This window comes from Mus musculus, chromosome 17 (assembly GCF_000001635.26).
Source record: "Mus musculus strain C57BL/6J chromosome 17, GRCm38.p6 C57BL/6J".
NCBI lineage: Eukaryota > Metazoa > Chordata > Mammalia > Rodentia > Muridae > Mus > Mus musculus.
In genome coordinates, this window is record NC_000083.6 from 20,295,268 (window position 1) to 20,439,446 (window position 144,179).

At 36.9% G+C, this 144,179-nt stretch overlaps 2 protein-coding genes and 5 pseudogenes across 2 annotated transcripts; 4 read left to right on the plus strand and 3 right to left on the minus strand.

The window, feature by feature from the left end:
* On the minus strand, nt 34,358-41,147 carry Vmn2r-ps127 (vomeronasal 2, receptor, pseudogene 127; annotated as a pseudogene).
* Vmn2r107 (vomeronasal 2, receptor 107) lies at nt 50,158-80,505 on the plus strand. Its single transcript, NM_001104569.1, has 6 exons — nt 50,158-50,378; nt 60,364-60,658; nt 60,991-61,782; nt 62,472-62,684; nt 65,057-65,180; nt 79,565-80,505. The coding sequence occupies exons 1-6, from the start codon at nt 50,158-50,160 to the stop codon at nt 80,503-80,505; spliced, it is 2,586 nt and encodes an 861-aa protein (NP_001098039.1).
* Gm7217 (predicted gene 7217) lies at nt 83,796-84,409 on the plus strand (annotated as a pseudogene).
* Nucleotides 109,755-110,510, plus strand: Vmn1r-ps141 (vomeronasal 1 receptor, pseudogene 141; annotated as a pseudogene).
* On the plus strand, nt 123,896-124,792 carry Vmn1r224 (vomeronasal 1 receptor 224). Its single transcript, NM_001166735.1, has one exon. It carries the CDS (start codon nt 123,896-123,898, stop codon nt 124,790-124,792), a length of 897 nt encoding a protein of 298 aa, NP_001160207.1.
* Vmn1r-ps142 (vomeronasal 1 receptor, pseudogene 142) lies at nt 131,165-132,011 on the minus strand (annotated as a pseudogene).
* Vmn1r-ps143 (vomeronasal 1 receptor, pseudogene 143) lies at nt 137,453-138,149 on the minus strand (annotated as a pseudogene).

The following is a 144,179-nucleotide window of genomic DNA, read 5'->3' on the forward strand; positions in this document are numbered from 1 at the left end:
ACTTTCTCTAGCTCCTCCATTGGAGGCCCTGTGTTCCATCCAATAGATGACTATGACCATCCAGTTCTGTATTTGACAGGCACTGACATAGCCTCATCAGAGACAGCTATATCAGGGTCCTTTCAGCAAAATCTTGCTGGCATATGCAATAGTGTCTGCATTTGGTGGCTGATTATGGAATGGATCCCCGGGGTGGGGCAATCTCTCAATGATCCATCCTTTCATCTCAGCTCCAAACTTTGTCTCTGTAATTCTATAATTCCTTCCATGGATCTTTTGTTCCCTATTCTGAGGAGGAATGAAGTATCCACAATTAGGTCTTCTTTCTTGTTGATTTTCTTGTGTTTTGCAAATTGTATCTTAGGTATTCTAAGTTTCTGGGCTAATATCCACTTATCAGTGAATGCATATCAAGTGAATTCTTTTGTGATTGGGTTACCTAACTCAGGATAATACCCTCGAGATCCATCCATTTGCCTAAGAATTTCATAAATTCGTGTTTTTAATTGCTGAGTAGTACTCCATTGTATAAATATACCACATTTTCTGTATCCATTCCTGTGTTGAGGGACATCTGGGTTCTTTCCAGCTTCTGGCTAGTATAAATAAGGCTGCTATGAACATAGTGGAACATGTGTTCTTATTACCGGTTGGGACATCTTCTGGGTATATGCTCAGGAGGATATTGCTGGAACCTCTGGTAATACTATGTCCTATTTTCTGAGGAACCGCCACACTGATTTCCAGAATGGTTATACAAGCTTGCAATCCCACCATCAATGGAGGAGTGTTCCTCTTTCTCCACATCCTCGCCAGCATTTGCTGTCATCTGAATTTTTGATCTTAGCCATTCTGACTGGTGTGAAGTGGAATCTCAGGGTTGTTTTGATTTTCATTTCCCTGATGATTAAGGATGTTGAACATTTTTTCAGGTTCTTCTCAGCCCTTTTGTATTCCTCAGTTTAGAATTCTTTGTTTAGCTCTGTTCCTCATTTTTTAATGGGGTTATTTGAATTTCTGGAGTCCAGCTTCTTGAGAAGCTAGTGGTTTTGAAGCATACCTGGATGAAGATGTTTGTTTGTTTGTTTTTTGTTTTTCGAGACAGGGTTTCTCTGTATAGCCTTGGCTGTCCTGGAACTCACTTTGTAGAACATGCTGGCCTCGAACTCAGACATCTGCCTGCCTCTGCCTCCCAAGTGCTGGGATTAAAGGCGTGCGCCATCATGCCCGGCCTGGATGAAGATGTTGAGGAAATAAATTTACCATTCAGTATTCTGAAACAGATGTTTGTTTCATCATCTTTTGTTGGGGCCAGTCTGCGGCTCTCATGCCTGGGTTTGAACCTGGGAGGCATCTTAAAGCTGAAAGAAAGGGAAACTAGGCGGAAGAGAGAGAGAGATGGAACCAAGAAAGGATTCTGATCAAGGCTCAAGGTTTAATGATAAAATCTGCACATATAAAGAGGGGAAGCCCATCCCCAGTCATGCCAAGTTTCTTGTGAAGTTGTCAGAACAGCCTGTTAGCAGAAACTAGCCAAATTCACAGTTTGCAGGAAACTCCGGAAAACCTTGGAGGACTGGTTCGGCTTCAGGCAGGTGACAGTCAGGGTCACATCAAAGGAGAGGGATGAGAAGCAGCATAGCAGGTGGCCCTGCCTCAGTGCCAAACGGTCTGAACCAGCCTGCCTAGGCTGAAGAAGGGTACAATCTTTCTGCATGAATCTTGTCAATCACTTTAATGTTACTGTTGACTGGTAAGATTGCTCTGAAAATACAGAACTATTTAAAATTAAATTGTAGAGACATTTTTGAATTAGATGTGTATGAAATGTGTGGTGTCCATGAATCAGTTAATGTTGATTCTATTCTCTTTGAATGAGCAAGAGAAAGACATCTGGCCATCCCTTTAATTCATTTTAGACTGCATATCTAATCTGTAATAGTAGATTATCTATCCCCAACTTTGCAATAGGAAATGATGACATGCACAATAAGTCAAGAGGACCAGGTAACCAAAAAGTTCATTGGTTACTGTAGAAAGATACATGTCTCCTCAACTTACTCTGCCAATTTTTTCAATGTTTAAGGTACAATCTGGAATATTGCTACCCATGTAGTTAAAATAAATACCATGAATAAGGATAACTTTACATGATTCAAAGGTTTTTAGGCCTAATGAATAATCACTTCCACATTGTAATCCAGTCTCTTGACCTGTTCCCATGTAAAAGCACAAGGTTTCCCAGTATCCTTCTGGCTCTCTTTCTTTCTACCTTCCAAGTCAATTGCCAAGATTTTCAAGAGGTCTTCAGTGGTCAAATATAATCTCTACTAATTTAGAACGATTTCACAGCTTTTTGTTTCCTATTGAAATAAAGGTATATCCTCTTTCCAATGTAGCAATCCATTATAAGGATAATACATCCATAATGTATACATACATATGTATAAATACATACATACACACACACTCACATACACACACACTCATATATATATATATATATATATATATATATATACAGAGAGAGAGAAAGAGAGAGAGAGAGAGAGAGAGAGAGAGAGAGAAAGTTATATAATTTAACAGTCTTTCCTAAAATACAGTGTTTTTCAGCAGACATGGTACCTGTCTTACTGACTTTCACCATTTTTTAGTTAATAATGCATATATAAACTGTCTCTGAGACATCTGGCATCCCTCTTAAGTTTTATGATATTTGCCTTAAAGTAGAGTTAGGTATTTCCACAAATGTTTAATCTGTATGATTGTATGGGATATGTGTGATATATTGTATATTAAAATATATAAAATATTGTTTCATTTTCCTGGATACATATGCCTAAGCATTATAAATTTACAAATTCAGTTTTTAAAGGTATCCTGTTGTGGATAGCCCTAGGGCTAATTATAGTTGATGTTAATTCTGTTCTCCTGTGAGTGGCTGAGAACAAGGACTGAGTCAGCACTCAGGTGATTTCCTGTAAACCTGCTTCCTGCCTTAATTTGTAAAATAAAAGAGAACTGATGAATGGGCAGATAAAAGGGAAGGTGGAGTGGAAGGTAGAGAGAAAGGAGAGAGATAAGGATGAGAAAATAGAAGAGGGGGAGGACACAGAGCAAGAGGAAGAAGAAGAGCAAAGCAGAAGCATATGGCCTGGAGAATCTGCAAGTTATAAGGGATCTCATGAATATGTAAGATGATAGTGTATCAGTAGATCTGCCCAATCTAGGCTCACTGCACGTATTCATATTAATTGCGTTGTGTTTGCATTGCTGGGGCATAACTGCATTGTAGAGATTTACCACAACAGTATACTGTTGGACTGTGAAAGGAAGTCTGTGTTCTCGCTGAGCGAAGCTTACTCTGGATACCCAGTAGAAAACTCTACAAGGGATTGAACAGTGAACCATGTTTCTAGACACAGGCACCTGACACCAACAACCCCCAACTCCATCGTTATGTGTCACGAAGGCTGTCCAAAATCCTCCCTCACAGTTACCTGACAATAGTTTGGTATCATCCTCCCCACAGTTACCCTGCAACAGCAAGGTAGCCCAGCCCACTATAAAAGTGACTGTTTGGCCCCTCCTCTCTATTGCTTCTCTTGTCTCCCCCCCCCCCCTCTCTCTCTCTCTCTCTCTCTCTCTCTCTCTCTCTCTCTCTCTCTCTCTCGCCTTTTTCCTCCCTTTTTCCCCTTTCTTCTCCCCTCTCTCCATGTGGCCATGGCCAGCCTCTACTTCTCTACCTTTTCTCTCTCTGTTTTCTACAATAAAGGTCTAAAACCATGGACCATCTCTGCTCATCAAGACCCGCCATCCTAGAGTGATGGAATAGGCCTTTCCCTAAACAGCCACATCTACTCTTTGGCAGGAAGCCTCTCAGCATTTCCAGCTGTCAGGCAGGGCCAAAGACTCTCTGCCTAGTGGGAATCACCCAGCAGCTTCTCCTCCTGCCCCTTTTCCCTTTGATCCAGTGGCAGACAGAGCCACCTCCTGGGCCCCCAGCCATTCTCAGCTCTTCTGTGGTGTCCAGTGACATCCTTTGATGCCCAAGAGATAAAACGTGCTGTCCCTGGCTTCCATAGGGCCCAGGGACTCCGGACTGCTTCCTCTACACCTATGTGGACTGGTGTTTTGTGGAGTCCCACAGCCAGACGCCCACCTGGGTAGCATGGAGAGCAAGCGAGGGTTCCCCTCATCAACCTGTCCAGACCCCAGGATCTCTGACAGGACTCAGGTCATCTAGTTGTGCGTCATTTGTTTATATGGATAGGGGCAGTATAGCTGTGCCTTTGGGTTGAATTATTTCCAATTTTCTGACGAACTGCCAGATTGATTTCCAGAGTTGTTGTATCATTTGCCAATGTTAGCTGCAATGGAGAAGTGTTCGTGTTTTATACAGCCTAGGAAACACATGCTGTCACTTGAGGCTTTGATTTGAGCCATTCTGATTGGGGTTAGGTGGAATCTCATGGTCATTTTCACTTGCATTTCCCTAATAAATGAGGATGATGAACACTTCCTTAAGTGCTTCACAGACTTTTTTTTTATTCTTCTGTTGAGAATTAATTTTCTGCTAAGCTAACTACCCCATTTTAAAATTGGGTTAATTATTGATTGATTGAAGTCTAAAGTCTTTAGTTCTTTATATATTTTGTACATTATCCCTTAGTTAGCAAAAATCATTTTCCAATTTTTTGAATGCCCATTTGTTCTATTGATAATATCCTTTGCTTCTCACAAGCTTTTCAGTTTCTAACCAAAAAAATTCAATGTCTCTGATGAGTATATATAGAAAGTTAAAAGAAAATCTAACAGAGCTCCTATGTAGTAATACGAATGAAAAATGAACCATATAGGCTTAAGTATTAAGGGTTTATTTCCCCATTGGAGGAAGTATTTATGAGTCATTGAAACTCTGAGAGACAAACACAAGTTGGAATAATTTTTTCACTAATTATATCACTGGGGTTGAAACTGAAACATCATAATCCTTACCTAAGGAAGAGTTTTCTCAGTTTACTTATTGCAAATGTGTGTGAATAGAAAAATAATTCTGGGCCCTGTAACTTTCCCTGTGATTTCTTGTTGTCATTCTTCCATCCATGATGGACTTTCATATCTCTGGAACCATAAGTCAATGTATATTCTGTCTTCTAAAAACAACATTTGGTAATGGTGTTTGATCACAACAATATGTGTTTCATGATCTTTATCCCAAAGGAGAGGTTTTCTATAACACTTTGATCTATGGGTCATTTTTTTTTTAGATTAAAATACCTCATTTCTGAGTGTCCCTAATTTGGCAAGTTAATGAAAACAAACACAACTTTGAATGAATTTTGAGAGAAATGTTTTTATTGAGTATTTTCTATACTTACATTTCAAATGTTTGTCCCTTTCCAGGTCTCCTCTTTGGAAATGCCCTATTCCATCCCTCCTCACCCTGCCTCTATGGGGGTGTTCCCACACACACCCATCCACTTCCATCTTCCCACCCTACAGTGGGGCATGGAACACCCTCAGGTCCAAGGGCCTCTCCTCTCCCTGATATCCAAAAAGGCCATCCTCTGCCACATATTTGGCCAGCACAATGGGTTCCTCCATGTGTATTTTTTTGGTGGTGGTCCAGTCCCAAGGAGCTCCAGGGTGTCTGTCCTATTGACAATATTGCTCCCTCTATGGGGCTGCAAACCCCATTAGCTCCTTCATTCCCTTCTCCAACTCCTCTACTGTGGACCATCATGCTAAGTCAAATGGTTGGCTGTGAGCAGACCTTTGTATTTGTCAGGTTCTGGCAAAGCCTCTCAGGAGAAAGCCATATCAGGCTTCCATCAGCAAGCATTTCCTGGAATCCACAATAGCCTCCAGGTTTGGTGGATGTATATGGGATGGATCCCCAGGTAGAAAAGTCTCTTGATGGCCATTTCTTCAGTCTCTTTTCCACACTTTTTCTCCATAATTCCTCCTGTGAGGATCTTGTTCACCCTTCTGAGAAGCACTGAAGCATCCACATCTTGGTCTTCCTTATTCTTAGGCTTCAAGATGTAATTCATGTGAATTACATCTTGGGTATTCCAATCTTTTGGGATAATATCTATTTATCATTGAGTACATACTATGTGTGTTCTGTTGTGACTGAGTTACCTCTCTCAGAATTATATATTCATGGTCCACCCATTTGCCTGTCATTGTTTTTAATAGTTCAGTAATATTCCATTGTGTAAATGTACCATGTTTTCTGTATCCATTTCTCTGTTGAGGGACATCTGGTTTGATTCCAGCCCCTGGCTATTATAAAAATGGCTGCTATGAACATAGTGGAGCAAGTGTCCTTATTACTCAAGTACATTCATTGATATGATTCAAGAAAAGTGAAAAACTACTATATTCTTAATAGTTTCATGGTATTTCAGCAGCGGTAATGGGAGAGTGATGCACCTTCAGTAAATAACAAGCATCACTATATCAGGAAAGATAACACAACCCAACTATGGAGCACTAGTTGTCTAATTTCATCTCCCAAAAACTCTGGACATTTTCAAATATTGAGAATGTCATATTCTTCATTTCATTTCTCTCTCCAATGTAAACTAATTTTGTTTCTCACATGAGTGTCCTTCAGGAAATGGTTAAGCTGAAAGAGATTCATGAGTTTCTATTACACTGTATTCAAGATGCAGAATAGAATCTGTGGTATGGAATGCCATTCTTTTCAATTTCTGATGTGAATGTCAGTATTTATGATACATAAATTCACCTTGAGGAAATGAAAATCTGAGTGAGCAGGGTAACACTGCTTTTGAAAGATTTTTCAGCTTCAAGAGAAAACTTTGAATCATGATCAGGTAATATCTCAAGGACTGATTATTCATGTAACTGTCAATTTTTCTGAAAGCTAAAACTGTTCATTTTCAAGATATGTTCACATATCCAGTGTTGGAAATGTGGATTGTGATATGTAAAATGTAATTAAAAAGTATCTTGTAGCTATAAACTGACTTTTTTGTTTCACTTCAGTTCTACTTTTTAAATTTATGTAGTAAGAAATATACAGGAAAAGTGTTGATTTTCTTTATTGAAACTATTACTATGAGAATTTTCCTAGCTAACTATTGATCACATGAAACTAATATTGACAGAACACATTTTCTTCTGGTTTCTGGTACCCATTTTCTTTTCAACAAATACATTTAAGTCTGTCTTCACTAAAATGTAAGATTAGAAACATTATGATTGACAAGGTATACAGAATTTTACAATATTTAAATTAGTGTCCTTGCACATTCTCATATATCACAGTTCTGACATTACAATATACTACAAAGAATTTTAACTGCCAAGGGAACTACACAGTCCCTTCCCCCTTTTCATATGGTATATTCATATTTGTTTATGAAGACTGTGAGCCATACCATACATATCATTATAGATATGTTAGCTCTCTTCACTGATGATCATTTCAAATACATCTAGATAATACATTCTGTGAAGCACTGACATGACAATTTTACAAAAGTTGGCAAAAGTATAAAAAAGATAGCACTGGAAGAATAAAAGCCACTATTTAGGAAGATAAATGTCCTCTGGTGTTTGGATAAAATTGGGAAAGTCCAAATGTTCCCTATCATATTGGATAAAAGATAGAATCTTATGGACTCAATCCAACATTAAGTAATCAGCATAGACAGTAATATTCTATTAAAAGTTCATGAGACAGATTTTCGAATCTTTTGCCAATATTTCTCATTAGAGCTTGAATGGAATATTTCTATCTTATCTTTGAAATTTGATAGGATTTTATTTTCTTTGTGTTCATCTGAAGGAATGAGAGCAACACAGAACCACCTAAAATGAAGTATCAAAATCACAATGCCGCATATTTGGCAACTTGTCCTCACTGGTCTGGTAAGAAAGAATACAGACCTCAGTCACTCAAAATACAGTCATAAGGTACAAAGGAAAGTTTAAACAAATTGGAAAGAAAAAGGAGAATATTGACATCAAATATATTTTTAGTCATTAAGCCAAAGATGAAAATGGAATAAAAGAAAGTTTCATCCCAATTTGAAAAGCAAGTTCCACTTACAGCATTTAAAAAAAAAAATCCTACCAAGCATGGTACTTTCAAGAACCTCTCCTGTTTTATTCACTTCACTCTCAGTTCTCTTGCAAACAAGAGAAATATGGATTTACCTGCTTTGATTGTTCCATAATTCAAGTATTCCTGTTTTAGCTTTTCACACACCTTTACTATCAACAATAGTATCATGATTAGCAGATCGTACACCCTATATTTTCCCACCTGTGGAAATTTAAAGAAGGACAGAAATGTCCCAATGCAAGCAGATGTTGTCCGTGATGTTCCTGTGAATACAGCAGTACACGTTCTCTTTTGACAGTTGTTCTTAGGAACAACCCTTCTCAGTCCTGTGAGAAAACACAGTTATTAATAAGAATGTCCAACTCAGTGAAAAGTACATTGTATAAATGAAGTCTGAAAGAAATGTACAGCAAAATATTGGTGTTCACATGGATCGCCTCATTCCAAGTGCCGGAGACAGAACAAATTAGTAGGTCTTAAAATTATGCTTGTGTAATTGTACCACTGACTAATTATAGCTCATCAAACTTGCTTAATTTATTTTGTATAGATACATAGTACAAATTTTGTCCACATATCAAGAATTATATTTCTTCCAGTATAACTGTTAGTATCTTCATTATGGCCTTTTAGACTTTTCAACTATGAAAACTGACAAATTCTTTATGAAATCAATAAGTTTTAGAGACAATACATTTTAATTAATTAATATATGGACTTCATTTCCTCTCATGTCTTCCACCAACATCCTCCTCCTCCTCCTCTAGCCCTCCTCCTTTTCACTTCAGAAAAGTGGAACCTTCTCATGGATATGACCCATTCTTGTCATATCACATAGAAGTAATACTAGGATCATTTTCTTCTACTGAGATAGCCAAGGCAGACCCAATAGTGAAAAAGGATCCCAAATGCTGGCAAAAGATTCAGAGACAGCCAATTATCCAGCTGTTAAAAATTCCTACATAATGACAAAAGCTACATGTGCAGAGAGCCTACGTCATTGCCAGATATGTTTGCTGGTAGATGTTTCAGTCCCTGTGCAACCCATGGAGCCAGTTTAATTAATTCTGTACATTTTGTTGTGGTGAATTTCACCCCAATGTTTCCTATCATTGTTTCTCACCTTTTTGTGCTGGATTCTCCATGGTCTTCCTTATTTTAGACTGTGTTTATCTGCAGCTGTATATATAGTATCTCAGTAAAATTAATTGTATTCTTAACTCACATTGTCTACTAGAAAAGAACTGATAATTAGAGTATTTAATTTTGTGAATCAAGATAAAACATTTCCTCTTGTATTAGTACTGTATCTAAAAATAAATGTATATTTACATTTAGAGATATATGAGTTTTGGAATTGTATACATGTAAGTAGTTCAGTAATAATCACTATTATGTATTTCATACTAAAGACAGTAGAGGATCTCAAGATCTGCAAACACAGAGCAATTTAGAAGGAATATTTAATAAAATAGGTATGAATACATCTTTTGTATATCAAATTTTAAAAACACATGGTATATAATAAATCAATTATGAAAATGAAAGAAAAATTTATTATGCCTTTTCTTGAGAATATAATAAAATTACAGCATTTTCTTCTTTCCTTTACTGTACACAAAACAGTATATACCTCCTGTCCATTTCTTAACTTCATAGTTCCTTATTTCATTAATAGTCGAGGAGTAAGTAACCTTAAACACACACACACACAAACAAACACACATTGTATGTAGATAGCAAAAGAATGCTGTCAAGTAGTCTGCATAAGGTATACCATTCTTCTACAGAAAAACATACACAAATAGTTTATCCCTTATTAAATGGTCAGCCCTGAAAATATATATACAAATAAAATTATATAGACAGAAAACTATTCAAAAGGTAAAAAAACCAACTTCAGTAGATTTTATCAGAAAAATCTTTACAAGAGAAGGTGAGCTTTCAACTTGACCAACTACCTAGTGCAAATTGAAAGTGGAAATGAAAATAATCCATGTGAGGCAGTGTTTAAGCAGGGTAAGAGGTGGAACAGAGACTGAAGCAAAGGCCATCCAGAGACTGCCCCACAGTCAATCAAGTGCAGACACTATTGTGGATTTCAGGAACTGCTTGCTGACAGGAGCCTGATATAGTTGTCCCCTGAGAGGCTCTGACAAATACAGAGGCAAATGCTCACAGCCAACCATTGGGTTGAGCACAGTGTTCCCCATGGAGTAGTTAGAGAAAGGATCAAAGGAGGTGAAGGAGTTTGTAACCCTACAGGAAGAACAACAATATCAACCAACCAGATCTGCTAGAGCACACAAAGTCTAAACCACCAACCAAGGAGTACACATGGAGGGACCCATGGCTCCAGCTTCAAACATAGCAGAGAACAGCCTTGTCAGGCATCAATGGGAGGAGAGCCACTTGGTCCTGTGAAGGCTCAATGTCTCAATGTAGAATTATAGGGAGGGGTGGTGGGTGTGGGTGGGTGAATAGGAGAACACTCACCTAGAAGCAGGGGGAGGGAGATGAGATGGGGGGGCTCCAGGCAAGAAACCAGAAAAGGGGCTAACATTTGAAATGTATATAAAGAAAATATCCAAATTTTAAAAAGAAGAAGAAGAAGAAAAAAAAAAAAAGCCTGGTTAGAGCTACACCGGATGGACAAGCAGCCATGTGGTTGTAAAATTAGACATAAATAAAATAGGGAAACTCTCAGCATCTCAAAAAACTCTAAAATTAAAATTCTAGACAACATCCAAGAAAGACCTAGAGAAAAGGAAAGCTAAGTTATTTCTAAGAACAATGTGCACATCCAATGAAACTCATAGCAATGTCACAAACAAAAATACTGTACTCAGATTATTTATCATTCCTAACCATGGTGAATTTCTGTCTTACATGTTATACACTGAGGAATGTATTACATTATCTCCAGTGCCACATTTAGGAGTTAATCCAGGAGGTCTTATGCCTAATCATATTTGGCAAATGGATATAACTCATTATGTGGAATTTGGAAAATTAAAATATATACATGTTTGTATTGACACTAATTCAGGATTTCTTTTTGCTTCTCTACATACAGGAGAGGCCTCTAGAAATGTAATTGATCATTGTTTATAAGCCTTTAATGCTTAAACATTATTATACCTAAACTCATTAAGACAGAAAATGGGCCATCCTATAGTGGCAACAATTTTACTTCATTTTGTAAGGAATTTGGTATCAAACATAAAACTGGAATTCCTTATAACGCCATGGTACAAGGAATTGTTGAACTTGCTTACCGCACTCTGAACAATTGGCTTTTAAAAACAAAACAGAGGTCAGAGTCTGAGCTTGATCATTGCTATTTGCAACTGAATAAAGTACCTGTACATCCCCAAAGAAGCTTTTATCCTGTTGTTTTTCAACTGTCTCAACTTTGTTTTTCAAGCAGGTCAGTCTCTCCTTACAGCCTGATTTCAGCAAGCATGTAGCCTCATCTCCAGCAAGTGCAGGTGGCAGATTCACCAATATGAAGAAGCATTTTATGTACATATTGTAGCTTTGGTCTGATTTGGGAATAGGTGTGCTATGAGGGCCGGTCAGCCAATGACAGGCAACCAAATTTCTGACTATATCAATCTAAGACAGAGGTATATGCCAAGAGGCCGTGGTTTGTTAATAATACACCACAGAGCCATGTTTGTGTAAAATAAACACAAACAAGCTGCATATATACTCCTTGACAGATAAGAATAGTTCAGGAAATTCTGAGATTTCCCAAGCCAGGTGTGGCCACCAGCCACTGTAACTCCCAGGCAGGACTATGGAGTATAAATAAGTTTTATGTCTCGGTCCACTATTTTTATTATATACTTAGGGAGGAATTGTAGCCTCCCCCAGCCTGAGGCAGGCTGTTGCAGACCTTGTCACCACTGAGGTGGGGCCACCTGTGGTGTAGCTTTCTGACTTGGCAGGATTCTTTTGTCCTGTCAACTGCGGGGTCACTATGTGTCTCTGAGCCGCTCTACTTGGAGTTGGGTCAGGCTGGGCCAATGAGAAGCTGACTATCCAGTGAAGAGTACAGCAGAACATCAAGCAGCACTTTGGAGAGAGCAGGTCTCTTCCCAATACTTACAACTCTTGGAACAAAAGACTGAGTAGTTCTCACACACCTTTAATTGCCTGGATAGGATTTATATACAGTTTTGGGGGTGATTCAGGGTTCAACAGCAATTACCTCTCATTGGCTTGTACTGAAGTGGTGGTCTGCCCTGCCAGAAAGCACTGGCCAGAAGGGAAGTGGAGTTTGGAGGTGAGTGCTTGGGGGTGATGGATTCAGAGACCCCAGAGTTCATCAGATTCCTGTTGTCTTTGCAGTTTGTGAGGTTCCCTTATCAGTTGCCCTGCATGTAGTGGACTTCCTGCAAGGCCTTCAGACTATGGAGTCTTCAGAGGAGCAGGCAAGCCTATGATCTGTCCTGGTAGAAGATGCTGACTGGAAAGATTGGTGTTATTTGAGAAAAATGTGTTTATCTAAAATAACAAATTTATCATATTTTGTTTTGTTTTGTTTTGTTGTTTTGTTTTTTTTACAAGACTGGGTTTATCTGTATAGACCTGGTTGTCCTGCGACTCACTTTGTAGACCAGGCTGGCCTCGTACTCAGAAATTTGCCTGCCCCTGCCTCCTAAGTACTGGGATTAAAGGCATGCGCCACCACCACCTGGCACCATAAAATATCATCATTTTAATAGCCATATTTGCTATTAATTTTTTCAAAACAATTCTGTCAAAGTAACAATATGTTCAATTTATTTTTAAATTTATAACTTTTTCTTCTCCACTCTCTTTGATTTAAAGAGTTGATACCTCGATAAATTTTCACCAAACAAATAGCATTTTCACACTGAACATAATTCTCATTCAATCCTATGGGTTTTATTTTTTATTTTATTTTTTTGTTTGGCTGTTTGTTTTGTACATTTTGCACTTGGAGACTCCCAACATAGTTCTCACATTTTCACAAGGATTTTAAAATGTTATTACTCTACATTAGGCCCGTATCTCCTGGATCAGTACAGATATAAGAAGGCATTCTAGGGATAGGATGGTCTTATTGGGAAAAACACACCTTATTTCCATTATTAGGACACATATTAGGAAGACCAGTGGAAAAGATTTGAAGACCCAGAAATGAAACCACACACCTATTTTTACTTGTTATTTGACAAATAAGCCAAAACCATCCAGTGGGGAAAAAAAGACAGAATTTTCACCAAATGGTTCTGGTTCAAGTGATGGTTTTCATGTAGAAATATTCAAATTGTTTCTTTCTTATCTCCTGTTCAAAGCACAAGTCATGAAGGTCCTCCATATAAAACCAGATATGGAAAAGGGGGATAACATTTGTAAAGGGAATACTTAAAATATCCAATAAAAATGACAACAACAACAACAAAAAACCCAAAAAACAAAACATATATGTTGAATCTAATGGAAGAGAAAGATGTTCGAACACATCAGCATAGGGGAAAATGTCCTGAACAGAATACAAATAGCTCATGCTCTAAGATCAAAATTGGCAAATGGAACCTCAAAAAATTGAAAGATTCTATAAGGTTAAGGACACTGTCAATAGGACAAAACAACAAACCACATATTAGGAAAAGATATTTTCCATTCCTACTTCGCATAGAGGATTAATATCCAAAGTATTCTGGGAACTCAAGAAGTTAGACTCTAGAGAAACAAATAACCCTATTAAAAAACTGGGTACAGATCTAAACAGAGAATTCTCAGTTGAGGAATCTCAAATGACTAAGAAATACTTAAATAAATAAATAAATAAATAAATAAATAAATAAATAAATAAAAATTCTGTAGATGGTATGTGTTAATTAAGCACAATGGGAAGCACATCTTAGGCTTTTACTTTGAAGACTACCAAAGGAAATTTATATTTTTTGAACTTGTGGTTATAGTAATAATATCAAAAATTCATTGATTAATGTTAAATCTCTGAACTTTTGAAGACATTCACTTACCTAATTTTTAAACCCATCAGAGATCTAAGGAGGTTAACAATAGGTGCAAAACTAGCAGTTTATGAATATAAGAAAAATGGTAGATATTTATTGGCTACCCAATCAGTAATGCAAAGTTTCACTATGTCAGAAGAGAGGGGCAGACATCTATCTTTGGCAGCCAGGCCCAGAAGATCTGTGAAGTAGGAAAGTTTGGAGACTGTCCTATCTCTTCTAGGCAAAGTGGCACAATTAACTTATTTGTGTCTTTGTTAGCAGTTTGAACTGTGTGTTGTAAGCATTTTAGACAAAGGGCAGTTTAGAGCACAGTGGTTATTTTTGCCCCATTTGGCACAAGCTCAATGTGAAGTTTGTTTAGTTCCTTAATATTCTTTGGAGTTTATGAGTGTGATGTGAGCTGATACATATCTCTTCTTTTTAAATTTACTTATTTATTTATTTATTTATTTATTTATTTATTTATTTATTCATTCATTTATTCACTTATTCATTTATTTTTATTAGATATTTTATTTACATTTCAAATGTTATCCCCTTTCCTGGTTTCCTCTCCAAAACCCCCCATCCCATCCCCTCCTCCAGCTCACCAATGCATCCACTCCTGCTTCCCTATCCTGGCATTCTCCTACACTGTGGCATCCAGTCTTTACAGGATCAAGGGCTTCTCCTCTCCTTGATGTCCAACAAGGCCATACTCTGCTACATATGGAGCTGGAGCCATGGGTCCCTCCATGTGTATTCTTTGCTTGGTGGTTTAGTCCCTGGGAGCTCTAGGGGTACTGGTTAATTCATATTGTTATTCCTCCTATGAGGCTGCAACCCCTTCAGCTCCTTCAGTCCTTTCTCTAGCTCCTCCATTGGGGACACTATACACAGTCCAATGGTTGGCAGAGAACATCCACCTCTGTTTTTCAGGTACTGGCAGAGCCTCTCAGGTGACAGCTATATCAGGATCCTGTTTGCAAGCACTTCTTGGCATCCACAGTAGTGTCTGGGTTTGGTAACAGTATATGGGATGGACCCCCAGGTGAGGCAGTCTCTGGAAGGTCTTTACTTCAGACTCTGATCCACATTTTGTCTCTTTATCTCCTCCCATGGGTATTTTTTCCCCTTCTAAGATAGAGTGAAGCTTGCACACTAGTATTCCTCTTTCTTAAGTTTCATGGTGCCTGTTTATTGTATCTTGGGTATTCTGAGCTTTTGGGCTAATATCCACGTATCAGTAAGTGCATAGCCTGTGTGTCTTCTTCTGAATGGGATATCTTACTCAGGGTGGTATTTTCTAGATCCAATAATTTACCTAAGAATTTCATGAGCTCATTGTTTTTAATAGCTGAGTAGTAATTAATTGTGTAAAAGAACCACAAATTCTGAAACCATTCCTCTATTAAGGAACATCTAGGTTCTTTCTAGCTTTTGACTCTTATACATAATGCTGCTATGAACATAGTGGAACATGTGTCCTTATTGCATGATGGAGCATATTCTGGGTATATTTCCAGGACTGGTATAGTAGGGACTTCAGGTAATACTATGCTCAATTTTCTGAGGAATCACCAAACTGATTTCCAGAGTGATTGTTCCAGCTTGCATTCCCAAGAACAATGGAGGAAGGAACACCTCTCCATTGTTGGTGGGATACATATCTCTTTATCACAAAAAAATCTACTTTTTTTGAAATATCATTAATGCCACGTTCTAAAGATCTCTGAAGTGTTTGACAAATTTATGTTTACTCTTTAAAATCAAGGATTAAATGGATCCTCTGTCACTATTGAATTAGAATTTTTATAATAGACCCAAACCATACAGTAACCGACAATTTACTTACACTGAAAGTAGGCACAGTAAAGAAACCAAAAGAGCCAATTCAATTGGTGAAAATTGAATAAGTAAATTCTAAACGCCCAAGGATGTTTACCAGTAAAGCAAGAGTAATTCCTGGTGACCTTCATTGATATGGACAAGTTATTAAGTACCAGTCATATGCCAATGGAGGGTCAGAAGTTCCTCTTTGCAGAGATAAGGAGAATTACTCCCATTTTTGGAAGCAGGAACCTTCTTAAAACTCCTGGGGGAATGGGGCTTTTGTTTAAATGTGTGACTCCGGAAAAATCATTTCCATGTGTGACCAGCAAACAAAAGCTGCTACTCATCTAGATTATTTAGCAGCTAGTTGTTGAACAATTAGCAATTAAATAGTTAGACATAACTTCTTAAATTATTTTTATCTGAATAGATCATCATAATTTTAAATTTTCCATTATCTTACAAAAATCCTTACCAAGCTAAGGTATTTGAGACTTATGGCTTTCTTAATTTAAAGAGAGATAAAATTTTCCACCCTTATATTTCCTTTCACATTTCCTCTTGGTTTCACCACATCACATTTGGAATCAGTGAACAGAAAGAAGAAAGAAGGAGAGGGAGAGGGAGAGGGAGAGGGAGAGGGAGAGGGAGAGGGAGAGGGAGAGGGAGAGGGAGAGGGAGAGGGAGAGGGAGAGGGAGGAGGGAGAGGGAGAGGGAGAGGGAGAGGGAGAGGGAGAGGGAGAGGGAGAGGGAGAGGGAGAGGGAGAGGGAGAGGGAGAGGGAGAGGGAGAGGGAGAGGGAGAACCCAGAATCTATTTTTTTCTCTCCTACCAAGGCATGGCCATCAACAAAATCCAACCACCTTCCCTAAATGATCAACAACTAACAGCAACCTCCCACCCTATCTCTCACAGGAATAAAGACTTTGTTTTCTTTAATGACTTCCTGTTTTCTTGAGTGCAATGGCATGCTTGGAGATCCTAAGGAAACTGAGATTCTAGCCATATCCTGTGAGTGTTGGATGTTTGATTCACTGTACAGACTCTGTGGAACAATCTGTGGCTAGGAAAGTACAGGTCTAGCTTAGGCAGCCTGTGAGGCTGGACTATATGGGGTTGACGATTTGAAGCTGTGCTGAATACAGATGTTGTGGAGAGACCTCTACCTGGCAGGATTCTGGAACATATGTTAGTCTTACTATCTTTGAGAATGAATCTTGTCAAGGTCAGTTTAACTTCACTGGTGTCTTTGATACTGTGCTCTGAGAACCAACAACCTTTTAAAAGTAGCATGGTAGAAATATTTTTATATTAACACAGGTATGAAATATGCAGTGTGAAAAAATCAGCTAAGGTTGATTCTCTGCTCTATGCCAAAGTAGGGAAAATGCACCTGTCAGTTCCTATAAATAATTTTGGACTGCATAACCAAACTGCAATTGTGGGTTATGTATCCCCAGCCATGCCATGTGAAAGGATGACATGCAACAATAAGTCAAATGTACCATGTAGCTAAAAAGATTCATTAGCTACTGTCGATACATGTATGTCTCCTCAACTTACCTCACTGATAGAAGCATGTGTTAGAAGTTAATGTTTTGAGCCTTGTAACTGTCATAAATACCATTCAGAATTATATGGTTTTTCAGTCTAATGAAAAATAACCTCTTTTTCAGTCACTTTAGCTGTTCCTATGTAAGGGGAAGAGTGTTCATGTCACCTTATTGATGGTCTTTTGGATTTCTTCCTTTGTACTTTCTATTGCAGGAGTCAAGATTGTGTTAACCTCAGGATGTATATCAAGAAATGCACTTGGGAAACCATGAGTTATGAATTTCTTCAAAGGTTTTGATGATTAGATTGGAACAATGGAGGCACATTGAAAGTCTAGATTGTTTTTTCTAATATTAATTTAAATTTGATAAGTGTTATATATCAAGATAATTGTCCATATTTTGAGATTCTTAAACTTTGTGGAATACAGGATTTTTATGTAATATATAAAGGCTCTGGGTTTTCCTGGTATCTCTTGTTATATCATGAGTTTCATTTCTGATTTCGTTAATTTTGATACTTTTATTTAATTTAGTGAAGGTTTTATTTCACGGACTCCTTGTATTCTCTTTTTGTGTCCATTTTATGTATTTCAGCCCTGATTTTGCCCCTATTCCTCTTAGTTTTAATTGCCTCCTTTGTGCTAGTACTTTCTGGTGTGATATTGTGTTGCTAGTAGAAGATCTCACTAATATCTTTATGAAGGCAATTACTGCTATAAACTTTTTTCTTTGTATTTTCTTCATTGTATGCAATATGTTTGAGTTATTCTAGAATGTCCATAATCTCTTTATTTATTGCTTGACTCAGTGGTCTTTGAATAGAAATTCTTTATTTCCATAGGTTTTCTGGCTTTCTGTTGTTTCTGTTTTTGTTGAAGTCATGTATATCCATGGTTGACTGGTAAGGTTCAAAAAGTTATTTCAATTTTCTTGAAAGTTTTGAGACTTGCTTTGTGAACAACTATATGGTCAATTTTGGAAAAGATTCTGTGAGGTACTGATAATAAGTTATATTCTTTTCAGTTTTAGTGAAATGTTCTCATAATCAACCTATAGACTATTAGAATCATAATGTTTCTTATTTCCATGCTTTCTTTTTATTATCTGTCTGTCCATTTCTGAGTGACATTTTAAAATGTATTGTCAATGTGATAGGTTTGATGTGTTATTTAATGGTTAGTGGCATTTTTTATGGTTGTGGTTTTCCTTGTATTTGATGCAGACATTTAGAATTCAGAAGTCATATTAGTGGATTTTTCCATTTGAAAAACATGATATGTTCTTTTGATTAACTTTGGTTGAATGTCTATTTTCTTAGATATTTAAAAAACTACACAAACTTGCTTCGTGGATCCATTTTCTGGTCAAGTTATTGTGCAATTTACTCACAATTAATGTCTATTTTTAATGGTGAGGAATGTTTCTTTTATATAGCACAATGATGGATACTGTTTTTCTATCCATTCTGCTAAGCTTTGTCTTTTCATTTGGGAAATTGAGCCAATTAATGTTAAGATATAGTAATATTCATTGATTATTAATTCTTTTTACCTTTATGTTTGCGGTGATTTACTTTGTTTGTGTGTGGGGGGTAAAGTGGAAAGCCGTGTGTAGTTCCTGATATTAGTGGGATTGCTTCAATTTTCTGTCCATTTAGTTTGATGTTAGCTACCGGTTTACTTTATATTGCTTTTAGTTTGTTTAAGTATGGGCCTTAAATTCCTGATATTTCCAAGACACGAATGGGTTTTGGATTTTATCACATGCTTTCTCAGAATCTAATGAGATGATCATGTGGTTTTATTCTTTGAGTTTGTTTATATAGTGGATTACGTTGATGGATTTCTGTATATTAAACCATCCCTGCATCTCTGGGATGAAGCCTACTTGATCATGATGGATGATGTGTTCTTGGATTCTGTTTGCTAGTATTTCATTGAGTATTTTTGCATCGATATTTATAAGGGAAACTGGTCTGAAGTTCTCTTATACATAAGTGACCCTAAAAATTCCACCAGAGAACTCCTAAACCTGATAAATAGCTTCAGTGCAGTACCTGGATATAAAATTAACTCATACAAATAATTGGCCTTTCTCTACACGAAGAATAAACAGGGTAAGAAAGAAATTAGGGAAACAACACCCTTCACAATAGTCACAAAAAATATAAAATACCTTGGTGTGACTCTAACTAAGGAGGTGAAAGATCTGTATGACAAGAAGTTCAATTCTCTGAAGAAAGAAATTGAAGATCTCAGTAGATGGAAAGATCTCCCACGCTAATGGATTGGCATGATTAATATAGTAAAAATTGCTATCCTGCTAAAAGCAATCTACAGATTCAATGCAATTCTCAAAAGATATAGGCACAGGGGAAAAATTCCTGAACAGAACAGCAATGGTGTGTGTTCTAAGATCAAGAATCAACAAATGGGACCCCATAAAATTGCAAAACTTCTGTAAGGCAAAAGATACTGTCGATAAGACAAAAAGGCCACCAACAAATTGGGAAAGGATTTTTTGCAATCCTAAATCTGATAGGGGACTAATATTCATTTTATACAAAGAGCATAAGAAGCTGGACACCAGAAATTCAAATAACCACATTTGAAATTTAAGTGAAGAAAATATGAGAGAGAGAGAGAGAGAGAGAGAGAGAGAGAGAGAGAGAGAGAGAATGAGCCCATCTCTGTGAAGAGTTAATCCCCAATTTTTGACCTATTTTGAAAGGATTAGGGAAGTGTGGCTTTTGCAAGGGAGGGTTGTCACAGGGTGTCATTTTAAGTCCATTTAGCTTTTACTTTGCTTCTTCCTACATCATTATATTCTTTTCTCAACATGTAAACTCTAGCTAGTACTTCATAACCATGCCTCGTTATATGCTGCCATGTTCTCCATTATGAAGGTCATGAATTCTAACCCTCTAAAAACATAAACTTTACAAATCTCCAAATTAAATACCTACTTTTATAAGTTAAAAAAGACTCAAACTCAATAGTAATTTTGGAGGGTTTTCTTCCACCCAATGTTTTGATTTGACATTATTTTTAATCTTACAGATCTTTTGCTTATATATTAAGTGTTCCAATTTTGTTTTTATTGGCTTCTGTGTAACATATCAACATCTATATGTGTATCTTTTTTAAACTCCTTTTTCCTATATGTTTTGTATGATTCTGATTTGTTTGTTTTTATGTTATCAATATTGTATTATTATTATCATTATTATTATAGATTCCTTTTTATTCCAAAATAAATAAGTATAGAATATTTAAGGAGCCCACCCAAACAACTGTAGCAGCTGAAAACTGTGTGGATTCCAGAGGATCTATCACCACTCTCCCAATCTCCAGCCCCACTTCTGCCCTGTGCCTTCTGCTGACTGGGGAAGATTACCAGCTTGTCTACTCTTCTGAAAAAACAATAGTCTGAAGACCTCCTAGGATTCTTACTGCATGAAGGGCAACTGACTCAACCATCTGAAGGTCTCTTAGGATTTCTGCTGCAACAATGGAAATAGAACCTACAGTATTAAGGCATCCAAGGAGAGCAGCTACACACAGGGCAATAGCTTGACTGCTCCTCTGAAGATCCCGAAGTCTGAAGGTCTCCCACGAAATCAGCTGAATGCAGGGCAACCAGCAGCTTATCTGACCCTCTGAATACCCCATAGTATGAAGCCCTCACAGAAGGACTGCTATAACCAAGAACACAGGCCTTCCAGGAGACCTGCAGTAACCCAGGGATATAACAATAAGGAAGATGAGAATGAATCTTTCAAAAGGAAGAAGGATCTCCTTGAAGGGACCATATTTTATTTAGTTGAATCAGAGCTATTAAAGTACTAGAAGAGTTAAATGAGAAACTTCTATGAAGTAGGATTAGAGGAGATTATAGCTAGCACTGTCATTCTAATAGCTGGTAACCAACCTCAACTGGGGGCAGGGTCTGGAGAAGGGTGGATGCCAGAGAAGTGAAGGGAAGGAAGGATCAGACATAGAATGCCATTCACTTCATGAGAGATGGGACAGAGAGGAAGAACATCTCAGTATGGCTTTTCCTATTCTGACAAATTTGTCTATTTCAAGCATATACATGAAATCATTTCCTCAGATATTTTATGCATTGAGTATACAGCTTTCCAAAGCACGTTTTCTTCTAAACTATTCCTTGATTATATGAGAATATTAAAAGAGGAAAAAAGCAAGCAAACAACGATTTTGTAAGAACTAAAAATTAACAGTATGATAAATTCAATTTTCTTTAAACTCAGAATCTTCTTTCTTAAGATTGGTGTCATAAAACATTGCAGTTACTGGAAATGCTAGACAGAATTTCTCAATTTTAATTTGATTTTCTTTCAATTTAGCATAATATTAATAGATCAAAAATATTTCCTATTACCTACTATTACCATACTTGACTTTCTATAGAAGTTCAACTTTTAACCCTAATGAGATTCTTTTTTTTCTTCCTCCATTTCTTTTATATTTGGCATAAGATCACTGTCCTTTTCCTTTGATTTTTAAAACATTGTTCAGGTCCTTTGCTTAAGCAGGGATGGTCTATCAGTAAAGTTCTCGTCTGACAGGTCTGTTTAGGAAGGCAGGCAGGTCTTTGACCCAGGATGCCTTCCTTTGGGTCTCTCTCTTGAACCCTTGTTTCAATACAATTCCTATCATTGTTACAATGCTATAAAGAAGAAAAGAACTTCAGGGTTCCAAAAACTACTGACTTTTGCCTTCAGCAAGGAACCAAGTCTCGTCATAAACTTGCATATTCAAAATCTCCTCCTGTACATAAAAGTTCCTATTTCTGAAGTTGAACATTAAGAACCTAGCAATTCAATGACAGCTTGTCAGCTTCTAAAATTTACCTAAGTTTTTTTCTTTAACAACTCTTCTCAAATCTTTCTCGAGCTTACTAAGAATGCTCATTCATGATTTGAAGGTTTATTTAAATAATGGCTTCTTAGGAAAAACTAAATTTTCTGCATTATGTTTACCCCCAGGGAACTTTTATTAATTTCATTCCTGTTTTCACTAATGTTTTGTTTTCATTTTTTAATCACAGCTTTAAACAGTAAGAAACAAGTATAGCTAAAGTTGTGCAGTGTTTATCTATAAAGGGCAGTGAAGAATCAGCTCAGATTGTTCAAAGATTACAACTTTGCCAAACAGCACCTTCAGGATGCTTGACATTGCTACCTAATCATGTCAATCATGTTGTACATTTCATTACTTTAGATTCTCTGTATTACAATGATATATTACTCTTTATCACATTGATTCAGTCAGTAAAACTTTATTAACTTTCATTTAATTAACTTTATTACAAAATATTGATCCTGTCTTTGAAAACATTTAAGGGGTTGTTTTACTAACCTAACTTATTGTGCTATTGCTATGACCAGACACCATGAACCATAGCTTATAAAATATTACTTAAGAAGCTACCATGAGGCCCCAAAGTCTGACACTATTACTGATGTTATAGTGTGCACATAAAAAATGAGGCCTACCATGATTATCCTCTGAAAGACTCAATAAGCAGCTAAAGAGTCAGATGTAGATTTTTATACCCAACCAATGGACAGAAGCTGCTCACCCCTATGGATGAATTAGGGAAATGGTGGAAGAAGCTGAGGAGATAGTAACCCTTTAAGAAGACCAGCAGTCTCAACTAACCTGGACCATCAAGATCAATAAGACACTGAGTCACCAACCAGACAGCATAGACCAGCAGATATGAGACCCCCATCACATATACATTTGAAGAGTCCAGGTCTGGGCTCAGCCAGAAAAGATGTACCTAATCCTCAAAAGACTGGAGATCCTAGGGAGTTGGAAGGTTTAATGTGGTTGGAATCAGGTGTGGGTATATCTTCATGGAGGAGACAGGATGTATATAGATGTGGATCAGTGAGAAGGTGGACCAGCAGAAGGATAGTGTCTGGACTGGAAAAAAAATAAGAAGGAGAAGAGGAATAAGAATGAGGAGGAGGAGGAGGAGGAGGAGGAGGAGGAGAAGGAGGAGGAGGAAAGGGAAGGGGAAGAAAAGGGGGAAGAAGAAGAAGGGGAAGAAGGAGAAGGAGAAGGAGGAGAAGGAGAAGGAGGAGAAGGAGGAGGAGGAGGAGGAGGAGGAGGAGGAGAAGAAGAAGAAGAAGAAGAAGAAGAAGAAGAAGAAGAAGAAGAAGAAGAAGAAGAAGAAGAAGAAGAAGAAGAAGAGAAGAAGAAGAAAAAGAAGAAGAAGAAGAAGCCATGATCAGCCTGCTATCAAAGAAAGACCTCCATTCTCCCAACATCTTCATCAGAATCCTGAACTGTAAGGGTAAAAAAATTGCTGAAGGAAGAAACCAGACTCAGATTGTATGCAAGAACAAAGAGTATTTATTCTACACAAACAAATAGCATGTGGGACTTAATCTTTCTCAAAAATGGCGACCCCAGGCAAAGACTTTCTTATGAGGAACAGGGGGAACTCTTTAGAAGGATTAAACACCCTAAAATGTTATTAGTATGTGCTAGGGGGTCATAGGTGATCAGTGGCCTGCTTTCATATGTCACAAATATTTAACCATATAATGAAATAGGAATGCCTAGTACATGTGACCCATTCTGTAATAAGATACTTCCCCATGCTAATCTTTGAATGTGGGTTTTATGATCTTGTTCTGGATTTTATGATCCTTTCCTAGAGCTGGTATCATAGGACTTAGTTTCTGGGACATATGGTCTAACCCTACAAGCTGGTATTTTATTTCCTTTTTAATAAATCAGGCCTGGTCCTTAAATGGAGACAAATGGGGTCCTTAAATAGAGACAAATGGAGTTTATGTTGCTCTTTCATAACCACACAGGTAAGCTTTCCCTTCCCCAGCCCATCTTCCCTGCTCCCTGGGACCTCTAAGCCAAGCCAAGCTTCCTAGAGCAGCCTGGAGTCCTAGAAGGGGCCTCTACTTCCCTGCTATCTTGCCTCAAACTTCATCAGACTCCTACACCATACAGTTAAGCTTAACTTCCCTCACCTATCTTCTCCGCTCTCTGAGCCCTCTGGGCCAAACTAAGCTGCCCTGGACAGCCTACTCTACTAGGGTGACCTACATTCTCCTGCAACCTCTCTTCCCACCTCTGTCAGACCTGAGGTACCTGAACCATAAAAGTTAGCTTCCCTGTCCGTACCCAACTTCCCTGCTGTTTGAGCTCTCTGGGCCAACCCAAGATGCCCTGAGTAGCCTGCTAGTCCAGGGAGACTCCATTTTTATAAAAACTATCCAATGAAATTCATCAGACCTATAGGTCCAGAACCATAAAGCCAAAGAATATACATCAGAGGTTTGTCATACCAAAACATTGAGGTACACCTCCTACAAATATCTACTACCAGAATACCCTGGGACCAAAATCATCCAGGAAAGTAAATCTCTAGTACAAATTTACCCCACTAACCTAGCCCAACTAAAACACAAGAAAATGGCCTTTAATCCAATCTTATAAAGATAATAGTGAGCCGGGCTTGGTAGTACACACCTTTAATCCCAGCACTAGGGAGGCAGAGGCAAATGGATTTCTGAGATTGAGGCCAGCTTGATCTACAAAGTGAGTTCTAGGACAGCCAGGGAAACCCTTTCTCAAAAAAAATAACAAACAAACAAACAAACAAACAAAAACAAAAAAAGGATAATAGTGGTCTTTACAGAGGAAATGGAAAACAAAACAAAATAAAACACCTTAAAGACATACAGGAAGATACAGTTAAAGAGGTGAAATAAGTAAATAGATCTGTGTGTGCAATAACTGAAACTAAAAAGAGAATTAAGAAAACACAAACTAAGGAAATACTGGTGAGAGAAAAGCTACAGAAGAAACAGGAACAACAGATGCAAGCCTTCCCTAATTCATCAACAGAGGTCAGCTGCAATTCCCAGCAACCACATCTTGGCTCACAACCATCTGTAATGGGATCAGATGTCATCTTCTAGTGTCTGAAGACAGCTATAGGGCTCATTTACATAAAAATGAAAAAAAAAAACTTTTAAAAAATGAGATTATGAATAGTCCTAAGTGGACATATGTGGCTGTACTTTATAGCCAATTGTGGTGGTGCATGCCAATAGGATTTGTTGAAGGAGGCACAGGCAGGAGGATCACGAGTTCAAGGCCAGATATTTACATTTCATTCTGTAGCAACCTATGAGTAGTGTAAAATTTGTCATATTTAAAATTGCTTAATGGATCTTCAATAGAGTATACTTAATCTTCTTCATGTTAGAAATATAAGAGAATAAGCTTTACCTTTTAATGCCCTTGTTTTTCTTTTTTTTAAAAATTATATTTAATTGGATATTTCATGTATTTACATTTTAAACTAGTCCCTTTCCTGGTTTCCCATCCAGAACCCCCTCTCCCATCCACCCTGCTCCTATGAGGATGCTCCCCTTCCCACCTACCCACTGTCACCTCACCACCATAGCATTCCCCTAAACTAGGGAATTTAGCCTTCACAGGACCAAGGACATCTCCTTCTATTGATGCCAGATAAGGCCATCCTCTACTACATATATGGCTGAAAACATGAGTCTCTCCATGTGTACTCTTTGGTTGGTGGTTTAGTCCCTGGGAATTCAGGGGGGTCTGGTTGGTTGATATTGTTGTTCTTCCTATGGGGTAGCAAACCCTTTCAGCTCTTCAAGTCCTTTCTCTAACTCCTCTGTTGAGGACCCCATGCTTAGGCCAATGGTTGGCTGCAAGCATTTGCCTCTGTATTTGATAGGCTCTAGTGGAGTCACTCAGAAGATTGCTATAACAGGCTCCTGTCAGTAAGTACTTCTTGGTATGTGCAATAGTTTCTGAGTTTGGTGTCTGTATATTGGATGGATCCCCAAGTGGAGCAGCATCTGGATGATCTGGATGACCTTTCTTTTTTTTTAATTTAAAAATATTTGTTTATTTATTTATTTATTTATTTATTTATTTACTTAGTTACTAACTTAGTTACTAACTTACTTACTTACTTACTTACTTGCTTACTTACTTATTTAGACAGAGTATGTGTGAAGTTGGCTCTCTCCTTCCACTACATTGATTTTGAAGTTTACACTCTGGTCTTCAAGTTTGACAACAAGTACCTTTATCTATTGGGCCATCTTGAAGGCCCTGAAAGCATTTACACACACACACACACACACACACACACACACACACACACACACACACACACAATATTTTTTTTTCATTTATACCTTGAGCATTTTAATCCAATCAAGTTGGCAATCATAATTCACCATCTCGCATACACTAAGCCACAAGACTGAAGTGTTCCATCAATTAAAAGACAGAGTCCCTTCAGTAATAAAATGTGGAATCAACAATTTCTCTTGATTTTTTTCTCTCAGGTGACTCTTTGGGGCAGGTCTCCTTGGGAGAGCATGTGCCTCAGAGGCAGCAGGGCTTCTGGAACAGGGTCCTATGGGCCTGCATCTGCACAAAGGAGGTGAGGCTAATCTCCAGGCCTCTGTGTGCTTCCCAGCCTAAGGGGATCTTGCCTCCAGGAAGTGTCTGACCCTGGGAATCTGGTGAGGTCACCATTTTCTCTCCAGTGAATCTCTAAGGCTGGTCTACTCAGGAGCACACAGGCTACAAAAGCAGCAGAATAGCTGAGACAGGGTTCTATGGACCTACATCTGCACCCAGGAGGCTGGGCTGATCCTCAGGCCTCAGTGTGAAGAATAAAAAATTACTGGCCTCTTGTGAGAACATGAACTTTTCACCTCGGAGCCCAACCCCTCCCATCTGGAAAACAGTTCCCGAATGTTCTTGAGAAAAACATTCTCTGGAACAACCACAGAATATTCCAACAGGCCAGGTGCATTGCCAAACATAGGGCATGACTCTTTGGTTGAGTAAACTTGTGGTTGTTAAACTTCCCCTATTCCCACCCCATTCCCCTCCCAGTTTGTGGTTTTTGCCTTTAAAAGCTTGTGAAAAATTTGAGTCGAGGTCGAGACTCCTCTACCCTATGCAGAGGTGTACGAGTCTCGGCCCCAGCGCGCTGGTTCCCCCCCCCCCCCCGCTTTAGTAAATAGCTTTGTGTGTATGGCATTTCAGTCTCCGCGTCTCATTTGGGTCCGCACCATATCCCGAGGCTTGAGTGAGGGTCTCCCTTCGGGGGTCTTTCAAGTGCACCCTACCAGAGGAGAGCTTGCCTCCACGAAGTGTCAGACCTTGGGACTTAGGTGAGATCAACGTTTTCTCTCTGGTGACTCTCTAAGGCAGGGCCACTAAGGAGCACACCGTCAGCAGAAGCAGCAGAGCAGCTGGGACAGGTTCCTATGTGCCTACATACACAGCTAGGAGGTAGGACTGTTCTGTAGCCCTCTGTGCACTGGAGAGATCTGGTCTCCCAGGAGGGCTGATGCAGGCTCACAGACTCACAGGAGAAAAAAGCTCCAGCTAGAGATAGCAAGAATATCTAACACCAGAGATTATCAGATGGCAAAAGGCAAAGACAAGAATCTTAACAACAGAAACCAAGAATACTTGGCATCACCAGAACCCAGTACTCTGGCCACAGCAAGTCCTCAAAACCACAACACACTAGAAAAGTTAGAGTCATATTTAAAATAACATCTCATGATTCTGGTAGAGGATTTTAAGGACATTAAAAACTCCTGTTAAGAAATACAGGAGAACACAGCTAAAGGGGTAGAAGCCCTTAAAGAAGAAACACAAAAATCCCTTTAAAAATTCCAGGAAAACACAATGAAATGGGTGAAGGAATTGAATAAAATCACCCAGGATCTGAAAATAGAGGTAGAAACAATAAAGAAATGTGATTTGTGAAGGGAGACAACTCCAAAGAGAGAAATTCTAGGAAAGAAATCAGGAGTCATAGATGCAAGCATCACCAATAAATACAAGAGATGGAAGAGAGAATCTCAGGTACTAAAGATTCCTTAGAAAACATTGACACAACAATCAAAAAAAAAAAGCAAAATGCAAAAAGATCCTCACTCAAAACATCCAGGAAAACAAGGACACAATGAAAAGACCAAACCTAAGGATAATAGGCATAGATGAGAATGAAGATTTTCAACTTAAAGGGCCAGTAAATATCTTCAACAAAATTATAGAAGAAAATTTCCCTAACCTAAAGAAAGAGACGCCCATGAACATACAAGAACCTTACAGAACTCCAAATACACTGGACCAGAAAAGAAATTCCTCCCAGCACATAATAATCAGAACAACAAAAGCACTTAACAAAGAAAGACTATAGAAAGCAATAAGGGAAAAAGGTCAAGTAACATATAAAGGCAGACCTATTAGAATTATACCAGACTTCTCACCAGAGACTATGAAAACCAATAGATCTTGGACAGATGTCATACAGACCTAAGGGAACAGAAATGCCAGCCCAGCAAAACTCTCAATTTCCACAGACAGAGAAACCAAAGTATTCCATGACAAAACAAAATTTGCACAATATCTTTCCATGAATTCAGCCCTTCAAAGGATATTAAAGGGAAAATTCCAACACAAGTAGGGAAACAACTAAACCATAGAAAATGCAAGAAAGTAATCTTTCAACAAACCTAAAAGAAGATAGCAAAAGGAACAGAATCCCAATTCCAGCAACAAAAATAACAGGAAGCAACAATTACTTTTTTTAAAGTATCTCTTAATATCGATGGACTTAATTGCCCAATAAAAAGAAGTAAACTAACAGACTGGCTACATAAAAGGGACCCAACATTTTGCTGCATACAGGAAACACACCCCAGGGACAAAGACAGACACTACCTCAGAGTAAAATGCTGAAAAACAATTTTTCAAGCATAAGGTCCGAAGAAACAAACTGGAGTAGCAATTCTAATATCGAGTAAAATTGACTTCCAAACCAAAGTTATAAAAATAGACAAGGGGCAATTCATACTCATCAAAGGTAAAATCTACCAAGATGAGCTCTCAATTCTAAATATCTATGTTCCAAATACAAGGGCAGCCACAAAATTAAAGAAACTTTAGTAAAGCTCAAAACACACATTGCACAACATACACTAATAATGGGAAACTTCAACACCTCACTCTCAGTAATGGACAGATCCTGAAAACAGAAACCAAACAGAGGCATATGGAAATTAACAAAAGTTATGAAACAAATGGATTTAACCAATATCTATAGAACATTTTATCCTAAAACAAAAGGATACACCTTCTTCTCAGCACCTCATGGTACCTTCTCCAAAATTTACCATAAAATAGGTCAGAAGACAGGCCTTAACAGATACAAAAATATTGAAATTATCACATGTATTCTATCAGATCACCACGGACTAAGGCAGATCTTTAATAACAACTTCAATAATAGAAAGCCCATGTTCATGTGGAGGATGAATAAACTCTGCTTAATGATAACTTGATCAAGGAGCAATTAAAGAAAGAAATTAAAGACTTTTTAGAGGGTAATGAATATGAATCCACAACATACAAAAACTTATGGCAAACAATGAAAGCAGTCCTAAAAGGAAAACTCATAGCTCTTACTGCCTCCAAAAAGAAATTGGAAAGAGCATACACTTGCAGCTTGACAGCACACCTGAAAGCTATCAAACAAAAGGAAGCAAATTCACCTAAGAGGTATAAATGGCATAAAATAATCAAACTCAGGGCTGAAATCAACAAGTGGAAACAAAAAGAACTATAAAAAGACTCAACCAAACCAGGAGTTGGTTCTTTGAGAAAATCAACAAAATAGATAAACCCTTAGAAAGACAAACTAGAGAGAACTGGGACAGTATCCAAATTAACAAAATTAGAAATAAAAAGGGAGACATAACAACAAAATCTGAGGAAATCCAAGAAATCATCAGATCTTACTATAAAATGCTATATAAAACAAAATTGGGAAATCTGGATGAAATGGACAATTTTCTCAAAAGATACCAGGTACCAAAGTTAAATCAGGATCAGATTAACGATCAAAGGACTATTCATATCCTCAAAAGGAATAGAAGCTGCTTTTAATAGTCTCCCAACAAAAAAACTTCCAGGACCAGATATGTTAATTTCAGAGTTATATCAGACCTTCAAGTAAGACCTAATTCCAATACCCCTAAAATATTCCACAAAATAGAAACATGCACATATGAAAATAGTGAAGCATGTGTCCTTATTACGAGTTGGAACATCTTCTGGGTATATGCCCAAGAGAGGTATTGCTGGATCTTCCAGTAGTACTATGTCCAATATTCTGAGGAACCACCAGACTGATTTCCAACGTGGTAGTACCAGCTTGCAATCCCACCATCAATGGAGGAGTGTTCCTCTTTCTCCACATCCTCTCCAACATCTGCTGTCACCTGAGATTTTGATCTTAGCCATTCTGACTGGTGTGAGGTAGAATCTCAGGGTTGTTTTGATTTGCATTTCCCTTATGATTAAGGATGTTGAACTTTTTTTTTTTTTTTTTTTTTTTTTTTTTTTTTTTGCTTCTCAGCCCTTTGGTATTCCTCAGTTGAGAATTCTTTGTTTAGTTCTGTACCCCATTTTTAATGGGGTTATTTGAATTTCTGGAGACCAGCTTCTTGAGCTCTTTGTGTTAGTCCCCTAACATATTTAGAATTGATAAAGATATTTCCCAATCAGTTGGATGCCTTTTTGTCTTATTGGCTGGGTCCTTTGCCTTACAGAAAGTTTCCAATTTTATGAGTTCCCATTCATTAATTCTTGATCTTACAGCACAAGCCATTGGTGCTCTGTTCAGGAACATTTTCCATGTGCCCATATGTTCCAGGCTCTTCCCCACTTTCTCCTCTATAAATTTCAGTGTCTCTAGTTTTATGTGGAGTTCTTTAATCCACTTAAACATGAGATTTGTACAAGAGATAAGAATGGATCCACTTGCATTCATTTACATGCTAACCGTCATTTCAGCCAGCACCATTTGGTGAAAATGCTGTCTTTTTTTCACTAGATGGTTTTAGTGCCTTTGTCAATGATCAAGTGACCATAGGTGTGTGGTTTCAATTCTGGATCTTCAATTCTATTCCATTGATCTACCTGTCTTTCACTGTACCAGTACAATGCAGTTTTGTTTGTTTGTTTGTTTTTGTTTTTGTTTTTGTTTGTTTTGGGTTTTTTTTTTTTTCACAATTACTCTGTGTACAGCTTGAGGTCAGGGATGGTGATTCCACCAGAGGTTCTTTTATTGTTGACAGTAGTTTTTGCTATCCTAGGGTTTTTTTTTTTTTTTTTTTTTTTTTTTTTTTTTTTTTTTTGTTATTCCAGATGAATTTGCAAATTGCCCTTTCTAAGTCTGTGAACAATTGAGTTGGAATTTTCATAGAGATTGCTTTGAATATGTACATTGCTTTTGGAAAAATGGCCATTTTTTCCTATATTAATCCTGTCAGACCATGAGCATGGGAAAAATTTCCATCTTCTGAGATCATTTTAGATTTCTTTCTTCAGAGACTTGAAATTCTTATCATACAGAACTTTCACTTGCTTAGTTAGAGTCACACTAACGTATATTATATTATTCCTGACTATTGTGTAGGATGTTGTTTCCCTTGTTTTCTTAGCCTGTCTATGCTTTGTGCTGAGAAATGTCAATGATTTGTTGATTTGTTTGAGTTATTTTTTTTTTTTTTTGAGACAGGGTTTCTCTGTATAGCCCTGGCTGTCCTGGTGCTCACTTTGTAGACCAGGTTGGCCTCAAACTCAGAAATCTGCCTGCCTCTGCCTCCCAAGTGCTGGGATTAAAGCAATGTGCCACCAGAATCCTTGTATAGTTCTTTGTTTCCACTTGTTGATTTTGGCCCTGAGTTTGATTATTTCCTTCCATCTACACCTCTTGGGTGAACTTGTTCCCTCTTGTTCTATAGCTTTTAGGTATGCTGTCAAGCTGCTAGTGTATGTTTTCTCCAGTTTTTCTTTAGAGGCACTCAGAGTTTTCCTCTGAGGACTGCTTTCATTGTGTCCCATAAGTTTGGGTATGTGTACTGGCTAGTTTTGTGTCAACTTGACACAGCTGGGGTTATCACAGAGAAAGGAGCTTCAGTTGAGGAAATGCCTCCATGAGATCCAACTCTAAGGCATTTTCTCAATTAGTGATCAAGGGGGAAATGCCCCTTGTGGGTGGGACCATCTCTGGGCTGGTAGTCTTGGTTCTATAAGAGAGCAGGCTGAGCAAGCCAGGGGAGGCAAGCCAGTAAAGAACATCCCTCCATGGCCTCTGCATCAGCTCCTGCTCCCTGACCTGCTTGAGTTCCAGTCCTGACTTCCTTTGGTGATGAACAGCAGCATGGAAGTGTAAGCCGAATAAACCCTTTCCTCCCCAACTTGCTTCTTGGTCATGATGTTTGTGCAGGAATAGAAACCCTGACTAAGACAGTATTTGTGGCTTAATTTTCTTTAACCTCTATAAAGTCTTTTTTTTGTTTCTTCATTTTTTCTTTACTAAGTTATCATTCAGTAGAGTGTTGTTCAGCTTCCACGTGTATGTGGGATTTCTATCATTTATGCTGTTATTGAAGATCAGCCTTAGTTCGTGTTGATGTGATAGGATAAATGGGATTATTTCAATATTTTTGTATCTGTTGAGACCTGTTTTGTGACCGATTATATAGTTAATTTTGGAGAAGGTACCGTGAAATTCTGAGAAGGACTTATCCTTTTGTTACTGGTTTAATTTGCTTATTAGCTTGACAAATGTTCTTTCCTCTTCCTGAATTAGAAACATATTTTATTATTTCAAAAGTGCATCCTAATATAATTTCTTGATGTCTTTAATAAAATTAATTAAAATTTGATTTATAAGCACATTGCAATGTTATTACATATTCAATATAACTATTTTATTAATAATTGTTATATATAAATCTATATGAGTTTCTCATGTATAATAACACACACAAATATAGTATAAATATGATATATATGAAGGTGAAAGTAAATATATATATATATATATGTATATATATCATCTCTGTCTACATAATTTCACCTTTGTATCTGTATTTACGACTGAACAGTTTGGATTGGATAACCAATTAATGTGCTATTTCCTGGAGATCACTATTTACTGCTTTCTCAGCATTTCATAGTTATCTTTAGTTCTTTGTTCAGGTCATTTTTACCCAGTCATATTGATAACACCTTAAATATCGTATGTTCGAGAGATGCAAATATTCAGGAATTTTCTGATTCTCTGCGTTTTAGAATGTACTGTATTCTCTTCATCAATGAAATTTAACCCATATCTGTGAGTCTGTGTTATAGTTCTGTGAGTTTAGACTGAGCTTCAAAATTCTGCATTGTTATGACTTTCTTAAATACATGTCTTTGCAAAAATTAAATAAAGAAAATGTTTCTTGATGTGTGGAGGGAAGATGAATTGTATATGAAAATAAGCAAATTTATTTAAAATGTTTAGGGACTATGATATTTTAATAAAATATAGGTTCTATAATTTCCTCCAGGATCCACTGTTTACATCAAAAAAGGATGCTAAAAGATACAAGTATGGTTGTACCAATGTTGAAATTCAGAGCATTTGAGACAAGAGAGAGGAGATACATGTAAGTTCAATCTGTCCTGTTCTACAAAGAAGATTCCCAAGAACCTGTGTTTATACTTAGAGAGTAATCATGTGAAAATTACATGAACATTTTCAAACATGAGAAAACAACTGGAACACATACTAGAACCACCGTAATATAGTTGGATAAAGACATGAATTCTGATGAAATCTATCTGACATGATAAATCTGTCATGGATGTTTAGGATGATTTAGGTCATGAATTCAAAACATGTATTAAGTTGTTACTATAAAAGCAAAGTTTGTTTTTTGAACAATTGTTTGTGAAGTTTATTTCTTTTAGAATGTGTTTTGTTCCTAATGTAATGAAAAGAGTTTTTGTCTGGTCTTAACAAGATAATGTGACACTTGGGGCAAATATGAAGCCAAGGAGGGCTGCACTGGAAGCCAAAATAGAGAAGACTTCCACAGCCAACATGATTTTCCCCTTAGTACTGTGGGAGACAGGGAGGAAGGGGATCTATACACAGAAGAACACCAGCATGGTGAATGACAGAAATTTGATTCATTAATTGAATGTATCAGGCAGATTCCTTGAGAAGAAGGCCATGGCATAACACCCAAGTGCCAAGAAGCAGAGGTATTCCATGACACAGTTGAAAGCAACATTGGAGCCCTTGTTGCAAAAAATGATGATGTGCTCATGTTTACTATGATCATCTTGGTCAACAAATTGAGGAAATGTTACCATCCATGTTCCATGAAGAACAAGTTGAATCAGGGTGCTAATAGGAATGATGTTGTTTGGGGCCCTTGATATTATTAGCCAACTCACCATTCTCCCTGGAAAAGTGGCCTTGAAAGCAATAACTACCATAATAGCTTTGGCCAACACAGTGGCAAGAGCCATAGTGAATACAACTCCAAATGTTGTTTACTGCAGAATGCATGTGGCTGCGTTGCACTGGCTAAGGAAGTCAAAGATCAGAGGAAATAGAAGGAGAGTGTGATGAGCAAAGTGTAACTGAGATCTCGATAATTGGCCTTGACCATGGGCGTGTGTCTCTGTTTTACAAAGATACCAATAACAATGGCTGTGAGTGTAGAGAATAACAGAGCTATGCTGGTGAGGGCCATTCTCAAGTGATTGTCATAGGCCAGAAAGCTTTAAGCTTTCTGGAGGCAGTGTTCTTCTCTGTATTTGCATAATGGCTTTCAGGACACTTCACACAATGACCTTTCTCTGGTCAGAAATAAAGGTAATCATGAATACTTGCTGAGATATTACCAACTACATGCTTAATGGGGACAGACACAGAAGTCACAAAGCCTTGTTTTCTCAGGGACAAAGTATTATGCCAACTCTTGAGAATAACTCCATATTTTACTGATTATTTTCTTCCTATATATTTGTTTTAGTATTTTGTGCTGTTATGTAAAAGATTTTTTATCCAGTCTCTATCTTTCTTCTACCATATTCCTTCCTATGTATTAGTTTTCACTACAAATTTAATGCACTCACTATCTCTCCTTTTTATACTTTACTACCACTGAGTTTATTTGCTGCTGCCAGTATGTATAAAAATGATGTTTCTCTATAGATAGCAGAGGACTGCCAGTAGTTTTTCTCTACAACTCTTATTTATACTGTTTTAATTGAAATACCCTTTTGCCTTTATTCTCTTTACTTATAAATTTTTGCTACTTTTTAGGAAATTAGTGTTTGTATCTTGAATGTAAGTAAAATACTAACATACATTGCATAAATCTACCTGGGCCCTTATATCACCTCAGAAAATACCTTTATAGATTGTGAATTTGACCTCTAAAACCTATATAGAAAGAAGAATGTTTTTATTTTCAATAGTTTTCAGATAATGCTGTTTTTATACATGATTCTTAAATTTACTTATCTCCTCATAATTCCTTGTAATTTTCAAATTCTTTTAATCCCTTGCTGGAGTCTATTGAATGAATCCTATTAAATTATTAAATACTCGAAATGCTCCAAGGGAAATCTATGCATAACATTTTGTGACAATCATCTATTTCAGATAGAGAATTAGTGAAGAGTAAAAAAAATTAGATGAAAACTTTTTATGCTCTATTAGAATTTTGTAAATGTTATGGTTAATATAAAATGTTTGTATGTTCATTTATGTGCTACATTAGCAACATATCCAATTTTTCTTTATTTTTTTAAAGATTTATTTATTTTATTTATATATGAGTACATTGTAGCTGTCTTTAGACACACCAGAAGAGAGCATCAGATCCCATTACAGGTGGTATGAGTCAAAATGTGGTTGCTGAGAATTGAACTCATGACATTTGGAAGAATAGTCAATGCTCTTAATTGCTGAGCCATCTCTCCAGCCCCCATATATTTCTTAAAAACTTTAATTAACACCACATTTTGAATTTTATTTCATTAATAATATTGAATAAGCATCTCTCTAATTTAAAGCTTAATTTTCAATTTTCAATAAGCAACAAATCTGAAGTGGTTAGCAATTCTTTGAACAGCATAATATTAAAAATATTTTTATTAAATAGAAATATACTTGTATTTTTTCTTGGTGATTGAATGACCTTTATTACATATCATTGGATACACGGCCAAACCCATTTTGCAACAAACAGGCATGAACATATACATATACATACATACATACATACATACATACATACATACATACTGTAACAGAATGCTCACGAACTGTTTATAATTGGATTTTATTGATTATCATCAGATGAATGAAACTGACTTGAACTCATATCATTACCAGAGGAGCTCTTTTAAATTTCTTTTTTGATATGAGAGTAGAAATTAATGTTCTTTAAGATTGTTACAGCAAGAATGTAGACAGTTCTTAAGTACAGGTCATTCTAGAGTATTCGGGTATAAGAAAGTAAAGTGAAAAGATTTTTGTAAAGAGAGAAAAATTTAGGTAAGTAGAATAAAAAGGGTACATCCAGAAACCTCATGGTATATGAATATATTTAAGATATACTGGGTATTATTTTGAAAGAAGAAAATAAATTCTATTTTACAAATTGCAGAATTAATACCACTCTAGATTAAACTTAACCATGTACAGAATAGTTGAATGTTAATTCTTTTTTTCTTTTGTGGAAGATGGCATGATTATGTCCTTTAACTACTCTTCTATATTCTATTTAAGCTTTTAGAACTCAATATATCTCTACTGAGTTGAAATACTTTATTGATGTTATAGTTGCAAGTATTATTTCTCTTACATGGAGATGGAAAATATATAAATAATCTTACACATTAAGGAAATATAACTTCTTAATTAATATATATTAGATAATATATGTGCACATATATAATTATGGGTGTATGTAAATATTTATATGTGAATGTATGTATATGAAATAAAAATGATTCAGTCTTCTGTCCAGTATAAAACTGAGATACACTTTGATATAAGTAAACTACAAATGTATGATTTTTAGTAATTTTATCTAAATTGATTGATAACCTAGAATGTTAGGGTAGAATTACTTTTGGTTCAAATACAGTATATCCAAATTCAGGCATATTAGGTGAAATATTTGTATTTTAGCAAAATAATATTAGTAGTATAAGCAAATCAAAATAGAGAAATGATGTAGAGATTCAATACATACATGTGTATTGTTTATCTCTCATAATGCTTTAGGTATTGTTTGACTTTTAACTTTTCCTAATATTTATGGTGGGCAAAGGCTTGGTTATCAGCCAAGTAATATTAAGAACCATGGAAATTTTCTAAATTGAATTTCAGTAGGAAGTCTTGGTGATATGGAAGACAAAAGATATCACTTTGAAGGGGACTATGAAACAGCACACACTTCCCCTCGGTTATTATAAATACAGGTTCTTTTTTATCTCAAAATATAAGAGTAAATGTCCATGCAAAAGAAAAAATGAATGTCAGCACTACTACAGTAGAAGAACAATCTTCTTTAAAACAGCAAATAACAAAGTGGTCCCTTGCAGCTCCAAAGAATTTTATATATTTAAAATATATTCTATGAGTTTATGATATACAAAAGGCTGTATCATTATAAATGTTTTATAGTCTATTTTAAATTAAGAAGCAAACTGTTCATTGTCTTTCTAATATTTTCATAGACATAAGACTGTCCCTAGGCACTGTCTTGTATATGACAATATTTGTGTACTCTGAGTTCCTAAGTCCAGCATAATATATGTCAGTATTGCCATTAAGAGATTTCTAAATTTCACAAATTCCAAAATGAGTGAGAAAGAAATATGCGAATATACATCACACGTTTACAATTACTTGCCTGAAATCACCACTAATAATTCCCACCTATTATATAGCCAACATTAAATTTAAACATTCATTTAATAAAAATAAAATAATTCAGCAACAATCATACCACCAAGAAAGGTGACAGTGAATCTTTCAAAAATAAGATTCATTCATGGTTTTTATGGGACTAAATATTAAATAGTTACATCAAGATATGGTGATATGAGAAAGTTTTACCAAGTAGGATTAGAAGAGAATATGGCTGAAATTTATTACTCTAATCATCCAAACAATTTTCTGCAGTTTATAAATTCAGACCTCTGTGCATTACCATGATATGTTACTTTTTACCATTAATTAATTATTGAAATTAATAGTAAACATTTATTAATTTTCATTAAATAAAATTTATCTTACAATTAAAAATATATTTCTCCTTTATTTTATTATGTAATCATAGTGTAAGATTATGAAATTCATGCTGATTTTCATGATTCCATGCCAATAGAGCTAACCTCATTTAAAATAAAGAGTAGTAGAAATTCTCCTGTAAAATTTTAATATGAAGTTCCTGTAAAATTATTTTCTCTCATATCTGTGTATAATATGTGTATGTACATGCTCTTCACATCTATAACTAATTCATGTGAGAGATAGTCATTTCTAAAAGCCACAGTATTGAACATTGAAATTAGTAATAGACCATGGACTCATGATGGCAGAATCTACATGAATTTTCATAATTGGAAGTGATTCATGAATTACAACACACTTTCCCTACTACTGTGTTTCTGTCATACACATTTAATGTGTTCATAAACAGAACAAATACTCAGTCTTCAGATGCTTGAACAATTCTTGTTCTGACATAGAGAATTATAAGACAAATTATATTTTCCCTAATATCAAATCCGTAGTGCTCATGTAGAGGAATATGAAAAGGCATCTAAGTCATTAAAAATAATGATAATATCAGTACCAATGATAATAACTACCAATCCCATTTTTATTAGATTCAGCCAGATATTTTATAAGTAAAAATTTCATTTAAAGACCTTTATTGTTATACTGTCTTAGTTATTGTTATATTGTGAACAGAGATAATGAAGCATACCTATTAAGAAAGTATTTAATTGGAGTGTTCACTTATCATTTCAGTGGGTTTGTCAATTTCCATGATAGCAAGAAGCACAGAAGCAGCCAGGAAAGTACTAAACTGGATTTGATATAATATTTTTTTACTTATTTTATGCTAATCACATAAATTAGTCTCTCTTCATCTCTTTCTCTCTACACACACACACACAGAGACAGAGAGAGAGAGAAAGAGATTGAGAGAGAGAGAGAGAGAGAGAGAGAGAGAGAGAGAGAGAGAGAGAGACTTACATCCTAATTTGAAGGCAGGAAGCAGAAGCAAAGAAAAAGGCCAGATGTAGTTTGGATTTAAAACCTCAAAGTTTGCCTGTAGTGACACACCTCTCCTAAAAGGTCACACCTCATAATATTTTCTAAAAAGTCAATTAACAATATAAAACTTCTGTAAAATTCCTAAGAAAGACTAGAGGGAAAAAAAAAAAAGACCTGAAATATTCAGGTACAAGAAAACACTCTTTTCTGGACATATTGTGCAGTTATATTTACAAATTTATAGCATTTAAGATAATGCAGTAGATGTGTTCAGATTTAAACCAGACAAAATTCTAGCATCAAAAGTATTGGTTGCCATGAAGACACAGCCCCAGGAAAAGAACTAATTGGATTTGATAGCTATTGGGAGGGAAATCAGTTTTATTTTTAGAGTTCTGCCCCTGCAAGTTTAACATTATTCAAGTGTCATCCAAAAACCCAAGAGTTGATGAACATCAAGGACCCTATTAGTTATGTAAATTATACATAACTAAATGTGAGTTTTTATAAAATAGATGAATGGACATATAAGGATTGGTAGGTGTGGATATCATCAAAATACATGGTGCAATTATTAAAAAAATAATACAAATGATAAAAAACTCTTTAATTTTCATCAAAATATACTTTTTTATTTTCTTTGTGTATTTACCATATTTTAGGGATCTAAAGGCACACAAAGAAAAGCACATTTCTGAAACAACCCCTTACCTGTGTGTTTTAACATGAGCTCTGAGCCGGGCAGTGGTGGCACATGCCTTTAATCCCAGCACTTGGGAGGCAGAGGCAGGCAGATTTACAGAGTGAGTTCCAGGCCAAGCCAGGGCTATACAGAGAAACCCTGTCTTAAAAAACAAAAAACAAAAAACAAAAAACAAAAACAAAAAACAACAAAAATAAGCTCTGAATAGTCACAATGAAGGTGCACCAGATCTGAGCCTTGCATGTGCCTTAGAAGTGATAGAAATACACTGTGAAGTACATAAATATTAAATACTTTATTCATTTTTGCTACAAGGCACCCAGAAATAAATTACTGTTAAATTCAGGAGAAAATATTTTTCTACCACTATTAACATTGACAGTGAATGAAATATTTAAATCAAATATAATATGTAATGGTTATGGTGAGCTATTTCAAGAAAATGATAATAAATTGTGACTTTTAAGATCTAAAACAGAGTGAAGAAATCATTCATCTCTTACTTCTATTCACACCAGTTATATTTCCCAGGGTATTGTTGAATCCTGTGGAGAAATGAGGAAGTTTCTGATAAAATCTGCATTTACCTGTCTCTTTGGAAATCTCATTATATGTACAAGGTGTGCAATTGTAGCAGTAGACTGACTTACGCTCTAAGGTGAATTTCCTGAATCTAGGCTCATAACTCTCACTGCAAACAGACTGAGGGTTCTGTGTACAATTAAAAAAAAATGTTGTTGAATACAACCAATTTTCAAGTATTCTTGAAAATAGAGAAAATTGTTGGTATTATTATGCCCTTCATATGCAAACAAGTTTAATGATTTGAGAGAAGATTTTAGCAGTGTTGGAGAACCTGAAATATTAATGAGTCAGGGACATTTTTGAGAAAGGTAGGTTACAGGGATCCAGATATAGAAGGCCATGTGGTCTTTCAAGGCTGATGCTATTTATGTATTTACTGACTACTTGGTTGAGTAGCTTAAATTCCACTTTGATTGTGAATCTTTTTTTTCTCTCATTAACTATATTATTATTTAAATTTAAAAAAATGTTCTGCCTTGTCAAATAGCTACATCTTGGAGTTCGGTAGGAAATTGAATACATGTACAATAATTTCAAAAGGAGGCACATTTGCTCCTTTAATTCACTTCACATGGAATTCAAATGGCACTCACATATATCAGTTTTGAGTTCTTACAAATGTAAGTAAAAAGAGAAAGCTTGTACTTATGTTCTCTCCAAAATTTCTTCACATGATCTGAAAATTTAACTTATCATGCAATATTTGAACAGTAAATATGAAAGCACACAATATATTGAATTTCAGGCTATAAAATAAATAAAAATATGGAATAAATAAAAGTTCCTCCATTGCATGGAGACAGATAAAATCTACCAGCCTTGGATACCTTTCAAAAGGATAACAGAAAATGGTATGATAAAATATTTTGAAAGTAATTAGATATCATAAAAATATAGTGTTCAAAGAGAAGTTTAAGATATTAAAATAACAAAGAAAGAAATAGAGACTTTATAGATTTAATGGAAATGATGCCACAACACACCAAAAGTTATGGGACACAATGAATCAGTCCTAAGAAGAAAACACATAGCTCTGAATGCCTCCAAAAAGTAAGGGGAGAGAGCATATACTAGGAGCTTGACAGCACACCTGAAATCTCTAGAACAAAAAGAAGCAAATTCACCCAAGAGGAGTTAACTGTAGGAAATAATCAAACTCAAAGCTGAAATCAACCAAGTGGAAACAAAAAGAAGGAGACAAACAAGGAGCTGGTTCCTTGAAAAAAATCAACAAAATAGATAAACCCTTCTTTCCTTATTACTAACTAGATGGCACAGGGACAGGATCCTAATTGACAAAATCAAAAATGAAAAGGAGACATAACAACAGGAACCACAGAAATCCAAAAAGTCATCAGATCATCATACTACAAAAGCCTATATTCAACAAAATTGGAAAACCTGGATGAAATGCACAATTTACTAGAAAGATATCAGGTACCAAAGTTAATTCAGGATCAGATTAAGAATCAAAACAGTCCCATATCCCCTAAAGAAATAGAAGCAGTCATTAATAGTCTTCCAACTCAAAAAAGCTCAAGAGCAGATGGGTTTAATGAAGAGTACTATCAGACATTCAAGAAGACATAATACGAATACTACTCAAACTATTCCACAAAATATAAAAAAAAAGGTACTCTACCCAAATCGTTCTATTAGGCCACAATTACTCTGATACCTAAACCACACAATGACCAACAAAGAAAGAGAACTTCAGACCAATTTCTCTTATGAATATTGATGGAAAAATACTCTATTAAATTCTTGCAAACCAAATCCAAGAACACATCAAAACAATCATCCATCATGATCAAGTAGGCTTCATCCCAGGGATGCAAGGATACTTCAACATACAACAGTTCATCAATGTAATGCCCTATATACACAAACTCAAAGAAAAAACAGATGATCATCTCATTAGATGCTGAGAAAGCATTAGACAAAATTGAGCAACCATTCATGATAAAAGCCTTGGAAAGATCAGGATTCAAGGCTGATACCTAAAAATATTAAAAGCAATATACAGCAAACTAGTAGCCAACATCAAACTAAATGGAAAAAAAACTTGTTGTATGTTGAAGTAGACAAGCCTGTCCACTCTCACCTTACCTATTCAATACAGTATTTTAAGTCCTAGCCAGAGCAATTAGACAACAAAACGAGATCAAAGGGATACAAATTAGAAAGGGAGAAGTCAAAATATCATTATTTGCAGATTATACAATAGTATAGATAAATTCCACCAGAGAACTCCTAAACTGGATAAACAACTTCAGTGAAGGAGTTGGTTATAAATTTAACTCAAACAAGTCAGTGGCCTTTCTGTAAACAAATGATAAAAAGGCTGGAAAAAAAGGGAAACAACATCCTTTAAAATAGTCACAAATAATATACAATTTGTTGGTGTGACTCTAACTAAGCAAGTGAAATATCTACATGATATGAACTTCAAGTCTCTGAAGAAGGAAATCAAAGAGGATATCAGAAGATGGAAAGATCTCCCATGTTCATGGACTGGAAGGATTAATATAGGAAAAATGGCGATCTTCCTGAAAGCAATGTACATATTCAAAGCAATCACCATGAAAATTCCAACTCAATTCTTCAGAGTTAGAAAAGGCCATTTGCAAATTAATCTGGAATAACAAAAAACCTGGGATAGCAAAAACTATTTTGAACAATAAAAGAAACTCAGGTGAAATAACCATCCCTGACCTCAAGCTGTATACCTCAGAGCAATTGTGAAAAAAACTTCATGGTACTGGTACAGTTACAGACATGTAAATCAATGAAATAGAATTGAAGAGCCAGAAGTGAACCCACACAGCTATGGTCACTTGATATTTGACAAAGGAGCTAAAACTATCCAGTAGAAAAAAGACAGCATTTTCAATAAATAGTGCTGGCTCAAATGGTGGTTATCATGTAAAATAATGCAAATTCATCCATTCTTATCTCCTTGTAAAAAGCTCAAGTCTAAGTGGATTAAGGGCCTCCACATAAAACCAGAGACACTGAAGCTTATAGAGGAGAAAGTGGGGAAGAGCCTTGAATATCTGGGCAGAAGGGGAAAATTCCTGAACAGAACACCAATGGCTTGTGTTATAAGATCAAGAACTGAAAAATGGGACCTCATAAAATTGGAAAACTTCTGTAAGTCAAAGGATACTGTCAATAGAATAAAACGGCAACCAAGAGATTGCAGAAATATCTTTACCAATCCTAAATCTGACAGAGGGCTAATATCCAATAGATACAAAGAACTCAAGAAGTTACACTCCAGAGAATCAAATAACACTATTTAAAAATGGGACACTATGCCCCTCCTTAGAATTGGGAACAAAACACCCATGGAAGGAGTTACAGAGACAAAGTTTGGAGCTGAGACGAAAGGATGGACCATGTAGAGACTGCCATATCCAGGGATCCACCCCATAATCAGCTTCCAAACGCTGACACCATTGCATACACTAGCAAGATTTTATCGAAAGGACCCAGATGTAGCTGTCTCTTGTGAGACTATGCCGGGGCCTAGCAAACACAGAAGTGAATGCTCACAGTCAGCTATTGGATGGATCACAGGGCTCCCAATGGAGGAGCTAGAGAAAGTACCCAAGGAGCTAAAGGGATCTTCAACCCTATAGGTGGAACAACATTATGAACTAACCAGTACCCCGGAGCTCTTGACTCTAGCTGCATATGTATCAAAAGATGGCCTAGTCGGCCATCACGGGAAAGAGAGGCCCATTGGACACGCAAACTGTATATGCCCCAGTACAGGGGAACGCCAGGGCCAAAAAAAAAATGGGAAGGAATGGGTAGGGAAGTCGGGGGGGAGTGTATGGGGGACTTTTGGGATAGCATTGGAAATGTAATTGAGGAAAATATGTAATAAAAATAAATAAAGAAAAATTAAATAAAGAAAAAAAAGAAAAAAAATGGGATACAGAGCTAAACGAAGAATTCTTAACTGAGCAATATCAAATGGCTAATAAGTAAGTAAAAAAAGTTCAACAACCTTAGTCATCAGGAAATGCAAATCAAAACAACCCTAAGAATCTACCTCATACCAGTCAAAATGGCTATCAAAAACTAAGTTGATAGCAGATGCTGGTGTGGATGTGGAGTAAGAGGATCAATTCTCCATTGCTAGTGTGATTGCAAGCTTATACAACCACTGTGGAAATCAGTTTGGCGTTTCTTTAAATAATTGGGCATAGAAATAATGGTGGATCCAGCAATACCACTCCTGGGCATATACCCATAAGATGCTCCAACATGTGATAAAGACAAATGCTCCACTATATTCATATCAGCCTTATTTAAAATAACCAGAACTGGAAAGAACACAGATATTCATCACCAGAGGAATGGATACAGAAAATATGGTACGTTAACACAATGGTACTACACAGCAATAAAAAACAATGAATTTGTGAAATTCTTAGACAAATGGATGGATCTGGAGGATATCATCCTGAGTGAGGCAATGCAATCATAAAAGAACACACCTTATATGTACTCACTGATAAATGGATAATAGCCCAGCAGCTTGGAATACCCAAGATACAATTTGCAAAACACATGAAACTCAAGAAGAAGGAAGATCAAAGTGTTGATACTTCAATCCTTCTTAGAAGGGGGAACAAAATTCTCATGGAAGAAGTTATAGAAACAAAGTTCAGAGCAGAGACTGAAGGAATGACCATAGAGAGACTGCCCCAACTTAAGAGCCATTCCACATACAATCACCAAACCCAGACACTATTGTGGATGCGAACAAGTGCTTGCTGACAAGAGGCTGATATAACTTTTCCTGAGAGGCTCTGGCAGTGCTTGGCAAATAGAGAATTGGGCAAAGCCATCCATTTGACAGAGCACAGGGTCCCCAATGAAAGAGCTAGAGATAGCACCAAAGGAGTTGAAGGGGTTTACAGCCCCATAAGAGGAACGACAATATGATATAACCAGTATCCCCGTAGCTCTCTAGGACTAAACGACCAACCCCCCACCTCCCCAACCCCCCCCCCAAAAAAAAACACATGGTAGGACTCATCACTCTAGCTGCATATATAGCAGAGTATGGCCTAGTTGGTCATCAATGGGAGGAGAGGTCCTTGTTCCTGTGAATGTTCTATGCCCTAGTGTAGGGGAATGCAAGGTCCAGAAAGCAGGTTTGGATGGGTTGGTGAGCAGGGAGAGAAGGTGAGGTAGAGGGGGTTTTCAGGGGAAAACCAGGAAAGGGAATAACATTTGAAGTGTAATTAAATAAAATATATAAAAAAATAGAATTAACTAAGGCCTGAATGAGAAAATATTGTTAAAAAAAGATACTAATAATATATAGATTTAGTATCTCCTTTAAATGGGATTTTAAATATAACAAACATTTGACTTCGAGGCTGAGCAGGTTCCCTGGACAGATCTTGGGCATTGGTTCCATAATGAGTCCCACAACACCCAGAAGAATCTCAACTTCCATGTGCTCTAACATGGCAAGATAAAAGGACTTCAGGATCCATAAGGAAGCTTGACTCCCTGGAGCTCTAACACACACAGGATAGCAGGATCCCAGGATTCCAGAATGATAGGAACACAGAAGCAGCTGGACTCTGAGGAATTCCCCCATAACCAGGACCAAAGGAGGGACAGGCAGAGAGAGCAAGGGCAGGTATCAGTAGAGATAAAAGGTAGCAAAAAACAAGTGCAAGAGCATAAGCAACAGAAATCAAAGTTTGTTGGCATCATCATAACCCGGTTTTCCCACCATAGCAAGACCTGGACATCCTATCATACCAGAAAAGCAAGATTCTGATTTAAAATCACTTCTCATGTTGATGATAGAGGACTTTAAGTAGGACATAAATGACTCCTTTAAAGAAATACAGGAGAACACAGGTAAACAGGTAGAAATCCTTAAACAGGAAACACAAAATCCCTGAAGAAAGCACGACCAAAAAGGTAAAGGAATTGAACAAAACCAAACAGCATCTAAAAATGGAAATGGAAACAATAAAGAAAACACAAAGGGAGACAACCCTGGAGGTAGAAAACCTAGGAAAGAGATCAGGAATCATATACACAAGCATCCCCAACAGAAAACAATAGATAGAAGAGAGAGCCTCAGTTGCAGAAGATTCCATAGAAAACACTGACACATCAGCCAAAGAAAATGCAAAATACAAAACAGCTCCTAATCCATAACACCCAGTAAATCCAGGACACAATAAGAAGATCAAACATAAAGATAATAAATATAGAAGAGAGTGAAGATCCCCAACTTAAAGAGCCAGTAAATATCTTCAACAAAATCATAGAAGAAAACTTTCCTAACCTAAAGAAAATGGTGCCCAGGAACATACAACAAGCCTACAGAACTCCAAATAGACTGGACCAAAAAAGAAATTCCTCCCATCACATAATAACCAAAACAGCAAAGGCACAAAACAAAGAAAGGATATTAAAAGCTGTAAGGGGAAAATGTCAAGTAGCATATAAAGGCAGACCTATCAGAATTACACCAGACTTCTCACCAGACATTATGAAATCTAGAAGATTCTGGGCAGATTTCATGCAGAACCTACGAGTACACAAATGACAGCCCAGGCTACTCTATCCAGAAAAAGTCTCAATTACCATAGATGGAGACACCAAGATATTACACGACAAAAACAAATTTACATAATATCTTTCTATAAATCCAGCCCAACATCATGGAGAGACTATTCTAGACAGCAACTTGTAAAAAAAAAATGCCTGACATGACAGACTAATGTGCTCTAAACTTAACTTCATGTGAACCATTTGACTGTGGCATAGCAACTATAATGAGTAGAATAAGAGATTTTAAAGGTATGGCAAACTATTTTGGCATACTATAAATGCTATACAGGATCTGGGAACAATGTTAAAATTACAATTATATGGACTTGAGATTGAGGACTTAGTAAATATCAAGGCAGATATAATGAAAATTTGAACACACTTTTGGAATTCAACATGGCCACCTCAAAATTATCTATACTTTTCCTGGGGATTGGGATATTGTCTGAGATGGGAATGCCAGGGCCAAAAAGGGGGAGTGGGTGGGTAGGGGAGTGGGGGGGGTATGGGGACTTTTGGTATAGCATTGGAAATGTAAATGAGCTAAATACCTAATAAAAAATGGAAAAAAAAACCAAAGGCTAAAATGAGTAATTTTTATCTCTGTGAAGAGGAAGTCCTGTCCCTTCCTTTAAGATAGGAGAGGTACCTATTGCCCTGTGAAGGTTAGTACTGGCTACTAGGATTTATCCATGATTTCCTGGAAGACAGATTAGTCAAATTAGAATTACACCTTTCCCTTTAACTCACAGAGTGATTATTTATGTTTCTTCATTGTGCTTATTCTCATGGTCAATTAAGTGGTCTGTATCATCATGGACTGTTTCTGATTAAATGTTTGTTTTCATGATAAGAGAGTTTTAATTAAAAACCCTTATTTTAAATTTCTACACTTATAAAAGCTACTCTTATAAACATTAGTAGTAACTAAGAAACCAAGTTGAAAATCAGTAACTTTATAAATGATCAATCTTTTAGTCCATTCAGAACTATTATTGTAGTTATGCACATAATATATGCACTTACTTACATGAATAAGCCTAACTTGTCTGCTGTATGGGTTTTCCAGCTTAAACTTAGGCCAATTAATAAGAAACAAGCAAAATTTTTCCATTTAGATAGACTTTAAATAGATACACACTTCAGAGTTCTTCAGAATGGGACATTTAAGACATTTTAATTTAAAAAAAAAAACTTTTTGTGATACAAAGATTCATCAAGGTAAGGCAGCAATATGTATCTCCTCAAGAGTAGACGATGGGCAAATATTAGTCTTCACTTTGAGTTTGCTACAAAATTGTCAAAACTGGCTACTAGGATGTAAAGTACCCTTTACCTTGACTGATGACAGTACAAAGCCCAAAATGTTGACAGGCAAAATACTGGATAACCAGAAGTCTCCTAGGCAAGGTAGCACATTCTTCCAAACTTTCTTTTTCAATGTAAGGTTATTCAGAACTTCTGGACCTGGCTGCCAAAGAGGGATGTCCCCACTGCTATAGATAAACTTTGGGTGACTGTCCAAGTAGCCAGTAAATCTCTCTCATTCTTTTTAACACATAAGCTTCCTGGTCTTCACATTTTGCTTACAGGTAAGATTTATCCCTCTCAGATCTTTGATGGGTTTGAAACCTAGATTAATGATAGACTTCATAAGTCTAATTCTAAATATTAATCAGCAAAGTTCAGATAATATAATCATAGTCACAAGCCCCAAATCTAAACTTTGCATTTGCTTTCCTTCTAGTGAAAAACTGTAAATCCACTTTTTGTTGTTCTCTTAAGCAAAATCCCTCTAGAGAATGTTGGATGCAACAAGGTAGGATAGAGTGTAGAAATACTTTGTCAAAAGTGGTTAAATACAAATGAAGTGGAAATTTTAACAGTAATTGTTTTTCTCACAGTTCTCATAAGATTTCTTATTTTATATAGTTTACAGGTATTACAGATAAAGCCCCTTTCTTGGACAAAAGCAGGAAATGTTGGGATAAGCTACACCCATGCATATTGTGTAAACTGATTGGAAGGGTTTTTTCCATAATTCACACATGTTAGTTGCCACCTAAATCTCTGTAATATATTAATTTGGTGTGGTTATACTTGCTACACTTTCTTTTTAATCTTTTCCTTTTTCACTTAGTTGGCCTAATCTTATGCAAACTGTGGGGATCAGCCGAAATTGTTTTTCCTATTAAAAGTTTCTTGATTCATATGGTTAGCCAATTCATCCCAAGAGAAGATAAACCCTAAGCTAGTGTTATTTGTAGTCTTTGCTGAAGTCATAGTGCCTTAGGATAGAGAAGAATATGAGCAAACGTATTTCAGAAATTGTTTTTCACTTCATTAAGGTCCTCAGCAGCAGAGTTCAAGGGAAAGGATAGTTTAAAAATTCCCAATGGCATTTCTGAACCCTTGGAATATTTGTGTCAAACTGAGTGATCAACAAATGCAAAACACACATAGTCACAAAAACATGAACTAAGCATATTTTTACTGGATACTGTATATTCTGCATTGAAGAGACCAATGTGCTAATAGGATGTTCTCCTGGATTTTTATCTTCTTGCTCTTGCAAATTCCCAAATTTGTCTCTTCTGATTTAAAGTTTAATGTCAATAGATGTTATTTCGAAATCACTGAAGAGTTTCACCATGAAGGAGATGTTATGATTGGTGCCTTTTTCCCTGTTCATACTTTCTACACTGAAAAGAAAAGGCCTCATTCAACTATACCATACCAATATTTGGACGGTTATATACAGTGAGTACAATTTTTTTTCGAGTTCAGAATTCTTATGACGTAATGGGTGTAGCCATTAAGATTTACTGATTTTTTTTTTTTTGACAAATTCACTCTTAGAGTTTCTAAAATGTTTTCATCAATTTATTTTCCTTTTGGATTATATTCCACACTCAGGAGGAAATGAAATGGTAACTTTGACTGTATTCATTTTAGTATTCACTAAAATGATTGATAACTATAAACTCTTATTTGCCATTTTTGTTATGCCACAATGTCTGGACAGTTTTCACTGTTATGATTTCAAGGGAGGAAGATTTAGTCTAAGCCTGAAATTTTCCATAGCATTTTGAAAGTCCTGATTGTGCCTGCAATAATACACGATGTTACTGAGTGCAATAATTTCTGAGTGTTTGTTGTGAAGCTTGAGTGAAGAGGCCATGTGTGTTACATGCAGCTGATTCCAGATTTAAGAATGTCACAATTAGAAGTTGTGAATACTTTTATTCTCCTTAAATATTTCATCTATCTCATGTTTTACTATAAAACACGTTTTTTCAATAAGTGTTTTTTCATAATTTCATTTTGTTCCTCAGAATGCTTTCAAGGTGTTACATGTTTACTACCTTGGTTTACAATATTTATTCTTGTTTTCTTGTTTGTTTATATGTGTCTACCAAGACATAGTGACTATGAGAGCTTCATCTTGGTGCTGTTTCTTAGCTTTCATTAAATAATCCAGGTTAATGAATAGTGTCAGACAGGTGATGTTGAGTTGGACAGAAATATTCATGTATGTTTCTAAGTAAAGTAAATAAGATGTTTTTACCCCAACCAGACCTTCATTTCCTAAGAATAACTTCTTATATCTATATGGGTATAGGCAGTAAGACATGGAAATAAACAATATCACTTGGAAATCCCTGTGAATCCATAAAGAAATGTGTTGGAAATCAACAAGTGGAAAATGACCAAAAGATATAGATGAAAAAATTTTAGAATCTCTAAAAGTGAATTTATCAAAATAATATGTTAAAAAAAAAACAAAGTCGGTGTGACAGTGAATTATCCTCTATGAGACAATACTCTGTACTTGGTAAAATAATTTGAAGTATTAAGGCATTAAATCAAAGAAAATGGAGGAGAAAACTGTTTATATATAAATTAAAACTTAATAGTTTATTTCTTTGTCTAGATTTATTGTGAAATTTTAAACATATCAAACATGACTATATAAAATTGGTTCTTTGGATAAATTATTTCATGGTATTTCTAATTCTATAGGGAATTATATTTTGATTCAAAAGAAATCATAATATTCTCTCATATGCATAGTAGATAGGACAAATTTGGTTATTTAGTGAGGACTCTTCTATTTCATTCAAATTAATGTTCCTTCTAAGTCTACTTTCCTGGTGCCTTTTCCTCTCAGCAGATCATGTGACAGTGTGTATAGGTATGTGTTTCTCTTTATTTTGTGTAGCAGCAAGCCCTTCACTGAAAAGACTGTACTTCCTGATATGTATGAAATTAGTCTGTCTTAATCATTATAATAAGATTGATTCCTGTGAAAAACATTGAACTTGCTCAAAAACTCAGAAAAACATAAGCTAAATTAATGACAAAATTCAGTAGCTTTTATTATAATATATTAATCATATTTGTTGTTCCTTATGGGTATGGAATAATTTTAACAGAAAAGTAGCTTGTTTTAAGGTCATATTTATGGTACAGTCTTTTCAAACGTGCAGTCACATCCATTATTTGCATGTATGTTCATATTTTTGATATAGCCCACATTTGCAGGTGAAGGTAAAACTGTTCAAATAAATTTTCTCAACCTGCAATGTTTGTGCTAAAATCAAGATCAGGTCCCCAGGTCCAGCACTAGGTTCCTGAAATGTATAAGACATATTATTGGCCAAAATGTTCAATCCTTTTGCTGACTTATCTTGACTATTTCAAAGTCAAACGGAGAATATTCTCTAGGGGTTTATGAGAGTGAAATATATTCCTTCACATCAAGTAAAATATGGATTTGAATATATATGTCAAAATTAATTTCATCAAATATATTCATTTTTCCTGTTTATATCTGGATAAAATTGATGTATCACAAGAATTCAATTCTAGGCAATTTTGTTTTTAGTAGACTTTATTATTTTACTGGAGCTATGCACCATTGTGAGCAATTTTACATATTAAAAGAAAAGCCAATTTTCTAGAACATTTCTCATTTAGATAATGCCATTCTAGATTAATTTTTCTTCTTTTATTAGATGTTTTCTTTATTTACATTTCAAATATTATCCCCTTTCCTTGCTTCCCCTCTGAAAAGCCTCCTTTTCCCTCCCCGTACCCCTCACCCCTCACCTTTTTACCATGTTTTTCCTCATGTATATTAGCAATGAGTATGGCTCCACTCCTATTGGCTTTATATTTGATCTCACTCTCTCTTTGAATTTCAGCAATGCAGATTTTCATTACAAAACATTGATAGTACCTTGAAGGCAAACAAAATTATTTCATGGCTTTATTATTATTTGTATTAAGTACAAAATTCTTCCTTGGTGTCTACACTGCTGTAACCAATGGCCTTTATTCATCCACTTGCACTTTTCATTTGCAACGAGGTCTTGTTTTGTAAGCTTTCTTTATCTCTGTGTGTATGCTAAGGAAGACATAATCTGCAGAGGTATATTTAATCAAAATTAATAATACAAACAAAAACAGCTCATATCATATACTGTAGGCTTTTTGGCATGAGCTTGTTTGGCAAGTTCTCACTGTGGTAAGGACTGGTGCCCCTTTTTTGTCAGCACTGTAAGGATGACTTTACCATTCATGTTATAGAGGCAGACCTGTGCATCCAAGTAAAATATTCACATTTATATCTATTAAGACAGGTGCAGAATGATTTTATGTACTGTAAACTTTCCTGTGTAAGAATATTACACCTTGAGTACACTATTTCACATCATTCCTTAGATATATACAAGTGTGTGTGTGTGTGTGTGTGTGTGTGTGTGTGTGTGTGTGTACATGGGCATGCTTGTGTGTGTGTGTGAGTGTGTGCATGTGCCTGTAAATGTGCATGTGTGTGTTTGTGTGTGTGTGTGTATGTGTATGTGTGTGTGTGTGCATGTTTTGTAATTTTAAATCCTCCTGGGCAATTAATGTAGGATGAGTTCATGAAATTAAAATGAGAATGGAAGCACATAAGAACTTGCATAGAGAATGGAAAAGGGAAATGATGCAATCAATTTATAATTTCCAGAAAATAAATAGTAAAATTTGTTTTCATTTTCAAAATGTATTTATTATAAAGCATGTGCTTTAAAAATTAGGTGTCCAAAAGAGAGTGATAAATTCTGTTTTATTGAAGTTGCCTCTGACCATTGTTCTGAGACTATAGATTTTGAATTCTTCTGCTCTATTAGTAGTGACTATTACTTAATTCCTCATATGTATGGAATTCTCAACATTTTTTCAAGTGCTTCTCAGCCATTTAGTATTCCTCAGGTGAAAATTCTTTGTTTAGCTCTGAGTCCCATTTTTTAATGGGGTTATTTGATTTTCTGGAGTCCACCTTCTTGAGTTCTTTATATATATTGGATATTAGTCCCCTATCTGATTAAGAATAGGTAAAGATCCTTTCCCAATCTGTTAGTAGCCTTTTTGTCTTATTGATGGTGTCTTTTGCCTTGCATAAGCTTTGCAATTTTATAAAATCCCATTTGTCAATTCTTAATCTACAGCACAAGCCATTGCTCTTCTATTCAGGAATTTTTCCCCTATACCCATATTTTCAAGGCTTTTCCCTACTTTCTCCTCTATAAGTTTCAGTGTCCCTGGTTTTATGTGGAGTTCCTTAATCCACTTAGATTTGACCTTAGTACAAGGAGATAGGAATGGATCAATTTGCATTCTTCTACAAGATAACCTCCAGTTGTGCCATCACCATTTGTTGAAAATGCTGTCTTTTTTTTCGCTGGAGGGTTTTTTGCTCTCTTGTCAAAGATCAAGTGACCATAGGTGTGTGGGTTCATTTCTGGGTCTGCAATTCTATTCCATTGGACTGTAGTCTGTCCCTATACCAGTTCCATGCAGTTTTTATAACAATTGCTCTATAGTACAGCTTTAGGTCAGGCATGGTGATTCCATCAGAGGTTCTTTTATCCTTGAGAAGAGTTTTTGCTATCCTAGTTTTTTTGTTATTCCAGATGAATTGGCAGATTGCCCTTTCTAATTTGTTGAAGAATTGAGTTGGAATTTTGATGGGGATTGCATTGAATCTGTAGACTGCTTTTGGCAAGATAGCCATTTTTACTATATTGATCCTGCCAATCCATGAGCATGGGAGATATTTCCATCTTCTGAGATCTTCTTTAATTTCTTTCTTCAGAGTCTTGAAGTTCTTATCATATAGATATTTCACTTCCTTACTTAGAGTTATGCCAACGATTTTATATTGTTTGTGACTATTGGGAAGGGTGTTGTTTCCCTAATTTCTTTTTCAGCCTGTTTATCCTTTGTGTAGAGAAAGGCCATTGTCTTGTTTGAGTTAATTATTTATCCAGCTACTTCACTGAAGCTGTTTAGGATGTTTAAGAGTTCTCTGGTGGAATTTTTAGGGACACTTATATATACTATCATATCATCTGCAAAAAGTGATATTTTGACTTCTTCCTTTCTAATTTATATCCCCTTGATCTCCTTTTGGTGTGGAATTGCTCTGTCTAGGACTTCAAGTACAATGTTGAGTAGGTAGGAATAAATTGGGCAGCCTTGTGAAGTCCCTGATTTAAGTGGGATTGCTTCCAGCTTCTCACCAATTTACTTTGATGTTGGCTTTATCAAGTTTAGGTATGTACCTTGAATTCCTTGTCTTTCCAAGACTTTTATCATGAATGGGTGTTGGATTTTGTCAAATGCTTTCTCCTCATCTAACAAGATGATCATGTGGTTTTTGTCTTTCAGTTTGTTTTTATACTGGACTACATTGATGGATTTCCATATATTAAAGCATCCCCAAATCCCTGGGGTGAAACCTATTTGGTCAGGATGGATGATTGTTTTGATGTGTTCTTGGATTCTGTTAGCGAGAAATTTTATTGAGGATTTTTGCATCGATATTCATAAGGGAAATTGGTCTGAAGTTCTATATCATTTTTGGGTCTTTTTGTGGATTAGGTATCAGAGTAATTGTGGCTTCATAGAATGAGTTGGGTAGAGTACCTTCTGCTTCTATTTTGTGGAACAGTTTGTGAAGAACTGGGATTAGATCTTCTTTGAAGGTCTGGTAGAACTCTGCACTAAACACATCTGGTCCTGGGCTTTTTTCGGTTGGGAGAATATTAATGACTGCTTCTATTTCTTTAGGGGATATAGGACTGTTTAGATCATTAACCTGATCTTGATTTAACTTTGGTACCTGGTATCTGTCTAGGAACTTGTCCATTTCATCAAGGTTCTCCAGTTTTGTAGAAGGATCTGTTGGTGTTTTGGATTTCATCAGGATCTGTTGTTATGTCTCCCTTTCATTTCTGATTTTGTTAATTAGGATGCTTTCCCTGTGCCGTCTAGTGAGTCTGGTTAAGGGTTTATCTATCTTGTTGATTTTCTCAAAGAACCAGCTCCTCCTTTGGTTGATTCTTTGAATATTTCTTCTTGTTTCCACTTGGTTGATTTCACCCCTGAGTTTGATTATTTCCTGCTGTCTACTCCTCTTGGGTGAATTTGCTTCCTTTTGTTCTAGAGCTTTTAGGTGTGTTGTCAAGCAGCTAATGTAGCTCGCTCTAGTTTCTTTTTGGACTCACTCAGAGCTATGAGTTTCCCTCTTAGAAATGCTTTCATTGTGTCCCATAAGTTTGGGTATGTTGTGGCTTCATTTGCATTAAACTTCAAAAAGTCCTTAATTTCTTTCTTTTTTCCTTCCTTAACCAAGGTATCATTGAGAAGAGTGTTGTTCAGTTTCCACGTGAATGTTGGCTTTCTATTATTTATTTTGTTATTGAAGATCAGCCTTATTCCATGGTGATATGATAGGATGCATGGGACAATTTCAATATTTTTGTATCTGTTGAGGCTTGTTTTGTGACCAATAATGTGTTCAATTTTGGAGAAGGTACAATGAGGTGCTGAGAAGAAGGTACATCCTTTTGTTTTAGTATAAATTGTTCTGTAGATATCTGTTAGATCCATGTGTTTCATAACTTCTGTTAGCTTCACTGTGTTCTTGTTTAGTTTCTGTTTCCATGATCTGTCCATGGGTGTAAGTGGTGTGTTGAAGTCTCCTACTATTATTGTGTGAGGTGCAATGTGTGCTTTGAGCTTTACTAAAGTTTCTTTAATGAATATGGCTGCCCTTGTATTTGGAGCATAGATATTCAGAATTGAGAGTTCCTCTTGGAGGATTTTACCTTTGATGAGAACGAAGTGCCCCTCCTTGTCTTTTTTGATGACTTTGGGTTGGAAGTCAATCTTATCAGATATTAGGATGGCTACTCCAGCTTGTTTCTTCAGACCATTTGCTTGGATAATCGTTTTCCAGCCTTTCATTCTGAGGTAATGTCTGTCTTTTCCCCTGAGATGTGTTTCCTCTAAGCAACAAAATATTGGGTCCTATTTGTGTAGCCAGTGTGTTAGTCTATGTCTTTTTACTGGGGAGCTGAGTCCATTGATATTAAGAGATATCAAGGAAAAGCAATTGTTGCTTCCTATTATTTTTATTGTTAGAGTTGGCATTCTGTTCTTGTGGCTACTGTCTTTTATGTTTGTTGAAGGATTACTTTCTTGCTTTTTCTAGGACGTGGTTTCTGTCCTGTATTTTTTTTTTTCTGTTATAATCCTTTGAAGGGCTGGCTTCATGGAAAGTTAATGTTTAAATTTTGTTCTGTTGTGGAAAACTTTGGTTTCTCCATCTATGGTAATTGAAAGTTTGACTGGGTATAGTAGCCTGGGCTGACATTTGTGTTCTCTTAGTGTCTGTATAACATCTTTCCAGGCTCTTCTAGCTTTCATAGTCTCTGGTGAAAAATCTGGTGTAATTCTGATAGGCCTGCCTTTATATGTTACTTGACCTTTTTCCCTTACTGCTTTTAATATTCTATCTTTATTTAGTGCATTTGTTGTTCTGATTATTATGTGTCAGGAGGAAATTCTTTTCTGGTCCAGTCTATTGGGAGTTCTGTAGGCTTCTTGTATGTTCATGGGCATCTCTTTCTTTAGGTTTGGGAAGTTTTCTTCTATAATTTTGTTGAAGATACTTGCTGACCCTTTGAGTTGAAAATCTTCATTCTCATATACTCCTATTATCCGTAGGTTTGGTCTTCTCATTGTGTCCTGGATTTCCTGGATGTTTTGAGTTAGGATCTTTTTGCATTTTACATTTTCTTTGATTGTTGTGCCAATGTTCTCTATGGAATCTTCTGCACCTTGGATTCTCTCTTCCATCTCTTGTATTCTGTTGTATTCTGTTGCTGTTGCTATAGTTCCAGATTTCTTTCCTAGGTTTTCTATCTCCAGCGTTGCCTCGCTTTGGGTTTTCTTTATTGTGTCTACTTCCCTTTTTAGGTCTAGTATGGTTTTGTTCATTTCCATTCACCTGTTTGGATGTGTTTTCCTGTTTTTCTATAAGGACTTGTAACTCTTTGGCAGTGTTCTCTGGTGTTTCCTTAAGTGAGTTATTAAACACCTTCTTGATGTCTTCTACCATCATCATGAGATATGCCTTTAAATCTGGGTCTAGGTTTTTGGGTGTATTGGGGTGCCCTGGACTGGCTGAGGTGGGAGTGCTGGGCCCTGATGATGGTGAGTGGTCTTGGTTTCTGTTAGTAAGATTTTTATGTCTGCCTTTCGCCATCTGGTGAACTCTGGAGTCAGTTGTTATAGTAGTCTCAGGTTAGAGCTTGTTCCTTTTGTGATTTTGTTATTCTCTACTAGCAGACCTGGGAGACTAGCTCTCTCCTGAGTTTCAGTTGTCAGAGCACTCTCTGCAGGCATGCTCTCCTCTTTCAGGGAAGGTGCACAGATATCTGGCATTCAGACTTGCCTCCTGGCAGAAGATGAAGGTCCAAAACAGGACCTGTCCCAGAAGTTGTTACTTTCTGTAGTCCACACTCTCACTTGTGCAGACTAGTATAGGTGGAGTCCAGGAACCAAGATGTCTCCCGCAGATGCTCAGGCAAAGCCCTCCAGGGCCGCCTTGCTGGTGTTTTGATTCACTTGAAAATTCACACATCATTACGTGCTATTATTTTTAAGGTGATATCATAAATATAACTTCCCACTTGCCTTGAGAATCCATTGTGTCCATGAGGATATCATTAACCTCTGGTTCTTATTTTCTTTCCACTGTGTTTTACCTAAATTTTAAAGCAATATTTTAGAAGAAAAATATTTAAAATGAAACCTTAATGAATGATTTTTTTCTGTGATGAACTTACTTTAACAGAGAAATTACATGATACTTTCTTTCAGTGTGAATGTAGACCTTTCTGTGCAAAATATGTCTTTTACAAAGTTATTATTTAACATATAAAGAGATGTTTCAAAGAGTAGAACACGTGAAGTGTGAGGATCTGAGTTAATACCTCCACAAAGAGTATGAGCACATACCTGTAATCATGTGATCATATGGAGGGTAGGAGAAAAAAAAAGTAAAACAAAAGAACCTCTACAAGTTTTCTCTGTAGATATCCCGGCATATATTATAATAAATAAAGAAATTTATCAGGTAGATATGTCAGTACAAAATTTTATTTCCAGTAGTTTACAGAAAGAGATGGGTGGGAATTTCTGAATTTAAGACCAGCCTGATATAGACAAGAAATTAAGGTCAAGTCATAGACTCTGTGTTATGGAGTAAATCAAGCAAGCAACTGAAAATTAAATGAATGAAATGCATAAATAAATACATAAATGTATAAACACATAAATAAAATAAACTATTTATGTCTTAGTTAGGGTTTTACTGCTGTGAACAGAAGCCATGACAAAGGCAAGTCTTATAAAAAACAACATTTAATTGGGGATGGCTTACAGGTTCAGAGGTTCAGTCCATTATCATCAAGGTGCAAGCATGGCAGTATCCAGGCAGGCATGGTACAGGCAGAGCTGAGAGTTCTACATCTTCATCCAAAGGCTGCTAGTGAAAGACTGACTTCCCAGGAAACTAGGGTGAGGGTCTTAAGTCCACACCCACAGTGATGCACCTATTCCAGCCAGATCACACCTATTCCAACAAGGCCTCATTTCCAAATGGTGCCACTCCCTGATCCAAGAATATACAAACCATGACAACTTATAAGTTAAAAAGATAGGAATCCACCTGGGGTTGTCTTGTTTTAAATTCCTACTTCCTGAACTCCATACATCTGTACATATTAAGTGACACATTGCATACAGTCATACACATAAATGACACATAATAATAAAAATATAAATGGCATGGTGCTGCATTCTTTTTAATCTCATGTATTCAGATATAGAAGCAGGATTTTCTATAGTTATTCTATGACACTAGTAATTCCATGCTGCCACACTCAAATAATAATGTCAAGAATAGATACAATGAATATGCAATGAAAATAACTTTGGAATGTTATTTAAATAAGATACTGTTTATAAAAAGAGATATGAGTAATAATAAAATAGTGGCTTTTCATAATTGAAGACTCCAGAAGGACAAAGATGTTGATTCCAACAGATCTGCTATTTGGGGAAAATGATTCCTGATTTGTAAACAGAATGTGTAAAGAATCAACCTATAAAATATAAATAATTTATATGCTTTAAGGATCTATAATTAATGAGTACTAATAATAAAAAAAAGTTTGCCTAATACTAACACACTTACATAATCTAGTTCACTGTTGATGGTGAAGAAATTAAAATACATGTTTTATAGAATAAAAGTGGAAGTATAAAACTTACTGTACTAAATATGTGGATGTGTGTGGTATATATGATCATCCTTTTGTGTGTTTTTATGCCACTTACACAGGTATAACTTTAAGAACTACCAATATATTCTGGCTCTGCTATTTGCCATTGAGGAGATCAATGGGAATCCCAATCTTTTACCCAACATATCTCTTGGATTTGATTTCTACAATGTCAGATTCACTGAAAAGGAAACACTTATGAATACTGTTATTTGGCTCACAGCTCATGTGCAGAGAAAGGTTTTACCTAATTACAATTGTAAAAAGAGTAATTTCACTGCTGCAATCACAGGAACATCATGGATAACTTCTGCCCAAATTGGGACATTGCTTCAACTCTTTAAATTTCCACAGGTGAGAAAATTTGGATCATGGGTACTTAAAGTCAGTTCTCTTTTTCATATTATAGGTGTCTTTAAACTGAAGTAGTGATTGATAAGTTATCCAAACATCACAGCAATAAACAGACATATGGAGTTCAATCCAGATTTCTCCTGCTTATAAGAAAAAGGGATGGTGTAGTAAATGTAACAAAGTAAGTCCTTGAAACTTACAGGCTTAATTTTTTTTCTATAAAATGTACTAAATGGAATGTCCCTTTAAATTTATCTCCTGTTATCTATTTCTTCAGGAAAGAAATTTGGCTTGATGTTAATGTTCTTCCTATTCTTTTCAATTTGCTTCAGATTACTTTTGGACCTTATGATCCTTTCTTGAGTGACCGTGGTCAGTATCCTTCTCTCTACCAGATGGCTCCCAAGGACACATCTCTTTCACTTGCCATTGTTTCTTTGATGGTTCATTTTAGGTGGTCTTGGGTTGGTCTAATTCTCCCAGATGACCACAAAGGAAATAAAATACTATCAGATTTTAGAAAGGAGATGGAGAGAAAAAGAATCTGTACGGCTTTTGTAAAAATGATTCCTGCCACATGGACTTCATCTTTTGTCAAATTCTGGGAAAATATGGATGACACCAACATAATAATTATTTATGGTGACATTGATTCTCTAGAAGGTCTAATGCGAAATATTGGGCAAAGGTTATTGACATGGCATGTCTGGGTCATGAACATTGAACCCCATATTATTGAATATGATAATTATTTCATGTTAGATTCATTCCATGGAAGTTTAATTTTTAAGCACAATTATAGAGAGAATTTTGAGTTTACCAAATTTATTCGAACAGTTAATCCTAAAAAATACCCAGAAGACATTTATCTCCCTAAGATGTGGTATTTGTTCTTCATGTGCTCATTTTCTGATATTAATTGTCAAGTTTTGGACAGCTGTCAAACAAATGCTTCTTTGGATATGTTACCTAGTCAGATATTTGATGTGGTCATGAGTGAAGAGAGCACAAGTATTTACAATGCTGTGTACGCTGTGGCTCACAGCCTCCATGAGATGAGACTTCAGCAACTTCAAACACAACCGTGTGAAAATGAAGAAGGGATGGAGTTCTTTCCATGGCAGGTAAAAACCTTCGTATTCTATTTTATTAACAGCACTCTGACATATGAGAATTGCACCAACACCAACTTCGGTATTGTAATATTCATTTTATCTTGTCCACAATCACAGAAATTTTTGTTTCTAAGTTTACATAGAAGTCAGGGTAATTTCAAGTGTATGATGTTGTAAACTGGCATTCAACATACCAGGAGTAATTATGCTTAGTCACAATCAAGTTCATGTCATTTAGCTGTATAATCTTCTGATGGTAATAGTTGCAATTTAAAAAAAATCAATGCTTTATATATTTGTTAAAAGAGAAATTAAAACAGGGACATTTAAGTGAAACAATATCAATTGGCTTATATATACATGAAACTTTTAATTAATTTCTAGATATCAGCACCCTCATTTAAGACAAACGACCTATGAAGATATTCTAAAGGCAAATGAGTCAGGCTAGGTTTCAAAAAAGTTGATCTTTTCATAGGTCAGTTGTCATTGACTGATTACCTGAGCTTGGCTCATAGTTTTCACTTAAAGATCAATAACTCAGAAGCAGAATACTATACTGAACAGTCAGGTTTTTACTTTCTTATCATTATTAGAATCTTCATTGATTTTGTTGTTCATAGCAGAAACATTTCAAAACCCACGTTCTGTTTTGCCCCTTTGTCACAATGCAATATAAAATTATGTCTCTCTTTCAGCTTAATACTTTCCTGAAGGATATTGAGGTGAGAGTCAACAGTTTAGACTGGAGACAGAGAATAGATGCTGAATATGACATTCTTAACCTCTGGAATTTACCAAAGGGTCTTGGACTAAAAGTGAAAATAGGAAACTTTTATGCAAATGCTCCCCAGGGTCAACAATTGTCTTTATCTGAACAGATGATTCAATGGCCAGAAATATTTTCAGAGGTGGGTTATATATTTTCTAATTGCTTTGTGCTTATTTTACCAAGACAATTACGTTTTCTTGTATAATGATGCTTGACTCAAATTTCACTGCATTTTCAGTATCATTATGAAATACCATTAAGTAATACTAGAATGCTGGCTTTTCGTTTTCCTTGATTCATGTCAATAGTGTTCAATAAGTCCCCCATTGTTAACTCATATAAAGATTTGTTTTCCTCCATTTGTCACAAAGTAGAGATGGGACGCATGGTAAGAAGAAATTTTCCTCTCCAAATGACTCATGTGTTGGAGAAAAACTTCTCATTTGGTATTAATATCATGAAACAATATCAAAATTTATTTTTTATTGTATGGTCAAAAACCATGTTCAAAAATGACTTTTAGAAGAAAGATTATATTTTGCTTTATGTTTCCATAAATATCAGTCTATCAAGGATAGAAGCATAAAAACAAGTGGTCATACTGGAGACAGGCATTGGAAACAAAAAGAAAATGTTTCTATCCATACATATTATCAGTTAGTAAAATTAGAAACCTAGAATTGAGGAAACATTATGACATTTTAATTCTCAGCCACTGTGCCATCATCACAAATCTAAATCCTCAAAAGTTTCAGTAACTTCCCATATGATGCCACTAAAAAGGAGATAAGAACTCTAATACTTTAGCTTACATGGAATATTTTTCTTTCATAATAACTGCAATAATTCCATTAGCATCCTTTAACTGTCCTTTCATCCTCAATATGTCCTATCTCATTCAGTTCTTAATAGTAACTTGAAAAAGATACAGAAAGTTTGAAGGTGCAGGGCATTATATTTGAAAATGCATGATTTTGAAATGTAAGAGGATGCTGATGTTGTAAGATGCTTTGAATGCAGGAAGCAATGAATACTAAAGCTCTCTTCTATCTCCTCTACAACTGTGACATTTTACAGTGAATAGTGTTATTTAAAATTTATCTGACTCTTTTCACCTTAGCTAAATTTACTTATATATTTCTTCCTACAAATATATATTTATTTGTTTCCATGATAATTATAAATCCTCTTAAATTGACAATCAAGACTCACAATAGTGGTGCAAGTTAAGATGCTCTACACAGGTATCAGAAAGTATGAAGATAATGTTAGACTAGATGAACCTCATGGCCTTCTAAATCATATTCCTTATCACCAATGTTTTATAAACTTGTTCTTAACTCATTAAGATTTTTTCTTAACACTATGATAATTCTCAGAAGAAAATTCAAGCACATTTTTCTTCTCAAGGGCATAACTTTTTATTTCTTTCTTTATTTTTTAAAAATTTAAAAAAAATTAATATTTATTTACATGTCAAATGTTATCCTTCTTCCTGGTTTCTGGGCCATAAATACCCTATCCCAGCCCCCCCCCCCCCCGCCTCTCACTGCTTCTGTGAGTGTGTTTCCCAAAACCCCACTCAATCCTCATAGCCTTAGCATTACCCTAGGGGCATCAAGCCTTCACAGGACCCTCCCTTTCCATTGATGCCAGATAAGGTCATGCTCGGCTACAAATTCCACTGGAGCTATGGATCCCTCCAAGTGTATTCTTTGGTTGTTTGTTTAGTCCCAGGGAGCTCTGGGGGGCCCTACTTGGTTGATATTGTTGTTCTTCCTATGGGGATGCAAACCCTTCAACTTCTTCAGTCTTCCAAACTCCTCCATTGGGGTCCTTGTGCTCAGTCAGAGGGTTGGCTGCAAGCATCTGCATGTACATTGGTATGGTTCTGTCAGAGCATTTCAGGGGACAGCTATATCATGCTCCTGTCAGTAAGCACTTCTTGGCATCAGTAATAGTGTCTGGGCTTGGTAGCTGCATATGGGATTTATTCCTAGGTGGGGCAGTTTCTGGATGACCTTTTCTTCAGTCTCTGCTCTACTAGTTTCCCCTGTATTTCATTTAGGAAGGAGCAATTCTGAGTTAATATTTTTGAGATGGATGGGTGGTCCCACCCCTCAACCAGGCCAATGCCTAAATTCTGGATATGGTCTCTGCAGGTTCTCTCTCCTCTTTTGGGTATTTCAGTTAATGTCATCCCTGGTGAGTCCTTGGAGTATCTTGATTTCCTGGCATCTGGGACTTTCTGGTGGCTATCCCCAGTTACCCATCCCCTATTACTACACATAATCTTTTAAATAATTCTAGGTGTTGATAACAATACTGAATAGCATTTAAAACTCAGGATTTATGATTTTCCTTTTTTGTTTGTTTGTTTGTTTTGTTTGTTTGTTTTTGTTTTCTGAGACAGGGTTTCTCTTTATAGCCCTGGTTGTCCTGGAACTCACTTTGTAGACGAGGATGGCATAAAACTAAAGCATTAGATAACATCACTTCCATTCTTCTCAGATCCCTCAGTCGGTGTGCAGTGAGAGTTGTGGGCCTGGATTCAGGAAAGTAACCCTGGAGAATAAGGCTATCTGCTGCTACAATTGTACTCCCTGTGCAGACAATGAGATTTCTAATGAGACAGGTAAATGCAATTTTATGGATAACTTTCTATTTCTCCACTGGAATTCACAATATGCTAGCAAATAAAAAAGATCTGAGTAGAAATCAGAAATAAATGCTTTTATAACTTTTAGTAAAGGAAATTTAAACATTATTCATCACAATCCCCTTGAAATAGCTCACCACCACCATCACAAATGATACTTGATTTATATCTTTAACCCAGTGCTAATATTGGTACCCCTATGATATGGTGAGTCATTTTTTGTGTATCTACCCAAGAGTGGTAGAATAGGGTCTTCAGGTAAGTTTACTTCAAATTTTCTGAGAAATTTCCAGAGTGATTTCAAGATTGCTTGTACCAGTTTTTTTTTCAATTTTTTATTACATATTTTCTCCATTTAAATTTCAAATGCTATCCCAAAAGTCCCCTATACATTCTCCCCGCCCTGCTTCCCTACCCATCGAATCCCACTTCTTGGCCCTAGTGTTCCCCTGTACTGGGGCATATAAAGTTTGCAAGACCATGGGCCTCTCTTCCAAGGATGGCCAATTAGGCCATCTTCTGCTACATATGCAGCTAGAGACATGAGTTGTGAGGGTACTGGTTAGTTCACATTGTTGTTCCACCTATAGGGTTGCAGACCCCTTCAGCTCCTTGGGTATTTTCTCTAGATCCTCCATTGGGGGCCATTTGTTCCATCCAATAGATGACTATGAGCATCCACTTCTGTATTTGCCAGGCACTGGCCTAGCCTCACACAAGACAGCAATATCAGAGTCCTTTCAGCAAAATCTTACTGGTACATGCAATAGTGTCTGCATTTGATGGCTGATTATGGGATGGATCCCTGGGTTGGATAGTCTCTAGATGGTCCATCCTTTCATCTTAGCTCCAAACTTTGTCTCTGTAACTCCTTCCATGGATATTTTGCTCCCTATTCTAAGGAGGCATGAAGTATCCACATGTTGGTCTTACTTCTTGATTTTCTTATGTTTTGCAAATTGTATCTTGGGTGTTCTAAGTTTCTGGGCTAATATCCACTTATTAGTGAGTGCATATCAAGTGACTTCTTTTGTGATTGGGTTACCTCACTTAGGATGATACCCTCCAAATCCATCCATTTGCCTACGAATTTAATAAATTCATGTTTTTAATTGCTGGGTAGTACACCATTGTGTAAATATACCACATTTTCTGCATCCATTCCTCTGTTGAGGGACATCTTGGTTCTTTCCAGCTTCTGGCTATTATAAATAAGGCTGCTATGAACATAGTGGAGCATGTGTCCTTATTACAAGTTGGAACATCTTCTGGGTATATGTGCAGGAGAGGTATTGCTGGATCTTCTGGTAGTGCTATGGCCAATTTTCTGAGAAACCAGCAGACTGATTTCCAGAGTTTTTCTACAAGCTTGTAATCCCACCAAAAATGGAGGAGTGTTCCTCTTTCTCCACATCCTTAGGAGCATCTGCTGTCACCTGAATTTTTGATCTTAGCCATTCTGAATGATGTGAGGGTAAATCCCAGTGTTTTTTTTTTTTTTTTTTTTTGATTTGTATTTCCCTGATGATCAAGGATATTGCATATTTATTCAAGTGCTTCTTAGCCCTTCAGTATTCCTCAGTTGAGAATTATTTGTGTAGCTCTATAACCCATTTTATTTTATTTATTTATTTTTTTAGCTTTTCGAGACAGGGTTTCTCTGTAGCCCTGGCTGTCCTGGAACTCACTTTGTAGACCAGGATGGCCTTGAACTCAGAAATCTACCTGCCTCTGCCTCCCAAGGGCTGGGATTAAAGGCATGTGCCACCACGCCCAGCTATAACCCATTTTTAATGGGGTTATTTGAATATCTGAAGACCAGCTTCTTGAGCTATTTTATATATTGGATATTGGTCCCCTATCAGATTTAAGATTGGTAAAAAAAACTTCCCAATCTGTTGGTGGCCTTTTTGTCTTATTGACAGTATCTTTTGCCTTATAGAAGCTTTGAAATTTTATGAGGTACCATTTGTAGATTCTTGATCTTACAGCACAAGCCATTGCTGTTCTGTTCAGGAATTTTCCACCTGTGCCCATGTCTTCTAGGCTTTCCCCGACTTTCTCCTCTATAAGTTTCAGTGTCTCTGGTTTTATGTGAAGGTCTTTGATCCACTTAGATATGAGTTTGTACAAGGAGATAAGAATGGATCAATTCACATTCTTCTACATGATAACCACCAGTTAAGCCAGAACCATTTGTTGAAAATACTGTCTTTTTTCCACTGGATGGTTTTAGCTCCCTTGCCAAGAATCAAGTGACCATAGGTATGTTGTTTCATTTCTGGGTCTTCAATTCTATTCCATTGATTTTCCTGTCTCTCTCTGTACCAGGACCATGTAGTTTTTACCACAATTGCTCTGTACAACAGCTTGAGGTCAGGCATGGTGATTCCACCAGAGGTTCTTTTATTCTTGAGAATAGTTTTTGCTATCCTAGGTTTTTGGTTGTTCAAGATGAATTTGCAAATTGTTTTTTCTAACTCAGTGAAGAATTGAGTTGGAATTTTGATGGGGATTGCATTGAATCTGTAAATTGCTTTCAGCGGGATAGCCATTTTTACTATATTAATCCTGCCAATCCATGAGCATGGGAGATCTTACCATCTTCTGAGATCTTCTTCAATTTATTTCTTCAGAGACTTGAAGTTCTTGTCATATAGATCTCTCACTTCATTAGTTAGAGTCACACTAAGGTATTTTATATTTTTTGTGACTATTGTGAAGGGTGCTGTTTTAATTTCTTTCTCATCCTGTTTATCCTTTGTGTAGAGAAAGGCCACTTATTTGTTTGAGTTAATTTTATATCCAGCTACTTCACTGAAGCTGTTTATCAGGTTTTGGAGTTCTCTCGTGGAATTTTTAGGGTCACTTATATATACTATCATATCATCAGCAAATAGTGAAAATTTGACTTCTTCCTTTCCAGTTTATATCCCCTTGATCTGCTTTTGTTGTCGAATTGCTTTGGCTAGAACTTCAAGTATTATATTGAGTAGGTAGGGAGAAAGTTGGCATCCTTGTCTAGTCCCTGATTTTAGTGGGATTGCTTTCTTTTGTGGGAGTTTCATTCCATTTAGTTTGTTATTGGTTAGCTACATATTGCTTTTATTATGTTCAGGTATGCATCTTGAATTCCCGATCTTTCCATGACTTTTGTCATGAAGCGGTGTTAAATGCTTTCTCAGCATCTAACGAGATAATCATGTAATTTTTGTCTTTGAGTTTGTTTATATAGTGGATTACATTGATTGATTTCTGTACATTAAACCATCTCTGCATCCCTTAGGATGAAGCCTACTTGGTCATGGTGGATGATCATTTTGATGTGTTATTGGATTCGTTTTGCAAGGATTTTATTCAGTATTTTTGCATTGATATTCATAAGGAAAATTGGTCTGAAGTTCTGTTACTTTGTTGGATCTTTCAGTGACTTAGGTATCAGAGTAATTGTGGCTTCATAGAATGAATTGAATAGAGTACCTTCTGTTTCTATTTTGTGGAATAGTATGAGAAGAGTTGCAATTAGGTCTTTTTGAAGGTTTGATAGAACTCTGCATTAAACCCATCTGGTCCTGGGCTTTTTATAGTTGGGATACTATCAATGACTGTTTCTATTTTTTTCAGAGAAATGGGGCTATTAAGATAGTTGATCTGATCCTGATTAAACTTTGGTACCTGATATCTGACTAGGAAGTTGTTTATTTCATCCAGGTTTTCTAATTTTGTTGAGTATAGCCTTTTGTAGTAGGAACTGATGATGTTTTGGATTTCCTCAGGTTCTGTTGTTATGTGTCCTTTTTCATTTCTGATTTTGTTAATTAGGATACTGTCCCTTTGCCCTCTAGGTAGTCAGGCTAAGTAAGGATTTATCTATCTTGTTGATTTTCTCAAAGAACCAGCTCCTCTTTTGGTTGATTCCTTGTATAGTTCTTTTCTTTCAACTTAGTTGATTTCAGCCATAAGCTTGATTATTTCTTGATTATTTTCCTCTTGGGTGAATTTTCTTCCTTTTGTTCTATAGCTTCTAGGTATGCTGTCAGGCTGCTAGTGTATGCTCTCTCTAGTTTCTCTTTTTTTGGAGGCACTCATGCTATGAGTTTTCCTCTTAGGACTGTTTTCATTGAGTCCTATAAGTTTGGGTATGTTGTGACTTCATTTTCATTAAACTCTAAAATGTCTTTAATTTTTTTCTTTATTTTCTTCCTTGGCCAAGGTAACATTGAGTAGAGTGTTGTTCAGTATCCATGTGAATGTCTGCTTTCTATTATTTATGCTGTTATTGAAGATCAGTCTTAGTCCATGGTATTCTGATAGGATGGATGAGATAATTTCAATATTTTTGTATCTGTTGAGGCCTGTTTTGTGATATTTGAGGCCTGATTCATGGAAAGATACTGTGTGAGGTTTTTTTTTTTTTGTTTTTTTTTTTTTTTTTTGGTCATGGAATACCTCCTTGTTTTTTTGAATAACTTTGGGTTGGAAGTCAATTTTATTCAATATTAGAATGGCTACTCCAGCTTGTTTCTTTGGACCATTTGCTTGGAAAATTCTTTTCCAGCCTTTTACTCTGAGGTAGTATCTGCCTTTGTCCCTGAGGTGGATTTCCTACAAGCAGCAAAATGTTGGGTCCTGTTTGTGTAGCCAGTCTATTAGTCTATGTCTTTTTATTGAGGAAATGAGTCCATTGATGTTAAGAGAAATTAAAGAAAAGTAATTGTTGCTTTCTGTTAATTTTGTTGTTAAAGTTGGGATTCTGTTCTTGTGGCTGCCATCTTTTAGGTTTGTTGAAGGATTACTTTCTTGCTTTTTCTAGGGTGTAGTTTCCATCTTTTTGTTGGTGTTTTCCCTTTATTATCCTCTGAAGGGCTGGATTCCTGGAAAGATATTGTGTGAATTTTGTTTTGTCATGGAATAGTTTGGTTTCTCCATCTATGGTAATTGAGAGTTTTGCTGGGTATAGTACCCTTGGCTTCCATTTGTGTTCTCTTCGTGTCTGTATGATATCTGTACAGGATCTTCTGGATTTCATAGTCTTTGGTGATTAGTCTGGAGTAATTGTAATAGGCCTGCCTTTATATTTTACTTGACCTTTTTCCCTTACTGCTTTTCATATTCTCTCTTTATTTAGTGCATTTTTTTGTTCTGATTATTATGTGTCGGGAGGAATTTCTTTTTTGGTCCAGTCTATTTGGAGTCCTGTAGGCTTCTTATATGTTCATGTGCATCTCTTTCTTTAAGTAAGGGAAGTTTTCTTCTATAATTTTGTTGAAGATATTTGCTGGCCCTTTAAGTTGAAAATCCTCGTTCTCATCTACTCCTATTATCCGTAGGTTTTTGTCTTCTCATTGTGTCCTGGATTTCCTGGATGTTTTGAGTTATGATTTTTTTTCATTTTGCATTTTCTTTGATTGTTGTGTGTCCATGTTCCCTATTGAATCTTCTTCACCTGACATTCTCTCTTCCATCTCTTGTATTCTGTTGCTGTTCTATGGTTCCTGATTTCTCTCCTAGGTTTTCTATCCGCAGAGTTGTCTCCTTTTGTGTTTTCTTCATTGTTTCTACTTCCATTTTTAGATCTTGTATGTTTTTTTTTCAGTTCCATCACCTGTTTGGTTGTGTTTTCCTGTAGTTCTTTAAGGGATTTTTGTGTTTCCTCTTTAAGGTCTTCTACCTGTTTAGCAGTGTTTCGCTGTAATTCTTTAAGGGCTCCTACCTGTTTAGCAGCATTCTCCTGTATTTAAGTGAGTTATTAATGCCCTTTTTCAAATCTTCTACCACCATTTTGCGATATGATTTTAAATCTGCGTCTTGCTTTTCGGGTGTTTCGGGGTATCCGCTATGGTGGGCGTACTGGGTTCTGATGATGCTCAGTGTTCTTGGTTTTTGTCAGTAAGATTCTTAAGTTTGCCTTTTGCCATCTGGTAGTCTCTGGTGTTAATGTTCTAGCTGTCTCTGGTTGGACCTTGATCCTCCTGTGATTCTGTTAGCCTCTTTCAGCACTCCTGGGAGTCCAACTCTCACCTGAGTCCCAGTAGTCAGAGCACTCTCTGCAGGCAAGCTCTCTTCTTGCAAGGCATGAAGCCAGAAATCTGGAGCTCTTATCCACCTCCTTATGCCTGGGGTTAGAGCCCTTTCTGTAGGCCAACTCTCCTCTGTCAAGGAAGGTTCCCAGGGGTCTGGGTTTTAGCTCCACCTCCTGGCTGAGGAGGAAGGCCTGAATCTCTTTTGCTTCTGTTGCCCACATGCTCTCCAGTGATCATGAGGTCCTGGGTGTTCTAGAGGTTCTGCAGAGTGGAGAGTCCTCTGAGGCCCTAGATGCCCTCGGCCAGGTTCATGAGGAAGATGGCCGGGCTGGCCTGGACCTGTAAGGATTGAAGCCTCTGGTTGGTCATGGTTTTCTTTGTCCATGTTCCTGCTGGCACAAGACCCTCCATGATTCTTTGGAACCGATGTTGCATTCCACTCACTTGTGATCCCGAGGTGATCTGGAGGTCCTGAAGTATGGAGAGTTTTCTGGGGTTCTTGGCAGGCTCCACTGGGTTCAAGCAAAGATGGCAGGGCTGGCCTGTACTAGTTTTTTTTTTAATTAGATATTTTCTTCACTTATATTTCAAATGCTATTCTGAAAGTCACCTATACCCTCCCCCTGCCTTTCTCCCCAACCTACACACTCCTGCTTCCTGGCCCTGGCATTCCCCTGTACTGGGGCATATGATCTTTGCAAGACCAAGGGCCTCTCCCCCCATTGATGGCTGACTAGGCAATCCTCTGCTACATATGCAACTAGAGACATAGTTCTGGGGGTGGGGGTGGGGAATCCTGGTTAGTTCTTATTGTTGTTCTTCCTATAGGGTTGCAGATCCCTTTAGCCTCTTGGGTACTTTCTCTAGCTCCTTCATTAGGGGCCCTGTGTTCCACCCAATAGATGACTGTGTGCACCCACTTCTATATTTGCCAGGCACTGGCGTAGCCTCACAGGAGATACCTATATCAGGTTCTTAGCAAAATCTTTCTGGCATATGCAATAGTGTCTGGGTTTGGTGATTGTATATGGGATGGATCCCCGTATGGAGCAGTTTCTGGATGGTCCTTCCTTCTGGACCAGCTTGGAACTTTGTCTCTGTATCTTCTTCCATGGCTATTTTGTTCCCCATTCTAAGAAAGAACAAAGTATACACACTTTGGTCTTCCTTATTCTTGAGTTTCAGGTGTTTTGCAAATTGTATCTTGGGTATTCCAAGTTTCTGGGCTAATGTCCACTTATCAGTGGATTACCTCACTCAGGATGATATCCTCCAGATTCATCCATTTGCCTAAGAATTTTATAAATTTATTGTTTTTAATTGCTGGGTAGTACTCCATTGTGTAAATGTACCACATTTTCTGAATCCATTCCTCTGTAGAGGGATATCACGGCTATTTCCAGCTTCTTGCTATTATAAATAAGGCTGCGATGAACATAGTGGAGCATGTGCAAGCTGGTACAACCACTCTGGAAATCAGTCTGGTGGTTCCTCAGAAAATTGGACATAGTACTACAGGAAGATCCAGCAATAACTCTCCTGGGCATATACCCAGAAGGTGTTCCATCTTGTAATAAGGACACATGCTCCACTATATTCATAGAAGTCTTATTTGTACCAGTTTTTTATCCACAAAACAATAGAGGCATCTTCCTACTTTCCACATCTTTGCCAGTTTGTGCTCTCACCTGAGCTTTTGATGTCAGCCATTCTAAGTGGTGTAAGGTGGATTCTCATGGTCGTTTTGGTTTATATTTCACTGATAAATAAGGTCTTTAGTTCTAAAGTGTTTTTTAGTCATTAGAGGTTTCTCTGTTGTAGATTCTCTGGTTTATACTAAGTTCCTTGATCTACTGTCTACTTGGACTTGAGATTTCTGCTAGGTGATAAATATGGATCTATTTTCATTTTTCTAAATACAGACTATTAATTGGAGTAGCACCATTTATTGAATCTGCTCTTTTTTTATGTTATTGGCTTCTTTGTTAAAGATAAAGGGACCAAATGTATGTGGGCTTATTTCTTGTTCTTCAATCCTATTGTCTTGATTTACCTATCTATAAATATACCAATACAGTGTGTGTGTGTGTGTGTGTGTGTGTGTGTGTGTGTGTGTGTGTGTTTTATCATCATTGCTCTGTAGTACAGTTTGAGGTCAGGGACAATACTTCCTCCAGAAGTTCTTTTCATGTAAGGAATTATTTTTGCTATCCTGGGCTTTTTGTTTTTCATATGAAACTGAGAATTGCTCTTTCAATATGTGTGAAAAACTGTTGGAAACTTTGTGGGGACTGCAGTGAATCTGTTGACTGCTTTTGGTGTGATGACAATATTTACTATGTTAATCCTACCAATCCATGAGCATGTGAGATCTCACCATTTTCTAAGGGCTTCTTAAATTTCTTTCATTAAAGACTTGATATTCTTGTCATATACATATTTCATTTGCTTGGTAAGAGTTACACCAAGATAATTTTTATAATATTGTTGCCATTTGTGAAGTGTATTGTTTCTCTAAATTTTTCTCATCTTCTTTATCTTTTAAGAAGAGGAAGGCTACTAATTTGTTCGATTTCATTTTATTATTAACACAATTATAAATAGTGATTCCTTGACTATTTCTTTTAAAATATTTGTCCACTTTTTGTTCTATTGTTCTCTTATTATTATATCTAGAACTTTGAGTACTATATTTAGTAAATATGGAGAGAGTTGTCATCCTTGTCTTATTCTTAATTTAGTGGGATTGTTTCAAGTCTGTGTTCATTTAATTTGATGTGGGTCATAGTTTGCTCTATATTTCTTTAACTATGTTTAGGTAAGGGCCATGAAATCCTGATCTTACCAGTACTTTTAACACAAAGGGCTATTGTATTTTGTCAAATTCCTTTGAAGCTTCTAATGAGATGATCCTGTGATTTTTTTTCATTGAGTTTGTTTATATAGTGGATTACATTAATGGACTTTTGTATATTGAACCATATCCATGTCCTCAAAATTTTACAATAGAATTCTTACAGCTGATATAACCATTCAAGAATGTGACTGGATACAACATTAACTAAAATAAATCAGTAAACTTCATACATAAGCAATAAAATGTCTGAGAAGGAAGTTAGGGAAACAATAGCATTCACGACAAACACGAATAACATGACCTTCATGTATCTCTAACCAAGTTAGTGAAAGATTTATATGACACAAACTTCCGGTCCCTGATGAGAGAAATTGAGGAAGATATAAGAATGTGGAAAGAACTCTTTTGCTTATGGATCAGTAGAACTAACATACTAGAAATGGCCTTCTAGTCAAAAGCATTGTCTTGATTCAATGCCCTCACCATTAAAATTTCAACACAATTCTTCAGAATTTTTGAAACAACGAATAACATAACCTTCATGTATTTCTAACTAAGTTAGTGAAAGATTTATATGACACAAACTTCCAGTCCCTGATGAGAGAAATTGAGGAAGATATAAGAATGTGGAAAGAACTCTTTTGCTTATGGATCAGTAGAACTAACATACTAGAAATGGCCTTCTAGTCAAAAGCATTGTCCTGATTCAATGCCCTCACCATTAAAATTCCAACACAATTCTTCAGAATATTTGAAACAATTCTCAACTTCCTATGGATGCCTCGGAGTTTTATGACGTGTCCATACTATCTTCATTTAAAATCACCTTTATACAATACTAAAATTTACTCTCAAAAAATCCTTACACACGCACGTGCACACACACACACACACACACACACACACACACACACAAGAATATATAAGGCGAAGTTTTAAATGTATCCTGTGTATGCATAATAACAGTCATTCACACACTAAGAACAATCTGGCCAGTGTCTGTTAATTAATAATATTGTATAACATTATGCAGCTCAAAGAAATGCTAAACACTAAATTTGAAAATACTGCTTTTAGAAAGTTGAACAGTAAGGTAATACTATCTTTTTTATATTAAAATATAAATTCAATATTATAAATGGAATAAAATTGACACTGTGGTTCTCAATTATAGTTTAAGAAATGTAGAAATATTGTATAACCCACTGTCTTAGGGTTTTACTACTGTAAACAAACACCATGACAAAAGCAATTCCTATAAGGACAAAATTTAATTAGGGCTGGCTTACCAGTTCAGAAGTCCAGTCTATTATCATCAAGGTGGGAACAAAGCATCATCCAGTCAGGCATTATGAAGCAGGAACTGAGAATTCTACATCTTCATCTGAAGACTGCTAGGAAAAGACTTGCTTCAAGGCAGTTAAGAAAAGGGTGTTAAAGTCCATAACCACAATGACACTAATCTTTCAAAAAGACCACACCAACAAATAGTGCCACTCCCTGGGTCAAGCATATTCAAACTATTGCTTTCCACTCCCTGGGCCCCATTGGCTTGTTTAAACACTTGAGTCTATGGAGGCAATACCTAGGCATAGCACTATGAAAAAGTACATTTTGTCCAACTTACAACATCCAAATATTTTTTAACTGTTTCAACAATGTTAATAATTCAAGTTCGAAGTCTCTTCTCAGGTTCATTGAAATTCTTCAGTGTAATCCCTAAAGCAAGACACAAACCAACTAGGCAAAATTCAAACTCTCAATCTCCATGTCTGATGTCAAGAAGGTCTTCTTCTCCACTCCTTTTTCATCTTTGTTGTCTGTTACCAACTTCTTTTTTCTGGGGTGGCTCCAATCCAGGTCAGCAGCTTTCCTCAGGGAATATTGAATGGTTCTGGGATTTTGAAAACTTTGGGTTTCCAAGACAACTTCAGCATTATACCTTCTTGTTCCAATGTCTTGGATTCACACATGACCATTTAGGATCCTTCAATGGCTTGCATTACTTCTCCAACTCTGCCCTCTGTAGCACTCTAGGCTCTGGTTCACTCCACTCTACTGTTGTTGGTATTCTTGGTGATTATCCCATGTTATTGTCATCTCCATAACACAGGGGTTTTGTACTGTAACTAGGCTTCACCAATAGCCTCTCATAGGCTCTCTTCACTGTGCTAAGCCTCAGCTTCTTTGCATAACCTTTCCAATTTTGTGTTATCAACTGCAACTGAAATTTTATTTTCACCCATGGAGTCCTCTGGCCCTCATAGTGCCGAGCCTTAGCTTTTCTCCATGACCCGTTCATATTTTCAGAATCAGCACCACCTGGGTGACTCTAACATTTAGTCCAGCTACAAAACTAGGTACAACTTTGGATATCTCTTACAGACAGCTTCTTTGTACTCTCAAAAAAACACTTCCCAGATGATTTCACCTCATTGATGGTAGTCTAATCTTAATTATCGGTAATTTCTTAGTTCCAGCTAAACCAACGTCTATTGTTCCAGAAGTCTCCTTCTTTTATTTACTCATAAGCCAGAGCCACAGTGCTCTGAGTTCAGCTGGTTACTGGAGGTGGAATGTAGCTCCTCTTATTCTACTATTAGGTTTTGCTTTACAACTCTTTAACTGAGTAAGCTTGTCTGTCCTAGGACATGCTCTGTAGATTGACCTTGAACACAAAAATCTGCACTTCTCTGTCTCCTGAATGCTAAAATCACACCCGATTTTAAGCTTTTCTTTGCTTGGAACTTGCTCAGTCACAGGCTGGTCTTAAACTCAGAGATATGCTTGTCTTTGTCTCTTGGGATTAAAGAGTATACCACTGTACCTTGGCCTAAACTTTTCATGGCCCTTGCTCCCCATGATCCGGGTCAATAGCCTGTGTCTTCCAGCCTCACATTCTGGATCACAGGTTTGCTCTGTATTTCTGCATTTTAGTTCATTCCACATTAAAACTCCAAAGTATTCCTTTTTCAACTGCAACCACAAACAATAATTTTGGTTAGATGGGATCTTGCACAGAGATCAACACTCTCTTAGTTCTTTCTCTCCTTGAACATAGGATTCAGCTCCATTTCATTTCCCAGTTCCCCTTTATATTTATTTTATCCTTGTGTTTTATAATTTTCTTTTCTAGGCTTGCTAGGGTTGTATGAAAATGTTCTTCATGAGGCTTAACCAGAGATCAAAATCTCTGTTCAGGATTTTGGGACTTCTTTTGTCAACTCAGTTAGTATAAATCTCTTTATCTTAGCCTCAGTTAGACTCCTTAGACAGGGCCAAAAAGCACCCAAATACTTCACCAACATATCACAAGAGCAGTACCATATAAAAATTATTTTTCTCTGAAACCTCTAGAACCAGGCTTCTATAGCTCAAATCACCCTCAGTAACAAATGCCTCCATATTCCTGCAAGGATGACCCATTAAGCCACACTTAAAACATTCTACCACTTCCCCAATCCAAAATCTCAAAATCCACATTCTTCCAACCAAAATCATAGTCAAGCCTATCAGAGAAATCCCCCATCCCTGATATTAACTTATGTCTTAGGGTTCTACTGCTGTCATCAAACACTTTGACAAAGTCCACTTTTATAAGAAAACCATTTAATTGAAAATGGCTTAAAGGTTTCGAGGTGCAGTAAACTATCCTCAAGTCGAGATCATTTCAGCATCCAGACAGGCATGGCACATGAGGAGTGGAGAGTTCCACATTTTCTGGTGAAACCTTTCAGGAAAAGAGTGACTTCCAGGAATCTAGGATGAGGATCTTGAAGCTCACTCCCACTATGACATACTTTCTTCAACAAGGCCACACTTCACATAGTGCCATTTGCTAGGCCAAGCATATTTAAACTACCATGCCTAGGTAATGTAATTTATACATCTTAGAGCTTCAATTTTATTTTAATCATAAGATTTACAAAAATATGAAAAAGTTCCAGGGTAGAATGTTATTTTTTGAAAATCCCTCATATCTTATAAGAAAATTCTATCTATGTGAAAATATATGTTTGCTTCAAATTTTATGGAAGCATATTATTTGGTGATTTTTGAGCACTATCTATGCTACACTATGTAATTGGGTCTGTTTTGTAAACTCCAGCGAAGAATGAACAGAATTTCAAAACACAAGGAATTTTAAGAATAAAAGTAAATTTAGAATTCACATATAAGAAACAATTATCTTAAAAGTTTTGAAATCAATATGTCCTCTTACCTAGATTTCCCATGTTTATGCTACAAAGGATATATAAATTATGAGTTCTATCAAGGTCACATTAGAGTTTGCAATATAATTTAGTATTCTCATTACTTTCAAAATGGTACACCATTGTCTTGAAAGGCAGTGAAATATTGTATGAATAGAGAACAGAGGGATTTCCCTTGTACATTTTAAATCACAACTGAGAAAGTTGTTAATGAATTTACTGGAAGTTGATGTGTACGTGAAAAGATATAATACTTTTCTTAACAAAGGTAGATCTTGAAAGTCCACATAATTTCCCAGTTGTACATGCACTGGCTCTACTGAATGGACTGAGTGGTTATTAAAATGTAAAGGTAGAGGTAGTGTGCACATTGAGCTGTAAGTAAAAACTGAGGGAAGGGAAGGAATGCAATGCTAGTACTTTAAAAAGCATCGAATCAAATGCTATTATATGTTAAAATAAATACATAAAGAAGTATGTAAGGCAGTCTCTAGATGGTCCATCCTTTTGTCTCAGCTCGAACCTTTGTCTCTGTAACTCATTCCATGGGTATTTTGTACCCAATTCTAATAATCATCCTCCAAATGCTGACACCATTGCATACACTAGCAAGATTTTGCTGAAAGGACCCTGATATAGCTGTCTCTTGTGAGACTATGCCGGGGCCTAGCAAACACAGAAGTGGATGCTCACAGTCAGCTATTGGATGAATCACAGGGCCCCCAATGGAGGAGCTAGAGAAAGTACCCAAGGAGCTAAAGGGATTGCAAACCTATAGGTGGAACAACAATATGAACTAACCAGTACCTCCTGGAGCTCGTGTCTCTAGCTGAATATGTATCAGAAGATGGCCTAGTCGGCCATCAATGGAAAGAGAGGTCCATTGGTCATGCAAACTTTATATGCCTCAGTACAGGGGAACACCAGGGCCAAGAAGTGGGAGTGGATGGGTAGGGGAGTGGGTGGAGGGTATGGGGGACTTTTGGGATAGCATTGGAAATGTAAATGAGAAAAATACCTAATAAAAAATTTTAAAAAAAGAAAGAACCACAGAGCAAGAAAGAAGAAGAAGAAGAAGAAGAAGAAGAAGAAGAAGAAGAAGAAGAAGAAGAAGAAGAAGAAGAAGATGTAGAAGTAGTAGTATGTAAGGAACAAAGTCCAGGCAATAGATATGAAGTTATTCATGCAACTGTACAAATCACTTTGTCCAATGAAAAACTTAGTATGGTGAATTCTGTGACAATAATAACCTGTATTTCTGACCAGATGTAGACCAGTGTGTGAAGTGTCCAGAGAGTCATTATGCAAATACAGAGAAGAGCAACTGCTATCAAAAGTCTGTGAGCTTTCTGGGCTATGAAGACCCTTTGGGGATGGCTCTAGCCAGCATAGCTTTGTGCTTATCTGCACTAACTGCCTTTGTTATTGGCATATTTGTGAAACACAAAGACACTCCTATTGTTAAGGCCAATAATCAAGCTCTGAGTTACACTTTGCTCATCACACTCAAATTCTGTTTCCTATGTTCTTTGAACTTCATTGGTCAGCCCAACACAGTTGCCTGCATCCTTCAGCAGACCACCTTTGCAGTTGCTTTCACTATGGCTCTTGCCACTGTGTTGGCCAAAGCTATCACTGTGGTTCTTGCCTTTAAGGTCAGTTTTCCAGGGAGAATGGTAAGGTGGCTAATGATATCAAGGGGTCCAAACTATATCATTCCTATCTGCACCCTGATCCAACTTCTTCTTTGTGGAATATGGATGGCAATATCTCCACCATACATTGACCAAGATGCTCATATTGAACATGGTCACATCATCATTTTGTGCAACAAGGGCTCAGCTGTTGCCTTCCACTCTGTCCTGGGATACCTCTGCTTCTTGGCCCTTGGGAGTTATACCATGGCCTTCTTGTCAAGAAATTTGCCTGATACATTCAACGAATCCAAATTTATCTCACTAAGTATGCTGGTATTCTTCTGTGTCTGGATCACCTTTCTTCCTGTCTACCACAGCACTAAAGGGAAGGTCATGGTAGCTATGGAAGTATTCTCTATCTTGGCTTCCAGCACAGCACTCCTCGCCTTCATATTTGGTCCCAAGTGTTATATTATCTTGTTGAGACCAGAGAAGAATTCATTTCATCACATCAGGGAAAAAAGAACAACACATTCTAGAAGGAAGATTTTTTTCCTAAAATATAGTTGAAAAAAATAAATTTAACTTTTATGTTAACGACTTCATAAAAGGGGTCATTTATCTATTATTCTAAAATATGCTATGCAATTATATTATGAATGCCATTATATCTGGTTTTATTTCTTTACCCAATTGTATTACAGTGTATAGTTTGATAGCCATTTGTTTTCCTTGTTAGAAAACCACATTTGCTCTGGTGATCCTACTTTTCTGTGTCTAAGCAATGATGGCTCCATTCCTTGATCATTGCAAGTGTTTGTATCATTTCTTGATATAAACTCTTCCTTTTCATTTATTGTTTTAATTTTTAGAATTTCTTGAATATTCTTCCTTTTGCCTGAAATTCTAAAACATTTAGTTTGCAAAGTCCATTGAAACATAATTTCTTAATGTATATCAATTAATCTTATTAAAACTTAATTGTCATATAAATAGTGTGTAAGTTTATTATATATTTAATTTTCAATATACCCTGTTTAAAATGAACAGCATGAAATATGTAAATTTCTAAAGGCATTCAGTTAATTCATAATTTTATGTTTGTATTTATGTGTTTATATTTAAAGCCACCACCTGTCATAATTTAAATGTAATATTTTATATTTTAATAGCATGTAGTTCATGGCTTAACGTTTTGTATACTAACTTAGTTTGAAGAGTCATTTAGAAATGTATTTTATTACACAAAATGAGATATGAGTAAACCAGTTCAATCCACTTAGAGCCCACATTCATAGTTTACAAAATTTGTGATATATACAGCTGTTTTAAAGTTAGTTGACTACCCTTGCATGCATTTACATTTAGACATTCACACATATTTTAGGTAGTATTTACCTTTATGGTGCATCAAGTCTTTTGAGAATTTCTGATGTCACAACCTGTTTATGTTGAATTTTTGTATTGTTTTTAATATAAAATGTTCATCTGATTTTTATTCATTTAATGTGCTTTCACCTAATTTTCTATAAATTACTATACAATCCACAATTAATAACAACAATCAGCTATAGCCTTCTATTTTATTACTACCCAATCCTTGATGATTCATTTATGTTGTAAAAATAGTTGACATTATACTTAAAATAATATTCTTTCTGTCCCCATCGTTATATGAAAGAAAACAAATATAAAATTGTTAGAACAATAGCATATGACTTTTGTCTTAGTTATGGTCTATTATTCCTATTATTACTATCCTTGGCTATATGCTTTCAAGATTTTTCTAGGTAACTCTCCTATTTGGCTGATGATCAGGTCAACTAGATGGAAACAATGTCTTCACTGGAAATCTATTTAAATCTACCCAATGGCAGAAATACTATGAAACTTTGAGGGAAACATAGACCTTGTACATTACTAAAATAACATTGGCCCACCCATATATAATGGGAAGAGGGAAAGTTAAAAAGCTAGTACAACTGTTTGACAAAGATCCAATAAAGCAGACCTTCATGTTAGGATCATAATCAATTGTCTTTCAATTTTGTTCTAGATCTCCACATGTTGCATGCTGAAGGGAGACCTTTATTGTTGTAAAACTTGCATATATTAGTTTGATGGATGTAGTGGCTAGTTTTGTGTCAATTTGACACAGCTGGAGTTATCACAGAGAAAGGAGCTTCAGTTGAGGAAATTACTCCATGAGATCCAACTGTAAGGCATTTCCTCAATTAGTGATCAAGGGGAAAAGGACCCTTGTGGGTGGGACCATCTCTGTGCTGGTAGTCTTGGGTTCTATAAGAGAGCAGGCTGAGCAAGCCAGGAGAGGCAAGCCAGTAAAGAACATCCCTCCATGGCCTCTGCATCAGCTCCTGCTCCTTGCCCTGCTTGAGTTCCAGTCCTGACTTTCTTGGTGATGAATAGCAGTATGGAAGTGTAAGCCGAATAAACCCTTTCCTCCCCAAACTGCTTCTTGGTCATGATGTTTGTGCAGGAATAGAAACCCTGACTAAGACAATGGGAAATTTCTTAAGAAGCATCTATTCCACCTTCCTCATGCACTGTCCTAAGATTCCCCAGCAATTTCCAAAGTACACTACCTATCCTGCTTTTAGGAAAATATCCTTATCTGGGCCTAATTGAAGATTTACTTGCATTGTGGATGTTATGACATACATAAATATGTCATAGATCTCACTAGGATGAAATTGGTTTCAAGATACATTTGGGAGATCTGCTTTTGGACTTACAAAGGAACAACATAATCATAACAAAGTAAACTTTGAAGCAGTCAACAAGACGGAGAGGACTAGAGAAGGAGGAACCAAGATCAAATTAAAAGGCTCTTCTTAAAATCCAGGCAATTATCCATAGTGTATTAAAGTCATACACACACACACACAAGAAGTAAAAGTGGAATAGCTAATTTGCTTTGAAGAGAGAAAACAATCATGCCATACTCAAACATAGCTACTGTTAATCTCTGTGCCAAAATAATTGTTAAATAAAAATGTGCTCTGAGGAGACCTATAAAAAATAATCTATTGCTAACATTGTAAATATTAATAAAGTTGTTGAATAGGAAATCACTTTAAAAAAAGAAAGAAAACAACAACAATCAAAATGTAGAATTGTGAAGTTCAATCAAAACTGGTATATTTGTAACACACTAACAAACAAAAGGCTCAGGATTAATTGGTAAAGAGTTGGTAGGAATATTTAAGAGCCAGGGAACCAGAACATTTGGTAAGAGTTTGTATCTCTGGAAAGGAAACAATTATCTGTAAAATCATATAAAATATCATCAACATGACTGTCTACATACGACCTGAATAGGAGTACCAATACATACATGCTGCTGTCAATGTAGACTGCTCAAGAGACAATGCTTTTAGAACTACAGACAACTAAATATTGCTCAGAAAGCAATAAACAGTCATGTTACGATATTTAATCTACCTTGAAGAAAACACATTCTACTAAAAAAGTGAATGAAAATAGGCAGTGGTAAAGATTGTTGTTCATTAAGCCACATATGGGCCTGTCATTTGAGTCTATGTTACTTACTTTCTTTTGTGCATGTTTAGAATGGTATATGTACTCTCATTTTGACTTGGTTACTCATGGAGCACTGTTGAGAAATTGAGCACTTAAGAAATTTTGTAGGGGCAGTGGCAGCGAGGGGCAAGGCGGCCGAGCTGACAGGAGCGGGGCGGGGCGGCGGCGGCCAATGAACTAGAACACGGCAGCCCGGCCCCGCCCCTGGTCCGCCCACCAGCCTCAGTGACCTTCATCACGCGGCGCGATGTTCCTGTAGGAAGAGGAGAAGCAAGGTGCTTCCGCTGCCTATGGTGCTGGCTGAGTGGCTGAAGGAGATGACCGAGGGCACATCGGTGGAGAAGCTCAAGGAGAGTTGCCTCAAACATGGTGCTCATGGGAGCTTAGAAGACCCCAAGAATGTGACCCATCATAAGCTAGTACATGCTGCTTCGGAAAGGGAGCTGAGTGACAGCAAAACAATCTTGGAAGAAAACATCCAGGACCAGGATGTCTTGTTATTGATTAAAAAGACGCTCTTCTTCTCCACTCCCTAAGATGGCTGAAGTCTTAGCAGAAGAAAAGAAGAAACAAGAGCAAAAGGATTCAGACAAAAATGCAGTTCTTCGAGCAACGGCCAACCTGCCTGCCTGCTGTCCAGGCCACCATGAGAGACTTCCAGACAGAACTCCGGAAGATCCTCGTGTCTCTCACTGAGATGGCACAGAAGCTGTTAGCCCTGAATCCTGGTGCAGTTTAATTGTTTAAGAAGGCAAATGCTATGCTGGATGAAGATGAGGATGAGCGAATGGATGAGAATGCCTTGTGGCAGCTCACAGAGATGGGCTTTCCTGAGAGCAGAACCTCAAAGGCCCTTCTGCTGAATCACATGTCAGTGCCTCAGGCCATGGAGAATTCTGTTGAGCTCTCTGTGTGACCATTTTTAATTTGGGTTATTTATATTGTTGGTGTTTAATTTTTTAAGTTCTTTATAATTTTTGGATATTAGCCAAAAACTTTTGGATATTAGCCAAAAATTTTTGAATATTAGTCATATGTAGGTTTGGTGAAGTTCCCTTCACAATCTGTAGACTTATGTGTTGTCCTGTTAACATTTTCCTTTACCTTATAGAAGCTTTGCAATTACATGATATCCCACTTATCACTTGTTATCTTAGAGTCTGAGCCATCGGTGTTCTCTTTAGGAAATTGTCACCTTTACTAATGCATTCAGCGCTTTTTTCTCCTTTCTCCTCAATGAGATTTATTGTATCTGTATTTTGTTAAGGTCATTGATCTACTTGAACTTGAGCCTTGCCGAGGGTTATAGACATGGATCAATTTTCATTCTTCTACATGTAGACTTACAGTTCAAAGCGTACCATTTGTTGAGGATACTCTCTCTTCTTTGTTTATGGTTTTTGGTTCTTTATGAAAATCAAGTATTCACAGTTGTGTGGATTTATTTCTGGGCCACTGATACAAATTCATTGATCAATGTGTCTTTCTGTACTAGTATCATTTACATTTTATCACTTTTACTCTGTAGTGCTGCTTGACATCAGGGATGTTCATTCCTCACAAAATTGTTTTAGTTTTCAAGATCGTTTTGGTTATTTGTTGTTGTTGCTGTTGTTTCCAAAAGCAGTTGACAAAATGAATGGGAATCTACAAATGATGGGGATGAGTAGGTAGAGGGCCTCTCAAGGAAGAGACAGAGTACTGGGACATAAGAGGCATCCAAGTATCTATGGGGATATCCTTAAATGTGATTTGCAGCATTGAGGCTATGGACCCTAAAGGTTCTACTTCCTGTATCCAGACAGTAAACACAGTAGTGTGATAGGGACAACAACAAACTCACCTAAATTTCAACCCCAAATTGCTCATGTCTACAAGAAATGAGGTGACTGTTAATGGAGCATATCCTAGGGGAATGGTCAAACAATAACAAGCCCAACTTGAGACCCACCCTATGGGCACATACCAATCCCTCACACAATTAATTAGATTCTATTATTATTACAGACAGAAGTCTGTAAGGCTAAAAACATTAGCTGACTCAGACAGATGTAGACATCCACAGCCAAACCATAGATGGAGCTACGGAAGAACAGGAAGGATTACAGCATCTAATGGGAAAAGAAATAAAAAGGAAGACAAACAGGGTCAACAAACCTACATCCTTGGGGATCTTAGAGACTGAAGAACAACTAAAGATGTACAGCTGGGTCTCTATTTTTGTCCCAAACATGTGAAGTGGGAGCTATCCCAAAAGCTATTGCCTGTTGGTGGAATGTTTTATAAGCTAGAATGCCTATTGTAGTCTCAGTGGGAAAGGATTCAGCTAGATTCACCAAGACTTTATATGCCTGCTTTGTTAACTACCTAAGAGGGTCCCGACCCATTTAGAAGCTAATGGTAGGGAGTATAGGGGGAAGGATTATTGAGGGGGAAATAATAACAATAATGAATTTTAAAATGATCTTCTTTTCTACATCATCTCTTTTTCTCTTACTCTATATGTCTGTCTCTCTTCTTTTTCTCTTTCTCTGTATATAAGTATGCTTATGTGTATGTAACTATATATATATATATATATTCATTTTTATGTATGTATTTATATATGTACATTATATGTAATTTATTAGCTCCCTACATATTGCTTATTGATCTGTGTATCTCTCTCTCTAAGTATCTAATAGATCTTCTGTCATCTCTCTGCCTCTTTCTACTTATCTGTCTCTCACTATCTCTCATCTATCTCTGTCTTTTTGTCTGTCATCCAACTATCATCTACCTCTTCCTATGTCTTTTCTCCTATCCAAATATTTATGTATATATCACAGATCCTGGGGACACATGAACTAAGATTTCCACCAAAATATTGTTTGAACTTAAAGCTCAATCTTAGTAGGAAATGATAAAAATTGATACTCATGTAGTATGGCCAATATTTAATTTTAAAAGCTTATAATAGTTTACGATAGAACATATACATTTGCACTTTGACATGATCAAAACAGAATATTTAAATATTAACAAAAGATATTCCTATTTTTTTATTGGATATTTTATTTACCTTTCAAATATTATCCCCTTTTCTGGTTTACCCTCTAAAAACAGCCTATCCACTCCTTCCTCTCCCTGCTTCTATGACTGTGCTCACCAACACTCACACCCTCTCCCTCCTCCCCATCCTGGCATTCCCCTACACTGGGCAATGGAGCCTTCCCAGGACTAGAAGCCTCTCCTCCCATTGATGTCTAACAAGGCCATCCTGTGCTATAAAAACAGCTGGAGCCATGGGTCCCTCCATGTGTACCCTAGTTCACAGTTATATGATTGTCCAGGAGCTAAATATAAATATTCTATACTTGTGTTACTTATGTCTCTCTTGGCCGTGAGAAATTAAATGATATGAAGCACTTAAGGGGGCAGTATTATTTTGCTTAACAGTTTTAGATAGATTTCAGTCTGTCAAGGCAGAGCAAGAGCAAAGGAAGGATTGGGCTAAAGAGTGTTGTCAATTTGTCACATCATAGAAAGTGAGGGAATACATAACTTGGCAATAAGCAAAATATTAAAATAACTGTCAAAGTTTTGTGACTAATAGCTGCTGTCCTCTCAATATTGCAAGATCTCAAATCTTCTACAATATTAAAAACAGCAACATGTTGGACAAAAAGACTGAAGTGCAAAATATATTGCATATATCAAGGCAAATATTCAACTGTCATACATGCTATATTTGTTCCAGTTAGTCCCACACTTCTCAGTACTATAATAATTGTTTTATTTATCTTGCTCAAGGTCCATTCTTTTTCTGTTTGTTTGTTTGTTTGTTGAGACAGGATTCCTCTGAAGCCCTGGTTGTCCTGGAACTCAATCTGTACACCAGGCTGGCCTCGAACTCAGAAATTTGCCCACCTCTGTCTCCCAAGTGCTGGGATTAAAGGCATGCACCACCACACCCGGCAAGATCCATTCTTAAGTACAACTTTCTTCGGATTGCTTTTCTCTACAACACATCCAGACTTTACTACAGTAAATTTGAGTTTACTATATACTTCTTGGTAGTGTGGTTAACTGAAGTCTCAGTATAAGTTTCTATACATCCCTCAGCAAGATTTCATTTATACGTATTGACTGCTCACCTTGTGGATGATTCTGCCACAATTTGCTCGCTACTCAAATGATTTTCTATTTTCATAGTATTTACAGTTTCTACTGTATGATAACCCATAAAAATATTTTTTCTAAATTTTTCCATAGCATGAACCCTTGATCAATGCTTGCTCTATCTCTCTTCAGTAATAATTAAGATTTTACTTTCTTGAGTCATCTATGTGTTTCTAAGGGCTATCTTATCCACAATATGCAGAGCCATGACCAAATCTATTGTACTTGTAAAAAGAGATGCTGGCCATGTTTTTCCAAGTGTTGTAACCAGGGATAGATAGGGACAGGATAGCTTTCTTGCTCTCATTACCTCAGGCCAGCCCTCTTGCCTGCCTAAGAAGGTGGGAAAGAAAGAGCTTATTGGCTGTTCTCCATGACCCACACCAATGCATAATAAACAAATTGCAGGACCAGATTTTATACAACCACACCATCACAGGCTACTGAACTTTCTCCACTCCAATGGCATTATTCTTAACGTGCTAATCATGTGAGTTACAGGTTCTCCTTTCCAGAGTGCTACAGTCTGCTGTTCTTATGAGCACAGGGATAGCTCTCCAGCTTACTGAAAGCAGTGAGTCTTACGCGCGTTCGTGACCGGCCAGGAAAGACGCAACAAACCAGAATCTTCTGCGGCAAAGCTTTATTGCTTACTCAGGAGCAAGAGAGGAAGAGCGCGGCAGAGAGAGGCAGAGAGAGGGGCAGAGAGAGAGAGAGGCAGAGAGCAGAGGAAGAGAGCAGAGGAAGAGAGCAGAGGAAAAGACGAAGAGAAAAAGACGAAGAAAAAGAGACGAAGAGAAAGAGACAAAGAAGCGAAGAGACGAAGAAGCGAAGAGACGAAGAGAGGGAGTGCCAGAACCCCGTCCCTTTTAAGGAGAATTATCCTCCGCCTAGGACGTGTCACTCCCTGATTGGCTGCAGCCCATCGGCCCAGTTGTCATCACGAGAAAGGCAGAGCACATGGCGGGAAAACTGCCCCTGCACATGTGTAGATTATTTACTACTTAGACACAGCTGTCAGCGCCATCTTGTAATGGCAAATGTGAGTGCGGCTCCCCACAAGTGAGTAAATTTTCATTTCTTTTTTACCTTTTCTTTGTTTTGTAACAAATGCCTTTTCATATAGCTTATTAAAACACTGATTTGGAAAAATATACTTGAAGCCATGATAGAGTTACATAGGGTTATTCTCTTTCTGTCTTAATATTACATTTTATTGGTTTAACTATAAAACTTTTATATTCTTTTTTTTCTTTATGTTTAAATTTTAATGCACGATGCCTTTTGATTGCTTGTTTGTTTTTTTTTTTAAATTAGGTATTTTCCTCATTTACATTTTCAATGCTATCGCAAAAGTCCCCCATACCCACCCCCACCCAATCCCCTACCCACCCACTCCCCCTTTTTGGCCCTGGCGTTCCCCTGTACTGGGGCATATAAAGTTTGCAAGTCCAATGGGTCTCTCTTTGCAGTGATGGCCGACTAGGCCATCTTTTGATACATATGCAGCTAGAGACAAGAGCTCCGGGGTACTGGTTAGTTCATATTGTTGTTCCACCTATAGAGTTGCAGTTCCCTTTAGCTCCTTGGGTAATTTCTCTATCTCTTCCATTGGGGGTCGTGTGACCTATCCAATAGCTGACTGTGATCATCCACTTCTGTGTTTGCTAGGCCCCGGCATAGTCTCACAAGAGACAGCTATATCTGGGTCCTTTCAGCAAAATCTTGCTAGTGTATGCAATGGTGTCAGTGTTTGGAAGCTGATTATGGGGTGGATCACTGCATATGGCAATCACTAGATGGTCCATCCTTTCATCTCAGCTCCAAATTTTGTCTCTGTAAGTCCTTCCATGGGTGTCTTGTTCCCATTTCTAAGAAGGGGCAAAGTGTCCACAAGTTGGTCTTCTTCTTCTTGAATTTCATGCGTTTAGCAAATTGTATCTTTTATCTTGGGTATCCTAAGTTTCTGGACTAATATCCACTTATCAATGAGTACATATTGTGCGAGTTCCTTTGTGATTGGGTTACCTCACTCAGGATGATGCCCTCCAGGTCCATCCATTTGCCTAGGAATTTAATAAATTCATTCTATTTAATAGCTGAGTAGTATTCCATTGTGTAAATGTACCGCATTTTCTGTATCCATTCCTCTGTTGAGGGGCATCTGGGTTCTTTCCACCTTCTGCTTATTATAAATAAGGCTGCTATGAACATAGTGGAGGATGTGTCCTTCTTACTGGTTGGGACATCTTCTGGATATATGCCCAGGAGAGGTATTGCGGGGTCCTCCGGTAGAACAATGTCCAATTTTCTGAGGAACCACCAGACTGATTTGCAGAGTGGTTGTACAAGCTTGCAATCCCACCAACAATGGAGGAGTGTTCCCCTTTCTCCACATCCTCGCCAGCATCTGCTGTCACCTGAATTTTTGATCTTAGCCATTCTGACTGGAGTGAAGTGGAATCTCATGGTTGTTTTGATTTTCATTTCCATGATGATTAAGGATGATGAACATTTTTTCAGGTGCTTCTCAGCCATTCAGTATTCCTCAGGTAAGAATTCTTTGTTTAGCTCTGAGCCCCATTTTTAATGGGGTTATTTGATTTTCTGGACTCCAGAGTCCACCTTCTTGAGTTCTTTATATATATTGGATATTAGTCCCCTATCCGATTTGGGATAGGTAAAGATCCTTTCCCAATCTGTTGGTGGCCTTTTTGTCTTATTGACGGTGTCTTTTGCTTTGCAGAAGATTTGCAATTTTATGAGGTCCCACTTATCAATTCTCGATCTTACAGCACAAGCCATTGCTGTTCTATTCAGGAATTTTTCCCCAGTACCCATATCTTCGAGGGTTTTCCCTACTTTCTCCTCTATAAGTTTCAGTGTCTCTGGTTTTATGTGGAGTTCCTTGTTCCACTTAGATTTGACCTTAGTACAAGGAGATAGAAATGGATCAATTCCCATTCTTCTACATGATAACAACCAGTTGTGCCATCTCCATTTGTTGAAAATGCTGTCTTTTTTCCACTGGATGGTTTTAGCTCCCTTGTCAAAGATCAAGTGACCATAGGTGTGTGGGTTTATCTCTGGGTCTTCAATTCTGTTCCATTGGTCTACTTGTCTGTCACTATACCAGTACCATGCAGTTTTTATAACAATTGCTCTGTAGTAAAGCTTTAGGTCCGGCATGGTGATTCCACCAGAGGTTCTTTTATCCTTGAGAAGAGTTTTTGCTATCCTAGGTTTTTTGTTATTCCAGATGAATCTGCTGATTGCCCTTTCTAATTCGTTGAAGAATTGAGTTGGAATTTTGATGGGGATTGCATTGAATCTGTAGATTGCTTTTGGCAAGATAGCCATTTTAACAATGTTGATCCTGCCAATCCATGAGCTTGGGAGATCTTTCCATCTTCTGAGATCTTCTTTAATTTCTTTCTTCAGAGACTTGAAGTTCTTATCATACAGATCTTTCACTTCCTTACTTACAGTCATGCCAAGGTATTTTATATTATTTGTGACTATTGAGAAGGGTGTTGTTTCCCTACTTTCTTTCTCAGCCTGTTTATCCTTTGTGTAGAGAAAGGCCATTGACTTGTTTGAGTTAATTTTATATCCAGCTACTTCATTGAAGCTGTTTATCAGGCTTAGGAGTTCTCTGGTGGAATTTTTAGGGTCACTTATATATACTATCATATCAATTGCAAAAAGTGATATTTTGACTTCTTCCTTTCCAATTAGTATCCCCTTTATCTCCTTTTGTTGTCTAATTGCTCTGGCTAGGACTTCAAGTGCAATGTTGAATAGGTAGGGCGAGAGTGGACAGCCTTGTCTAGTCCCTGATTTTAGTGGGATTCCTTCCAGCTTCTCACCATTTACTTTGATGTTGGCTATTGGTTTGTTGTAGATTACTTTTATCATGTTTAGGTGTGGGCCTTGAATTCCTGATCTTTCCAAGACTTTTATCATGAATGGGTGTTGGATTTTGTCAAATGCTTTCTCAGCATCTAACGAGATGATCATGTGGTTTTTGTCTTTGAGTTTGTTTATATACTGGATTACGTTGATGGATTTCCGTATATTGAACCATCCCTGCATCCCTGGGATGAAACCTACTTGGTCAGGATGGATGATTGTTTTGATATGTTCTTGGATTCGGTTAGCAAGAACTTTATTGAGGATTTTTGCATCAATATTCATAAGGGAAATTGGTCTGAAGTTCTCTATTGTTGTTGGGTCTTTTTGTGGTTTAGGTATCAGAGTAATTGTGGCTTCATAGAATGAGTTGGGTAGAGTACCTTCCATTTCTATTTTGTGGAATAGTATGTGAAGAACTGGAATTAGGTCTTCTTTGAAGGTCTGAAAGAACTCTGCACTAAACCCATCTGGTCCTGGGCTTTTTTTGGTTGGGAGACTATTAATGACTGCTTCTATTTCTTTAGGGGATATAGGACTGTTTAGCTCATTAACCTGATCTTGATTTAGCTTTGGTACCTGGTATCTGTCTAGAAACTTGTCCATTTCATCCAGGTTTTCCAGTTTTGTTGAGTATAGCCTTTTGTAGAAGGATCTGATGGTTTTTTTTGGATTTCTTCAGTATATGTAGTTATGTTTCCCTTTTCATTTCTGATTTTGTTAATTAGGATGCTTCTCCTGTGCCCTCTAGTGAGTCTGGCTAAGAGTTTATCTATCTTGTTGATTTTGCAAAGAACCAGCTCCTTGATTGGTTGATTCTTTGAATAGTTCTTCTTGTTTCCACTTGGTTGATTTCATCCCTGAGTTTGGTTATTTCCTGCCTTCTACTCCTCTTGGGTGAATTTGCTTCCTTTTGTTCAACTTTTATATTCTTATTACAGCTTTCACACCCTCCTCTATTCTCAGTCCCTCCCACTTATTTCCTCTCCTCTATTAACCACACCTCTCCTTGTCCTCAGAAATGGAGAGGCTTTCCAGGCATATCAACAAGCCTTGACATACCAAGTTGCAATATGATTAACCACATCTTACTTTATTAAGAATAGAAACAGATACTCATTTAGGGGTCACCTATCCAAATGAAGGGAATGTACATTATTTTTTTAAAAGATGTTAATTTCTGTCATACTTACATATGATTTGGCAGATACATTGTTTGCAGCTCTCAAATTCCCCAGTCCCTTTTCTTACTTATTTTTTCTGTGTTTATAAAATATCTGATAGCTAGTTTGCTTTCTCTGTAGTCTTGAATCATGACAGTGAGAAGTGAATATTTCCTGACTAGTGTGCCTGTTCTGTAAATTCTTCTTTCAATTGTTTTTAGTTCAATGTCTTTCAGGAAAAAGGCACAATGGAACAAAACCTTTGGAAAGATGTAATAGGAAAATCAGAGTGTTTCATTGGGTGATATCCTGACTTTGAAAGCCTGAAAAATGAGTTCCATTCAAAGAACCCATTTAAGCATATATGGAGAGGCTGGTGGTTATATAGTTGTACACTAACCTCAATGTGTGACTTGTGCATACACCCACACAATTTTATTATGGACACTTACACATAAGATATTTTAAGTGTGACTCAGGTGGAGACTTTGTGCCACCCCTTCAATCACTTTGCTAAAAAATAATGTTAAGTCTATCAATTACTAGTCAGGGTTGTATTGTAACCTCAAGATTTTCTTGTTGTCTTTCCTAAAAGATCTGATCACTGCTTCTTAGTGGTTCTCCAGGTGTCTGACCTGGATATAAGCTTCATGTGGCAAGCCAACATCATTTTTCCATGGATATCTCAAAAACAATGTACTTGAAGCATCACATACATCTTCATTTGCTCCTGCCCCTTTTTCCCAATTGTTCTACAACTTTGGTTATGTTAAGAATAATATGGACAGGCCTGCAATCCCACCAACAATGAAGGAGTGTTCCTCTTTCTCCACATCCTCGCCAGCATCTGCTGTCACATGAATGTTTGATCTTAGCCATTCTGACTGGTGTGAGGTGGAATCTCAGGGTTGTTTTGATTTGCATTTCCCTGATGATTAAGGATGATGAACATTTTTGCAAGTGCTTCTCTGCCATTCGGTATTCCTCAGGTGACAATTCTTTGTTCAGTTCTGAGCCCCATTTTTTAATGGGGTTATTTGATTTTCTGAAGTCCACCTTCTTGAGTTCTTTATATATGTTGGATATTAGTCCCCTATCTGATTTAGGATAGGTAAAGATCCTTTCCCAATCTGTTGGTGGTCTTTTTGTCTTATTGACGGTGACTTTTGCCTTGCAGAAACTTTGGAGTTTCATTAGGTCCCATTTGTCAATTCTCGATCTTACAGCACAAGCCATTGCTGTTCTGTTCAGGAATTTTTCCCCTGTGCCCATATCTTCAAGGCTTTTTCCCACTTTCACCTCTATAAGGTTCAGTGTCTCTGGTTTTATGGAGGAGCTAGAAAAAGTACCCAAGGAGCTAAAAGGATCTGCAACCCTATAGGTGGAATAACATTATGAACTAACCAGTACCCCGGAGCTCTTGACTCTAGCTGCATATGTATCAAAAGATGGCCTAGTCAGCCATCACTGGAAAGAGAGGCCCATTGGACACGCAAACTTTATATGCCCCAGTACAGGGGAACGCCAGGGCCAAAAAGGGGGAGTGGGTGGGTAGGGGAGTGGGGGTGGGTGGGTATGGGGGACTTTTGGTATAGCATTGGAAATGTAAATGAGCTAAATACCTAATAAAAATGGAAAAAAATTAAAAATAATAAAAAAGAATAATATGGATTCTAAAAGTCCTCCCCCTTCTTCTTTGTAACTTAGTTTCTCTTCTCCAAAATACTTCTTCAATACTATATCTGTTTCCTGAATTACATTTTCTAAAGGGTCTATGTGGCTCTGAACCCCAAATAGAGAATTATGTCTCCTCCTGGAAGGACGTCTTCCACTCAGGAATTCCCCCAAAATTACTATCTTAATACAAAAATTTCCTCTTCCTCTAAGCCTACTCTGATTTATTCTCATGATATACAAATTTCTGTACTTCTGGGATCTGTTCCTACAATCCAAAGTCCAAGTTCAAACTTCTTAATATTGTACCTTATGGACACCAGGGAAGTTATAACTAGCAAGTTTCAGTGAGAGACCCTGTCTCAAAATTCACATAAACAGCTACAATTTCCACATTTTTTGAAGAAAACAAAACACATACCTTGGTGACAATACTCTGCTCAAGAATCACTGAAAAAAACTATTCATCTACCTGCAGAATGATATTACCTGTGTATCTTTCACCCAGTGCATAGATAAATTCAAGGCAGAGTAGAAGTACTCACTCCATGTTTGAAACATTGAAATTTCCATAAGAAAACAGAAAGCATGTACCTGAAGTTTCAGGTACAAACTCTCTGAAAAAGAATTTAGAAAATAGTGAATGATCTTCAAAACACCAACAAATGAGAATACATAAAATTAGTTTATCCATTACAAATTTTATTGAGTATTTTTGTATCGATATTCAAAAGTGATATTGGTCTGAAGTTCTCCTTTTTGTTGGGTCTTTGTGTTGCTTAGGTGTCATAGTAATTGTGACTTCATAGAATGAATTAGGTAGTGTTCCTTCTGTTTCTATCTTATGAAATAGTTTGATGAATATTTGTATCAGGACTTCTTTGAAAGGTCTGATAGAATTCTATTCTAGAGGAAATTAGTCTGAACAGGTGAGAGGGTGCGCCAGAGAACCAGACAGCTTCTGGGACAGGTGGAAGCACAGAGCCTCTGAGGCAGCACCCTTGGCGGGCCACAGACAGCCGGCCACCGTCCGGACCAGAGGACAGGTGTCCGCCTGGCTTGGGAGGCGGCCTCAGCCTCAGGAGCAGCGGTCGCCATCTTGGTTCCAGGACTCCCTGGAACTTAGGAATTTAGTCGGCACAGGTGAGAGTCTGCACCACAGAAGCTGACAGCTTCTGGGAACTGCCAAAGCAACACAACTTCTGAGAAAGGCCCTGTTTTGGGCCTTCTTCTTCGGCCAGGAGGAGGTCCAAACACAAGATATCAGTGCACCTTCCCTGTAAGAGAGCTTGCCAGCAGAGAGTGCTCTGAGCACTGAAACTCAGAGGAGAGAATCTGTCTCCCAGGTCTGCTGATAGACGGCAACAGAATCACCAGAAGAACAATCTCTAAACAGAGTCAACTATAACTACTAACTCCAGAGATTACCAGATGGCGAAAGGTAAACGTAGGAATCTTACTAACAGGAACCAAGACCACTCACCATCATCAGAACCCAGCACTCCCACTTCGTCCAGTCCAGGACACCCCAACACACCCGAAAACCTAGACCTAGATTTAAAAGCATATCTCATGATGATGGTAGAGGACATCAAGAAGGACTTTAATAAATCACTTAAAGAAATACAGGAGAACACTGCTAAAGAGTTACAAGTCCTTAAAGAAAAACAGGAAAACACAATCAAACAGGTAGAAGTCCTTACAGAAAAAGAGGAAAAAACATACAAACAGGTGATGGAAATGAACAAAACCATACTAGACCTAAAAAGGGAAGTAGACACAATAAAGAAAACTCAAAGTGAGGCAACACTGGAGATAGAAACCCTAGGAAAGAAATCTGGAACCATAGATTTGAGCATCAGCAACAGAATACAAGAGATGGAAGAGAGAATCTCAGGTGCAGAAGATTCCATAGAGAACATCGGCACAACAATCAAAGAAAATGGAAAATGCAAAAAGATCCTAACTCAAAATATCCAGGAAATCCAGGACACAATGAGAAGACCAAACCTACGGATAATAGGAGTGGATGAGAATGAAGATTTTCAACTCAAAGGACCAGCAAACATCTTCAACAAAATTATTGAAGAAAACTTCCCAAATCTAAAGAAAGAGATGCCTATGAACATACAAGAAGCCTACAGAACTCCAAATAGACTGGACCAGAAAAGAAATTCCTCCTGACACATAATAATCAGAACAACAAATGCACTAAATAAAGATAGAATACTAAAAGCAGTAAGGGGAAAAGGTCAAGTAACATATAAAGGCAAGCCTATCAGAATTACACCAGATTTTTCACCAGAGACTATAAAAGCCAGAAGAGCCTGGACAGATGTTATACAGACACTAAAAGAACACAAATTCCAGCCCAGGCTACTATACCCAGCCAAACTCTCAATTAACATAGATGGAGAAACCAAAGTATTCCATGACAAAACCAAATTCACACATTATCTCTCCACGAATCCAGCCCTTCAAGGATAATAACAGAAAAAAAAAAAAAAAACCAATACAAGAACGGGAACAACGCCCTAGAAAAAACAGGAAGGTAATCCCTCAACAAACCTAAAAGAAGACAGCCACAAGAACAGAATGCCAACTTTAACAACAAAAATAACAGGAAGCAACAATTACTTTTCCTTAATATCTCTTAACATCAATGGTCTCAACTCCCCAATAAAAAGACATAGACTAACAAACTGGCTACACAAACAAGACCCAACATTTTGCTGCTTACAGGAAACACATCTCAGAGAAAAAGATAGACACTACCTCAGAATGAAAGGCTGGAAAACAATTTTCCAAGCAAATGGTATGAAGAAACAAGCTGGAGTAGCCATCCTAATATCTGATAAGATTGACTTCCAACCCAAAGTCATCAAAAAAGACAAGGAGGGGCACTTCGTTCTCATCAAAGGTAAAATCCTCCAAGAGGAACTCTCAATTCTGAATATCTATGCTCCAAATACAAGGGCAGCCATATTCATTAAAGAAACTTTAGTAAAGCTCAAAGCACACATTGCACCTCACACAATAATAGTGGGAGACTTCAACACACCACTTTCACCAATGGACAGATCATGGAAACAGAAACTAAACAGGGACACACTGAAACTAACAGAAGTGATGAAACAAATGGATCTGACAGATATCTACGGAACATTTTATCCTAAAACAAAAGGATATACCTTCTTCTCAGCACCTCATGGTACCTTCTCCAAAATTGACCACATAATAGGTCACAAAACAGGCCTCAACAGATTCAAAAATATTGAAATTGTCCCATGTATCCTATCAGATCACCATGCACTAAGGCTGATCTTCAATAACAAAAAAAAAAATAATGATAGAAAGCCAACATTCACGTGGAAACTGAACAACACTCTTCTCAATGATACCTTGGTCAAGGAGGGAATAAAGAAAGAAATTAAAGACTTTTTAGAGTTTGATGAAAATGAAGCCACAACGTACCCAAACCTTTGGGACACAATGAAAGCATTTCTAAGAGGGAAACTTATAGCTCTGAGTGCCTCCAAGAAGAAACGGGAGAGAGCACATACTAGCAGCTTGACAACACATCTAAAAGCCCTAGAAAAAAAGGAAGCAAATTCACCCAAGAGGAGTAGACGGCAGGAAATAATCAAACTCAGGGGTGAAATCAACCAAGTGGAAACAAGAAGAACTATTCAAAGAATTAACCAAACGAGGAGTTGGTATTTGAGAAAATCAACAAGATAGATAAACCCTTAGCTAGACTCACTAAAGGGCACAGGGACAAAATCCTAATTAACAAAATCAGAAATGAAAAGGGAGACATAACAACAGATCCTGAAGAAATCCAAAACACCATCAGATCCTTCTACAAAAGGCTATACTCAACAAAACTGGAAAACCTGGATGAAATGGACAAATTTCTGGACAGATACCAGGTAGCAAAGTTGAATCAGGATCAAGTTGACCTTCTAAACAGTCCCATATCCCCTAAAGAAATAGAAGCAGTCATAAATAGTCTCCCAGCCCAAAAAACCCAAGGACCAGACGGGTTTAGTGCAGAGTTCTATCAGACCTTCAAAGAAGATCTAATTCCAGTTCTGCACAAACTTTTTCACAAGATAGAAGTAGAAGGTACTCTACCCAACTCATTTTATGAAGCCACTATTACTCTGATACCTAAACCACAGAAAGATCCAACAAACATATAGAACTTCAGACCAATTTCTCTTATGAATATCGATGCAAAAATCCTCAATAAAATTCTCGCTAACCGAATCCAAGAAAACTTTAAAGCAATCATCCATCCTGACCAAGTAGGTTTTATTCCAGGAATGCAGGGATGGTTTAATATACGAAAATCCATCAATGTAATCCATTATATAAACAAACTCAAAGACAAAAACCACATGATCATCTCGTTAGATGCAGAAAAAGCATTTGACAAGATCCAACACCCATTCATGATAAAAGTTCTGGAAAGATCAGGAATTCAAGGCCCATACCTAAACATGATAAAAGCAATCTACAGCAAACCAGTAGCCAACATCAAAGTAAATGGAGAGAGGCTGGAAGCAATCCCACTAAAATCAGGGACTAGACAAGGCTGCCCACTTTCTCCCTACCTTTTCAACATAGTACTTGAAGTATTAGCCAGAGCAATTCGACAACAAAAGGAGATAAAGGGGATAAAAATCGGAAAAGAGGAAGTCAAAATATCACTTTTTGCAGATGATATAATAGTATATATAAGTGACCCTAAAAATTCCACCAGAGAACTCCTAAACCTGATATATAGCTTCAGTGAAGTAGCTGGATATAATATAAACTCAAACAAGTCAATGTCCTTTCTCTATACAAAGAATAAACAGGCTGAGAAAGAAATTAGGGAAACAACACCCTTCTCAATAGTCACAAATAATATAAAATATCTTGGCGTGACTTTAACTAAGGAAGTGAAAGATCTGTATGATAAAAACTTCCAGTCTCTGAAGAAAGAAATTAAAGAAGATCTCAGAAGATGGAAGGATCTCCCATGCTCATGGATTGGCAGGATCAACATTGTAAAAATGGCTATCTTGCCAAAAGCAATCTACAGATTCAGTGCAATCCCCATCAAAATTCCAACTCAATTCTTCAAAGAATTGGAAGGAGCAATTTGCAAATTCATCTGGAATAACAAAAAACCTAGAATAGCAAAAACTCTCCTCAAGGATAAAAGAACCTCTGGTGGAATCACCATGCCTGACCTAAAGCTTTACTACAGAGCAATTGTGATAAAAACTGCATGGTACTTGTATAGAGACAGACAAGTAGACCAATGGAATAGAATTGAAGACCCAGAAATGAACCCACACACCTATGGTCACTTGATCTTCGACAAGGGAGCTAAAACCATCCAGTGGAAGAAAGACAGCATTTTCAACAATTGGTGCTGGCACAACTGGTTGTTAACATGTAGAAGAATGTGAATCTATCCATACTTATCTCCTTGTACTAAGGTCAAATCTAAGTGGAACAAGGAACTTCACATAAAACCAGAGACACTGAAACTTATAGAGGAGAAAGTGGGGAAAAGCCTTGAAGATATGGGCACAGGGGAAAAATTCCTGAACAGAACAGCAATGGCTTGTGCTGTAAGATCGAGAATTGACAAATGGGACCTAATGAAACTCCAAAGTTTCTGCAAGGCAAAAGACACCGTCAATAAGACAAAAAGACCACCAACAGATTGGGAAAGGATCTTTACCTATCCTAAATCAGATAGGGGACTAATATCCAACATATATAAAGAACTCAAGAAGGTGGACTTCAGAAAATCAAATAACCCCATTAAAAAATGGGGCTCAGAACTGAACAAAGAATTCTAACCTGAGGAATACCGAATGGCAGAGAAGCACCTGAAAAAATGTTCAACATCCATAATCATCAGGGAAATGCAAATCAAAACAACCCTGAGATTACACCTCACACCAGTCAGAATGGCTAAGATCAAAAATTCAGGTGACAGCAGATGCTGGCATGGATGTGGAGAAAGAGGAACAATCCTCCATTGTTGGTGGGATTGCAGGCTTATACAACCACTCTGGAAATCAGTCTGGCGGTTCCTCAGAAAATTGGACATAGTACTACCGGAGGATCCAGCAATACCTCTCCTGGGCATATATCAGAAAGATGCCCCAACTGGTAAGAAGGACACATGCTCCACTATGTTCATAGCAGCCTTATTTATAATAGCCAGAAGCTGGAAAGAACCCAGATGCCCCTCAACAGAGGAATGGATACAGAAAATGTGGTATATCTACACAATGGAGTACTACTCAGCTATTAAAAAGAATGAATTTATGAAATTCCTAGCCAAATGGATGGACCTGGAGGGCATCATCCTGAGTGAGGTAACACATTCACAAAGGAACTCACACAATATGTACTCACTGATAAGTGGATATTAGCCCAAAACCTAGGATACCCAAGATATAAGATACAATTTCCTAAACACATGAAACTCAAGAAAAATGAAGACTGAAGTGTGGACACTATGCCCCTCCTTAGAAGTGGGAACAAAACACCCTTGGAAGGAGTTACAGAGACAAAGTTTGGAGCTGAGATGAAAGGATGGACCATGTAGAGACTGCCATATCCAGGGATCCACCCCATAATCAGCATCCAAACGCTGACACCACTGCATACACTAGCAAGATTTTATTGAAAGGACCCAGATGTAGCTGTCTCTTGTGAGACTATGCCGGGGCCTAGGAAACACAGAAGTGGATGCTCACAGTCAGCTAATGGATGGATCATAGGGCTCCCAATGGAGGAGCTAGAGAAAGTACCCAAGGAGCTAAAGGGATCTTCAACCCTATAGGTGGAACAACATTATGAACTAACCAGTACCCCGGTGCTCTTGACTCTAGCTGCATATGTATCAAAAGATGGCCTAGTCGGCCATCACTGGAAAGAGAGGCCCATTGGACATGCAAAATTTATATGCCCCAGTACAGGGGAACGCCAGGGCCAAAAAGGGGGAGTGGGTGGGTAGGGGAGTTCGGGTGGGTGGGTATGGGGGACTTTTGGTATAGCATTGGAAATGTAAATGAGCTAAATACCTAATAAAAAATTAAAAAAAAAAGAATTCTATTCTAAATCCATTTAGCCCCCCCCCCCTTTTTTTTTTTTTGGTTGAAAGGTTTTTATTGAATTCTTCTATTCCCTGATGTGATGTTGGCCTGTTTAGATAGTTGATCTGCTCTTGATTTGAATTGGCACTTGGTATCTGTCTTGAAAACCATCCATTTCTTCTATATTTTACAGTTTTGTTGAACATAGGCTTTTGTAGTAGGATTTGGTGATGCTTTGAATTTCCTCCATTTCTGTGATTTTGTTTCACTTCATTTCTACTTTTGTTAAATTGGATACTGCCTCTTGGCCCTTTAGTTAGTTTGGCTAGGGGTTTATCTATCCTGTTGATTCCATTAAATAACCAGCTTTTGGTTTTGTTGATTCTTCCTTTTGTTCTCTTTGTTTCTATTTGGTTAACTTCTGACCTGACTCTTTTTCCTGCCATCTGCTCCTCTTTGGTGTGTTTGCTTATTTTTGCTCTAGACCTCTCATGTTTGCTGTTAAGTTGCTAGTGTAAGATCTCTCCAGTTTCTTTACCAGAGCACTTAGTGCTATGAATTTTCCTCTTAACATTGCTTTCATTGTTTCCCATAAGTCTGGGTATGATGTGCCAATATTTTCATTAAATTTCAGGAAGTCTTTAATTTCTTTCATTACTTCTTCCCTGGCCAAGTTGTCAGTTGTTCAGTTTCCAAATGTATGAGGGGTTTCTGTTGTTCTTGCTGTTATTAAAATTTTAAGCCATGGTGATCTGATAGGATGCATAGGATTATTTCAATCTTCTTGTATCGGTGAATGATTGTTTTGTGACCAATTATATAGTCGACTTTGGAGAAAGTAGCATGAGTTTCTGAGAAGAACTTATATTCTTTTTTTTGGGGGGGGGAAGTGAAATGTTCTGTAGATATCTGTTAAATCCCTTTAGTTCATAACCTCTATTAGGTTTCACTGTACCTCTGTTTAGTTTCTGTTTACATGACCTGCCCATTGATGATAATGGGGTATTGAAGTATCCCACTATTATTGTATGGGAATCAATGTGTGTTTTGAGATTTAGTAAACTTTCTTTTATGAATGTGGGTGCTCTTGCATTTGGGGCAAAGTTATTCAGAATTGAGACTTTCTCTTGGTGAATTTTGTCTTTGATGTATATGAAGTATCCTTCGTCATCATGCTTGGTAACTTTTGGTTGAAAGTCAATTTTATTGTATATTAAGATGGCAACTCCATATTGTTTTTTGGTACCATTTTCTTGGGATACCTTTTTCTACCCTTTTATTCTGAGATCATGCCTAATGTTGTTACTGAGGTTTGTTTCTTGTATGCAGCAAAATACTGGATCCTGTTTGAGTATCCTGTCTGTTAGCTTCTTTCTTTTTATAGGTGAGTTGAGTCCATTAATTTACAAAGATATTAAAGACAGTTGCCTGTTGGTTCCTGATATGTTTGTTTTTGTAGGTGGCTATATTATGCGACCCCGATTTAGAGTTTCTCCCTGGAAGTTAAAGCCCCTGGACGTTCCCCAAGCTTGTTTTCCCTGATCTCTAAAATTTCAGCCAGAAAGAAGCTCTTTGTTCTCTATAGCCAGAAAAAGCCTTTTTGTTTCTGTGCCTTACAGCCAGAGATGCAATAATTGTAGGAAGACCTACAAGGACATGGAGATAGACGCTGGAGAGGAGGCTGCAGCTCACTCCATCCCCCCAGCCCCCCCCCCCCCAGCCAGAAAGGAGCTGTAGCCAACTCTCCTCCCAACTCCTCCCAATTCTTCCCAACTCTCCCCCCAACTCCTCCCAATTCCTCAGATAGCTGTTAAAAGCCCCCTGCTGTTACTGCTCAGGGTCTAACTCCCCTGCCCTGCACGGCAGAAGAAGTTCGTCCTCAGTTAGCTGATAATAAAACCTTTTGCAGTTTGCATCAGATGTGGTTTTCTCTTGAGTAATTGGGGTGCTGGCCAGCTCATCCAGGGACTTGAGTGGAGGCCCAGCTTCGGGGGTCTTACATATGTGGGGTCATTTGCTGGGATTTGTGGCCTACCCCAATTCTCAGAGACCCTGCTTGGAGGTAAGATCCTGTGTTTGTCTATGTCTTTGTCTGCCTGCTGTGTTTGAATTCAGTATTCTCCCTTTGCAGTCATCCATGCTTGTGAGAGGAAGGAACTCCCTGTCCGGGATTGAGGGGAGGGTTACTGACCGATGTGTCAGGCTGAGGTCTGAGGGAGCTCCAGGGATGCCTGGAGATCTCTCATTGGGGTGCCAGGTGAGAGTGTGCTCACTCGGCTGTCTGTTTGGGTCCTGGTCTCGGTTATCATAATTGTTTTGTGTGTATATCTTGTTTGTTTCCCTGTATGTGACTCTGACAAAGGAACAGACTAGTAGCACTCCCCTTGGACTGACTCTCGAGCATTGGACTGAAATTAAGACTAGGAATCAGAATCTGTCTGTAGATGTCAGAAAGAGAGTTTGGAGAGCTTTCTGCTCTATGGAATGGCCAGCTTTGTTGTTGGTTGGCCACCAGAGGGCACTCTTGATTTGATTGTGATTTCTGCTGTAAAAGATATTGTTTTGTAGAGGAGACCAGGGTCTCAACCAGATCAAGTACCCTACATTCTCATCTGGGAAAATTTAGCACAGGACGCCCCCCCCATCCTGGTTGAAGCATTGGGTTCAGAAGAACAAGCCAGGCTCCCAAGTCATAGCTCTCTGTGACTCAGAGAAAAAAAAACTAAGATAAAAACGACGGGGGCTGAACCACAACCCTGGGCTCCTCCTAAGATCTATCCAGAGATAGAAGAACTTCCAGAATGGTGCAACATCCCACCCCCATATCCCCCAACAGATCCCCTCCCAGATCTCTCAACAGGGTACCTCTAGAGACACAGCAGAGGGACCAGCTACTAGAACCCAAAGCCTGTGAGCTCAGAGACCAGAGGGACAAGATTCAACCACCATATTGCCTTTACATACTTATGGCCCCCCTTCAGTACTGGCCTTTTTCCTCCTCTGATCTCTATAATTAGAAGGCAAAGCGCACTCCCTTCTCTGAAAACCCCTCTAGCCTTTCTAATCTAATGGTATCTCTCATGTTCTCTCATCAGCCCACTTGAGATGATTGTCAGAAGCTTTTACAGGTTCTTTTCACCACAGAGGAAAAGGAGAGGCTTCTGCTAGAGGCAAGAAAGAACATACTGGGGGCCAATGGGCTACCGACACAACTTCCGAATGAAGTAGATGCAGGCTTCCCTCTGGCACGTCCTGACGGGGACCCTAACAGGTCTGAAAGTAGGGAATGGTTGACAAATTTCCACCGGGCTCTGGTAGCAGAAATGAGAGGAGCTGGCAGGTGCCCCACCAATTTGGCCAAGGTAAGAGAGATCCTACAAAAGGAAAAAGAGACCCCAGCAGTGTTTTTAGAGTGCCTTTTAAAAGCATACAGGCATTACACTCCCTTTGACCCTACATCAGAGGGCCAGCAGGCAGCGGTGGCCATGGCTTTTATTGGGCAGTCTGCTTCTGACATTAGGAGAAGGTTACAGCATCTAGAGGGTCTGCAAACATTATCTTTGAAAATTTGGTTAAGGAGTCAGAGAAAGTGTACCATAAGAGTATACTAAAAAAGAAAAAAGAGAAAGAAAAGAGAGAGAGGCTGAGGCAAGAGAAAGTAGACAAGATAGAAGGCAATAAAGAAATTTAACTAGGATTTTGGCTACATTTGCAGGTGATAAGGAAGTTTATAGAAAAGGTAGAAGAAGTAGACAGACAGGGTACCTGGGCAACACAGGGCTGAGAAGACTTCAGAACTCCAAAGGACCTTCACAACCACCTCTAGATAAGGACCAATGTGCATAGTGCAAAGAACAGCGACACTGGGCAAGAGACTGCTCCAAGAAAGGGACAGATACCAGACTACCCAAGGTCCTTACCCTAGAAGATGATGACTAGGGGAGATGAGGCTCAGACCCCCCTCTCCGAGCCTAGGGTAACCCTAACTGTGGAGAGGACCCCCACGGATTTCCTTGTTCATACCTGAGCAAAGTTTTCAGTCCTGAAAGAGCCACTGGGGAAATTGAGGAACAAGAAAACCATTAGTAATCGGGGCTACTGGTCAGAAACCATACTCTTGGACCACTGATAAGGAATGCCCCAACCCATTGTTACTATCAAAATTAAAAGCCCAAATAAGCTTCTTTTCAGAAGGAACTTCAATCTCTTAGCAAGCCCCTATCTCTATAATTTTAGCTTTAAAATTAAAAGAAGAATGTAGATAACATGAGCCTCAAGCCCCATCGAGAAAAGTACTAGAAGGGACCTGGTTAGAGAGATATCCTCAAGCCTGGGCAGAGACTAGGGGTACGAGAGAGGCAAAGAAGGTGCCCCCATCATTGTGATACTGAAAACTGGTGCGACTCCTATCGGGGTATGACAATACCCCATGAGCAAAGAGACTCGAGAGTGCATCAGACCTCACATTCAAAGGCTCTTAGAACTAGGTGTTTTGGTCCCTTGTCAGTCTTCCTGGAATACTCTGTTGCTACCAGTTAAAATGCCAGGCTTAGAAATAGTTAAGTTCTGGCTGAAATCAATCAATTAGAAACAAAATGAACAATGCAATTTTTCAACAAATCTAAGAGTTGGTACTTTGAAAAATTCAACAACTTAGACATACCCTTAGCCAAACTAACTAAAAGGCAGAGAAGCAACATCCAAGTTAATATTTTCAGAAATGAAATCAAAGACATAACACCAGAAACAAAGGAAATTAAAGAAAAAAAATTATTTCAAAAGTAGATACTCCACAAATTGGTAAATCTGGATGAAGTGAATAATTTTCTAATAGGATACCACTTACCAAAGTTAAATTAAAGTCAAATAAACTAAACAGTCCTATAACCGAAGGAATCATTAAAAGTACCTCAAATAACAACAAACCTCAAAAAGAATAAGGACAGAAGTATTTGGGACAGAATTCTACCAGAATTTAAAATAAATCCCTATACCAATATTTCTTAAACTACTACAAAAAAATCAAAACAGAAAGATTATTTCCACACTCATTCATGATGCCACAGTCTTCCTGAAAACTAAACCACTCAATGAGTAAAGAGAATTTCAGAAGATTTTCTATTATAAACGCCAGTGGAAAAATAATGAATAAAATACCCACAGACCAAATTCAAGAACAGATCAAAAATATTATTCTCCGTAATCAAGTATATTTCACCCAAGGGATATGGGGATGGATTGATATATAAAAATCTACCAATGTAATCCACCATATAAACAAAGTGAAATAAAATCACATAATAATCTCATTAGATGCTGAAAAAGCTTTTGAAAAAAATCCAACACCCCTTTATGTTGAAAGTTTGGAGAGATCATGGCACATGATATGTTTAGGCACATACCTAAACATAATAAAAACAATATATTAAAAGCCAGTACCCAACTTCAAATTAAATACAAGTAATGCAATTCCACTAAAATCAGGGATGAGAGAAGGTTACACACTATTTATTCATCATAGTACTTTAAGTTCTAGCTAGCACAATAAGACAACAAAGGGAGTTCAAGGGGATACAAACTGGAATAAAAATCAAAGTAGTACTATCCAAGGATTATATGTTGGTATACATAATGGAGTCAAAAATTCTATCAGAGATATCCTACATTTGATAAGCACCTTCAATAAATTGCCTGGAAAAAATAAACAAAATCAGTAGACATCCATTATACTAACAAAAAATAGGCTGGAAAGACAATTTATTTATTTACATTTCAAATGTTATTCCCATTCCAACTTTCCCCTCCTCAAACACCCTATAAAATCACCCCTCCCCCGGCTTCTATGAGGGTGCTCCACCAGCCACCCATCCACTACCACCTCACCTCCCTCGCATTCCTCTACACTGGGCATCCAGCCTTCATAGGACCAGGATACCCCCTCACATTGATGCCTGATAAGAACATCCTCTGCTACATATGCAGCTGGAGCCGTGGATACTCTTTGGTTGGTGGTTTAGTCCCTGGGAGCTCTGTGGCGTCTGGATTGTTTATATTGTTCTTTCAACGGGGTTGCAAACCACTGAAGCTCGTTGAGTAATTCCTAACTTCTCCTTGGGGTCCACATGCTCAGTCTGATGGTTGGCTGTGAGCATCTGAGCATCCACATCTATATTGATCCTGCTCTGGCAGAGCCTCTCAGGAGATAACTATACCAGGCTCCTGTCAGCAAGCACTTCTTGGCATCAGTAATAGTGTTGGGCATGGCCTATCCTTCAGTCTCTGCTCCACTCTTTGTCTCTGTATTTCCTTTAGACAGGAGCAATTCTGGGTTAACATTTGGGAGATGAGTGGGTGGCTCCATTCTTCAAGCATGAACCATGCCTCCATGCCTAACTTCTGGATATGGTCACCACAGCTTCTCCCTCCATATTTTGGATTATTTCAGCTAATGTCACCCCCTTTGTGTCCTCGGAACCTCTTGTTTTCCTGGCATCTGGGACTTTCTTGTGGCTACCTTTAGATCCCCATTCCCCATTGCTACACACCTCTGTTTAATTTCCTGACCCTCTAAATATCACCGCTGACTCCTCCCATACTCTGCCCACCTTTCTCCTTTCCCCTTCTCTATTCCTCCCATGTCGCACCGACACTCTACCTTCCATGATTATTTTATTCCCCTTCTAAGTAGGACTGAAGCATCCACACTTTGGTCTTCCTTTACTTGAGCTTCATGTGGTTTTTGAGTATTGTCTTGGGCATTCTAAGCTTTTGGGCTAATAATATTCACTTATCAGTGAGTACATACCATGTGTGTTTTTTATGACTGGTTAATTCACAAAAGGATGATATTTTCTAGTTCCATCCATTTCCCTGTGAATTTTATGAATTCATTGTTTTTCAATAGCTGAGTATTACTCCATTGTGTAAAGATACCACATTTCCTTTATCCATTCTTCTGTTGAAAGACATCTGGGTTCATTCCAGCTTCTGGCTATTATAAATAAGACTGCTGTGAACATAGTGGAGCATTTGTCCTATTATATGTTGGAGCATCTTTTGGGTATATGCCCAGGAGTGGTTTTAGTGGGTCCTCGGGTAGTATTCTGTCCAATTTTCTGAGGAACCACCAAACAGATTTCCAGAGTGGTTATACCAGCTTACAGTGCCACCAGCAATGGAGGAGTGTTCCTCTTTCTTTACATCCTCGCCAGCATCTGCTGTCACCTGAGTTTTTGACCTTAGTGATTCTGATTTGTGTAAGGTAGAATCTCAGGGTTGTTTTGATTTGCATTTCCCTGATGACTTAGGATGTTGAACAGTTCTTTAGGTGCTTCTCAGCCATTAGGTATTCCTCAGTTAAGAATTCTTTTTTAGCTCTGTGCCTCATTTATAATAGGGTTATTTGGCTTTCTGGAATATAATTTCTTGAGGTATATATATATATATATATATATATATATATATGTATATATATATATATATACACATATATATATGTGTGTGTATATATATATACATACATATACATTATACATATACATATATATGTGTGTGTGTATGTGTATATATATATATATATATACACACATATATAAACGTATACATATATGTATATGTATACATATATGTATATATTGGATATTAGCCCTCTCTCAGATGTAGGATTGGTAAAGATCTTTTCCCAATCTGTTGATTTTATCCTATTGATAGTGTCCTTTGCCTTACAGAATATTTTCAGTTTCATGAGATCCTATTTGTCTATTGTTGATCTTCTAGCATGAACCATTGGTGTTCTGGCCAGGAAATTTTCCACTCTGCCCATGTTTTCCATGCTTTTCTCCACTTTCTCTTCTACTCAGACTATCTGGTTTTATGTGGAGGTCCTTGATCCACTTGGACTTGAGCTATGTACAAGGAAATAAGAATGCATCCATTTGCATTCTTCTACATGCTGAAAGCCTGTTTAACCAGTACCTTTTGTTGAAAATGCTGTCTTTTTCCGACTGAACCATTTTTACTTCTTTGTCAATGATCAAGTGACCATGGGTGTTTGGGTTCATTTCTGGGTCTTCAGTTATAATCCACTGATCTTCTCTGTCTCTGTACCAACATCATTCAATTTTTAGCTCTATTGCTTTATAGTACAGCTTGAGGTCAGGGATGGTGTTTTCCCCAAAAGTTCTTTCATTGTTGAGAGTAGTTTTCCCTATCCTGGATTATTCTTACACATGTGTTCATGTCTGACTCCTTTATCATTCTCTCCAAAGGTCTTGCCCAGATAATGGGAGCCTTGGGTTTGAATCAGTTCTTCATTGATGTTTGATGTGAACATAATTTATATGTTCAAAGGCTTGGCAGGAGCATATCCAACAGCACTACCCGTCTCTTGGGTACCTCTCAGGAAATCACTATCAGCCCCAAGAACTCCTACTAGAAGGAAATTAAAATCAAAATTACAAAGTTTATGGGACTGTTAATTTCTCTCTGCTGGATTGTGTTTCTGCTAGTAAATATGTTTTTCCTGTATATGTATATACCAAAATGAATAGCAAATATAAGACACAAAGCAAGGTTATGAATTCTCTCTGTAAGTAGGCACAAAATAATAGATTCAGTGGACAAAGCATTTGGGTGTTCCCTGAAGTCTTACTTTCTGTGCTCATTGCATGTTCCAGCACCTTCATGATTGTTATGGTTTAAGAACACAAAAAGAAGGTTCAAGTGATCCTCAGCATATATGATTTCAAAAGAATGTCCCCTGAAAACAAAGCCACACAGACAATAATAACTGGTCTTCATTTACACCTTTCTAGCTTTTTGTACTCTCTCTCTCTTCCATTTTACAGATTATATTTCTCTTTCACTTAACCCCACTTGGCAGATAATGAATATTGCATCTATCATTTCTATGTGTTTTCCTACTTTAGGTACATTTGTGCTAAGTCATTATCCCACTTTTTCCAGATTTTGCTTTAACTATAAACTAATATAAAACCATTTTTGTGCATTTTTTTCATTCTTGATGAACTTAGCTTGAGTCACTTGTGTCTCTCAAGATATCAGGGTAATAATGTAGTAGTATATGGAGATATTATTTCAATGTTGTTATTATTTCACTGTGGAATTATTCCATATCTTTCCTTATAGTCTATTGCCACAGGTTCTTCACCAATTATATGTCATAAATATAGGCTCCATTTCTTTCAGTAGACCTATGATTCTATGATATTTTGAATGTTTGTTTGTTTTTTGAGACAGGGTTTGTCTGTGTAGCCCTGGCTCTCCTGGAACTCACTCTGTAGACCAGGCTGGCCTCAAACTCAGAAATCAGCCTGCCTCTGCCTCACAAGTGCTGGGATTAAAGTTGTGCGCCACCACTTGTACAACTGTTTCATATGTCAGACTATTTGTTATATCAGTCTCCTTTGTTATAACCAGTATTCATGGGTAGGTTATTTTTTTTCTCTAATAGCATAGGACTGTCTAAAGAATTGAGCAAAAAAAATTCTACATATGAGCCTTGCAAGTCAGTACCTTTTTGACTTCTTCATATTTTATCACTTATATTCTTTTTCAGATAAATCCATTCATGAAGTTATTGTGTGTCAGCATACTCAAGACCTATACAAGTTCAAGTCAGATAATATTCCAGCATTGTGGTGGGAGGGAGCTGATAGTCATGAATTCTAAACCCTACCCAAAATTCTACTAGTATCTCATAGCAGCTAGAAAAAGAAGTGATTAACTTTGCTGTAACTGTGTGAGTATCAAATCAGGATGAACACATTCAGTAATTCACACTGCAACTACGTACTTAAGCAACACAAAGAAAACTTGATGAATTTTAAAATGTAGTAACTTAAAGGATGGGGCAGATCTGAAGAAATTTAGAAATAAGGCTGACTATGATCAAGATATAGTATGTGAAAATATCAATAAATTGATAAAATTTTAAAAAATTCTTATAGAAGTCACTTGAATTCTTAAAGGTAAATTTTAATAGGTATTTGAATTTTCATCTGCTGCCAAAGAACACATCAGAGGTAAATGCAATGCATAAGAACAAAGAAGATGTGTATGAAAGTACTACACTCTGTAAAGGTAGTAAATACAGTGAACATGGTCAAAAAAGATATTATGCCTCCACAAAATAGGTGCAGAATGAATCAACTGAAGTTTATTTATCTCATATTTACTAGATAGAAATTTGTGTACTGAAATATTACAGTGTCCTTGCAGAATAGAGCTATTACAAGATTAGAATCTCAATATACTTCAAAAGTCCAACATCTAAAATTTCTTCTGAGACACAAAGTAATTTCTTATCTGTGATTTGATTTAATATCTAAATTCATTTAATGCTTCCAATATAGTACAGTAAAGACTATTAATTTCTATTCCCACTATGAAATTGGAAACTGGTAAGGAAATACTGGATCAAAGCAATACAGAAACTAAGTGGGAATATCACCAAAGACTTTCTCTCCATATTTATTCTCTAGGACTTTCAGTTCAAGGGCTTAGATCATTACACAAGTCCCATTATAAAACATAACATTCATTTTTTCTAACAATAGGCCTACTCCTTGTTTGTGATCCATATTTCTTAGTATCGTAACAATCTGACATTTCAAATTTCCCATTTCTACACTGCAATTTAGCTTCCATTTCTGTTGCTGTATGAAGCTGACTTATGGCCTTCCATGGATGCTGTGATATCCCCAGTGGCTCTATAAACTATGGGAAGATCCAGTGATTCACTTTCTCTCCATTTGCCAATCTTTCAAATGTAATATTGCTTATAATGTAAGACAAAATAAGACATAGATCGCATTATTCACCCTTACAAACATCAACCATGTGGCACCATGTTGGGAAGTATAAGAAATTAAACTTCGCCGGGCGTGGTGGCACACGCCTTTAATCCCAGCACTTGGGAGGCAGAGGCAGGCAGATTTCTGAGTTTGAGACCAGCTTGGACTACAGAGTGAGTTCCAGCACAGCCAGGGCTACACAAAGAAACCCTGTCTTGAAAAAAAAAAGAAATTAAATTTCATAAGCAAGCAACATCTCAAAATTTCTTTTTTACATATTATAATCTTAAATTGATATGGTCTGGCCCTGAGAACATTACTCCAAGTTCAATTAAGGATTAGGATATTCCCTTTCAAGGTCACTAATCTTCTTAGTAAATATACCTTCTTTTTTGTTCTATGCCTTGGTTTTAATGATAAGCACTCAATCTTTTCTATCAAAACAATATATTTTGGGGTTCTTCCTGCCATTTTTTTCACCCTAGCAATAGTTAAGGTTTGCTGGAGTTGATTTTATTCCAACTTTAAGTTTCCTGGGCCAAATATTTTAACCCACCACTCCTAAATTCTATTTCATGTAAATTTTCAGGATGTCCAGAAAATAGCCACAAACTTTCATAAGCTATCACAAAATTATGTTTTTATCCTTTTTTATTATTTATCATTTCATTCATTTACATCTCAAATAATCACCCCTTCCTGGTTACCCCTCCCTAAATCCAGCATCTCACATCCATTCTTTTCACTCCTCTTTGCCCCAACCATCCACCCTCTCTTTCCTCACCATTACAGCATCCCCCTACACTGGGGTATCAAACCTCCACAGGACCAAGGGCCTCCAATACCACTCATGGCAGACAAGGCCATCATCAGCTACATGCAAGATCTTTCCATTTTCTGAGGTCTACTTTGATTTCTTACTTCTGGGACTTGAAGTTCTTGACATACCTATAGTTCACTTGCTTGGTGATATTTCACTTGGTTAGAGTCACTCTAAGATACTTTATATAATTGTGACTATTGTGTAGGGTGTTGCCTTCCTAATTTTTTTCTCAGCCCATTTATCCTCTGAGTAAAAGAAGGCTACTTATTTGTTCGAGTAAATTTTATATCTAGTCACTTTGCTGAGCTTATGTATGCTATCGTATCACCTGCAATGCGTTATACCTTGACTTTAGTCTTACCAATATGTATCACTTGATCTCCTTTGTTGTGCAGTTGCTCTGGCTAGAATTATCAATACTATATAGAATAAGTGGAGAAAGAGTGGGCAGCGTTGTATTGTCCCTAATTTTAATGGTATTGCTTTGAGTTTCTCTTCATTTAGCTTGATGTTGGCTATTGGTCTGCTGTATATTGCTTTTATTATATTTAGGTATGGACCTTGAATGCCTGATCTCTCCAATAATTTTAACCTGAATGGATGTTGAATTTGTTCAAAGACTCTTTGGGCACCTAATGAGATGGTCATGTTTTGTTATGGGTTGGTTTGGTTTTTTTTTGTTTGTTTGTTTGTTTTGTTTTTCCTTTGAATTTGAGGGTTTTTTTTTTTTTTTCTTTATTGTTGCGGACAGACAGACCTGGTGCTGTCTGCAATATAATGCTAATTTTGCTTTCCTAGAAGGGGCAGCTGATGAGGAAGTGACTTCTTGTGAACCTTCTCCCCACCATAACTTGTTAAATAAAGGCTAGAGTTGGTGATTGGGCAGTGGAAGGGAAAGTGGAGCTGAAAAGTTTAGGGGAGAAGGGGGAGAGGAGAGGGAGGACTATGGAGAAGGAGGAGGAGAAAAATGCAGCAGAAGCACTTGGCCTGGATAAACCACAAGTTATAAGGGATGTCATAGCTGGGGCATAGATTAGTATAGTGATATATCTGCCCAATGTAGGCACAGAGCTTGTAATCATATAAATTGAGTTGTGCTTTCTTTGCACAGGTCCATTTGGGATGGAGATTTACTTCAACCATTTATATGGTGTACCACGTTGTTGGATTTCCTTATATTGAACCATCTCTGCATTCCTGGGATGAAGCCTGCTTGATCATCATGAAGGATCATTTTGATGTGTTCTTGGAGTTTATACAAATTTTTAAAATAATTTTATTAGATATTTTCTGTTTTCATTTACATTTCAAATGCTATCCTGAAAGTCCCCTATACACTCCCCCCACCCTGTTCCCCTACACACCTACTCCCCTTACTTGGCCCTGGCATTGCCTTGTACTGGGGCATATAAAGTTTGAAAGACCAAAGGGCCGGTCTTCCCAATAGTGGCCAACTAGGCCATCATCTGCTGCATATGCAGCTAGAGACACTAGCTCTGGGGGTATTGGTTAGTTCAAATTGTTGTTCCACCTATAGGGTTGCAGACCCCTTCAGCTCCTTGAGTACTTTTTCTAGCTCCTCCGCTGAGGACCCTGTGTTCCATCCAATAGCTGACTGTGAGAATCTCCTTCGGTGTTTGCCAGGCACTGTCTGAGAGACAGCTATATCAGGTTTGGTATTTTCATTGTGTCCTGGATTTCTTGAATGTTTTGAGTTAGGAGATTTTTGATTTTCATATTTTCCTGACCATTGTGTCAATGTCTTCTATGATGTTTTCTACACGTGAGATTCTCCCTTCTTTCTCTTGCATTCTGTTGGTGATGCTTGCATCTGTGACTCCTGTACTTTTTCATAGGATTCCCATCTCCAGGGCTGTCTGCATTTGTATTTTCTTTAATGTTTCTATTTACATTTTTAGATCCTGGACAGTTTTGTTCAATTCCTTCACCGCTTTGAGTTACTTTCCTGTTTTTCTTTAACGAATTTATATGTTCCCTCTTGAAGAGCTTCTCATTTATCTGTGTTCTCCTGTATTTCTTTAAGGAAGTTATTTATGTACTTCTTAAAGTTTTATATCATCTTTATGAGATGGGAATTTAGATCTGAATTTTGCTTTTCAAGTTTGTTGGAGTATCCAGGGCTTTTTGTGGTGGGAGAAGTGAGTTCTGATGTTGCCAAGTAGTATTGGTTTCTGATGCTTGTGTTCTTGTGCTTGCCTCTCATCATCTGGCTATCTCTGGTGTTAACTGGCCTAGCTTTCTCTGACTAGAGCTTATCCCTCCTGTGAGCCTGTGATCCTGTGGTTCTGTGATCCTCTGATCCTGTGATTATTGATATGTCAGAACTACTGGGTGTCATGCTGCATCTGGGTGTGGGCTAATTGGGTGGGTATCTAGAACAGAGGCTCTGCTCCTGGGACTGGTGCAAACCAGAAGGAGCATGAGTCTGTGACTGTACAGGTTGCCAGTGTCCCTCATTCCCAGGGTTCTCGGTTATGCCAGGAATTGGGGTAGTGTTTGGGATCTCACCTGTGATTCTGGATTTGTCAAAATACCTGGGATTTGAGCTGCAACTGGGCTTTTGTCTGAGTAGGTGGGTATCCAGAGCATAGTCTCTGCTCCAGGAAAAGGTACAAACTGGAAGGAGCACAGGTCTGTGGTTGGGCTGATGTTTTTAATCTTAATTCCTTTATTGAGATATATGTCCTATGCTTGAGAATACTATGGCTCCTGATATTTCCTCTTTCCCTTTCTTTCTCTCTCTCTTTCTCTCCCTCTTTCTCTCTCTCTCTCTCTCTCTCTCTCTCTCTCTCTCTCTCTCTCTGCTTCCTCCCTCCCTCCTTCCTTCCCTTCTGTCTTTCTTTTTCTATTTCTTTCTTTTTTCTGCCTTCTGTACTCTCTTCTTCTCTCTATCTTTCATTAATTTTTCTTTGTTTACATCCCAAATGATGCTCCTCCAGATGCCTTCTCGTAGATTCTCTCTATTCATATTCACTTCTGCTCTCTTCTGGGAGTGGGGACACCCCCTAGGCTTTTTCTGCCATGTCATGTCAGTTCTCTGTAGGATTATGTTAATACTCTTCCACTGAATCCATACAAGGCAGCCCTGTTGGAACACATATTCCACAATCAGACTATAGCTTTAGAGATATCCCAATCTCAAGTGGTTGAGGGACCCACATTAAAACTAAGCTGTTTAGTACATATGTGCAAGGGTCCTTTATGAAGCAGGTGCATGATCTTTGGCTTGTGTCTCAGTTTCTGATAGCTCCCAGGTGTCCAGGTTATTTGACTTTATTATTCCTCCTGTGAACTTCCTATCTTCTTCAGGGCCTTCAATCATTCCACCAACTATTCCATAAGACCCCAGAGTTTTGTTTTGGTTTTCTTTTTTTTTAAACTAATATTTAGTTCTCATTATCTGCATCTATTTCTATTAGCTGCTGGTGAGAGCCTGTCAGAGAAGAGTCCTGCTAGGCCCCTGTCTCACTCAGCATGACAAAAATGACTTTCATCACAATTGCTGCTCTAGTCCCTGAGCAATTTTGAAATTCTAGAGCCAATCTTTAAAGTTCACTTTGCTTTCACCATAAGAGTTTGCCAGATTACATGCACATTAGCTCATTAACATCTGCTTACAGCACTCACCTGCTTTTCTAATAGAAAGTTTCTAGCTCTCCTATTGTCCTTCAAAAACAAATATGGTCAGTCACATTCATCCCTCACTCTAGTACCAATTTATACATTCAATATTTTTTCTGCCGTTATACTAAGACAGCATTACTGCAAACAGCTTTAAGAAGGGAGAGATCATTTGGACATTTATACCCTTATAGACTGCTCATCATTGTTGGGAAGCAGAATAGAAAAAAAGTAAGCTGAGTATTCATGGCTTCACATACAAAGTTGTTAATATCAATACCCTCCTCAATGCAAACTGTTCTTCATCAAGGATTCCCATTCAATCCTTTCTGAAGAGGATGAAAAATTGGGCAATTCTATCTTAATTTTTAAAGTCTGCTTTTAATGATGGTTCTTAAACACATTAGCCTCCCTTTTATCCCACCAACCACCAGAGGTAGTGAAAATGAGAGATGTGTTTAAAAATGGTTCTTTAGAACAACTCTCATCTGTGTTGTTAAGAAATTGCCAGTTCTCAGTTCACACCTCAACAAAGACAGCTTGATCCAATCACAAATATTTCAAATAAATTCCAACAGTTTAGTAGAGTTGAGTCAAAAAGCACAATTCAACAGCAGTGACACTACCTAACAGAGACAGCCAGGACTCATCCTTGCCACAAGTCAACAGTAGGGACAAGGACCAACAAGAACATATAGAAAAGTTCTTGGTTGTGCCTCTCTCAGTGAAAAACATATCAACAAAGAAACATGACCAACAAATATTACACAGAAAATCAAACCAAGCTCAGCCCCTGTCACTGTCCATCAAGTCCTTCCAAACATCAGGTGTCCTTCATGGGTCTTGTCTCACCTCATGTCATGTCTCAACAAGTAGGTCTATCTCAACTGACAACACTCTGCCAATCAGCCTGAGTCCATAAAAGAAACAAAAACCACAACACCCTACCAAAAGATATTTGGTGTTTTCTCCCTGTAGAGTCCTGAAAAATGGATCTCAACAACACAGTCTAAGACAGATACATCTGTGTTATTCATGAAAAATTCTTCATCACTTGTTGTTTTACATGTTTGTTTTAACAGAACATCCATTCAGCTGTGTCTGCTTCAGGCAAACATTTCTTCACAAATCTGCCTTAGCCCTTCAATTGTGTTTGCATCAACCAAATGTTACTTCATCAAAACAACCAACTTTCCAAAGAACCCATAAGTTTGCACCTCGTGAAATAGGTGGTAGTCTTTTGATTTTTGTCAATGGTGGTATTTCTCATTTAACCTACACATTATTCATCCAGGAAACATTGACAAGGTCAGAACAAGCTCTATGTTTGTAATTATTGAATTGAATTCTTGAAATTTAGGGAGTTTTGGGAACTGATCATATAGTTGAATCAAAAAGCAAGATTCTGATATGAACTAAAATGTTTCAGTAGCTTTGATATCTTTAAATACTCAAAGGAATATTCTTCTTGGCCAGAATGCAAATATTAATCTGCTACATTTTCTTTTTCTTATTAATGGTAAAAAATTAATGTTCAATATATTTTTCATCATGATTAGTTGTGAATGCTCTAGGACCACTAAAGAAATTTATCTTAAAATTGCAGCCAGGGCATATCTACTGTTTAAAATAGACAGGTGATTACTTTTCTGAAGGATGGATATTTGTATGTAAATTCTATGATGAATAGGGCCATGTTCAAAGATTTTTGTCCATGCCATAGTGATTTTTGTAACTTTTTGTGAGCATATTTCCTTATCATTATTCAATGTAATTTGTAAGCAGTTTTGAAAGGAAGATAACAATGATTTTTCGTGTGTGTGTGTGTGTGTGTGTGTGTGTGTGTGTGTGTGTGTGCAAATCATTACCACAAACACTTCAGCTGTTATTCCTGAATTTTTGACTGATTGTATTTGACCCAATGTGATAACAGTAGGCAGTGCTGGAATCTGATAATTAATAATAGACTAAACTTTCTATAGAAGAGTTAAGAGAAGGATTGAGTAGAATAAGTCACAGAAACCTCTTTGTAAAGTCCTCACACAGCAGACTTTAATATTCTCAGTATGTTCTGAAATAGTTATCCTTCAGATGTCATGAGAATATAATTGTTTTTAGTTCTTCAAACACTTTGGAATGTCTCTTTGAAGACACTCACATAAATTTAATAATTAAAAAAGTACCAGAAGAGTTATTGGCTCCCAAAGCAAGTGGTGTCATTGTCACAGTAGATGTAATGAAAACTGCAATTCATAAGGGAGATGAGGTCACAGATGTTGACCTTTATCTCACAGTTGAGATGCCTTGATTTTTGCTAATGCTGGATTTCACAAATTTCAGCAGATCAGGAAGTGCACACTGAGCTGAAGTTTGAGCAGGTGAAGTCAGGTGAGCTGTTTGTACTTGGTGTGGGAAGCAACACATCAAAGGAAGGAAGTCTGGAGTAAAGATTTTATAAGGAAAATTGATTAAGAATTTGGAAACTCATATAGTGCAAATTTTGACTTCAGATTCTATGAATACCTTGCATATTATTGCTTCTTCAAAATCCTGATATAGTATATATTTGATTTCATCAAGGAATTTAGTAAATGTAAGCATAATAGTTCAATTTTTCCTAATGTATTTGTGTATGTCTGTGTGTCTCTGTATGATAAGATACAAAAGTGATCATGAACATTGTGTGTGTGTGTGTGTGTGTGGGTGTGTGTGGGTGTGTGTGTGTGTGGTCAGAGGACAACTGCCCCTTTTCTTCTGACAGATTTTTTATTTCAATAATATTATTATGATATATTTTAAACAAAGCTTTTCACTCTCTGGAACTTTCTGAATGTTCTAACCTGACCTGTCAGGGAGACCTGTGGTTCTTCTATACTGTTCACTTTAGTTCTTGGGTGAAAAATATGTGTTAATTTGAAGTTCACTAAAATAACTATTTTCATAACCTATAACTATATTAATTTCCAAGCTATATTTTCCATAAAATATTAGTTTTTTCATGTAATATCTAAAATCCATCCCAGGTATTGAGAATATGAGACAACAGGATTACAGAAAGTTACAGTCCAAATCATATTATATAATAAGAGTCTTTATCAAGTTCTACAAAAAAATAAAAATATAAAATGTCCTTAATAGCTTTTTCATAATTGTACAATATGGCTGTGTTATTACTGCATGTTGTATTATTGGGACATGCATTAATTCTACATTAATCCATAGAATATGTAATCACTGATGATCCATGATATACTGCTCCTGAGTAAAATCATAATGTATAAACCCATATTTCTTTTGTATTTGTTTGTTATACATTTCTTTGTATTTCATATACAATGCTTCAGAATACACTATAATATAGGAATCAGCTGGGGCTCTCTCCTCTTAAATAGCATTGCACTTATGTTTTACATTACACATATATGAGTTATTGTTTATTGAGATCAGTCTTTGTAAGTCAGGTTCTTTAAACAGTGAATTTTACATTTGAAGTCTATGTATCCTTTGATATACAGCAAACAACTATTAAATCAAACCTATCTGTGAGTTTATCTTTTTTCATCATGTGACCCAATAGTTCTAGAAATGTAAAGCTTTGTTTTTATATATAACCTGCATTGATCGGCTAATAAAGCTACATTTAGATATTGACACCATCGAAGATTTGAGAATTATAAATGATAGTAAGGAAATTCAAATGAACAGTGGGTCACAGGAAGCATTTTCAATTAAACATATTACATGTCATATTCAGCAGTTATCAGATAGTATTTGATGGCCATTTGTTAGGTAGATATGATTTAAAGTATAACTTATTTGGTTTTAGTTACTTGTATTAGTTGTAACATTGAAAACACACAGGAGAGTAAATAAAGATTGTACTTGTAATGAAGTATATTTAAAAAATGGATCATTTATATGGTAACTGTTAATCTGATGTCTTAATTATTTTTAATTGTTTCCAATAATTTAGTTGCTTTTAAAATATTGGGATTTTAAAGTTTTATCCCTGTAATATATAGCCTTTAAAATTATAATTCTTCAGTTGAATCTCTTTTAGTATTTTTTTTTATTTACAGATTTCATAAAGACAGGGAACTTATTTTTCCAGTCTTTCTATACTGAACCATTGTAGAACATAACACTTCATTTTATGACTGACTTAAGTCATTTTCTGTTAGCTTGAATAAACTTTAGGGAAGAAGACAACAACTAACTAGGTCAGCCCTCTCTGATTTGCTTTATGGCTTTGAACATTGCGTGGGCCTATCCAATGACTTGGACCAAAGTATTACTCAAGGTCCTGAGGTCCTGAGTGTTTCTTGGATTGTTTGTGTGATTCCATATATTTCTTTGCTTTTTCCCTTGTGTCTAGGTTCTGTTGCATACCAAACAAGGAAGAATGGAACAGAACCAAGTTCTTTATTCCTTGTCATCCTTTGGTGTGTCAAGAATCTGAAGCACAAAAGGTAGGATCAGGCAATGAATGCAGAAAGAGAGAGAGAGAGAGAGAGAGAGAGACAGACAGACAGACAGACAGACAGACAGACAGAGACAGACAAAGACAGAGACCCAGAGAAACAGACAAAGACAGAAAATGTGGGGGGTTGTAAGACTCAGTTGTATCTCAGTTTTAAAGCTCTTTATTGTTACAGCTATTTTATTGGGGTTTTTTGTTTGTTTGTTTTGTTTTTGTTTTGTTTTGTTTTTCAAAAATACTGTGGTGTTTCAGAAAGCAACTGGCTGACAGTGTCACAGATCATAGACAATTAAAACCTAAGTAAGCCTGGTGGGCACTGACAAAAAAATCTTGTTTGGATGGCATGATCTGGGGCTGGGGCAGCAGCAGGGGAATTAGCAGGAGGTGTAAACTGGTCTGGGGTAGACTAAGCCTCAGAGCTGTTGTGGGCATCTCATCAGTGCCTAACATCAACACTTCTTCTGCTCTTGTTCTCATCAACAGACCTACTGACTTGGGAAATTGTAAGTCTAAATTTTGCTAATGAGTAAAGATTTTGCTTCTGCAGCAGTTTTGCATTGAGGGGTCTTTGTGGTGGTTTAGGCTTGGTTTACCAGAGGAAAATTTTATCATGTCATGGTAAGAAGACCCTTAACCCAGTAATGTATAACCTAGATGAGCTTCCTCATCTCCTCTATCCCCACCCTCAGCCCCTCTTTATTCCCTCTTGTTACAGTTATTTTAGATGACAGTAAAGCAGCTATTTCATACAGTATTCAAAAAACAGCTTGCACACATAGATTTTATTAGGACTGAAATGAACTATAATAAATCTAAGAAAAGGAAAAGAGGTTCCTCTTAGGTTGAATTTTCATTGGCTAAAGTTTGAAGTTCTGTGATACCTCATTAGCCAGGACAGGCTTACAAACAAGTTGGTCCTGGAATTTTGCCAAGGGTTATTTGGCATTTGTTAGGTAGAATGATGTAGTTGTGGATTCTCAGGTAAGGTAGAGTGTAAGAAATCCTGATAGAAAGTGAGTCTTCTGCTCTGTACCAAACTCATGGGACTAATCTTGCCATGGCAAACATTGACCTTAATATTATAGCAGGGTATCCCAACACTAGGTATTGAAAGCCTGACAAGTGATGCTTAGATTTCTTGAACCCCAGTTTCTTGAACCCCAGTTTCACCAAGGTGTTCCCTGATTACCAATGCAGGTTAGAATAAAGAACTCTGAAAGAAGTCATAAGGGATGATAAATAATCAGACATGCCGTTCCATTTCCAATTGTTGTCCTGTATGGGGAGTTTAAATCTTGTAAGATCTAAACAGCCATGTCCCAAAATCAGGATCCCATAGAAACAAACATAACAGAAATAGAGCAAGGTATCATAGAACATAAGCATAAGTAGATAGAATGATAAACCAGCCTGTCTTTATCTTTGTCTAAAATGTCATATTAATTAGTTCAGAAAAACTAATGCCATTTCAGTGTATGATTAAACCACTATTTCTTAAGAAGTGAGCTACACCCAACCTTTAATTTCAATTACAAATGGTCCTGTAAGGTCTGTTACACGAAATGATAACCATGTCCTTTTCATGTCTAAGGTGGAAGTCTTGAATCCATTTTAGGTGGATATAGCCCATGTTCATGAATTTAAAAAGATCCTTTTACCTAATTACGTGCTTTCATTAATTTGGTCAGGTTGACTAGTGTTAGTTGTCTTCTCTGCCTATATTTGGGGTTAATGGTATTCTCAATCACATAAATATGTGTTTTTATTATGGATTTATCATTAGTTATCCTTTACTGCTCAACGACATCAGACATTGGATCTCATAAGAATATTGTACATTCAGTTTATTTTTTACTTAATATTCTCACTTTCTTCCTGACTGTGGTGGAAATTTTTCATATATTTTTATTTTGTTGTTTATTTAGTAAGAGGTCTCTGCTTATGAGTTCTGTATCCGTGTGAAAAAGCAAGAGTGCCCATATCTATGTGTATTATATAAATTATTATGAGACTTAGATCTTTAAATGTTTTCTATTGTGTCACTCAAACATTGTGGTTAGTTGCTTTTACTATATAATACATGGTGCATTCGGTGAGAACAAAGAAATACATGCATTATTTTGGAGAAAAGTTTTTTATTTTGTTTAAATTTCAGATGAGAAATGCATAGATTTCTTTTTTCTCTTTATTGTTTTTCTTTTTTTTCATAAGAGGGTAATTAACATCACTTTATTTTCAATATAAGTTGTAACTGGAAGTTCATTTGTGAATTTAGCAATGAGTATCCTTTATGTTTTTATTCACTGGTCATTCATTCTCTAACAGGTACTTAGACTTACTCTTAGTACTGATATTTCTATTCGAAGGTCTGGAAGTATTTTTCATAAATATATAGATTGGAAAATTTCAGCAATGTTACTGACAAATATTTTTGTCAAATATTTCTGACAAAATGATTTTCTGAGTCAGAATTCTCCGTTTAGGTTAACTACTAGAACATTGCAATCTAGAGCCCAGGCAATTTTTTTCACATCAACAACCAGGTCTCCAAGAGTTCAAGTCAATAACCCAAGGAAGTGATTTTGCAACAGTTCAAGGACAAATTGCTAAATGACAGAATGGACCTCAAGGATTTGATAATAGGTACAGTGTTCTTATTTCAGAGTACAGTTGGAATTCTGGGAAATTTCTCTCTTCTTACCAGCTACCTATTCAATTACTATAGTAAACATACAATAAAGACCACAAATTTGATTCTTACACACCTATTCACAGCCAACTTTTTGATCCTTCTTTCTAAAGGACTGCTCCATACAATGCAAACTTTTGGGCTAAAAGGATTTATCAATGACTTTGGCTGCAAATTCCTTTTGTATATTCAAAGACTGGGCAGAAACATGTCCATTAGTACCACCTGCTTCTTGAGTGTCTTCCAGGCCATCACCATCAGTCCTAGGACCTCTTTTTCAATGAGTCTTAAACTCAAATCCCCAAATCATATTGGTCTCTTCACTTCTCTTTGGTGGATTCTCTACATGGCATTAAATCTGATTTTTCCTGTTTATATGTATAACAAAGAGAACAGAAAGAACCTTACACATAAAAATCATTTCAAACACTGCTCCACTGTAGTTCATGATGATTTTATAAGCTCATTATATACTGCATTTATTGTTCTTCCTGAAATTTTGTTTTCTTTCATTATCATCTGGTCCAGCAGCTCCATGGTTGTCGTTCTCTATATGCACAGGCAAAGCATTCAACATATCCACAGCATCAACATTGGCTCCAGAACATCTCCTGAGTCCAGAGCTACCCACAGGATACTGGCCTTGGTATCCACCTTTATAGGATTTTATGCCCTCTCTTCCATCTTACAAGGTTACATTGCTCTTGTATATAATCCTGGTTGGTGGCTGGTGAACATCACAGCAATCATTTCAATATGTTTTCCTACACTGGGACCTTTTGTGATGAATCATGACTCAACTAGGCCAAGATTAAGCTTTCTCTGAGTTAGAAATCAACAAATCCCATAATGTTATCTCAGGAATATTGACTGTATGATTTCTTTCCCACACCATGTAAATTTTAAGTTCATCTTCTCATACAAAATATCAACATAAAACTAATGCCTAACCACTTGTCTTTCTAAGGAAAACTGTACTCAGAGTTTGGATTTTAATCTGCTAAAACTAATACATGTAGTAGTATAGCAGGTTGGAATCAAACAGCTTATTCTATTGTACTATTATTCTATTGTGAAAATAGTACTCTGTTTTAGCAATCCTAAGTAATACTGTTTGAGGAAGATCAAATATGTGGGGCTTCAATATTTACTCTCAGTTTCTAGAGACTGAGTGAACAAATTATATCATCACTGGAGAACCTTTCCATAAGGAAACACAATTGTGAAAAAATATCATGTTGTTATGATATAACTTTTTAAAATCAATGTTATATATGTTTATGATGATTACACAATTTTACTTACTGTTGTCTTATGCTATGTGCAAACCAACTATGGTATGACTAGATCAATGTCAATTTCTTAAAATGGAAAAAAACTTATGCAGTTAAAAATAATGCTAATATTTTTATCTAAGTCTGTGGTAATATTAATGTTGGTAATATATTCATGTTTGCTTCTTCATTTATTAATTTTTAAGACTCCCACGTAAATGGTAATCTCATTTGTATGTACCAACTACCATGATTGTTAGTAGTTCCTAATTAAATAATCATAATCAGAGTGTCTGCTTTGCTGGAATTTTACTGCATTGTATTTTCCAATATTTCTTTTGTATATTTTAGGCTTAGAGTCAATGTATGGTAAGTTGATTATTTATAGAAGTTTCTCAAAATTTATTGGCATTGATAATTATTACACCTGTTATTTGAAAAAAAAATACCAGTAAGTGAATCTCTAGCTAACTATCAGGCAGAATTCAATATTTTTTATGACCTGCTCTGTAGATGTCTTTAGGATAGGTTGTCTTCCTGACAGAGATATAGTTAATCTATATCACAATGCAATGATTAAATCAACAGAGGATTGGGATACTGACAAGTTAAATGGCTTAGTTATTGGCATAACATTATACAAAACTTAGGATAAATGTGCAGTTTGTATTTCAAAAGAAAAATATTCATGTGTTAAAAATTTACAGAGCTATGCTTTTTATAGATAGAAAATATTTTTATATAAATAATAACATTGATGTAATGACAAGTTAGATACAGAAAGAGAAATCAAGGTGGTAACAAACGAAATGATTTTTTCATATTTGACAGTGAAGATGAATTCAATAGATCATTCCCATCCATTTCAACTATGAATATAGTGAATGAGTGGTTCTCTGGGTATACAGAAAATAGTGAATATATTATGTTTATGGCCATGCAGTCATAAATAACTATGAGACAATTTATAAGTTATGCCGGTAGTAAATTACCATGAAGATCTGATGATACTATAGAAGTATTATAATTACTCAAAAATTAGAAGTTATGTAACTGTAACTTATGTCCAGATTTTGTCATTCTTCAGGAGATAGACAATGGCAGCAGGTCTCAGGCAACATTTCTTATGATATGATATAATCTCCATACTGTATTCTGACTTACATTAGACCCAGAATTAAGATCTGTATAAAGAACAATGGTATCCTCTTGCTGATCCACCAGAGATGCTATATTTTTACCTTCTTTTCATCACACGCTAACTTTTCTGCCCTGAGAAGTAATGAAAGGCAACCATTTGCAATCTGCTGAAAATCAGTGCCGTAGCTAGCACAAAATACTATCGATTACCTATATCACTCCAAATCCATATTCTCATAATTTTCTTGTATGAGTAATGTAAGCAGTGAAAACAAATCTCATATTCTTTGTTTTTGTTAGAACTTGTTCTGTGTAAATATTTTTATGTAAAAGATCTATAAAACACAGCACTGATCAGTGTCCTGTGGTTAGAGGTTTAGAATAGTACAGGGAGCTGTTAGAGGTCATATGGGCTCGGGGAATAAAGGAAGAGGACAATACAGATGGTATACAAGGTCAGACCATTAGTTAAGAATGGTCAAGTCATGCCTTTAGTGCCAGCACTTGGGAGGCAGAGGCAAGAAAATTTCTGAGTTCGAGGCTAGCCTGGTCTACATATGGATTTCCTACCCTCTTCAGGGCCTTCCATCTTTCTACCAACTATTCCATAAGAGCTCCCGAGATCAGTCTGATATTTGGCTTTGGTTATCTACACCTGTTTCAGTTAGCTGCTGAGGTGAAGTAGACCAACAGAGTCAAATAACCTTGACACCTGGGTGCTATCAAAGACTGACTCACCAACCAAAGACCATACACTGGCTGGAATGAGGACCCCCTGTACAAATGTACCAGACATACAAGTCAGTCTCCTTATGGGTCCCCAAATAACTAGAGTAGAGTTTATGTCTGAAGTTACAGCCTAACTCTGGCATCAGTATACAAAAGATCTGCCTTGTTTGGCTTCAGTGGAAGATGATGCCCATTATTGTACAGAGAATTAATGTGTCACGGAGGGGAGAAACCTAGCGTGTTCTCTCTTTCAGAGGAGAGGTATAGGGGATTTGAGAGGAACAACGGTGAGGGGGCACCTGGAGAAGATTGCACTTAAGGTATAAAGAAATAAAGCATAAAGAAAGGAAGAAAGGACAGAGAGAGAGGGGGGGAGGAAAGGAGGAAGGAAGGAAGGAAGGAAGGAAGGAAGGAAGGAAGGAAGGAAGGAAGGAAGGAAGGAAGGAAGGAAAAGAGGAAGGAAAGAAAGAAAAAGAGAGAGAGAGAGAGAGAGAGAGAGAGAGAGAGAGAGAGAAAGAAAGAAAGAAAGAAAGAAAGAAAGAAAGAAAGAAAGAAAGAAAGAAAGAAAGAAAGAAAGAGAAAGAAAGAAAAAACAGAGGGACTATCAGGAGCTGTAATAAGGTCAGACTATTGAGCATAGGTCATATATCTCTTTAAAGAACTAAGAATAAAATATATTTTATGATTTTTCCAAGGCTTTTGGTTATTTAATGCCACGCTCTGAAAGTTTCTAAGAGATAGTATTTAGGAGTGATGTTTAACCTATTTTACCCAGAAAATTTAAAGTCAGTGTAACAGTGACTACATGGAACCTTAACTGGTGCTAATTCTTAACCTGGTCTAGGGTGAAAAATGGCATTTAAGTCAGAAAGAAATTCAAAACTTATTGTTTGGAAGCAAAAGGTGTATGAGAAACCTTAAGATTACAACCAATCATAGGACAAAATATACTGTATTTGCTAAGAAGAGTAGTGACCTTGAAAGGGAAGATCCTGATCAATAGTTGAAATGGGAAAAAATGTTCTTGGGGTAAGACCCTATCATGTTAAATTACAGGATGTCTAAAAAGAAAGCTTGAGGATTTGCTTGCTCAGGATATTTAATTCCTTTCTTTTAAAAAAAAATAATTTCTTCAAAATACTAAACATAGTGTGTAGAGAAATGGCATGGGTAGACTGTTCCCAGCTTGTTGGCTTCTGGGCAATCTCGGATGTATCTGTGAATCTTAGCATACTAAGATAAAGAGGAGGTATACATTCTCAGGCAGAGAATCCTGCTGTTTTTCCAAGTAAGGTGCAAACCTGAGGAAGTTGCCTTCATCTTCCTTTTCTCATGAGAAATTTACTTTACTTTTCATTATTATAAACAGCACATCTAAGAAGAGGACTGCAGACAGATTTCTCAGTCTATAAGGAAGTTTGGATCGACTTGAACCAAGATAAGCTATTGCTTGTTAAATAGCACCTGATAAGAACTAGAAATTGTGAGAAAAACTTTGTTCTGTCTTTTGTGTAAAATATGCTATAATTTGAATAAAGTGTACTTTGGTTGACTTGGCAGTGTACTTGCTGTGTCCTGGTTCATACAACTCTACCTTTGGGACCCTAAAGCACTAGATGTTGACCACAGTGCTATATGGGTGATCTGTGTAAGGGTGCATATGAAGCTGGATATCTTATTTGGTCTTAAATTGCATGTAGTGTTACATTTGGAAGGTGGTCAAATGTAGAGCAAGTGGGACACTGAGTCTTCTCTTAGAATTTTAGCCACCAGAGAAAAAATCATTGTATATGACAGCATCAATGGAGGGCTATAAGAAAACATTATTTATAGCTAGGGAAGTGGAAGCTAGATTTCAGTGTAAATACAGAATTTTGAGTTGTCAGGTTGTTGAAATACTGAGAAATCTGAATCACATACAAGGAATAAACATAACAATAAAGAAAAATGAATGTTATGTTCAAACTTTGGATTTGTATAGCTATCTAAGCACTGGAACTGAAGGTCCCAGATAATCAATGTGGAAATACCGTCTTTGGTGATATCTCTGGTTACTTTCTGTATTAATTTGGTCAGTATTTCCTTATCTGGTTTCTACTTCATAGTGGAAATATATATATATATACAGTACAACATTTGAAGCATTAAACTTAATTTGGGTATTAAATTGGATCGCAATTAAGAAATTAGCTTGTGTCTCAGAAAAAAAAATATTAGATGTTGGTCTTTTTAACTATATTGAGCCTTCTAACATTATTTTTCTCTTTTTATTAGATATTTTCTTCATTTACATTTCAAATGCTATCCCCAAAGCCCCATATACCCTCCCCCTGCTCTGCTCCCCAACCCACCCACTCCTGCTTCCTGGCCCTGGCATTCTCCTGTACTGGGACATATGATCTTCCAAGACCAAGGGCCTCTCCGCCTACTGATGGCCTTCTAATATTATAAACAAAGCACTATTTACATGCTGTTCATGAGCCTATGAAGAACTAGAAAAGGAGATGTGTTGTTTGTGTAAAAAATGAATTCTATAGGCTTAGTTATTACCATACTTATTTTGTAATTTCCTCTGATCTGTAAGGAGATTGGGTAATATTTCAGTACGAGGACCTCTGTGCAGTATGTTTTTACTCATGGTACTTGTGAGAGTTTATAGCACCATTCCACTTCCATTTCCCTCACTTTGCTTCCAGTGTGGATACCAATAAAGGGACATGACTGGAGAGTGTTCAAATACTCATCAAAATTTCTACAGAGAAACGTGATCCTGGAATTTTTTTCTACATATTCTATTTTTTGCTGCACATATTGTGTGGAGAGATTATCTGCTTTTTAACGATAATCACTGCATTTACTACCTTTACAGAATGTAGTCCTGTATATTCATCTTCTTTCTTCCCCACTGCATTTAGCTATGTTAAACTCCTGTTGGCAACAAATGAAAATACAAATACCAATTAAAGTTTACTATTATTACAAATGACTTCTGCAATGATTTTTAAAAACAAATTTATTGAGAATTTCACACATATACCTTGATCATAGTTAACCTGGTTTCCAAATTTCTTAGATCTGGCAACTCCTTCAATTTACTGCATTTTATTTAATTTTAAAATGATTTATTTATTTGTTTTAAGTGCATACACTGTAGCTGTCTTCAGACATACCAGAAAATGGCTTAGGATCCCATTATGAATGGGTTGTGAGCCACCATGCTGTTGCTGTGGATTGAACTCAGAACTCCTGAAAGAGCAGCCAGTGCTCTTAACCACTAAAACATCTCTCCAGCCCAAGTTACTTTATTTTAAAATCTATCAAATTTCCTGTGTGTTGATGAAATGTTCTTATTCGTAGTGTCTGACTCTAAATGTGTTCAGCCTAATAGCAATTCACACAGTTACAGCAAAATGAATCTCTTATTTCCTCAGAGGCTATCAAATACTATCTGTATTTCAGGTGGTATTTGGAATCTGTGACTGTCAGCTCCCTCCCCAATCCTGTGTCAAGTGTCTGAGTTTAACTTGCATAGGTTTTGTGTATGCTAGTACATAATATCTTCTTAGATTAATATAACTGAAAAATATGTAAGTGATGAAACATGGAGAAATCAGTAAGGAACTGAATTGAAAGTCTCACGTGTAGTCTAGTATTCATTTCTCGGTAGAATACTATGGTATCTACTAGAAAAAAATTAACCTGTCTATGAACACTGGTTACAACAACAAGAACAACAAAAGAATGACCACATAAATGTGCCCACCTATGAAACAGTTGGGCAAATGTTTCAAAAGGAACAATCCACAAATATCAAATGAATGAAATAATGACTAAACTTATTACACAGAACTTGTGAGATAATTGGTGACAGTAGGCTATGGGGAAAAATATAGAACAATTCTGAAGTGAAATTATAATAACATCAAAATAATCTCCCCATATATTATTACACAATTACAATGATATTTGAAGGATACAAGTGACACATGTATATAATCAACAACAAAGAATTGCACAGTCTTACTTTAATATTATTTTATTTTTATATTCAGTAACTAAGTGAAGCCGAATCTGAAAAATGTGGAATGGCGACTCACCACAAATGGACTTAACGTATGAAAACACATAAAAATGATGGATGTGATATTCATTATCCACCAACTGGGGTTATGTGAGAGAGCAATATAACCTTGTAAAATAGAAAAGAGAGTATGAAATGGTAGAAAGTTGCAAACCAGTATCAGGATTGTCTGTGTGGCTCTGTTTTCAGGGGATGTTCTTTGGAAAGCATGTGTGCTGAGGATCCATTGAACCCTCTTATGTCCATAAAGTGTGAAAATCATGAAGGTGTTGGAACATACAATGAGCACCAAAAATAAGACTACAGAGAACAACAGAGGCAGAATTCAAAAGCTCTCTTTTGTGTCTTATTTTCGCTATTTCTTTTGGTACTTGTATACACAAGCAAAAACATATTTACTAGCAGCAACAGAATCCAGCAGAGGGAAAATAACAGTCCCATAAACTTTGTAGTTTTCATTTTGATTTCTTTCCAGTAGGAGTTTCTGGGGCTGATAGTTACTACCTGGAAGACACTGAAGAGAAAAGTGGTACTGATAGACATGCTCCTGCCAAGTCTATGAACATATAAAATATTATTTCATCCACGTCATTGAAGAACATGTTACAGACAAAGACTCCCATTATCTGGGCAAGCCATTTGAAGAGAACGTTCAATGAGTTAGATGTTTATACATGTGTCCAAATGTTGTCTACTACCTGTAATGAACATTCCTTGTAGTAAAGTATTAAATAGTAGAAAAGAAGGGAGATGTTTTCCAGAATTCCAGGTTCACTCTGAACTAAGAGTACAATTCCTATTGCCATGTTCTTGGACTCCATTTGTTAATTTGGTAGTTTTTTTTTTCCTTTTTATTATAGCAACAATCCTATGTATGAATCAAAGTATTTTTTGAAGATTTCCATGTTGAGACATGTATGAGAAAGGACAATATGAGCTCAAATTAATAAAGCCATGAATGCACCACATCAAGACTCTGTTTCAAAACAAATAGTTTTCATCATCATCATCAATAACTTTCGTTTAAATTGTTGAAATTTATAAATGAACATATAATGGTGAGAGGTTTCTATATACTTCTTAGAAAAGTTATCATTAAAAATAAGGGCATTTTTTCCCCACTGAGAGAAGCAATGACTAGGAAATTCAAAGGGTATCATTAATGAACTCTACCATTCAGATTGAACAAGTCATAGTGGAAAAAAAGATTTAAAAATCATTTTCAACCAGAAATTCATGCAGTCCTCATGTCATACAAAAGCCTTAAAATTTTATATGTTATATAATACGGTGGATATGGCTCTTATAAAATATATTCACTATTAAGGGTAGGTAACCATAGCTACATATTAGAATTTAAAGCATGTTATGCTGCAAAATATTGCTCACCAAATTTCTTAAAACTTCATACAGAATTGCAGGTTAAAAATAGGGCTCAGTGTCCGGCCCAGGGCTCAGGCCCCTGGGCTAAGCAGGATGCTGGAAGCTTTACTGAGCATCCCATGCTGCTGTCGGTCAGGCATTGGGCTGTGTGAAGCTTCAGGACCCCTACCCAGGGGTGGGGAACACATTCTGAGGTTCCTGAGGACCTGCCAGAATAGGGTCTGGATCCCCGGTCCCACGGAGGCTAGGGATGACAGGTTCTAGTTCTTGGACACTGCAGAACCTGCTCAATGTCTCAGAAGAGCTGAGAAGGGAGTGTGGGGCATGGATTGTTGGGGCCAGCCTGCGGCTCTCATATCTGGGTTCGAGCCTGGGATGCATCTTGGAACTGAAAGAAAAGAGGGGATCTAGGCGGGTAAAGAGAGAAATGGAGTCAAGACAGTATTCTGATCAAGACTCAACTTTAATGTCTGGGAACACGCTTTATAAAGAAGAGGGGAGACCCATTCCCAGTCATGCAAAGTTCCTTTGAAGTTGTCAGATCAGCTTTTTAGTAGGAACTCCGAAGATCACAGTTCGGTGCTAACTCCAGAAAATCTTGGAGCAGGTAGCAGGTAGCAGGTAGTGGCACATCAAAGGAGAGTGATGAGAAGCATCACAGCAGGTGACTCTGCCTCAGAGGCAGATGGTCTGAGGCCAGCCTAGCTAGGGTGGAAGGAGATAACACTGGATGGATAGATAGATAGATAGATAGATAGATAGATAGATAGATAGATAGATAGATAGATAAGAGTGTTATGTGTGTGTATGCATGTGTGTGCGTGTGTGTGTGTGTGTGTGTGTATATATATATATATATATATATATATATATATATATATATAGAGAGAGAGAGAGAGAGAGGCTATTTACATGCATATCTATTAGAAGTATCTGACACATAGAGAGGATTAAAGGAGTAGGTCTCAGTTGATTTAATCTCACATTCATAGACTCCCCCAGAGTTCACTGGCATGTTCATAGCTTGTCTTATTTTTGTACACTGAAGTTTTCAAACTCCACCTTTCTCTACAAGTTATTATAGAAAACCAGTAAGTTGGACTCAAGATAAAACCCTGTGTACAATGAAATACAAATTTACACAAAGGAAAAGACAAGTCACAGATGAAGTAAAATAAAAATATATCTATCCTTATCTGATTACAAAGATTTCTTGAATATAATTTTAATCCAATTCAAAAACGATCAAGTGGCATGTAGACTTGTGATGTCTGGGGTAAAATGTCATAAACAGAGAGTAGTCTTATCCAATATGAATGTTCCTTCTGGAAAGATATAGCCACAGCAGAGACCTGAAATTTTAGAAGCTGCTTTTTAGTTTACCACTACCTTATATGGATCCAGAGTAAAGAACTCTATTTCTATCATGATAACTTTTGGTCAGATAGTGTGAATGCATAGGTAGTCACAGAATTACCTAATTTCTCTGATGTCAAAAAGAATAGCAACATATGTAGATCAATATTTTTCAGAGATCTGACATTACCTTGAGTGAACCATGGTTTTAAATGTGATTTTCTTAAAAAAAAAAAGAAAGAAAGAAAGAAAGAAAGAAAGAAAGAAAGAAAGAAAGAAAAGAAAAGAAAAAGAAATACTGAAAGCCACTTGGTTTAACTGCAGATCTGGTTTTACAAAAACATTTCCAGATTTCACAATTTAGGAGTTTCTTTCAGGCATGCATACAGAGTAAATGAGTATTTATTCTCCTTTCAAAGAATTGTGAATATCCTATGTACTTAGTCTTATAGAGCTGATGATATAATGGTGTAAAAGTTGTCAGGTAAAGAGGAATTCACAGTGCTATGGTTATGTGACTTCTACTTACCTCTGCATGTAACAGTATCACTGGCCAAGTGATAGTAAAAGAGTTGTAAACAATCCTGGGCCACAAATTGACGTATTAATCAGTTATTCTATTGTATGACATTCTATTCTCTAGTCTGTTTCCAGCACCAAACTAAGCTATTATTGTTACAACCTCAACAAGAAGAAATCTAGTAAAACACCAGACCTCTCAAGACTCAGTAATCTATCATTGACAATTGAGAGGCAAGTTTAGAAATTTAGAATCGGCTGCATGATTGAACTTCAAAAGTCCTTTTTGATGGCTTTATCAAGTAGAGCTAGACAGTAGCTCATGGTGCTCTGGCAGACATTCTAACAAAACAAACCATGCAATATTTTATTTCTCAACCCATGTGATATTTAGAATCCTAAACACACTCAATCATCCCTGCCTGACATCCAGATAGGCCTTCTACTTTATGATATATACTTCAACCTGTCATCTTCCTAATGTGAATCTTTGTTCAGCATATCAGGCAGACCCATCCATTATTATTTTAGTTGCTTTCTTCTTGTACTATGTATGCTCTCCATTGAAATATTTTAGCCCTTCCCAACAGTATGTTTCTCCCAACAGTGTATAATCCGACAGTACACAAAGTTAAGGCGTTTCAGTTTCTCATGACTTTAATAACTGCAGGTTAACCTGGAGTGCTGACTTCTAACCCATTTCTCAGTAGGTCTTGAAATTTTTTCTGCCTTTTTCTCCTTCACTTATGCACACTGCCTTACACATCTTGCTTCATTGTAGTGTTATCCTAAATATTGTCATCTCTTGCACGCGCTCAACTGGCCAGGAAGAACGACGCTGCAACAGGATCCTTCTGCACACGTTTATTGGGAGAGCATTGATTGCATAGGTGAAAGAAGAACAACGCCGAACAAGGAAAATGATGCTGCTTATATACCCCTCCATGTGACATGTCAGCTCCTGATTAGCTGCTCACTCATCACCCCACTACTACGCCCCGGGATGGGCAGTGACTTGGCACGAATTTACTCTTGCACCTGCGCACATTACTTGTTTACCAGTTAGGCACAGCGGAGGCTCATGATGGCGATTGCTCATGGCTCTCCACATCTCATGACTTTAATAACTGCAGGTTAACCTGGAGTGCTGACTTCTAACCCATTTCTCAATAGGTCTTGAAATTTTTTCTGCCTTTTTCTCCTTCACTTATGCACACTGCCTTACACATCTTGCTTCAATGTAGTGTTATCCTAAATATTGTCATCTCTTCACAAGCTCTATACTTAACTGATATAGTTTAAGAATTAAATATTCCCTTCTCAGACTCATGTTTTGAACTCATGTTATAGAGTTTATATCAATTATTTTTTTTTTTGGAATCTTTTTGAAAAATTAGTGGTAAGACATAACTAGAAGTAGTGGGTCACCAGAGGATTCTAGTAGGTAGAATATGGGTAGTAACACCTGAAAACACTCTGTAGGTGTTTCTGTATTCTATTACCTCAACTGTGTAGGTGTGCACAAGATCCCTTCCTCCAATTGTTTTAATTTATCTTGGCTGCAAGCTTGACTCTTCTTTTCTTTCTTTTTTTATTTTTAAAGGCATGTACCACCACGCCCAGCAAGCTTGACTTTTCTATCCAATACAAACCATATAAACAACAGGAATATAGTGAGTAAAATCCGTTTTGGAGTATAATAGAACAAAATGATAGATTGATACTCATCAGAAAAAGAAGTCCATGTTTTCATTTGATCCCCAAAAGGCATGGTGACAACCTGTCCATCTGACATTAAGAGACTGTATATATAAATTATAATTCCATTAGTCATGCTTATGCATATTCATGCCTTCCTGGCATACCAGTAAGAATAACTGGTTCAATAATAAGATTTACATAAAAAGTTTTGCAAACATCACCATTTATGTTCTAAACTTTATAGTGAGTCACTACAGGTAGTGATCTTTCTTTTATAGACAATAAAAAGGACAACTATGATACAGAAGGACTCTCTCTCTCTCTCTCTCTCTCTCTCTCTCTCTCTTTCTCTCTCTCTCTGTCTGTCTCTATTGTCAAGTTCCCAGTGCTGTGGTGCACAAATCTTTATTATTCAGAAGACTCAAAGCAGCTCTTGGAATCTGAAGAAGTAGTTGAAGCCAATGTTATTATAAGGCAAGAACTGAAGTGAATTTTCTCACACATGTGCAACTCACTTTTCTAATGATAGAATACGGCCCACTGAAAATGTTTCTGTAATTTTACTAGGAGGTATATTGGTAGTTTCTTTTGAATCTGAAGTTTCATTCTATCTTCTCTCTCTCTCTCTCTCTCTCTCTCTCTCTCTCTCTCTCTCTCTCTCTCTCTCTCTTTCTCTCTCTCTCTGTCTGTCTCTATTGTCAAGTTCCCAGTGCTGTGGTGCACAAATCTTTATTATTCAGAAAACTACAGAAAGCATGAATATGCTGTCAGAACTAGTACCTCTCCACCAACTTTTATTTATTATCAAGATATTTACATAACAATTTTATACATAATTCATCTTAATTTCTTTGTGTAACAAAAAGTTACTATACTTCAACTGCAAATTAATACACACCTTAAAATCTAAGAATTGTATCCAGGCAAATATTACAAACAAAACAATATACTACAGGACAAAATCTTTGTGTTATACAGATATTTGGATGAGGAAATAATGAAAATAACACCCACCATTTATTCTTCAGTGTATTTGATTCAGGAAAATATTGTCAATGTAGATCCTACTTCAACATGTGCCATCTTGAAGCTTAGATTAAATAGCTGAGTTCTAATCCTTTAAATTTGCCTCAAAGGAAAATACTACATCTTATGACAACATATCTCTCTGCATCTAGTACAAAATAATCTGCTTCACACACTTCTGCTGTGCTCCTATAAGGAGAAATTCCAACACAATGAAAATTGAAATACCCATAACTGTTTACCTTAAACAGCCCAGTGGTTTCCATGTAGAGATCTGTTAGAAGACAAAATACATAGATATTATGCAAATACACAATTTACATGAGTATGACATGATTATAGTGTTTTTATTGCTTAAATAATCAATATAGTGTATGAATACAATGGGGTCCTGATGCAAGATATAGGGATCCAAAGTAGGTAAACCCAGAGAAGCAATGTTGTTTATGTTCAGCAGCTATGAACTGGAATTATATTCAAGAGAACTATAACCATTAAATATGCCAGACAGAATATAAAAACATTAGAAATGAATTCCAGTGCCAGGATACGATGAGTGCCTTTGATCCATGTGCTATAGATGAACCTGCTACATGTGGCTGAACTAAGATACTCATAGTGTCACTGCATGAGGTGATGAAAAATAAAACAAGATTTAAGGATCCACCATTAATTCTGCATACAATCATTTTGTGAATTTATCATCGTGCTTATGAGAACATATCTTACGATCAATTTTGTGTGTAATAGTATTGCTATTGAATTGTGATATGTATATACTTGGGAAAAATAATATTTACTACAATTTTCAGAACACAGCAGAGGGGCACATAGCAGGTAATTTCCTTGACTTTCAGATCCCTCAAATAAGAGTCACTCACATTGACTATGATTGCCTGAAAATTTCCCAAGAGGAAAATTGTGCACATTAACATATTTCAGCCCACTCTCCCTACAAACAGAATTATTGGCATACAACTTTTCATTGAAAAATTCTTTTAATATTAAAGCTGAAGGACCCAGTCTAAATAAACTCCATTTTGTGTTCAGACACTATCTTGTGTCCAGACTGTTCTTTATTTGAACTTTGTAACTGGAAAAACCACAACCTACTCAGGAAACCATGATACCCCACTAGAAACAGCAAAAACCTCTTCAACATCAATCACTCCACCCTTGGTACCAGGAAGTCTCCTATCCTGTATCCTAGATGCTGACTCAGGTTTATCACAATTGTATGTAGTATGTTTAAAAATGTCACTAGACAGTGTTCTATGCAAGCTATAATTTTGGACATGTCTACCCATCATATAACTGCCAAGTTGAAAAGCACCTTACCCAGCAGAAACTGTAATAAATATACATGATTGTATTTACCCTGTACCTTGCACACCCAACCATGTGTTGGACAGGTTGGAGAGGTTCAAGCTCTAGCTTAAAGAAAGACTCTTTGCTTTTGTGTGAGTGTCAGATTCCTGGTAGTCCCTGCTGGCCTGTGGGTTCCCTAGATCTGGTTATAACAAAAATGTCCATTATGTGGCTGATTTATTTTGAGAAATTTATCGTGAGTTAAGCTAATAAGATCTCATTATGGTAACGGACAAAACAGTGAAATAATATAGAAATTGCTCAGGTTTCCAGATTTCCCATTACCTTCTGTGACATTTCCTAAATCCAATTTGCCATTTAATACAGTTTCTTTTAAAATATATCAGTTGTCATTTCTGTGAGTTGGAAAATTCAGTGCATTTTGAGGGTCAGGGTGTCAGTGTAAGGGATTTCTTGGCATCCAGAATGAAAAGCTAGTGTGGGAAAATTTACAAGAACATATCTTCAATTCATTATGACATCATTGATAATGTGAACTGAGAATTCTCATCTGTAAGTGTACATATTAGTGTTAAAAAATCCTATTACATATTTTCAGAAAAGTCATGATGAAAAATACTGCCATATAACTCTGGAAAAGACAATTGTATGCCTTGGGAGGAGAGGCCCTTGATCTTGTGAAGATTATATGCTCCGGTACAGGGGAATGCCAGGGCCAGGAAGCAGGAGTGGGTGAGTTGGGGAACAGGATAGGGGAGGGTATAGGGGACTTTCGCGATAGCATTGGAAATGTAAATGAAGAAAATATCTAATAAAAAAGGCAATGATGGGTGAGTATAAAAGGAAACAATTCTGAATAATTCCATATAAACTGTTATTTACCACTGTTATGGAAGACAAACTTCCTTCATGCGTCATTTCACTAGTGAAGACCTTATTCTGAATTCACCTTAATTTTAATCATAAAATGATAATGAACTTGCCACAACATCAAAACTAATTAATCAGTTACAACAAACATGGGCACTACTGTCTAGTGTCAAATAAGAAAATAGTTACTATGAAGCATAAAAAAAACTAATTATATGTTTGATGACACATTTGAAGATGTTATATTAAGAAAGAGCTCTCATAGAATCTGTATCACAACACATACCATCATATGTGTATTCATTTAGATATCAATTTATAAAAGAATTATTAGTTAATTAAATCTGATGAAGGAACAAAGATTCATCTCCAGTGTTATGAGAATCTGTGTGTGCATTCATTTTAAATAATCATAAATTTACCATAATAATTGAAGGAAACACTAGGCATTGGTAAGGATAATGATGGGTGGGCATCTCAAACAGAGAGGATAGTATTTGTGTGTGTGACTACCAGCATCTTGTGGAATGAAAGTCTGTACACCTAGAACAGAAAATCATACATGTCAAACATCTCATTCTCAACATAATGAAGATATATCCTCAGAGTAAAAATTAACTATTTTAAAGCAAGTAATAAGTCTCAAGCAAAAATGCTCCCATGATTATTAGCACACTCGCTCACCTGAAATTAACATAGTGGCGTCCAAGGCAACACTATCTATGAAACCAGCAATATATTCATCAGATTAGATGCATGAAAGATCACCAGAAACTTTCAGAATAGTCACTGTTATATGATTCCACATATGCAAAACAGAACACAGGGAATCAGTGATGCAACCAACCACAGCAAACACACATACAAACCAATGATTCAGAGATCCCGCATTGACCAGTAAGTAAAATGAATTGTGTGATTTATCTAATACCTTATAACTGTCATGAAAATATTTGGAATTACCTCACTTCCCACTATTTGTGAAGGGTAATTCAGACAGATTCTCATTCTGTAGCAAATCCTTACAAGTAAATTGTAGCAATCCTGTTGCTTCAACCTTGGAGTCTTGTTATTGACATAACCAGACAATCTCCTGAGTCTTAATTTATGTATGACATAATCTGAACTGATGAACTGAGAACTTAGGACTTTTAAGAAGTTTGTATAAAAGGTTTCAATTGCAAGGACAAAATGTGAATTGGGATACAGTTCCTTAATGTGTTTGAACTATTATGGGTATCAAAGAATGATAACTAAAGAGTAATAAATCCAGATTATAAAACAAATAATGAAATATTTATGTGTATTAAATTATTTAAATGCTATATACTGTGTATGTTAGTTAATAAACTCCTTAAAACCCACCCTGAAACATTTGACTTATTCATATGTTGGCTCTGATCATTACCTAATGTACATATAAAAAACAATGACCATGCACATACAGGGAAAATGACATGGCACATACAAAAATATTTGAAAAAAAAAAAAACCAGAGTAGTGGGTTCTTCACAAACCCCACCTACTTTGATTTCTTCACTTACTAAGAAGGCTTAAGATACACAAAATCTGGTGTAACCAGTAACACTATCCAGTCCTTCCTTTGAGGAAAGAAAAAAAAAATTCATAACTTCTTTAAACTGAGATGTCCCACTGAAATTAATGAGTAACCATTACATTGTTTTGCCCACAGGTGGCACATGACTTTTTTTCTCAGCACACAGGATTCAGAGGTAGGTGGATCTCAGAGTTCAACACAAGCTTTACCTACACAGCAAATTTCAGGACAGTCAGGACTGCACAAAGAAATCCTATTTGAAATGTAACAACAAAACAAACAAGGAGAAAAAAGAGTAGATTGTACCCTGTGGTGTTTGAAAAACATGTATAAGAACCTCTTTCCTCATTCAATATAGAGAAGGATAAAATGATGCAAAGGACACAGAAAATAACTTGTATTTCATCTTCAACCTAAGACATGTATATCATTATAAATTCTCATAAATGTTAAATTGCTGAATACAGCACATGCTCATTATGGAAAAATCAAGCTTGCTCATACCTAGAGCCTTCCCCAACATGAGCCAATGTACTTGGTATCAGATGATACTCTGAATGCTACCAATGAAAAAATAGAAATATCAGTCCTCATATAAACCCTTTGATAACAATAATATATTGTCTTTAAGTTATGTTAGTATAATAGTTCATATATCCTCTGTGAGTATTCAACCAATATATGATATGATATAAGCTCTACTCAATGAGATGGAATCAACAGAAAACTCTGGTTCATGACCCAGAAATTGAGACAAGTTCTATACCCATGACAGAGAAGAAAAACAACTAATAGTTTTACTAAAGGGATGCAGAAATAAAATGATTTTACATGGCATTCTGCTATATTTAGAGATTAGTTCCTTCCTTGATTGTTACAAGATAAAGTGTCCTCACTGCAGTACATGAGAGTAAATCCTGAGTCCTACCAAAATCAAAATTGAGAGAAAAACAACACTCAAAAACTAGTCTCCCCAAAATGATGTCTTTATCAAATCCCTCTGTCAGGGTTCAGGGGACTTTGAAGAATAAGAGGTAGCAGTAGTGTAAGAGCCAGAGAAGATGTGGTACAACAAGAAACAAGACCATCTCATTATGACAGGACACACACACACACAAACACACACACACACACAGAGAGAGAGAGAGAGAGAGAGAGAGAGAGAGAGAGAGAGACAGAGACAGAGAGAGACAGAGAGAGACAGAGAGACAGAGAGACAGAGAGAGAGAGAGAGAGAGAGAGAGAGAGAGAGAGAGAGAGAGAGAAATGTGCACACAAATATTAACTAATAGAGTCATTTACAATACAAATAGGTTATACATGGGTGTCTAGGACCAGAAGAAAATGTATATCTAAAAGAAGTGTACACATCCTACTATCCCTAGCCTAGATTCTATGTCCAATTGATTACTACTTATAAATCAAAGTCTGGTTTTCTATATTGATTCACACTATAAAAACAAATTAAAGTTTAGTTCCTATGCCCAGCAAGAGATGGCCAATAAAAGATGAATTTAATGGCATCTTTGAATGTGTCATTTTTTGTTTCTTTTTTTTTTGTTTTATTGTTACTATTGTTGTCTGGTGATGATGGTGGTAGTGGTGTTGATGGCACTGGTATTATTTGTTTCTTTATTGTGTTTTGTTTTGTATTGCTTTTCTTTTCCTTTTTTTTTTTTTTTTTTTTTTTTTTTTTTTTTTTTTTGGTTTTTCGAGACAGGGTTTCTCTGTGTAGACCTGGCTGTCCTGGAACTCACTTTGTAGACCAGGCTGGCCTCGAACTCAGAAATCCTCCTCCTCTGCCTCCCAAGTGCTGAGATTAAAGGTGTGCGCCACCATGCCCAGCTGCTTTGCTTTTCAGTATTGTGTCTGTCTGTGTTACAGCTATGGCTGTCCTAGTACTTACTTTAAAGATGAGGTAACAGAATTCAAAGAGAGCCATATCTCTCTATCTCTTGAATGCTGGCATTCACACCTATCACAAGGTAACTTTTCCTAAAATTTTTGAAGGTTTCTTTTTCCCTTCCTTTCTTTATTCTTTCTTTCCTTTCTTTCTTTCTCTTTCTTTCTTTCTTTCTTTCTTTCTTTCTTTCTTTCTTTCTTTCTTTCTTTCTTTCTTTCTTTCCTTTCTTTCTTTCTTTCTTTCTTTTTCTTTCTTTCTTTCTTTCTTTCTTTTCTTTCTTTCTTTCTTTCTTTCTTTCTTTCTTTCTTTCCGTCTTTCTTTCTTTCTTTCTTTCTTTCTTTCTCTCTCTCTCTCTGTCTGTCTGTCTCTCTCTCTCTCTTTCTTTCTAAATTTCAATATTTTATTTAACTTTAGCATTTTCTTTTTACTCTACATGGTTTTGTGTGTATATTATGTCTTCCAATGTTTTACTTTTATGGGAATGGGTGATTTTCAGTGTTTATACTTCTATAGTGTCATTTTCTTTTTGATTATCCTGCTGTATACTTTGTCCTATTCTGAGCTATTTGCCTCTATTTTATCATTATATTACACTAGATAATATCATATTATACCATATATTATCTTCTAGAGCCTACACGCTTTGTAATGAGAGATAGAAAGGGGTAGATCCAGCTGTGTGGAGAAGGAATGTTGGAAGAAAGTAGAATGGGTAGTGGGGGTGGGCATAATCAGGATATATGAAATAAAGAGAATCTATTTTCAACAAAGGAGATAAAACTAGGTTTATTAAGGTTTTCTCTCAATTCTTCTAGATTCAGATGATAGGACTTATACATGTGAACTTAATAGACATTGGAATCTTCATTTAAGTGGAATGTTGCATACATAACTTCTCCTAGGATAAGGCTCTGATTACACATTTTGTCAATTGTAGAGAAATGGCATTAGGTGACTGCTCTCAGCCTGCTACCTATGAGGGGCCTTAAGGATGTCTGTGAATCACAGAACACTGGGGCACCAAGAAAGCATACTTTCTCAGAAGAGAACTCTGATGTTCTGCCATGCCTAGGAAGTGGCTTTCATGATCTTTTTCTCACAAGAAACTTTCCAGGGACACTGAATGAGTGTTACCTGGGCAGAGTCTCTGCACTTCATTTTTTTTCTGATTCTCTCTTAAAGGTAGCCAAGAGGGAAGAGGATTAACTAGGGCAATCCTTGGTCATGTGAGATATTTAGGGTTGCTGTTTAATAGTAAAGTCTTTATCTCTGTTAAGTCTAAATCACTTTGCTACAGTAGCTGACCTGCCTGCTTGAATTCCTCTGCTGCCAGAAGCTGTTCTC

What these genes read in the sequence shown, in the direction of transcription:
- Vmn1r224 (NM_001166735.1), top strand. Translation starts at nt 123,896, where the DNA reads ATGGACCTCAAGGATTTGATAATAGGTACAGTGTTCTTATTTCAGAGT.
- Vmn2r107 (NM_001104569.1), top strand. Translation starts at nt 50,158, where the DNA reads ATGTTCTCCTGGATTTTTATCTTCTTGCTCTTGCAAATTCCCAAATTT. An exon ending in TGGAGTTCTTTCCATGGCAG is followed by an intron (nt 61,783 to 62,471) that starts GTAAAAACCTTC and finishes TCTCTCTTTCAG; the next exon opens with CTTAATACTTTCCTGAAGGA. An exon ending in GGCCAGAAATATTTTCAGAG is followed by an intron (nt 62,685 to 65,056) that starts GTGGGTTATATA and finishes CATTCTTCTCAG; the next exon opens with ATCCCTCAGTCGGTGTGCAG.